A 144179-nucleotide genomic window follows, 5' to 3' on the forward strand; every position below is an offset into this window, starting at 1 on the left:
ACTTCATGTACAAAACGGACAATCTCTTTCGAAGTATCAGGGTTTCATACTGAAACTCGTTTGTTACAAAGGGATTTCATTTTTTTGAACTTATTTGAACTCCATAGTTTTTCTGTGTTCAAAATGCACCATTCAACGCCACATCACCAATTTTTAACCCTTTTTGACTTCATTTGTTATTTTTCATGTATTTACTGATTATTTTGAGCTATAAGACCATGAAATTGAAAGGCATTCGAAATGAACTCTGAAAAGGTTCAAAAGTTGGCATGGTATCATCATTTCACCCACATCGCATGTGCAAGAAAGTAGAGAGGGTTACGGGAAAAACTGGATGCACTTCGTGTACAAAACGGACAATCTCTTTCGAAGTATCAGGGTTTCATACGGTAACTCGTGTGTTACAAGTCATTTTTTAAAACTTACTTGAGCTCCATAGTTTTTCTGTGTTCAAAATTAACCATTCAAAGCCACATCTCCAATTCTCAACACTTTCTGACTTCATTTGTTATTTTTCATGCATTTACTGATTATTTTGAGCTATAAGACCATGAAATTGAAAAGCATTTGAAATGAACTCTAAAAAGGCTGAAAGTTGTCATGGTATCATCATTTCACCCACAAGAGGGTTACGGCAAAAGCTGGATGTACTTCGTGTACAAAACGGACAATCTCTTTCGAAGTATCAGGGTTTCATACGGAAACTCGTTTGTTACATTTCATTTTTTGAACTTATTTGGACTCCATAGTTTTTCTGTGCTCAAAATGCACCATTCAAAGCCACATCACCAATTTTCAACCCTTTCTGACTTCATTTGTTATTTTTCATGCATTTACTGATTATTTTGAGCTATAAGACCATGAAATTGAAAAGCATTTGAAATGAACTCTGAAAAGGTTGAAAGTTGGCATGGTATCATCATTTCACCCACATAGCATGTGCAAGAAAGTAGAGAGGGTTACGGCAAAAACTGAATGCACTTCGTGTACAAAACGGACAATCTCTTTCGAAGTATGAGGGTTTCATACGGAAACTCGTCTGTTACAAATGGATTTCACTTTTTTGAATTTATTTGAACTCCATAGTTTTTCTGTGTTCAAAATGCACCATTCAAAGCCACATCACCAATTTTCAACCCTTTCTGACTTCATTTGTTATTTTTCATGCATTTACTGATTATTTTGAGCTATAAGACCATGAAATTGAAAGGCGTTTGAAATGAACTCTGAAAAGGTTCAAAAGTTGGCATGGTATCATCATTTCACCCACATAGCATGTGCAAGAAAACAGAGAGGTTACGGTAAAAACAGGATGCACTTCGTGTACAAAACAGACAATCTCTTTCTAAGTATCAGGGTTTCATACGGAAACTCGTCTGTTACAAAGGGATTTCATTTTTTTGAACTTATTTGAACTCCATAGTTTTTCTGTGTTCAAAATGCACCATTCAAAGCCACATCACCAATTTTCAACCCTTTCTGACTTCATTTGTTATTTTTCATGCATTTACGTATTATTTTGAGCTATAAGACCATGAAATTGAAAGGCATTTGAAACGAACTCTGGAAAGGTTCAAAAGTTGGCATGGTATCATCATTTCACCCACATAGCATGTGCAAGAAAATAGAGAGGGTTACGGCAAAAACTGAATGCACTTCATGTACAAAACGGACAATCTCTTTCGAAGTATCAGGGTTTCATACTGAAACTCGTTTGTTACAAAGGGATTTCATTTTTTTGAACTTATTTGAACTCCATAGTTTTTCTGTGTTCAAAATGCACCATTCAACGCCACATCACCAATTTTTAACCCTTTTTGACTTCATTTGTTATTTTTCATGTATTTACTGATTATTTTGAGCTATAAGACCATGAAATTGAAAGGCATTCGAAATGAACTCTGAAAAGGTTCAAAAGTTGGCATGGTATCATCATTTCACCCACATCGCATGTGCAAGAAAGTAGAGAGGGTTACGGGAAAAACTGGATGCACTTCGTGTACAAAACGGACAATCTCTTTCGAAGTATCAGGGTTTCATACGGTAACTCGTGTGTTACAAGTCATTTTTTAAAACTTACTTGAGCTCCATAGTTTTTCTGTGTTCAAAATTAACCATTCAAAGCCACATCTCCAATTCTCAACACTTTCTGACTTCATTTGTTATTTTTCATGCATTTACTGATTATTTTGAGCTATAAGACCATGAAATTGAAAAGCATTTGAAATGAACTCTGAAAAGGCTGAAAGTTGGCATGGTATCATCATTTCACCCACATAGCATGTGCAAGAAAGTAGAGAGGGTTACGGCAAAAGCTGGATGTACTTCGTGTACAAAACGGACAATCTCTTTCGAAGTATCAGGGTTTCATACGGAAACTCGTTTGTTACATTTCATTTTTTGAACTTATTTGGACTCCATAGTTTTTCTGTGCTCAAAATGCACCATTCAAAGCCACATCACCAATTTTCAACCCTTTCTGACTTCATTTGTTATTTTTCATGCATTTACTGATTATTTTGAGCTATAAGACCATGAAATTGAAAAGCATTTGAAATGAACTCTGAAAAGGTTGAAAGTTGGCATGGTATCATCATTTCACCCACATAGCATGTGCAAGAAAGTAGAGAGGGTTACGGCAAAAACTGAATGCACTTCGTGTACAAAACGGACAATCTCTTTCGAAGTATGAGGGTTTCATACGGAAACTCGTCTGTTACAAAGGGATTTCACTTTTTTGAATTTATTTGAACTCCATAGTTTTTCTGTGTTCAAAATGCACCATTCAAAGCCACATCACCAATTTTCAACCCTTTCTGACTTCATTTGTTATTTTTCATGCATTTACTGATTATTTTGAGCTATAAGACCATGAAATTGAAAGGCGTTTGAAATGAACTCTGAAAAGGTTCAAAAGTTGGCATGGTATCATCATTTCACCCACATAGCATGTGCAAGAAAACAGAGAGGTTACGGTAAAAACAGGATGCACTTCGTGTACAAAACAGACAATCTCTTTCTAAGTATCAGGGTTTCATACGGAAACTCGTCTGTTACAAAGGGATTTCATTTTTTTGAACTTATTTGAACTCCATAGTTTTTCTGTGTTCAAAATGCACCATTCAAAGCCACATCACCAATTTTCAACCCTTTCTGACTTCATTTGTTATTTTTCATGCATTTACGTATTATTTTGAGCTATAAGACCATGAAATTGAAAGGCATTTGAAACGAACTCTGGAAAGGTTCAAAAGTTGGCATGGTATCATCATTTCACCCACATAGCATGTGCAAGAAAATAGAGAGGGTTACGGCAAAAACTGAATGCACTTCATGTACAAAACGGACAATCTCTTTCGAAGTATCAGGGTTTCATACTGAAACTCGTTTGTTACAAAGGGATTTCATTTTTTTGAACTTATTTGAACTCCATAGTTTTTCTGTGTTCAAAATGCACCATTCAACGCCACATCACCAATTTTTAACCCTTTTTGACTTCATTTGTTATTTTTCATGTATTTACTGATTATTTTGAGCTATAAGACCATGAAATTGAAAGGCATTCGAAATGAACTCTGAAAAGGTTCAAAAGTTGGCATGGTATCATCATTTCACCCACATCGCATGTGCAAGAAAGTAGAGAGGGTTACGGGAAAAACTGGATGCACTTCGTGTACAAAACGGACAATCTCTTTCGAAGTATCAGGGTTTCATACGGTAACTCGTGTGTTACAAGTCATTTTTTAAAACTTACTTGAACTCCATAGTTTTTCTGTGTTCAAAATGCACCATTCAAAGCCACATCTCCAATTCTCAACACTTTCTGACTTCATTTGTTATTTTTCATGCATTTACTGATTATTTTGAGCTATAAGACCATGAAATTGAAAAGCATTTGAAATGAACTCTGAAAAGGCTGAAAGTTGGCATGGTATCATCATTTCACCCACATAGCATGTGCAAGAAAGTAGAGAGGGTTACGGCAAAAGCTGGATGTACTTCGTGTACAAAACGGACAATCTCTTTCGAAGTATCAGGGTTTCATACGGAAACTCGTTTGTTACATTTCATTTTTTGAACTTATTTGGACTCCATAGTTTTTCTGTGCTCAAAATGCACCATTCAAAGCCACATCACCAATTTTCAACCCTTTCTGACTTCATTTGTTATTTTTCATGCATTTACTGATTATTTTGAGCTATAAGACCATGAAATTGAAAAGCATTTGAAATGAACTCTGAAAAGGTTGAAAGTTGGCATGGTATCATCATTTCACCCACATAGCATGTGCAAGAAAGTAGAGAGGGTTGCGGCAAAAACTGGATGCACTTCGTGTACAAAACGGAGAATCTCTTTGAAGTATCAGGGTTTCATACGGAAACTCGTCTGTTACAAAGGGATTTCACTTTTTTGAATTTATTTGAACTCCATAGTTTTTCTGTGTTCAAAATGCACCATTCAAAGCCACATCACCAATTTTCAACCCTTTCTGACTTCATTTGTTATTTTTCATGCATTTACTGATTATTTTGAGCTATAAGACCATGAAATTGAAAGGCGTTTGAAATGAACTCTGAAAAGGTTCAAAAGTTGGCATGGTATCATCATTTCACCCACATAGCATGTGCAAGAAAACAGAGAGGTTACGGTAAAAACAGGATGCACTTCGTGTACAAAACAGACAATCTCTTTCTAAGTATCAGGGTTTCATACGGAAACTCGTCTGTTACAAAGGGATTTCATTTTTTTGAACTTATTTGAACTCCATAGTTTTTCTGTGTTCAAAATGCACCATTCAAAGCCACATCACCAATTTTCAACCCTTTCTGACTTCATTTGTTATTTTTCATGCATTTACGTATTATTTTGAGCTATAAGACCATGAAATTGAAAGGCATTTCAAACGAACTCTGGAAAGGTTCAAAAGTTGGCATGGTATCATCATTTCACCCACATAGCATGTGCAAGAAAATAGAGAGGGTTACGGCAAAAACTGAATGCACTTCATGTACAAAACGGACAATCTCTTTCGAAGTATCAGGGTTTCATACTGAAACTCGTTTGTTACAAAGGGATTTCATTTTTTTGAACTTATTTGAACTCCATAGTTTTTCTGTGTTCAAAATGCACCATTCAACGCCACATCACCAATTTTTAACCCTTTTTGACTTCATTTGTTATTTTTCATGTATTTACTGATTATTTTGAGCTATAAGACCATGAAATTGAAAGGCATTCGAAATGAACTCTGAAAAGGTTCAAAAGTTGGCATGGTATCATCATTTCACCCACATCGCATGTGCAAGAAAGTAGAGAGGGTTACGGGAAAAACTGGATGCACTTCGTGTACAAAACGGACAATCTCTTTCGAAGTATCAGGGTTTCATACGGTAACTCGTGTGTTACAAGTCATTTTTTAAAACTTACTTGAGCTCCATAGTTTTTCTGTGTTCAAAATTAACCATTCAAAGCCACATCTCCAATTCTCAACACTTTCTGACTTCATTTGTTATTTTTCATGCATTTACTGATTATTTTGAGCTATAAGACCATGAAATTGAAAAGCATTTGAAATGAACTCTGAAAAGGCTGAAAGTTGGCATGGTATCATCATTTCACCCACATAGCATGTGCAAGAAAGTAGAGAGGGTTACGGCAAAAGCTGGATGTACTTCGTGTACAAAACGGACAATCTCTTTCGAAGTATCAGGGTTTCATACGGAAACTCGTTTGTTACATTTCATTTTTTGAACTTATTTGGACTCCATAGTTTTTCTGTGCTCAAAATGCACCATTCAAAGCCACATCACCAATTTTCAACCCTTTCTGACTTCATTTGTTATTTTTCATGCATTTACTGATTATTTTGAGCTATAAGACCATGAAATTGAAAAGCATTTGAAATGAACTCTGAAAAGGTTGAAAGTTGGCATGGTATCATCATTTCACCCACATAGCATGTGCAAGAAAGTAGAGAGGGTTACGGCAAAAACTGAATGCACTTCGTGTACAAAACGGACAATCTCTTTCGAAGTATGAGGGTTTCATACGGAAACTCGTCTGTTACAAAGGGATTTCACTTTTTTGAATTTATTTGAACTCCATAGTTTTTCTGTGTTCAAAATGCACCATTCAAAGCCACATCACCAATTTTCAACCCTTTCTGACTTCATTTGTTATTTTTCATGCATTTACTGATTATTTTGAGCTATAAGACCATGAAATTGAAAGGCGTTTGAAATGAACTCTGAAAAGGTTCAAAAGTTGGCATGGTATCATCATTTCACCCACATAGCATGTGCAAGAAAACAGAGAGGTTACGGTAAAAACAGGATGCACTTCGTGTACAAAACAGACAATCTCTTTCTAAGTATCAGGGTTTCATACGGAAACTCGTCTGTTACAAAGGGATTTCATTTTTTTGAACTTATTTGAACTCCATAGTTTTTCTGTGTTCAAAATGCACCATTCAAAGCCACATCACCAATTTTCAACCCTTTCTGACTTCATTTGTTATTTTTCATGCATTTACGTATTATTTTGAGCTATAAGACCATGAAATTGAAAGGCATTTGAAACGAACTCTGGAAAGGTTCAAAAGTTGGCATGGTATCATCATTTCACCCACATAGCATGTGCAAGAAAATAGAGAGGGTTACGGCAAAAACTGAATGCACTTCATGTACAAAACGGACAATCTCTTTCGAAGTATCAGGGTTTCATACTGAAACTCGTTTGTTACAAAGGGATTTCATTTTTTTGAACTTATTTGAACTCCATAGTTTTTCTGTGTTCAAAATGCACCATTCAACGCCACATCACCAATTTTTAACCCTTTTTGACTTCATTTGTTATTTTTCATGTATTTACTGATTATTTTGAGCTATAAGACCATGAAATTGAAAGGCATTCGAAATGAACTCTGAAAAGGTTCAAAAGTTGGCATGGTATCATCATTTCACCCACATCGCATGTGCAAGAAAGTAGAGAGGGTTACGGGAAAAACTGGATGCACTTCGTGTACAAAACGGACAATCTCTTTCGAAGTATCAGGGTTTCATACGGTAACTCGTGTGTTACAAGTCATTTTTTAAAACTTACTTGAACTCCATAGTTTTTCTGTGTTCAAAATGCACCATTCAAAGCCACATCTCCAATTCTCAACACTTTCTGACTTCATTTGTTATTTTTCATGCATTTACTGATTATTTTGAGCTATAAGACCATGAAATTGAAAAGCATTTGAAATGAACTCTGAAAAGGCTGAAAGTTGGCATGGTATCATCATTTCACCCACATAGCATGTGCAAGAAAGTAGAGAGGGTTACGGCAAAAGCTGGATGTACTTCGTGTACAAAACGGACAATCTCTTTCGAAGTATCAGGGTTTCATACGGAAACTCGTTTGTTACATTTCATTTTTTGAACTTATTTGGACTCCATAGTTTTTCTGTGCTCAAAATGCACCATTCAAAGCCACATCACCAATTTTCAACCCTTTCTGACTTCATTTGTTATTTTTCATGCATTTACTGATTATTTTGAGCTATAAGACCATGAAATTGAAAAGCATTTGAAATGAACTCTGAAAAGGTTGAAAGTTGGCATGGTATCATCATTTCACCCACATAGCATGTGCAAGAAAGTAGAGAGGGTTGCGGCAAAAACTGGATGCACTTCGTGTACAAAACGGAGAATCTCTTTGAAGTATCAGGGTTTCATACGGAAACTCGTCTGTTACAAAGGGATTTCACTTTTTTGAATTTATTTGAACTCCATAGTTTTTCTGTGTTCAAAATGCACCATTCAAAGCCACATCACCAATTTTCAACCCTTTCTGACTTCATTTGTTATTTTTCATGCATTTACTGATTATTTTGAGCTATAAGACCATGAAATTGAAAGGCGTTTGAAATGAACTCTGAAAAGGTTCAAAAGTTGGCATGGTATCATCATTTCACCCACATAGCATGTGCAAGAAAACAGAGAGGTTACGGTAAAAACAGGATGCACTTCGTGTACAAAACAGACAATCTCTTTCTAAGTATCAGGGTTTCATACGGAAACTCGTCTGTTACAAAGGGATTTCATTTTTTTGAACTTATTTGAACTCCATAGTTTTTCTGTGTTCAAAATGCACCATTCAAAGCCACATCACCAATTTTCAACCCTTTCTGACTTCATTTGTTATTTTTCATGCATTTACGTATTATTTTGAGCTATAAGACCATGAAATTGAAAGGCATTTCAAACGAACTCTGGAAAGGTTCAAAAGTTGGCATGGTATCATCATTTCACCCACATAGCATGTGCAAGAAAATAGAGAGGGTTACGGCAAAAACTGAATGCACTTCATGTACAAAACGGACAATCTCTTTCGAAGTATCAGGGTTTCATACTGAAACTCGTTTGTTACAAAGGGATTTCATTTTTTTGAACTTATTTGAACTCCATAGTTTTTCTGTGTTCAAAATGCACCATTCAACGCCACATCACCAATTTTTAACCCTTTTTGACTTCATTTGTTATTTTTCATGTATTTACTGATTATTTTGAGCTATAAGACCATGAAATTGAAAGGCATTCGAAATGAACTCTGAAAAGGTTCAAAAGTTGGCATGGTATCATCATTTCACCCACATCGCATGTGCAAGAAAGTAGAGAGGGTTACGGGAAAAACTGGATGCACTTCGTGTACAAAACGGACAATCTCTTTCGAAGTATCAGGGTTTCATACGGTAACTCGTGTGTTACAAGTCATTTTTTAAAACTTACTTGAACTCCATAGTTTTTCTGTGTTCAAAATGCACCATTCAAAGCCACATCTCCAATTCTCAACACTTTCTGACTTCATTTGTTATTTTTCATGCATTTACTGATTATTTTGAGCTATAAGACCATGAAATTGAAAAGCATTTGAAATGAACTCTGAAAAGGCTGAAAGTTGGCATGGTATCATCATTTCACCCACATAGCATGTGCAAGAAAGTAGAGAGGGTTACGGCAAAAGCTGGATGTACTTCGTGTACAAAACGGACAATCTCTTTCGAAGTATCAGGGTTTCATACGGAAACTCGTTTGTTACATTTCATTTTTTGAACTTATTTGGACTCCATAGTTTTTCTGTGCTCAAAATGCACCATTCAAAGCCACATCACCAATTTTCAACCCTTTCTGACTTCATTTGTTATTTTTCATGCATTTACTGATTATTTTGAGCTATAAGACCATGAAATTGAAAAGCATTTGAAATGAACTCTGAAAAGGTTGAAAGTTGGCATGGTATCATCATTTCACCCACATAGCATGTGCAAGAAAGTAGAGAGGGTTACGGCAAAAACTGAATGCACTTCGTGTACAAAACGGACAATCTCTTTCGAAGTATGAGGGTTTCATACGGAAACTCGTCTGTTACAAAGGGATTTCACTTTTTTGAATTTATTTGAACTCCATAGTTTTTCTGTGTTCAAAATGCACCATTCAAAGCCACATCACCAATTTTCAACCCTTTCTGACTTCATTTGTTATTTTTCATGCATTTACTGATTATTTTGAGCTATAAGACCATGAAATTGAAAGGCGTTTGAAATGAACTCTGAAAAGGTTCAAAAGTTGGCATGGTATCATCATTTCACCCACATAGCATGTGCAAGAAAACAGAGAGGTTACGATAAAAACAGGATGCACTTCGTGTACAAAACAGACAATCTCTTTCTAAGTATCAGGGTTTCATACGGAAACTCGTCTGTTACAAAGGGATTTCATTTTTTTGAACTTATTTGAACTCCATAGTTTTTCTGTGTTCAAAATGCACCATTCAAAGCCACATCACCAATTTTCAACCCTTTCTGACTTCATTTGTTATTTTTCATGCATTTACGTATTATTTTGAGCTATAAGACCATGAAATTGAAAGGCATTTGAAACGAACTCTGGAAAGGTTCAAAAGTTGGCATGGTATCATCATTTCACCCACATAGCATGTGCAAGAAAATAGAGAGGGTTACGGCAAAAGCTGAATGCACTTCATGTACAAAACGGACAATCTCTTTCGAAGTATCAGGGTTTCATACTGAAACTCGTTTGTTACAAAGGGATTTCATTTTTTTGAACTTATTTGAACTCCATAGATTTTCTGTGTTCAAAATGCACCATTCAACGCCACATCACCAATTTTTAACCCTTTTTGACTTCATTTGTTATTTTTCATGTATTTACTGATTATTTTGAGCTATAAGACCATGAAATTGAAAGGCATTCGAAATGAACTCTGAAAAGGTTCAAAAGTTGGCATGGTATCATCATTTCACCCACATCGCATGTGCAAGAAAGTAGAGAGGGTTACGGGAAAAACTGGATGCACTTCGTGTACAAAACGGACAATCTCTTTCGAAGTATCAGGGTTTCATACGGTATCTCGTGTGTTACAAGTCATTTTTTAAAACTTACTTGAACTCCATAGTTTTTCTGTGTTCAAAATGCACCATTCAAAGCCACATCTCCAATTCTCAACACTTTCTGACTTCATTTGTTATTTTTCATGCATTTACTGATTATTTTGAGCTATAAGACCATGAAATTGAAAAGCATTTTAACTGAACTCTGAAAAGGTTGAAAGTTGGCATGGTATCATCATTTCACCCACATAGCATGTGCAAGAACGTAGAGAGGGTTACGGCAAAAACTGGATGCACTTCGTGTACAAAACGGACAATCTCTTTCGAAGTCTCAAGGTTTCATACGGAAACTCGTCTGTTACAAAGGTGTTTCACTTTTTTGAACTTATTTGAACTCCATAGTTTTTCTATTTTCAAAATGCACCATTCAAAGCCACATCACCAATTTTCAACCCTTTCTGACTTCATTTGTTATTTTTCATGCATTTACTGATTATTTTGAGCTATAAGACCATGAAATTGAAAAGCATTTGAAATGAACTCTGAAAAGGTTGAAAGTTGGCATGGTATCATCATTTCACCCACATAGCAAGTGCAAGAAAGTAGAGAGGGTTACGGCAAAAACTGGATGCACTTCGTGTAAAAAACGGACAATCTCTTTCGAAGTATCAGGGTTTCATACGGAAACTCGTTTGTTACATTTCATTTTTTGAACTTATTTGAAGTCCATAGTTTTTCGGTGCTCAAAATGCACCATTCAAAGCCACATCACCAATTTTCAACCCTTTCTGACTTCATTTGTTATTTTTCATGCATTTACTGATTATTTTGAGCTATAAGACCATGAAATTGAAAATCATTTGAAATGAGCTCTGAAAAGTTTGAAAGTTGGCATGGTATCATCATTTCACCCACATAGCATGTGCAAGAAAGTAGAGAGGGTTACGGCAAAAACTGAATGCACTTCATGTACAAAACGGACAATCTCTTTCGAAGTATCAGGGTTTCATACGGAAACTCGTTTGTTACAGAGGGATTTCATTTTTTTGAACTTATTTGAACTCCATAGTTTTTCTGTGTTCAAAATGCACCATTCAAAGCCACATCACCAATTTTCAACCCTTTGTGACTTGATTTGTTATTTTTCATGCATTTACTGATTATTTTGAGCTATAAGACCATGAAATTGAAAGGCATTTGAAATGAACTCTGAAAAGGTTCGAAAGTTGGCATGGTATCATCATTTCACCCACATAGCACGTGCAAGAAAACAGAGAGGTTATGGTAAAAACTGGATGCACTTCGTGTACAAAACAGACAATCTCTTTCGAAGTATCAGTGTTTCATACGGAAACTCGTCTGTTACAAAGGGATTTCATTTTTTTGAACTTATTTGAACTCCATAGTTTTTCTATGTTCAAAATGCACCATTCAAAGCCACATCACCAATTTTCAACCCTTTCTGACTTCATTTGTTATTTTTCATGCATTTACGTATTATTTTGAGCTATAAGACCATGAAATTGAAAGGCATTTGAAATGAACTCTGAAAAGGTTGAAAGTTGGCATGGTATCATCATTTCACCCACATAGCATGTGCAAGAAAGTAGAGAGGGTTACGGCAAAAACTGAATGCACTTCGTGTACAAAACGGACAATCTCTTTCGACGTATCAGGGTTTCATACGAAAACTCGTCTGTTACAAAGGGATTTCACTTTTTTGAACTTATTTGAACTCCATAGTTTTTCTGTGTTCAAAATTAACCATTCAAAGCCACATCACCAATTTTCAACCCTTTCTGACTTCATTTGTTATTTTTCATGCATTTACTGGTTATTTTGAGCTATAAAACCATGAAATTGAAAAGCATTTGAAATGAACTCTGAAAAGGCTGAAAGTTGGCATGGTATCATCATTTCACCCACATAGCATGTGCAAGAAAGTAGAGAGGGTTACGGCAAAAGCTGGATGTACTTCGTGTACAAAACGGACAATCTCTTTCGAAGTATCAGGGTTTCATACGGAAACTCGTTTGTTACATTTCATTTTTTGAACTTATTTGGACTCCATAGTTTTTCTGTGCTCAAAATGCACCATCAAAGCCACATCACCAATTTTCAACCCTTTCTGACTTCATTTGTTATTTTTCATGCATTTACTGATTATTTTGAGCTATAAGACCATGAAATTGAAAAGCATTTGAAATGAACTCTGAAAAGGTTGAAAGTTGGCATGGTATCATCATTTCACCCACATAGCATGTGCAAGAAAGTAGAGAGGGTTACGGCAAAAACTGAATGCACTTCGTGTACAAAACGGACAATCTCTTTCGAAGTATGAGGGTTTCATACGGAAACTCGTCTGTTACAAAGGGATTTCACTTTTTTGAATTTATTTGAACTCCATAGTTTTTCTGTGTTCAAAATGCACCATTCAAAGCCACATCACCAATTTTCAACCCTTTCTGACTTCATTTGTTATTTTTCATGCATTTACTGATTATTTTGAGCTATAAGACCATGAAATTGAAAGGCGTTTGAAATGAACTCTGAAAAGGTTCAAAAGTTGGCATGGTATCATCATTTCACCCACATAGCATGTGCAAGAAAACAGAGAGGTTACGGTAAAAACTGGATGCACTTCGTGTACAAAACAGACAATCTCCTTCTAAGTATCAGGCTTTCATACGGAAACTCGTCTGTTACAAAGGGATTTCATTTTTTTGAACTTATTTGAACTCCATAGTTTTTCTGTGTTCAAAATGCACCATTCAAAGCCACATCACCAATTTTCAACCCTTTCTGACTTCATTTGTTATTTTTCATGCATTTACGTATTATTTTGAGCTATAAGACCATGAAATTGAAAGGCATTTGAAACGAACTCTGGAAAGGTTCAAAAGTTGGCATGGTATCATCATTTCACCCACATAGCATGTGCAAGAAAATAGAGAGGGTTACGGCAAAAACTGAATGCACTTCATGTACAAAACGGACAATCTCTTTCGAAGTATCAGGGTTTCATACGAAAACTCGTCTGTTACAAAGGGATTTCACTTTTTTGAACTTATTTGAACTCCATAGTTTTTCTATGTTCAAAATGCACCATTCAAAGCCACATCGCCAATTTTCAACCCTTTCTGACTTCATTTGTTATTTTTCATGCATTTACTGATTATTTTGAGCTATAAGACCATGAAGTTGAAAAGCATTTGAAATGAACTCTGACAAAGTTGAAAGTTGGCATGGTATCATCATTTCACCCACATAGCAAGTGCAAGAAAGTAGAGAGGGTTACGGCAAAAACTGGATGCACTTCGTGTAAAAAACGGACAATCTCTTTCGAAGTATTAGGGTTTCATACGGAAACTCGTTTGTTACATTTCATTTTTTGAACTTATTTGAAGTCCATAGTTTTTCTATGCTCAAAATGCACCATTCAAAGCCACATCACCAATTTTCAACCCTTTCTGACTTCATTTGTTATTTTTCATGCATTTACGTATTATTTTGAGCTATAAGACCATGAAATTGAAAGGCATTTGAAACGAACTCTGGAAAGGTTCAAAAGTTGGCATGGTATCATCATTTCACCCACATAGCATGTGCAAGAAAATAGAGAGGGTTACGGCAAAAACTGAATGCACTTCGTGTACAAAACAGACAATCTCTTTCGAAGTATCAGGGTTTCATACGAAAACTCGTCTGTTACTAAGGGATTTCACTTTTTTGAACTTATTTGAACTCCATAGTTTTTCTGTGTTCAAAATGCACCATTCAAAGCCACATCACCAATTTTCAACCCTTTCTGACTTCATTTGTTATTTTTCATGCATTTACTGATTATTTTGAGCTATAAAACCATGAAATTGAAAAGTATTTGAAATGAACTCTGAAAAGGTGGAAAGTTGGCATGGTATCATCATTTCACCCACATAGCATGTGCAAGAAAGTAGAGAGGGTTACGGCAAAAGCTGGATGTACTTCGTGTACAAAACGGACAATCTCTTTTGAAGTATCAGGGTTTCATACGGAAACTCGTTTGTTACATTTCATTTTTTGAACTTATTTGGACTCCATAGTTTTTCTGTGCTCAAAATGCACCATTCAAAGCCACATCACCAATTTACAACCCTTTCTGACTTCATTTGTTATTTTTCATGCATTTACTGATTATTTTGAGCTATAAGACCATGAAATTGAAAAGCATTTGAGATAAACTCTGAAAAGGTTGAAAGTTGGCATGGTATCATCATTTCACCCACATAGCATGTGCAAGAAAGTAGAGAGGGTTACGGCAAAAACTGAATGCACTTCGTGTACAAAACGGACAATCTCTTTCGAAGTATCAGGGTTTCATACGGAAACTCGTCTGTTACAAAGGGATTTCACTTTTTTGAACTTATTTGAACTCCATAGTTTTTCTGTGTTCAAAATGCACCATTCAAAGCCACATCACCAATTTTCAACCCTTTCTGACTTCATTTGTTATTTTTCATGCATTTACTGATTATTTTGAGCTATAAGACCATGAAATTGAAAGGCGTTTGAAATGAACTCTGAAAAGGTTCAAAAGTTGGCATGGTATCATCATTTCACCCACATAGCATGTGCAAGAAAACAGAGAGGTTACGGTAAAAACTGGATGCACTTCGTGTACAAAACAGACAATCTCTTTCTAAGTATCAGGGTTTCATACGGAAACTCGTCTGTTACAAAGGGATTTCATTTTTTTGAACTTATTTGAACTCCATAGCTTTTCTGTGTTCAAAATGCACCATTCAAAGCCACATCACCAATTTTCAACCCTTTCTGACTTCATTTGTTATTTTTCATGCATTTACGTATTATTTTGAGCTATAAGACCATGAAATTGAAAGGCATTTGAAACGAACTCTGGAAAGGTTCAAAAGTTGGCATGGTATCATCATTTCACTCACATAGCATGTGCAAGAAAATAGAGAGGGTTACGGCAAAAACTGAATGCACTTCATGTACCAAATGGACAATCTCTTTCGAAGTATCAGGGTTTCATACGAAAACTCGTCTGTTACAAAGGGATTTCACTTTTTTGAACTTATTTGAACTCCATAGTTTTTTGTGTTCAAAATGCACCATTCAAAGCCACATCACCAATTTTCAACCCTTTCTGACTTCATTTGTTATTTTTCATGCATTTACTGATTATTTTGAGCTATAAAACCATGAAATTGAAAAGCATTTCAAATGAACTCTGAAAAGGTTGAAAGTTGGCATGGTATCATCATTTCACCCACATAGCATGTGCAAGAAAGTAGAGAGGGTTATGGCAAAAGCTGGATGCACTTCGTGTACAAAACGGACAATCTCTTTCGAAGTATCAGGGTTTCATACGGAAACTCGTTTGTTACATTTCATTTTTTTAACTTATTTGGACTCCATAGTTTTTCTGTGCTGAAAATGCACCATTCAAAGCAACATCACCAATTTTCAACCCTTTCTGACTTCATTTGTTATTTTTCATGCATTTACTGATTATTTTGAGCTATAAGACCATGAAATTGAAAAGCATTTGAAATGAACTCCGAAAAGGTTGAAAGTTGGCATGGTATCATCATTTCACCCACATAGCATGTGCAAGAAAGTAGAGAGGGTTACGGCAAAAGCTGTATGCACTTCGTGTACAAAACAGACAATCTCTTTCGAAGTATCAGGGTTTCATACGGAAACTCGTCTGTTACGAAGGGATTTCATTTTTGAACTTATTTGAACTCCATAGTTTTTCTGTGTTCAAAATGCACGATTCAAAGCCACATCACCAATTATCAACCCTTTCGGACTTCATTTGTTAGTTTTCATGCATTTACGTATTATTTTGAGCTATAAGACCATGAAATTAAAAGGCATTTGAAATGAACTCTGAAAAGGTTCAAAAGTTGGCATGGTATCATTATTTCAACCACATAGCATGTGCAAGGAAATAGAGAGGGCTACGGCAAAAACTGGATGCACTTCGTGTACAAAACGGACAATCTCTTTCGAAGTATCAGTGTTTCATACGGAAACTCGTCTGTTACGAAGGGATTTCATTTTTGAACTTATTTGAACTCCATAGTTTTTCTGTGTTCAAAATGCACCATTCAAAGCCACATCACCAATTTTCAACCCGTTCTGACTTCATTTGTTATTTTTCGTGCATCTACGTATTATTTTGAGCTATAAGACCATGAAATTGAAAGGCATTTGAAATGATCTCTGAAAAGGTTCAAAAGTTGGCATGGTATCATTATTTCAACCACATAGCATGTGCAAGGAAATAGAGAGGGCTACGGCAAAAACTGGATGCACTTCGTGTACAAAACGGACAATCTCTTTCGAAGTATCAGTGTTTCATACGGAAACTCGTCTGTTACAAAGGGATTTCATTTTTTTGAACTTATTTGAACTCCATAGTTTTTCTGTGTTCAAAATGCACCATTCAAAGCCACATCACCAATTTTCAACCCTTTCTGACTTCATTTGTTATTTTTCATGCATTTACTGATTATTTTGAGCTATAAGACCATGAAATTGAAAAGCATTTGAAATGAACTCTGAAAAGGTTGAAAGTTGGCATGGTATCATCATTTCACCCACATAGCATGTGCAAGAAAGTAGAGAGGGTTACGGGAAAAACTGGATGTACTTCGCGTGCAAAACGGACAATCTCTTTCGAAGTATCAGGGTTTCATACGGAAACTCGTTTGTTACATTTCATTTTTTGAACTTATTTGAACTCCATAGTTTTTTTGTGCTCAAAATGCACCATTCAAAGCCACATCACCAATTTTCAACCCTTTCTGACTTCATTTGTTATTTTTCATGCATTTACTGATTATTTTGACCTATAAGACCATGAAATTGAAAAGCATTTGAAATAAACTCTGAAAAGGTTGAAAGGTGGCATGGTATCATCATTTCACCCACATAGCATGTGCAAGAAAGTAGAGAGGGTTACGGGAAAAACTGGATGCACTTCGTGTACAAAACGGACAACCTCTTTCGAAGTATCAGGGTTTCATACGGTAACTCGTGTGTTACAAGTTATTTCTTAAACTTACTTGAAATCCATAGTTTTTCTGTGTTCAAAATGCACCATTCAAAGCCACATCACCAATTCTCAACACTTTCTGACTTCATTTGTTATTTTTCATGCATTTACTGATTATTTTGAGCTATAAGACCATGAAATTGAAAAGCATTTGAACTGAACTCTGAAAAGGTTGAAAGTTGGCATGGTATCATCATTTCACCCACATAGCATGTGCAAGAAAGTAGAGAGGGTTACGGCAAAAACTGGATGCACTTCGTGTACAAAACGGACAATCTCTTTCGAAGTATCAAGGTTTCATACAGAAACTCGTCTGTTACAAAGGGATTTCATTTTTTTGAACTTATTTGAACTCCATTGTTTTTCTGTGTTAAAATGCACCATTCAAAGCCACATCATCAATTTTCAACCCTCTCATGAATAGATAAGTGACCAAATTAATAGAAGTTCATCATCACATTAAAACCACAGTACATACATAGTTCTCATTGAACAACATATAGCTCTCCAGAGCATCTAATTAAACCATAGATTGCAATTATGTAAAACATTTCAATGCAACAACAAATGCGATCATAATCGCAACCAAGGTGACCTAGTTCTGAAGGGATATGTACAGTAGTAGAAAAGGGAGCAAAGGTCCAGGCCGGGACAGCCCATTAGTCCCGGTTCAGTCCAGAACCGGGACCCATGGGGGCATTGGACCCGGTTCGTGAGCCCCGGGGGCCGGCCGGGCCACATGGGCCATTGGTCCCGATTCGTCTGGACCTTTTGGTCCCGGTTGGTGGGACGAACCGGGACCAATGGGCCTCGCTCCTAGCCCACCACCATTGGTCCCGGTTGGTGGCTTGAACCGGGACCAAAGGCTGCCCAATATATACCCCCTCGCGTAAGAGCAGAGCACACTGCTCTGTTTTTTCTTGCCGCCGAGGGGGAGAGGGCTTGGTGGTGCTCTAGCTCACCTCCTATGCACACAAGGTGTTCGATGGAATGCCCGAGCCACACTACTTAAGCTTTCTCCTCTCCAAGCTCGACCTCCAAGCTCCATTTTCCTCAATATTTGTCTAAGTTTAGCGGTCCGTCACGCTCCGTCCCCGTCTTCACCGCCGTCGATGACCCGCGTCGATCTCATCGCCGACACCACCGTGGTGAGCCTCTTGTTCTTATCTTCTTTCTGAAAGGAAAAATATTCTTACTTGTATGTTTAGATAGATACTTGTATTATTTTCTACTTTTATTATTGCATCTTATATAGTGCGATGGTTTTGGTATCCGCCCCCGTCGGCCCTCGTCCTGTCTATGATTCGGATGTGGTATATATTATTTATAACTATTGGTTCATTTCACCCACATAGCATGTGCAAGAAAATAGAGAGGGTTACGGCAAAAACTGTATGCACTTCGTGTACAAAACGGACAATCTCTTTCGAAGTATCAGGGTTTCATACGGAAACGCGTCTGTTACAAAGGGATTTCACTTTTTTGAACTTATTTGAACTACATAGTTTTTCTGTGTTCAAAATGCACCATTCAAAATTCAAAGCCACATCACCAATTTTCAACCCTTTCTGACTTCATTTGTTATTTTTCACGCATTTACTGATTATTTTGAGCTATAAGACCATGAAATTGAAAAGCATTTGAAATGAACTCTGAAAAGGTTGAAAGTTGGCATGGTATTATCATTTCACCCACATAGCATGTGCAAGAAAGTAGAGAGGGTTACGGCAAAAATTGGATGCACTTCGTGTATAAAACGGACAATCTCTTTCGAAGTATCAGGGTTTCATAAGGAAACTCGTTTGTTACATTTCATTTTTTGAACTTATTTGAACTCCATAGTTTTTCTGTGCTCAAAATGCACCATTCAAAGCCACATCACCAATTTTCAAACCCTTTCTGACTTCATTTGTTATTTTTCATGCATTTACTGATTATTTTGAGCTATAAGACCATGAAATTGAAAAGCATTTGAAATGAACTCTGAAAAGGTTGAAAGTTGGCATGGTATCATCATTTCACCCACATAGCATGTGCAAGAAAGTAGAGAGGGTTGCGGCAAAAACTGGATGCACTTCGTGTACAAAACGGAGAATCTCTTTGAAGTATCAGGGTTTCATACGGAAACTCGTCTGTTACAAATCATTTTTTTAAACTTACTTGAACTCCATAGTTTTTCTGTATTCAAAATGCACCATTCAAAGCCACATCACCAATTCTCAACACTTTCTGACTTCATTTGTTATTTTTCATGTATTTACTGATTATTTTGAGTTATAAGACCATGAAATTGAAAAGCATTTGAACTGAACTCTGAAAAGGTTGAAAGTTGGCATGGTATCATCATTTCACCCACATAGCATGTGCAAGAAAGTAGAGAGAGTTACGGCAAAAACTGGATGCACTTAGTGTACAAAATGGACAATCTCTTTTGAAGTATCAAGGTTTCATACGGAAACTCGTCTGTTACAAAGAGATTTCATTTTTTTGAACTTATTTGAACTCCATTGTTTTTCTGTGTTAAAATGTACCATTCAAAGCCACATCATCAATTTTCAACCCTCTCGTGAATAGATAAGTGACCAAATTAATAGAAGTTCATCATCACATTAAAACCACAGTACATACATAGTTCTTATTGAACAACATATAGCTCTTCAGAGCATCTAATTAAACCATACATTGCAATTATGTAAAACATTTCAATGCAACAACAAATGCGATCATAATCGCAACCAAGGTAACAACTGATCCAACTGTATAGTGATACCAAGCCTCGGTATGAATGACATATTTTCTAATCTTTTTAATCTTCAGCCGCATTGCATCCATCTTGATCTTGTGATCATCGACGACATCCGCAACATGCAACTCCAATATCATCTTCTCCTCCTCAATTTTTCTTATTTTTTCCTTCAAGTAATTGTTTTTTTATTCAACTAAATTTAACCTCTCGACAATAGTGTCGGTTGAAATTTCCGTTTCAACAGCCTCCTAGATAAATAAAATCTATATCACGTTGGTCGGCATAATTGTCATAAACAATAATTGAACCAAATAGTTATCAAAAGATAACATATACCACATCTGAATCATAGACAGGACGATGACGACGGGGGCGGATACCAAAACCATCGCACTATATAATAACAAGGAATAATAAAAGTAAGAAAATTAGACAAGTATCTATCTGAAGTAAGAATTTTTCTCTTTCAGAAAGAAGATAAGAACAGCAGGCTCACCACGGTGGTGCCGGCGACGAGATCGGCGCGGGCGATCGACGGCGGTGAAGACGGGGACGGGACGTGACGGACCGCTAAACCTAGACAAATCTCAGGGAAAATGGAGCTCGGAGGTCGAGTTTCGAGAGGAGAAAGATTAACTAGTGTGGGTCGGACATTTCATCGAACACCTCATGTACATAGGAGGTGAGCTAGAGCACCCAAATTCCCTCCCCTCGCCGGCCAGAAAAAACAGAGCACTGTGGAGAGCTCTATGGCATATGGCGGTGAATCTAAGGCATCAGGAACACTAGGTACATACTGGACCAACACTTAGAGATCAACCCGCAGTTACTCCACTCGATTCTATCTCATGGACAGGGATGCCACCGCTTTCTGTATCTATATGAAGTATAGATAGAGACAACTACTGCAACACCTTATTTATCAGTTATCTTTGAGCAGGAAAAAACAACAAGTTCAGTCTTGTCTACTATCTGTTGAAGGTTGTTCAAACTCTGAAGAAACATAAACAAATGGAAAGGAACACATTCATTTTTGGCTATTAGTGCATACGCTTTAATATAGATCAAACTACGAGTACGGACCTTTTCAAAACAGTTGACTGAATATCATCCTATACACCATCACAATGTGTTAAGTGTCACAACTCACAAGAAATGCAGCTAACTGAGCACAGACCACAAAATATTTATCACAGCTACATAGATCATGTAGCCTCCTATATACAGATATCCTGAAGATTCGCAATGAATACTGAGCAGGCAATGGCAGGTCTTATCTGAGATCTTTGTAGAGGTCGAACAATACTAAGGGAACAGCTAATTACCGAATCCGAACTTTCTTACAGCATCCAAATTCAAAAGCCTGTAAATGCAGCGGGAAAGGAATACATCATGACAGGTGGATTTGAACAGTACAGAAAAGCCTTGTCATATCTTTGGTTATTCTCATTACCTCATCAGTACAGAAGACATGAATGAAATAAGTTGGAGGCTGAACTCGATTAAGTAATCTAAAAACGAGAGAAATGATCAGTTGTTCTGAAAGTAGTTTTCTCTGTATGCCACCTTCAGGTTTCGATAAAAGAAAAAAACTGTGCTAGCTTTACAATTGGATCTGATCAGCAAGGTCGTATTTGCCCGTAAGGGTTTCTCTCAACTCAATTTCAGCAACACCGTGCATCTCAAATACTACATCTGTTATTACTGAAAGTGCATGCCGCCTTATGGCCATCTGATAATCTCCCCCAAAGTGACGCGTTCCCTACAGCAGGAGTAAGGATAAACATTCAAGCAGGAAAAAGGTAATACAAAATTGAATTCAAGATGCTGCTGAAATATATCTACTCAACATAAGTGCTAACAACACCGTGCGCCATACAATGGTTCATTAATTCATAGTACCTTGGGAACTTTAGGCAATCTCTTCCTCGCTGATTCATTCACTGCACTCGGTAGCTTTCTTCACCTCACCCTGTACTGTAGGGGCTTCAGTTTAGGACAACTGGGAGCAAACAACAGTCAGCGATAGCTTGGGTAACCACTGCAGCAGCAGTAGAGCAGAGGCAGTGCCCGGGCGGCGCTGAGGTCGAACGTCGAGTGCACCTACCGCGTACAAGTTGCACGGCCAGTGGCGTCAGGGCCTCCTCGGTCGCATCGCCCGTTTGAGCAGCCAGTAGCATCAAAGTGTCCTCCTTGATGCATCAAGGGTTTGGAAAGTAACAGTTTGGACTGCAGGTAATGAAGTTTCTCAACCAACAACAGGCCTTTTTTGCTCTCAGTCGAATATCCAGGCCTGCCAATGTAAACAATTAGCCGTGCAATGGGAGCTCCATTTTCCTTTTGTGTATACGCAGCAGTCTGTAAAGTCACAGGACAAAAAATCACCGGAATATGATCACGTTGGACTTGGCTTCCTTTTTCCAGTCGACATAAACTGGCAGCGTCAGGGGATAATAGCTGTTCAAGGAGTAGATCAGGAAGAGATCCTGCGCGCGGAGAGCTCTTGGAACTGAGCGTTGCACAGGAGGCTTATGAAGGCGCGCTGGAAATGAGTTGCAAACGCAACCCTTGTTTTCATCATCAAACAAGCAGTGAACCATGGTTAGTACTAGTAGTATCAATTTTATTAAAAGAAAATCAAAAAAGGGACTTCCCCGGCCTCTGCATCAGAAAGATGCATACGGCCACATTTATAAATAAATAAAGTAGTTTAACAATGTCTTGCAAAGTGCTGCAACAAAGGATACTGGCTCACACAGAGCAAGCAAAATAAAACAAGGCCCAAAAGCCACAACCGGCTGGCTTAGTAAAGAGAGATAGGTAAACTACGCGCCTATCCTATTACATGACCGACATCCAAACCGGTTGAATAAATCCCGCGCTACCATCTCCCACCGGACAGATCCAGTAACCAAACACGCCCTGGCCTCCGTCGGAGTGAGTAATGACCACGTACGGATTAGCGCAGTAGCCCGAAATAGAACCTGCAAAAAATGAATAGTTGTTGTTCTGTTAAAAGCCAAGTCATTTCTACAGTTCCAAATTGCCCATAACAACGCACATGCTCCCACACGAATTTGTCTAGCTGTTTCGGCCTCTATACCAACCAGCCACGTTCCAAACAACGACCTGACCGAATTCAGAGGAGTAATGTTAAAGGCAATCTGCACCGAGCGCCACAACACCCTCGCCATCGGGCACTCAAAGAAAAGATGCTTGATAGTTTCATCCCGATCACAGAAACTACACCTAGTAGATCCTGTCCAGTTGCGCTTAATCAAATTATCTTTCGTTAGAACGACTTGTTTATGAATAAACCACATAAACACTTTAATTTTGAGAGGAACCTTAACTTTCCAAACTTGTTTGGAACTAGGAATTACACTAGAATTGATGACATCAATGTACATCGACTTGACTGTGAATTCACCAGATTTATTAAGCTTCCAATACAACTGATCGGGCTGATGAGTAAGCTGAACCTCCATGAGTCTACTCACCAGATGAATCCAAGCCTCCCACCGATCACCCACAAGCACCCTCCTAAATTGGATGTTAAGAGGAGCAGATTGCAGACTCGTTGCAACCAGAGCATCCCGTCGCTGCACAATGCGATAAAGCGCCAGATACTGGAGTGCCAGTGGTGCATCACCTAGCCAGGTATCTTCCCAGAATCGAGTGTTATTGCCATCACCGACAACAAACTTTGTTCTGTTAAAGAAAGTAGCTTTGACCCTCATTAACCCCTTCCAGAAGGGCGAATCAGTGGGTCGAGCCGTCACCTGCGACAAGGTTTTAGAGTACAGATACTTGTTACGAAGAATCTGCGCCCAAGTTGCCTCAGTCTCGGCAGATAACTTATAAAGCCACTTACTTAGAAGGCATCTATTCTTAACTTCAAGGTTCTCAACCCCAAGACCCCCTTGGTCTTTTGGTCAGCAGATGACATCCCATTTGGCTAGGCGATACTTTCTCTTAGTTTCATCGCTCTGCCAGAAGAAACGAGACCGATAGAAGTCCAGTCTTTTCCTAACTCCAACTGGAACCTCAAAAAAGGATAAGAGAAACATAGGCAAACTCGTGAGCACCGAATTAATAAGAATCAATCGGCCTTCATACGACATAAGTTTGCCCTTCCAGCAGCTCAGTTTCTTCTCAAACCGATCCTCGATACACTTCCATTCACTGTTAGTTAACTTACGATGGTGAATGGGGATATCAATTTTATAATTAGTTGGGCAAGTATAACCAAAGCAAAATTGAGATTGTGTGGTTGTTACCTGGTGGGAGAAACAGGAGAAGGATCCGGGGATAAGCCGAGCAGAGTCTTCCAGTCCAGGCAACAACAGAACCAGCTCCATGATTCATTCTCAGTTGAAGCAGAACTTCCAGCGCCAGTCCTCTGGTCTTCACTAGACTTCCAATCTTTTCAGTGTTTCATGTGGTAAACTCTTCTCTTCCACCTAAGTCGCAGCATAATGAATAATCAGGGTTATGGCTCCACATCAAGATCACAAAGAACATATACGAGCACTGAACACACATACAATCCGCCAAAAAGGCACTACAAAATTGACTGGCTATTTGTTCAAGATGCTTCTGAAATCTACTCAACATACGTAACCAAACCGTGCACAATGGTTCATTAATTCACCTTGGGTACGTTAGGGAATCTCCTCCTCGCTAATTCACTGTTCTCCGTAGCTTTCTTCACTTCTGGGACGTGAGCCTCCTGAGGTTGGTGGCGACGTGGGCCCTGTCCTGACGCGGCGGGCGCTTCGGGGACGGCCCAGGCGCGCGTCCTCGCATGAGAGCAGGGCAACGACGTCGGTGGCACAGGCGAGAGGGGTCGTGCAGCAGTCGAAGAAGGTGGCGAGGGCAAGGGCCACCGGCGCGGACGCCGCTGCGACGGTGGCCTAGTCGCTGGTGAGCGCGCCGGTGTTGAGTGACCCAGCGGCGAGGACGTGGGCCTTTTTTTTTTTTTTGCGAGGAGGACGAGTGCAGGAGAGGAGCAGGCGGAGTCGGCCACCGTGAGGAGGTGCTTGTGACACGGCAGCGGAGCTGGCGCAGGGGTTTGGCCCCGTGCGGGAGAGGAGCAGCAGCAGGGGTCGATGAGGATGGTGCACCTTCTACTTATTGTGAAATTTTCCATAAAGATAATTCTACTACAAGAAAGTATATGTTAAGTGTGTTGTTGGTAAGCTCTAGGTACTCCAAATTCAACAACCAACCTATTCTCATGAAATTTGCCTGGAAAGTTGGTTCTGGCCAAAGTCCAATTTATACAGTTTTGTCAGATTGCCAAGGCTATTTGGGATGGGACCAGTTAGTGAATTATTTCTAAGAGACAAGGAGTCTAAGTTGACCAAATAACCTAATTCTCAGCGAATGTGGCTGGAAAGTTTATTATTGTCAAGTAACAAGTAACTGAGTTTTGTGAGATTGCCTAGGTTTTTTGAGATGGAACCTGTCAGTGTGTTATAGCTAAGCTCCAAGTGGTCTAAGTTGACTAAATAACGTAGTTCTCGAGGGATGTGCCCCGATAGTTGGTTATTATCAAGGTACAAACTTGTGAGTTCGGTCAAATTTCGTATGCTACTTGGGATGGAACCTGTTAGTGTGTTGTTGTAAAGCATCAACTTCACTAAGTTCTCAAGGTAACCTAGTTCTTGAGGGATGTATCCAGAAAGTTGGTTGCTGGGAAGGTACAAGGCTGTGAGTTTGGTCAAATTTCCTATGCTATTTGGGATGGAACCTGTTAGGGTGTTAGCGCTAAGATCCAAATCCTCTAAGTTCACAAGGCGGCCTAGTTCTCGAGGGATGTGTCCAGAAATTTGATATAAAATAGTGAGTTTTGCCAAATTTCCTATGTTATTTGGGATGGAACCGGTTAGGGTGTTAGCGCGAAGATCCAAATCCTCTAAGTTCACAAGGCGACCTAGTTCTCGAGGGATGTGTCCAGAAATTTGGTTCATGTAAAGATATAAGATAGTGAGTTTTGTCAAATTTCCTATGCTATTTGGGATGGAACCCGGGAATATGTTTTCACTAAGATCCAGGTACTCTAAGTTCGCAAGGTAATCTAACTCTTGTGGAATTAACCCAGAAAGTTGGTTGTTCCCAAGGGACAAGGTTGTAAGTTTCGTCAAATTTCTTATACTATTTGAGATGGAACCCGAGAGTATGTTTTCACTAAGACTCAGGTACTGTAAGTTCGAAAGGTAATCTATTTTTTGTGGAATTAACCCAGAAAGTTTGTTTAGATGTAGAATTAACACAGTGAGCTTGGTCAAATTATGAAAATTTCGTGGAATGGAACCTGAGAAGGTGTTGATGCCAAGTTGTAGGTCCTTTAAGTTCAGAAGATAACCTAGTTCTCGTGGAATTTGTCCAGAAAGTTTGTTACGGTAAAGGTATAAGCTAGTGAGTTCGGTCAAACCACCTATGCTGCTTGGTATTTTGCCAAAAAGATTATTATTGGACAAATCTAATGCAACTAAGTGCTTGATGTGTCCTATTTCACAAGGGATATGACCAACCAAGTGATTGCTTGACAAGTTAAGGGTGACAAGACTACTCATGTTGCCTATCTGGCTTGGTATTTCACCGGAGAGTTCATTTTCGTGAAGCATTAAGGAATGCAATTTTGTGAGATTTCCTAGACCTAGTGGGATTGAGCCTCTTATCTGGTTGGCTTGCAGAAGGAGAGCATGGAGCTCGCCAAGGACCTCGATACTAGGAGGAATGCTCCCAGTGAGGAGGTTGTTTGAGAGGTCGAGGCGTGCCAAGGTCCTCAAGGCTGAGAAGTTGAGGGACTCCAGAGCTCCGCTCAGCCGCATACCCCGTAGAGAGATGCCGCTGATCGCCGGCCAATGTTGGTGTTGCTGCACACCGATATAGCAATTGATGCCGCGCCAGTTGCAAGGTGTCGACGTGTTTCCCCAGGAGTGCAGGGCTTGCTGGCTTTGGTAGTCGAGGCTGTCTTTCCAGATGAAGAGTGCTCTTGCTTGTCCTTCGAGCACTGCTGCATCCGATGCAAGTGCGATGGAGGTGGCCATCATCATCATCAGTATGGTCATGGTGAGAGAGGCAAGCATTTTGGGTGGTGGGTCCATCTCCATGTGTAGCTAGCTAGGCTGGATGGAATTGGCTGTGGTTCTTATTTCTGAGAGGTGATGGCAGCACATTAAATAGTTGAGCACACATCGGTCGATACGTTGGTGGAATACTTGTCAAAGAAGAGAACAACTGTGGGCTTGGAAGTCCGCAGAACCTGCCGTGCTTGATGGAGAGTTACGGACAGCGCCAGCTAAGGGGTCGGTCAAAGTGATCCGTGTCGGAGGCAAGTGCATAATGATTTGTGGATGGCTCCGATGCATGTCTCACACGGCACAATAATGTTGTACTAGCTTCCAAACATTCGATGTATACGTAGATCAAACTAGACAGTAGAACGTGTGTTGTCGCTCTTGTTGGTTAAAAAAGAGAGCGAAGAACTATAAATTGTACTAAGGATTTTGAAGCATCCAAGACTAAGATAATACTTCCTTTCTCTCATGTACTCCCTCTAAACAAATATAAGACCTTTCAGATCATTACTTTAGTGACCTAAAAGGTCTTATATTTCTTAACGGAGGGAGTACTAATTTGTAAAAGCCAATCCTCGGTCAAGCGTCTAAAGCGATTGAACGAGACTATAAATCATTCAAGGCTAAAATAATGACTGTAAAAGATATACGCAAGCCTTCCCGATTTTCTTATGCCCGAGAAGCACGACCTGTGCGGTGGAGAAGTAACCCCATTTTTTCATTTCTTCACCGCACCAATACTAATGTACTCCCTCCGGTCCTTTTACTCTGCATATTAGATTTGTCTGAAGTCAAACTTCATAAAGTTTGACCATATTTATCTGAAAAAATATCAACACCTACAATGCTAAATTTATACAATATGAAAATTTAAGTCACGGCGCATCTAATGATAATGATTTCACATTGTGAATGTTTGTATTTTTTTTCTATAAAGTTGATCAAACTTTACGAGATTTGACTTCAGACAAATTTTATATGCGAATTAAAAAGGACCAGAGGGGGTACTTATATAGGCAGGAAGCAGTAATGTGTTAAAATCATCTCACAGTGTATGTTGCTCATAGTTTATTGATTTCATAGATAGGCTTACCAATTGATAATTTTACTAAGTACTCTAGCTACTTTATTACTCAGATATAATGGAGTGTCTAAAATTACGTAAGTGTGTTCATGAAGTAGAATGATACAGCGCCACGATGTTTTTTCGCGCACAACGACAATGAAGTCGTGAACACAACCACGCCACCTTTGTCCACATGTTAACGGAATACGTGTCAAAGACTAGAATAATAGACCAACCTTGGCCATGCAATTCTAGACCGTATGCAGACCGTATGAGAGTCGCAGAACCTTCCATGCGCGCCTGACGGAGAGTATACATAGAGAGTTACGGCCAGCTCCAGCTAGCGGTCAAGTCATTCGTGTTGGAGCAATGTGCATACCGATCTGTGGGTGGCTGTGTTGCACCACTCAGACGGCAATGCTGTACATAGATTATTCCAACACTTTGATTTGCTGGCGTAACCAAAATACCTGATAGAAACTAAAAACTAGATTAATTTTCTACAGATGTACAAGACACACATAAAGCTACACAGGCTGCTGCCATGCGCTTAGCATTACGGAGACGATTTAACGGAAAATGGTCAAAACTGAGAAATGCTAAAAATTAGGGGTAAAACGGATTAGTGGGACTGAATTAAGGGCAGAAATGTAAAAGTTCCTAAAAAAACAGAATCATCGGAATTGCCCAACAAAGCGTGTGCACCCCCACCCAAATTTGTGCCTTGAGCTTGTGGATCAACCCAGCTACCCAATTACTGAACATATCATGATGCTCGTTGGTGGAGGTAAATAAATTAAAAGCAGCGCAAACAATCAATACTGCAACTTGACCCTTTCATGAGAGGCCTGTTCATGCCCGTCGGTGGAGGCCCCCGTGCTACGCACGGTCGTACTTAAAATAATACTAGCATGAATCTCTCATTCTTTGGAAAAGAAAATATCTGAGCATTTGAACCATTCTGGATGGTGTGCCTTAGGTGAAGTTCAGTATTAATTCATCCTTCAGTTCAGTTCATGGGAGGTACTCTCTCTGATCTTATATTTCTTTACCAAGGGAGTACATGATTATGTAGTAATTTGTATGGAATGGTTCATTTAATTTTTAATCATACAATAACTAGCTATTCTAGAAACCTGGACGTATCCCTGGTGTGAGGCTTTCTCGACGTATCCCTGCCCTGGACGTATTACCTCATCCACTCTGATAAAGTGTTTAGCTTTTATCGGGATATATGTAACGGAAGTAACCCACGATTTGAGCTTTGTCCTCTGATGTATTTGTTTTCTGCTGCATTTACATGCTTGCATTTGGGTTACTACATGAAACTTCAGATAGCAAGCAGAAAGACTAATTTTTCAACAATGTTTGCAGGTGTGACGTAACATACATCCTCCTGGAGGATGGACTGGGTTCTAAGGCCCGAAGGGGCGGTGATCTTCAGGGATACCACGCAGATGCTAGTGAAGATACAGGCTATCACCGACGGCATGCGATGGAAGAGCCAAATCATGGATCATGAATCCGGGCCATTCAACCTTGCGAAGATCCTTGTGGCTGCCAACACTTACTGGACCGCAGAGCCCACTCAAAAGCAATGCCTGTTGCCTTCCTTGGTGTCGTTCCATGTCATCTGCTGCAAAAATTTAATAAAAAATCCTTTCTGTTGAGCCTTCATTACTGGTTATCTCTTATCTCCAGGATATATCTGTATATAGTAGGCTAGCTAGGGTTCCTGATGCCGTCGATTCGTCGCTCCATGGCAAAGCAACCTCCATGGCTCCCTTGTGAATACCAGCAAAACGTCAACCGTAATTAGCTTCTGCAAACTCGGAAACTCAAAGTTAGTTAGCTTTTAACACTCCAGCAAAAGGAAAACGAAATTTTTAACTGGAATAGAGAGGCTATCAGTCAGAATTTAGAGACAGTCTCAGTTAAGATCCGAACAATTTCAACTATTCTAGAGAGTGTTAAATCTAAACCGAGTAGCCCTTCAGCTAAGAAAACGAAAACTTTCAGAGTTACGGAGCTGGGGCTTGTGGAGTTTTTTTTTTGTCATAAAAGACTACTTGCCGAACGCTATTGACACAATAGCGTTCGGCAGGTGAACTTTTATGCCAAAAATCCGGGCTTGTGATTAAGATCCGGACAAATTTTCAACTAATTTGGAGAGGAGGCATAGTATCAAAATCCGGAAACTGATTAACTATTTTGAGAGGCTTCCAACTGAACCTTTTGTGGCCTGGGAACTTTGAACTAAATTTGAAGACTCTAAACAAAAGATCGGCAAGATCGACGGAACTGGAGTTCCCCTACCTCCTCCGGTGAGCGGTGGATGCGGCGACCAGGAGCAGCTGGTCGCTCCCTTGCTTCCGGAGGTGGGCTGCCAAGGCCACTCGCGACGGCGTCCCAAGCAAGTATGCGGCGGCGGCGCGTCTAGAGAAAGAGTGAGTGAGGAATGAGTGGGGCTAGAGACTAGAGAGCACCCAATTCATTTTTTTAATAAAAGAAGGAACCCGGTTCTTTCTTCTTTTACGAAAAGTATGAACCTGGTTCTGTTTGCCAGTGCGTGCACTACCTGGCAAATCTTGAGTGAATTGTAAAAAACATTGACACTTCAGGTAAGGTTTGTAGGAACCACACATTTACGGAATTGTGCCAAAAGGCACTAATTTTTTTCATAATTTTTTGCAAAAAACACTGGTTGCTCGTTTGGACCGTTTTAAATACGTTTATGACATGGGGGTCCCATAAATGATGACGTGGCGTAACGGTTCACACTAGAGTCGTTAGAGATATATATTTACCAAAAGCTCCCTCACTTGTTTAGAAAAGAGCCGAGGATAAGGTTCCATCTCCTCCAACCATCGTTGACTATGTCGGCTGGGCCTCCCTGCGCCGGCCAATGGAGCTCGAGCTCGCCGGCGTGCAAGCCAGCAGCAACTCCCCTGCGCCAGCTGGGCCACGAGCTCCGCCATGCCCCACTCCGAACAGCTCGCCTGGAGCTTCGCCGCCTGGCCGCCGGCGCCGCTGCTCGCGCCTACGCGCGGCCGGTGCGGCTGCTGCTCCTCGTGGCCAGTGCCGCTGCTCGCCACCACGAGCGACCGGCGTGACTGCTACTATTCGCGGCCGGCGCGGCTGCTTGTGCCCACGCGAGCCCGCGCGGCTGCTGCTGCTCCCGTCCGCCGCCGGCAATGCTGCTCGCGTGCGGCACTGCCACGGCTGCTGCTGCTCCCGTCCGCGGCTGCTGCTGCTCCCGTCCGCCGCTGCTGCTCGCGTCCGGCGCTGCTGCTGCGCACTCCCGTCGCCGCTGCTCGCCACCACGAGCGGCCGGCGTGACTGCTGCTACTCGCGGCCAGCGCGGCTGCTCGTGCCCACGCGAGTCCGGCGCGGTTGCTGCTGCTCCCGTCCGCCGCCGGCGATGCTGCTCGCGTGCAGTGCCGCCGCGGCTGCTGCTCCCACATGGCCACATCGGGCTCCGCCGCCCCCACCCAGTGCTGGCACCGGAGCAATCCCACCGGACCGGTGGGAGATGAGGTCCTGATTGCTTTTATTTTCAAGGCCAAGGACCCGATTGCTTTTTCATGTTTCCAAAAAGGGTATTGGTGTAAAACCGTCTGTCTAACGGCGTCGCCTGCGAACTGTTACGCCAGGTCAGCAAAAGCGGGACCCTCATGCCATAAACATACTTAAAACGGTCCAAACGAGCAACCAGTGTTTTTTGCAAAAAATTATGAACAAAATTAGTTCTTTTTGGCACAATTCCGTAAATGTGTGGTTCCTGCAAACCTTGCCTGAAGTGTCGATGTTTTTTACAATTCACTCGGCAAATCTTATACTTATACCCGGGAAGGTGAAAATACTTTGTTGGCGAGCACTGCATATCGGGGCAAGGACTTTCGAAGCAAGAATGCATATCTACAGATTTTTAGTCACGTTTTGTGGACGTAATCTTACTAAAAGAAGACCATCCCGAGGGTCTCTGTTCTAAGGTACGGCCATTCAGACATGGACTTTGTTCTATGCAAAGATATACAGATTGAATAAGTGTCGTCGATGTACTATGTGACCCTTATCCAGCGCTCGAGTAAGTGTTGGGTCTGTGTATATGATCCAGAGCTTGAATGGGGTCGTCGTGGCGTAGTAAGTGTTGGGTCTGTGGCTAGTTAAGTTTCCTGATGCAGACGATTCGGCTTCGTAGATCGAGTATCTAGTATTTCCTCTGTCCGAAAATACTTGTCGGAGCAAAGAATGTATCTAGACATATTTTAGTTCTAGATACATCCATTTTTACCCATTTCTTCGACAAATATTTCTGGACGGAGGGAGTATCACGCAGTCTAGTGTGTATTCTCCTTGCAAACGAAAAGACAGTTATCAGCCGCCATTGTGCGAAGGCAGCATCTCCGCCCGTGCTATGGTCGGAAGGAGGAAGACAGTCTAGTGCGACACCTGAAACCACAAGCTACAGACAAGTGTTCAGGGTTCAGAAACAGAGCAAAAGCAGAGGAAGCCACATGCAAGTGTTCAGGGTTCAGAAAGTAGAGCAAAGCAGAGGAAGCGCACCTACAGTCTCTATCTATATATGCATCAGTTCTGATTGTCCATCTTTGTTCACTGCTTTCCGCCTTCACAAAGCTCGCTGACAACCCACTGAGTCGAGTCAGCAACCTGACGAAGATGAACTTTGCAATCCAGTCCCTGGGCTCGAAATACAGACAGAATTAACAGCATCATCGTCAAGGGACCTCCCGCAGGTCACGGTCGACATTCCTGTTGATTGTACTGATCCTCAATACATAAATTCAGAAACAAGCACATTAGGTTTGGCTTATCATAATTTCTGCCTGGGCCCTCTGGAAGTCTGAATTTTCTGCTAAAGGAATCCTTCTGTCTGATGATTGTTCAGATTAGGTTCACCAATCTGAGCCTTTTTTTTGGCAGGCTGCGTGTCCTTTATGAAAACATGTTTAGTATTTGGATTCTGCAGCGCGTGTTGAAAATGTTGTTGCAGAGGCTGACCCTTGTTCTCGGGGTAAATGAGAGGAAGATACAAGTTGTCAAAGATGCAGCTTCATTGGCTATGTTGGATCTCACCACATCAGTTCCATCGTGACAGAGTTTACTTCACTTGCTGGAATTATGGCACGCCATTGTGCTTGGAGGGATGGTCTTCCAGAACAGATTGCACAAGCACTGTTTGAGGTAACACTTCCAAGGTTCTCTGGTGATGTTTATGAAAACATCGCTCTTGCAGGCACCGATGTCAAAATCTTCGCCAAGGCTTCTCTGCTCTTGATACAGCCCCTGGAGGATTTCTTCAACAACATTCTCGTCATGGCGGTGAGCACAAATCTATGAATTTCAAGATCTCATGATTCATTTCATTTTTACCGTTAAAAGAACAGTGTATATATGCATATGTACCTTGGATAATTGATCATGTTTGTATCTGGTGATGGCTCATGAAACAAGAAGATGAGAAGATCCGTAACAACCGCCCGGCGCTGCTACAAAAGGTTGTGAGTCTGACAAAGTGGATTGCTGACCTCTCGGTTTTACCAGGGTTTTAGTTAGCCTTGGAGCAAGCAGGCGGTTCTTTTACATTTGCTACTGGTCATTAATTTGGTGGGAAATTACAGGAAGGAGAAGAATGAAAATGAGAATGTAATTACAAGTGTTTCTGTATTAGTATGTTGTTTATGCTAGTTGATTAAATGCATTTTCTTCTTCTATGTTGTGTTGCTGATATTATTATCTTCTTGAATTGGAGTATGGTGACCCGGAAAAAACTTATTTGGCATCCATTTAGATCTAATTATTTTCTTCTTCTGTGTTGCGTTACTGATATTGTTATCCTCTTTGATTGGAGGATGGTGACCCAGAGAAGCCCTGAGGGCAGCTACATATTGAACTGTTGCTTCCTCTGGCAACAATGTCTGTGATTTTACTTTTACTCCCTCCGCTCCGTAATATAAGAGCGTTTTTTACACTAGTTTAGTGTCAAAAATATTCTTATATTATGGGCAGAGGGAGTGATATGGTTGCATTGTAGCATAAAAAGTGTAAGATTCTTAACATTTATTTCTGTTGGACCTGCCTACAATGATCCATGTTAGTCAGTGGAGTTGTTAACTTAAAAGTAGGAGCTGAAAAAAAAGTTGTAATCTAATCAATTCCAGCTGCTTACGCTATTGAGTATATAAATAATCTCTGCTTGAGGATTTGTCAGCTATAAATAATCTCTGATTTCGATTACAAACAAACAAAGAAACAAACAAACGGTCACATATATTTATTATTACAACATAATAATAACAAGAACAATAGAAGAGTTTTGGTAACAATTAAGTGCGTAATAAAACCTAGTATACTCATAGATTATTATTATTAAGTTACATGACAATACGCCCCTACAAAGTGTTCCACCCAAAAGAAATAAGGAGTATCACCAGCTGGATCACAAACCTGCCATACAGACACAGGTATATATACAGATACAGGTGCTCGGTCACAAACCAACTTGTAAGCTTGCATAAGTAACTTGGACGGGCAAACAACAGATCAGATGGAGGAGGAGGGTTGTTCCCCATTTTCCTTGATGTGGTAAAATCTTATGCCCTCCGGGGAAGGATGGATACAGGAGATTTCAAAGCAAGGGAGGAAGCAAGCAAGGCTGAAGATGAATAGCCGCCATATATGTATGTATGTATGTATGTATGTATATAGTTGAAGATGACTGCGATGATGAAATAACCAATCAATTAACCTGCAAATCAAGACGACGGTCGGCACAAGCAAGTGTACGTGTTAGTAGCTAATAACTAGTGGTGGGTCCTGTTGGTAGAAAAAGAAAGATTACCTCGTCAAGGAAGCAACCCAATCACGTTGCTGCTGCTTCTTGGATCTCCTCATCTTCCAGCTGGATCTCAGCGCCCGTCCCACTGTTGCTGCTGGAAACCTCCTGTGCGCTCTTCTTCCCCTCATGCTTCATCTCAGCGCCGCTGGAAACCTCCGGTGCCAAGCTCTCATTTGGTGGGAAAATCTCATCCTCGCGGCCAGAGACAGAAAATTCGATGTTGCTGGGATGCTCCTGGGCTTCTTTCCTCACCACGTCAATCATGGCGCTCATGCACGGGCTGCTCTCTGCTGCTCCTCCATACCATTCCTGGCTGCATTTAAAGTAGACCAACCAAAGGCTCCGGAGGTGTTTGATACCCAGTTGAGGGTCCTTATTTGCAGGTGGAGGTGGGCCACCGTAGAATTGGAACGCCAAGAAGAGATATCTCACCAAGGGCATCGCTCCTTCATGGACGGTAACAACTCGTGGCACGCGGCAGTCAACAACGAGTGTCCTCAGCCATCGGAACCCTTCACCGCTTGGGACGGCTTCCAACCTTCGCGTGAGATATTCCAGCCAAGGCATCTCCCGCAGTATCTTGAGACCCCGCTCCTCCTCCAGCTTGCAGATCTCGATATCCAAGGAGCCAAGGTCGTTGAAGTGATCCTTGATCCACCTTGGAATGTGCATGTGTTTTGTGCCAACGATTAGGCCCCCACTATCAGTGGCCTCATTAACCAGACAACATCTCCTTGGCTAACTCAGAAACAAGATGACTCTTCTTTCAGGCTTGGCGGACGCACTCGGGCAGTCCATCCAATTTCGAGAGCTGGCTAGCTTCCCAGGGCAGTGCAACGATGGTATCGCCTAATTCCAAAATCTCCAGCTTCTTCAGCCCTCCGATTTCCCTTGGTATCTTCTCCACCCTTGTAGCATTCAAGACCAGCCGCTTCAAATTCTGCAGTTTCCACATCTCACGAGGCAACTGTGTGAGCCCCCAGTTGTGACTCAGGTCCAGGGTCTCTAAATGATGCAGGTCCCCGATTTCACTAGGTAGCCTTGTGATGAATGTCGAGCTCATCTCCAGTGCTTTCAAATGCTGCAACTTCCCAATCTCCGGAGGCAGATCTTTGAGCTTGCTGTGATGCATGTTCAGATTCTCCAAATTCTGGAGGTTCCCAATCTCCGGAGGCAGCTCTTTGAGATTGGTGTACTGCAGGTTCAGATTCTCCAAATTCTAGAGGTTCCCGGTCTCAGGTGGCAGCTCCATCAGCCCGTTACAGCTCATCAGGTCAAGAGTCTCTAAATGCTGCAGATCCCCTATCTCCCTTGGCAGCTTTGCCAGCTTAGCGTTGTGACTCACGACCAGAGTCTTCAACTGTTGTCGGTCCCCAATCTCACAGGGTAACTCTCTGATCCATGTGAATCTTACCTGCAAAGTCTCCAGATGCTGCAGCCTCGCTATTTCTGGTGGTATCTCAATGATTCCTGTCCCTTCTAGGCCGAATAGGTGCCTCAAAGAGAGCAGTCCACATATATCCTTCACATGTTGATTTCCAAGGGCCTCGAATCCTAAATCCTCAACATATTTCCAAGAAGACTTTTTGAATTCAAGCTGATGGTGGTGATATTGAAGATCCAACATCCGCACACGTTCCAACTTCTCAAAAGGGACATATCTCTTAGCACCTTCAAAAACAACAAGAGATCGAATCTGGGACCAATCCAGTTCCAACAAGGTATCCACCACCTCCTCCTCACCAACATCAACTAGATCATCGTCGACACATAGCCGATGGATTCGGCATGCACATGCCAATGTGATGTCCGAACTGCAAGTAATGAAATTATCTTCACGGGATTTCTCTCTAAGGAAATTTCGCATCATCGGGTTCATCAGGCAGTCCCCGTGATGGGTCCGCAACATGAACCCCCTGTTGTCAAGCTCTTTGAGGTAATCTTTTGCTACATCCTCACTATAAGTAAATCCTTCAGCAACCCATCGCATGACCAAATCATTCATGTGAATAGGGTAATTCTCAGGGTATACACTGCAGTACAACAAGCAGGTCTTCAACATATGGTGAGGAAGATCATCGTAGCCAAGCTGCAAGCTCTGTACCAACGGTTCGTACCCTGGAGTGTTCTGAATTCCACTTTGCTTAACTTTCTTCTCAATCATATCTTGCACATCACGTACCTTTACATGTACCCCTAGTTGTTCTTGTTGCTGTCGGACCATTACCATTGCTGAAAACATGCAAAGTAGTGCTAACGGGACACCACCACACATGCGCACAATAGGATGGTCATAGACTCATAGTCAAAACCTTCTCCAACCATGTCAGGCTTCATCCGAGTAGCCACATCTTCCTCATCAGTTGTGTAGAGGAATCTATGAGGCCGGTACAACATCTTCCATTAAAAAAATCCCATCTAGGATTCATATTGATGTAGAACTTGTTATTATCCAAATCATCTCCTGGTATAGGATCAATACGACTTGTCGTGACAATTCTAGTGCCCAGAGTATTTTGTGGAAAAGACTTGATGATGATCTCCCATTCTCCACGATGCCATATGTCATCAATTATTACTAGGTACCTATGCAAGGTGATTACACAAGAATAAGATAGTTAGTAGACTGCATGAGGCTCGGATGTAAATTCATTCTTGAATAGTACATGTACTAATTCACATTCTACAGCGTGTATATATAGACTTACAGGGCCAATCAATTGACTGCGCACATGTGAACTTTGCACACGTTAACTCACCCTCAGCAGTCACACGTTACATGCCACGGCCCTTTCTTTGTACTCCCTCTGATCCAAAATAAGTGTCGCGATTTTAGTTCAAATTTAAACTAAAACCACAACACTTTTGTTGGATTGGAGCGACTAGTTGTTAGTTGAGGCTTGACCAAGACTAACGTACACCGTATGTGCCATGCTACGGAAGGGTCATCTATTTAAAGGCAATTGCAATTGCACGGTTGTGTTGTTTCAAATATACTATTCACGATTAACATTGGCATCTGTTCTCACTTTCTCACTTGCGGTCCAACCATTACATGTCCCTTGTACTCTTGCTTCCTCTCGCACACGATCAGCACACATTTACTTGCTATTCTCGAACAAAAAAAAGCATGAAATTTTGACATGACTATCTAATACTGAGAATGAATCTAGTCCAATGCCTCTGTGTCGTCCGGTTGGGTGACTCGGAAGGCAATCCCGAGCCAGTTTCCTTTGCTCTCTCCCCAATATCAGTCCGCTCACCGATGCCGGCGACGACATCAATGGCGTTAATGGCAGCTGTGCCAATGCCGGTCAAAGCCCGTGCGGACGACGGTGGCAACGGGATTCTAAGCGCAGGCTCGGTGACGGAGCAAGGCGCAACAGCGGCCGTGTAGTGTGTACCTTGCAAATGTTGGCAACCATGTCTGCCTTTTGGGAGCGCAACAGCCGCTGGACAATAGGCGGCCACTCGGGTCTTGCACGGGGCTCCCCTTCGGATCCGGCACCTCGCCAGCAACGATCGTCTAATATCCTGTGGCGGATTTAGCTGAGGCTTTAAAGAATTGGGGAGCGAGGCTTCCTCTGGTGGCGGGCGGCTCGGGCCGTCAAGAATGAGGAGTGTGGCGGTGAACTGCGGCACACGATGCTGATGTTGGTAGCCATGTGTAAATTATCGGGGTTCGGCATACTGGCTGTGTGCTGAGTATTAAAAAAATAAATAAACTCGGCAACCACCGTATGCTTGCCTTGAAGCACGGGAACTTCCTGTGGGATGTTCTGATTTGTGAAGGAGGTGCCACTTTAAAGTTGAGTATTGGCCTTCCCTCATGACACTAACTTTGCGTACCCATGATAGGTTCCCGTGCAAAAGCTAAGGCTGGTTGTGACACTTTCTCGGGCGATTTCGCGCCCTCCCTCTCTGGCGAGCCCCATGTCAGATAGACGTAGCATTTCTTCGGAAGGGGCTACCCCATGTGAGCTTTATTTCTTGCTTGTGTTTGTGTAGATCATAGGACCATGAAAAACCGAAAGAGAGGCCTTGCCTAGGCCGCCGGCTTGCTGTTTGCTACCGTTTAAATTCAGAGAAATTGACGAGAGGCTACAAATTCATGGCACCTGGCCCGGTGTCATCATACAGTCCCTAAAGGATGTGGTAAAAATTCGAGGGCATTTCACAGAAGCCTTCACAGAGGCTCTGAAATGGGACCAACTCATAGGAAGGATGTAGCTATCGAGAGGGAAGCGCCCGGTTTGTGAAGGAAGTGCGGGGCCCTCTTTTGGCCTCCAAACTTTTCAGTAGTTAACAGAGGCCATTCCAAGGAACATGCAAGGCCTTCGCCTTTTTCAAATCCAGCCTGCCATATTCGGGACATTTACTGCATTGGTATGGTTTAATGCCAGAAATTCGAGTTCAGACCTACATAAACTTAGTGTTATTGAAAGAAATGGGTGAAAAGTCCCAATATGTGGTCTTTGGTCCACGACTACAGGTCTTGTGAAGCCAAAGCGGGGAGGGCCCAACACCGAGGGCCAAGGTAGGCCGCCAGTGTGCGGTTTACTACCGTTTAAATCCACGAAAATTCACGAGAACCCGGAAATTCCTCGAACCTGGCACATTGTGATCATACGGCCCCCGGAAGGTGGGTAAAAATTCGGGAACCTTTCGTAGAAGCCTTCATGGCGGCTGTGTGGAAATGAGACCATCTCCCAAGAAGGATCTAACTACCGAGAGGGAACACATCTGGTTTGTGAAGAGAGTGCAGCGCATGTTCCTCCGTTGAACTCAAAACTTTTCTTCGAGTCAACAAAGGCCATTCTGGGGCATATGTTGGTTCATCGCCCTTTTCAGGATCCGCTAGGCATATCCGGGACATTGACTGCATTTGTAGGGTTTTAATGTCGGAAATTGAAGATCTGACCTGCGGCCACATGAAATCATGATCAGAGATGGGCTGAAAGTCTGTGTTTGCACAACTTAGCACATTGTAGACAAAATGGGGAGAGGGCCCGACACCGGGGGCTAACTCTAAGCCGCTGGCATGTGGTTTGGTGTCGTTTAAATCCATGGAAATTTATGCGTACTTGCGGTTTGTAAGGGTGTAAGAAGTAGACGGCAATAACTACCCTACCCTCGCCTTATAAAGGGGACAAGAGCCAGGGTTTATAGGGTGCCTAACTGAACTCACTTCGAGCGTTCCTTGGCTTGTACGCCAAGATGTTCGCCTTCCTTCGCATCGACCTACTGGATTGCTTCCTGGATCTGGGCGGCCGCCGGCCCTCCTGGGTCCTAAAGCCAGCCCAATACCGGGCTTCCTGGCCGATGGGCCACCCCCGGTGCATTGCACTGTCGAAGAGTGTGAAATGAATTACCAGAGGAGATCGCACACGGGGAGTTTACCAAGGTTTAGGCCCTCGTGGTTGATGTAAGACCCTACTCCTACTTTGCTTTTGTTAATGGTGGAAAACACCTCGCCTAAGGGGGTTACAAGTATGAGAGAGTTGTGCTACGGAGGTTCTAGCTTTTATATGATGCCCTCTAACTCTTTGTTTTTGCCACTCTAGCTTTTGCCCACTTTACTTATACCACTCTAGAATTTGACATTTCACTTTTGCCACTCTTAGCTTTTGACAATATATCACTTTCGACGCATTGACGGGCCTCCAGGACGACGAGGAAGCTCCATGTCACTGTCAAGAGGGGTGAAACGGTGGTGTATAGGGCTAGGTAGGGTTTTAGACAACGTCCATTTCTGGACAGAGAGGATTTTTGAGAAAAGTTAGCTTACTAAGGCAAAAGAAATCCAACTAAAAGCAATAAGAAGAAATTTGCCTCGATATCAACATTTGGGGATTAGGGTTTGCTTGCCCCGATGCCGACATTTAGAGGTTTACAGTTTGGTTGCCTCGACATTGATGTTTAGGTTTAGGGTTTGGTTGCCTTGACATCAAATTTTGGGGGTTAGTGGATTATGGTTTGGGTGTCTCAGTGTCAACGTTTAGGCATTTAGGGTTTGGGTTCCTCGACATCAACGTTTGGGATTTAGGGTTTGTTTTCCTCGACGTTGATGTTAGAGGTTTAGGGTTTGTTTGCCTCAACGTCAACGTTTAGGGATTTAGGCTTTGTTTGCTTCAATCCCTGCATTGCGGTAAGTTCTAGCCCATAATAAATAATTTGAAGATTCAGTTCCATTCATTTATGTAACCTCACTTGCTCAAAAATAATCTGCAAAACATGGTACGAGCAGCACGATTTCGCAGGATCTTTTCCTCATCTTCTCCTCTTGTCTTTGTAAGTGTTCCAACTTTTCAACCATTCATCTTGCCATCGTATATGCTTATCGTCTCATCCTTAGAGCTCAATCCATCAATTGGATCAAACAATGCGTCGTTAGGTGGATCTACACTTGGGCAAGCAAGCCCAACAACGCTATCTACAAGTCGTGGCACTTTGACCTTTTCGCGACATTGACTACAGGTATTTGAACTTGTAAACTCGGGTTTCTGCCTTGTTGATATGTGTGTGCGCGCTTGTTATGGACACACACACGCGCGTGCGCCAAATCTAACTTCTAAACGGTCGGAAGTTTACAACAGATCCGAACACACTCTGCGTCGTCCGATTTTTGTATCAAGGCTTGCACGCGCTTGCATTCTTTCTGCTAATCACGCGCATGTTTCTTTCCTTTCTGCTAATCATGCGCATGTCGCTTTCAGCCAATCAACGGATGTACGTCACTTTCAGCCACTTACATGTATGCATGCATGTATGGAAAGAAAATGGAAATGATGATGTCATAAAAAATTCTTCATAATGCAAAAATTCAAAATGATATGTAGCCCAAACCGTATGTCCAACCAAACAACCATTTTCATAGAAAAAAAGATCCGTCGCGGCCAGAACTTCGAAACTAGATCCCATATTGACATGTTTCGACGACTTTTTTTTGATCAAAAAGTTATCACATGTGTGCTACGTAAGTTATCACACTTGTGGTACATACACTACTCGAAAAAAGCCTAATAGTAGCGCGGGTGCCCACGCTACTGCTACGGCGCTACAGCTAACTGGTAGTTGTAGCGCGGTGCATCCCCCGCTACTGTTACGTGTGTTAGTAGTAGCGCGGATTCCACATGCGCTACTACTAACTATCTGTAGCGGTGCCTGTGACCCGCGCTACTACTATTAATTTCAAAAACCAAAAAAAATGTCGACCCGTGCATATTGTCAAATGGTGTCAATGGTTCAATCCGACGACGACAGGGGTCGCCAGAGGTGCGGACGGGTAGCGGCAAACCAGATCTGGTGACGGCTGTTGGAGAGTGACCGGATCCAGTGTAGAGCAAGACGACGGTGTGAGGATCCTCTTCGCGGCCAAGGCGGAGAGCTCCTGGTTGGCCATATCGACGACCTGCAAAGGCATGGGCATGGGAGGTGAGTAAAGCCAAAGGAAGAGAGAGATGGAGAGGGAGAGGGAAAAGGAGAAACAAGAGAGAAAAAGGAGATGGAGGGATCCGGCCGAGGATATGGGGACTTCACCTACCTCGTACTTAGTAGTAGCGAGGGGTATAAAACCACGCTACTACTATTAGCTTAGTAGTAGCGCGGGTTTATACCCATTGAGGGAGGGGGCACGGTAGAGACCGCTTAGTAGTAGCCAGGGGTAAAAAACCGCGCTACGTACTACTATCCACTTAGCAAGGGGTAAAAATCCGTGCGACTAGTAAGTAGCAGTAGCGAGGGGTATAAACCGGCGCTACTAGTAAGCGTCTGCCCGTAAGCTTTTCCCTAGTAGTGACCATTTGTTTATATATAAATTATAGAGGCATAAAAATGATAACTCACGTACAAACACCATGGTAATTTGACCCCGGAAGGAGAAATTTGTTTGAAAACATACCCCTCGATAATTTATGTGTATATAGTGGGGTAATATACGGACTGCATGTGTGTTAACTCACGCATAAACACCGCGGTAACTTTGTCCCAGGAAAGAAGTTGTTGAAAACATACCATAGTAACTCATGTGTAATTAACATGATAATATACATACATCAGAACCGGTAACTTACTTAGCCCGGGTCTGGTAACTAAATGCATGCACTAGAGAAAGGTTGGAATATCATTTTTCATGCCTGGTAAATTTTATGAAAACAGCTTGGTAACTTATGTGTCACACAAGTGATAACTTATGTTGCTCAGGTTTGGTAATTTTTTATATCAAAAATTTCGTTGAAACATACAACACGGGATCTAGTTTTGAAGGTCTCATCATAAAGAACTTTTTATGTGAAAACGATTTTTCTATTGGACCGAAGTTTGAGCTACAAAACATTTAAAAGTTTCAAAATGGGAAAATCTAGGATAACATCAGCATTTTGTCATTTAGTGCATGCATACATGTGCATGTGGGGAGAAAGGTTGGAATACCATTTTTCATGGCTGATAATTTCTATGAAAATAGCTTGGTAACTTATTCATTATAGACATGATAACTTACGGAGCTCAAGCCTGATAACATTTTACACGAAAAAATTTCGTTAGAACATACCAACATGGGATCTAGTTTCAAAGATCTCATGGCGCCGATTTTTTTATGTGAAAACCGTTTTTCAAACGAAGCAACTGTTAGAGCTATAAAACATTTTGAATTTTGAATTTGGTGGAACATTTGCTAACATCAGTATTTTTGTCTTATATGCATGCATACAACAATTTAGGAAAAGAATCCTGGATGTGTTTGCTTTTTGTTTGTTGAAGAGAACCTAATCGCATGCATGCAACCACTAGAAAAAAAGTTAATCGTACATTGCCTGACTTCGCAGGGAAGGAGTGCGCAATTTTCGTTCGGATCTATTACTATATCCCGACTAGTCGGAAGTGTGTGTGTGTGTGTGTGTGTGGACATACACACAGGGTTGTCTCAGTAAGCAGACAAGAACATTCAGTTTGAGACATATGACGCTATTTCGGTGAAGACCTTTCGGTTGGGTGTATTAGACTATTCCTAAGGACATTTTATTGTGACAACAGAATACCAATGGTATACTTAAACGATATGTCTGCAATGCAAAAGCATTCACTGTCATATAAATACCTAGCTTACCCTTTTTCATTCCCCATCTCTGTTGTATATTCTTTCACCAATAATATTATAAAGAATTGTACACCAGTAATAAATTCATTATGGCTTGTACCTAAACATTGTGTTCTCTACTTCTACTGGTATTGTCAATGGTTGTATTGCAGTTGCATTTTCTTTTATTACAATATTATTTCTCCTCATGCTTATGCTCATCTTAATCTATTTACCATGTCACTTCTGCTCCTAAGTTGATTTTACTATATAAATGCAACTACTGATATTTATATAGAATATATTTTGAAGTTTGACTGTCTATTGTTAACATATGGAGTTTTTAAAATTATCATTCCAAAGCTAATGTATAAAATATAGTTGTATACATTCTTTATCAACCTAATAAGAGTCATATAAACGTTCTCAATATCGAATTAGTGTTATATTGATGAACTAAAAAGAAAAGAGTGTGTAAAAATATGATGGGCATAATAAAATATAACTAGTACTCTATCTCTACTTTTAGTATACTTTCAGGAGGGTGTTGGGCATTTGCACGGCTAAATACGTGACGTATTTGGTATAGCCACATTTTCATGTGCTTATACATTATCTTGTAACTAGAATACACCAAGCTAGCGGAAGTTATTTTTAAGAAGGTGAAAATAAAATATCTAGCTATGATGACGAGTTGTTCTTCTTCCAATTCATGTTCATGTTCTGCTGTAATTTGCATTGAATGCATACAGACCACCACTGTCATATGAAATCCTAGCTCTCATAGTGCACATTTCAAAAAACATTAACTAAATCAAAGCTTTTTTATAAATTTGCGCACCTTTTGTCCTCTAGAAAATTCGATATGGCGTGGATGATATCTTCCTCTGTCCATTCTTCGGCGCCATCAAGTGGTTCAGCTCCTACTTGTTGGAGAATACTCGTGAGAACCTCCTTCATGTTGGGAGTTGGAGTGACAGACTCGAGAATGACTTGGCGATGTCGAGGCCTCATCGTGTCTCTAGTGGAGTGGAGACAGGCAGAGACGCGTTCGGGCGTCCAACCGGAGACGTCGCGGGCACCGCCACCGATAGAGCTGGGCGTGAAGAAAAACGCCCAGTTCTGCTATTGGATGCCCCCGAGCACTGTGCCACAGTAGCCTCTTGCTCCTAACGCACCATGTCAACCACCTCTTCTTGCAATTCAGCCAACGAAACAGCAGTGCCGAGGTCTTTCGGGCGATGTAACATAACAGCCACTTTAATTTCATGAGCTAGCCCTTCAATGAATTGAGTAGTGAAGAACAAGGGATCCCAAGAGCTATGATGCGCTAACAAGCAGTGCATGGATATATTGAACTGTTCGGCATATTCTAACACGGAACCCTCTTGCTTAAGCTTCGAAAAACTACGCAACAAATGCTGAAACTCTGACCTACCAAATTTTTCTAGAACTGCGGTGCAAAAAGTATCCCAACTAGTGGCCTTAAGATGCATCTTAGACCACTCGAGCCACAAGGCAGCAGCCCCAGTAAAGTGGACAACCACAGTGTCCACCCACACGGCTGGATCAACACCACACACACGAAAGTAAGCCTCGCAACGAATGCGCCACCCCGTAGGATTATCGCCATCAAAACTGGGACAATCCACATGCTTATGATACCCTCTATGACCAGTACCACTGCCAAAATCCAAACACGGCAGTGGGGGAATGGGTATCGTGGGAAAGGGAGTGCGGACCATACCGTTGGCCGGGACCGGCGCGGGGAGGAGAGCCCCCCCAACCAGCTCCCGTGGAATCGAAGCCCTGCGGCGGCCATCGGGCCCGTAGCTGTCGCCACTGCGGTGCCCCCCGAGCTCTAGCGCGTCCGCCACTGCCGAACTCGAGGTTTCCGCCGTCTTGTCGCGGGGCGAGGTGTGCTGCGCCATCTTCTCCAGTTCCGCGCGGATCTCATCGAGATCGACACGGAATTGCCCCATCACCGTATCCATGCCGGGGCGCCACGCCGCGAGGTCTTGCACCACCGGCTCCAAAGAGGCAAGCGCGGGCTCCATCTTGGCGACCGCTGGCTCCATGTTCGCGACGGCGGGAGCCATCCGATCCAACGTCTGCTGAATCGAGAGGAGGGCCTTGGCGATGCCGCTCCGCTCCACCGCTGCTTCCTCCAGCTGCTTCTGGACATCAGTCCCCACCATGATCTCCTTCAGACTGCGAGTTTTCGGCGCCAGATCGAGCCGGGGAAGAGAAATTTTGTGGTGGAATTGGAGGCTCTGATGCCAGATGATACGAATCAAGGGTGTAGGCATGCTCAATTATACTCAATCACTCGAATCAGAGGAATATCAACAGAGTATTTTGGTCTCAGCAAGAAGGGGAGCGGGGAGTGAGAGCCTCGAGGTGGGAGGAGAGATACATCGCCCAGCGGCGCCGATACGGTAAGTGATCCAACGATGCCAACCCTAGCGCAGCGCTGCCCCTTTATACCTACTTGGTCCACTCCGGGCCTCGCACCAGTGGGTTGGGCTTTGCCTTCCTATTGGTTCTCTCCAGCTGGGCTGGGCTTCTCTGGACGGGGCCCACCATTCCCGTGACATTCTGTCGCAACTTCTGTATTTGCTCTGTTTTCTCAACTCTGTTTTACCTGTAGTTAGCCTCCTCTACTCCTCTACTTTGCTCTGTTTCTCAACTCTGAATATTTGCAAGTCCCATCCTCTGCGTTTGCTTTTTTTTATGAGCTCTGAATATTTGGTTGTAGCCTCAGAGCCGTTTCAGGCATCAGGTTGACTCCACTCGGGGCCTGACAGACAATCTTCCTCCTTCCGACCACGGGACAGACGGACAGAGATGCTGCCGGCCTCCACACGCTAATGGCGGCTGCTATGTATCCTCTCTTTCTTTTTAACAAGGATAATACACACTAGACTGTGTGAACGGCGCCGAATCTACTTCACCAAAGGCACGCCCGCCAGAATGGTTCAAATGTTCAGTTATTTCTTTTCCAAAGAATGAGCGATCGAATCAGCGAGATCGGAACGATCCTACTCTGGACGGAACTTTCGTACGTAAATTTTTGCGATATAAAAACAGATGGGTGGATTGCAACTACCTCGTCTCGAGCATGGTGTTTTCACTTTCGTCAGTCAGAGAAGTCAACAGGGGCCGTTAATCTCGCTCGAGACAGAGCTGGGGTGTGTTCCATGTATCAGGTTGGCATTTTAAGTCGTTGCGGCTTCTGTTGCCTCGACAGCTGGGTTGCCCTTTATAGCCTTTGGACATTGTGCTATCAATTTCTGATGCGGTAATGGTGGATTCTGAGGTGCTGAGTGTACCGCTATGGTTATGGGGACTCATCTCCTAAAGACGATAAAGCGCTTCTCAAAAGTTTGTCCTGAATGCACATGAGTTTGTGTCTCATGAATTCAGATTTGGTGGCTTCCTGCTATCCTGTGACAGTCCATCATTTATGTTTATGTTGTTGGCCAATGGTTCCATGAATGTAATCAGGACATCACACTTGCCGACTATGTGTGTCCTAAATTATGCGTGCTAATTGTGCATGCTAATCTTAGAATGAAAATAATATAATACAATGTTGCACTTTACACCACACACTACATTTGGTACAAAAATAATAATTTGGGGGATTGCACATGGGAATTCTGGATGGAGGTTTGTTCCCCTGCTTGGTAATGGCAACTCATGGTCTTTTTTTTTCTGAAAAGGAGGATATCCCCCGGCCTCTGCATCAGAACGATGCATGCGACCATCTTATTATAGATGAAACTACTAATACTAGAAAACAAGTTTCCCCATTCTCCTCGCATTATTTGATTTGTTGCTTGGGACTCAAGATACGAAAAACTCTTCTCTGCTATGCAACTGAAGCTCCTGAACAACATGTTAATGGCAGACGGAGACGCTGCCTGCCCCTCTCCTCGCGTCAATGGCAGATGCCTTTTTCCCCTTGGAGCACCGAGCAGACTATTTCAGAGTTAATTCCCTCGTCCACCTGATACAAAATGAGGAAACAAGGGGTCAGTCGAAAAGGACATGGAATTTTACTCACATACAGGTTGTTTGAATGGATCGTTTGAAGAACTTGGCTGACATCCACCTCCAAACAGACCCACTAGGCTCGGACACTCTGTTGATCTCCAGCGACATAAGCTGAACTTCCTCTGTTTTTCTGAACTCTGAATATTTGCATGTAGTTGGCTTCATCTGCTTTTGCTCAGTATTCTGAAAATAAGAAGAGTTGGCAACAACAAATGTGCTGTATGATCGAAGAGAATCAGCAACCTGGTCTGGAAGACCATCGCGTAAAACATGTTGGTGTGCCAGCGAGTGAAGTAAACTCTGTAACAATGGAAGTGGCGAGACCTGACATAGCCAATGCAGCTGCATCTTTGACAACTGGGACCATCTCTCATTTATCCCGAGAACAACACATGCATGGAATTGGAATCGAACACACCAATTGTTGAAGAAACCATGCGAACGGAACCACCGACTGCATCCCTTGTTGACCCATGCCTTTGTACGAGCTCCATGTGTTGGGGATGTACACGGAACGGAAGGGTATTTCTCAACAGCCCAATGGTGAAGAACGTGGTTGCAAGGAATGGTGGCGTGCTGTGGCGGCTTGGATGTGGTGGCGATGCGGCGGTCATGAAGCTGTGGTGTGGTGCGGCAGCTCCACCGATGGCGATTTTTGTTGTTGTTGTTCACCATGTTACAGAGCCTTCTCTTTTGCCGAGCATATGAACTTGGAAAATCATCTGTGCCAAGTGGCAACAACTCTGCTGTCCGCTCTGTTCCGTCTCTTTTTTTATGTCGCGTACTGGCTTTTAACACTTAGCAAATGCACGACAAAAAAGAAACTCGGCAAGGAGCCCTTTGCTGGAAGTGTGTATGCCGATTGTAAACTTCGGCAAAGCCTTTACCAAGTGTTTTTCATCCTTATTTGGCACTAAACTAACAATTTGATTCCAGTAGTGATACACCGGGCAGTAAGCAATACACATCAACTCTATAAGTCAGGTTATAATTACTGACGTGGCAACCAACATGTTACAAAACTATGAGTAGTCAGAGCTAACGCGCAAGCAATACTTGCCAAAGCCAAAAGTTGACAGTGAGCACTAGCGTCAATGTCAGGCACAAAATGCTTGCATAGTTCATCATATGAAAACTAGCTTATCTTTCTAGTTTGATATGAATCATATCACTACCTGCATATTTCGTCATGCTAAAACTACCTTGTATAAATAGGAGAAAACCATCTGAAACTAGCTTGTATAAATGAGTTGTTTGATATGAATCATATCACTAGTAGAAATCTGAAACCATAAACTGAGCCAATAGAAGAAATAATCTGCACTACTTGTATATATCTTCGAGCTAGAATCTAATGTTCGATGCGTACGGAACAAAAAATATGCACCGTTTGGAAGAAAACATGAGGGTAAGGAAGAAAAAAAATTAACACGGAGGCTATGTAATCATAAGGAAAGAAACAACAATGTGCTAGCCAGATGAACATTCATGACCAGCAGGCAGGGATGACAATGCCCGTTTGGAGATAATCAAGATGATCAGTAGGTGATCGTTCAACTGTACTTGTTGCATCGTTGGACGGTGTGATGGATCAGGCTCTATGCACTAGACAGCGACGATGATCACTTGAAATATCTCACTTGCGATCACAGCTCCCGGGAGTGGGATCCGTGTGTCCAGCAAATTCCGAAGCAACATAGTTTTGTCGACAATGGATGAAAGGAAATCACCTGGGTGATATCCCATGAACAACTCTAGAACTAGCACTCCGAAGCTGTAAATATCACACTTCTCAGTCACCCTTGTTGTGTATGCAAGCTCTGAAGAAATATCAACATTCGAGAGTCAATTTTGCTACCTATATCATCTAAGTGCATTGATCAATAAAAACTCTTCTAGTATGTTTATCTAAAAGTACCAACATAGTGATATAATTTTACCTGGGGCAAGATATCCTTTTGTCCCGGCAAGATTTGTGCAGTTTGATCCATTCACATCTAGTATTTTTGCTAGACCAAAATCCGAGATGCAAGCCTTAAATTCAAGATCAAGCAAAACATTGCTGCTCTTTATATCTCTGTGGACTATCGACGCGAAACAACCGTGATGCATGTATGACAAAGCATGAGCAACATCCCCAACAATATTTAACCTCCTCGTCGAATCCATTTCAACTGCAGTTTCCAGACAATTTAAAGATGTTGCTAAGCCCCCTCTGTCCATGTATTCATATACAAGGAATCTTCCCTGAGTTGCAGAGCAGTAACCAAATAACTTTGCAATGTTGCGATGTCGAATGTGTACCAATGAGTGTATTTCAAGGTTAAATTGCTCATCATCTTCTGCCACATGGATCTTCTTCACCGCTAATAATTCACCTGTTGGTAACTAAGCCCTATAGACAGATCCATTCCCTCCAGATCCGATGCAAAAATCATTGCTGAAATTGTTTGTGGCATCAACAATTTTCTTGTACACATCTTTCCCATCAAAGTTCCAGATGGCGTACATCATGGTCTGTTCTACTTCATTTGATGTTTCTATCTTATTTTTCTTCCTTTTGCAATGCCATGTTACTAGTGTAATGACAAACACAAAAGATATAACAACTGGTATAATAACTAGTAAACTAGCATGAGATGTTTTCCCTTGTTTACTACTTCGAGGAAGGTCACAAGGGGGCAAAACTTCCACAACACCACACAATTTCTTATTATTCCTGAACCATTTGATTGGAGCTTCTTCGAAAAACCTAGTATGTGGCACTGACCCTTCTAGAAAATATTGGCTTGCTAAATGGGAAATCATCTATAGACCGAAAGACCAAGGGGGTCTTGGTATTGAGAATCTAGAAGCTAAGAACAGATGCCTTCTTAGCAAGTGGCTGTGGAAGCTCTCATCGGTGAATGATGCCATGTGGGCTCAAATCTTTCGCAGCAAGTACCTCCAGACAAAAACTTTGTCCCAGGTCACAGTCAGGCCGACTGATTCACCTTTCTGGACAGGACTGATGAAAGTCAAACAATCTTTATTTAATAGGATGAAGTTTGTTATTGGAAACGGCGCTAGTACATGTTTCTGGGAGGATACTTGGCTCGGCGAGACACCCTTGGCCATCCAATATCCGTCTTTGTACCGTATTGTTCAACGACGTGAGGTGTTCGACGCATCGGTATTTCAATCTATCCCCCTTAATATTCAGTTTCGACGGACGCTAGCGGGCAATCGTTGGGAAGAATGGCTCCGTCTAGTTAGGAGACTGATGGAGGTTCAGCTTTCTCAACAACCCGATGAATTACGCTGGAAACTGACTAAGTCTGGAGTATTCACAGTTAAATCAATGTATATTGATGTTATTAATTCGAACTCCATTCCTACCTCCAAGAATGTTTGGGATGTCAAAGTTCCTTTGAAAATAAAAGTGTTTATGTGGTTTGTCCATAAACAAGTTATTTTAACCAAGGACAACTTGATAAAGCGTAATTGGACATGACCTACTAGGTGTAGTTTCTGTGATCGGTATGAGACAATCAAACACCTCTTTTTTGATTGCCCGTTGGCCAAAGTCCTTTGGCAGACGGTCCACATTGCTTTTAATATCCATCCACCGAATCCTGTCAACGCATTATTTGGGACATGGCTTAATGGGATTGAGCCTGACTTAGCGATACACATTCGGGCTGGAGTTTGCGCTTTGCTATGGACTATCTGGACTTGCAGAAATGATTTGGTTTTTAACAGAATATCACGTATCCATTTTTTGCAGGTTATATTCCAAACCACGACACTGATCCGTTCGTGGTCGCTACTCACTCCGATGGAGGCCAGGGAGCATTTGGTTACTGGATCTTTTCGCTGGGAGATGGTAGCTCGGGATATCTTCAACCGGTTTGGATGGGGGTTATGTAATAGGATAGGCATTTAGTTTACCTATCTATTTTTAGCCAGCCGGTTGTGGCATCTCTTCATGGCTAGTTGGTGTTTCTAGCCCTTTTTGCCTCTGTGTGAGCTTTCTTTGCTTTTTTATTACTTTTGGAGACTTTGAAACCATGTTGGCACTGCTTTATTTGGTTAATAAGATGGTCGTATGCATCACTCTGATGCAGAGGCCGGGGAGTCCCCCCTTTTCGAGAAAAATACTAGCGAGTTTTAAAATAGAGACCCACTAACCTGGAGAAGAATCCACAACACATGCTTCTCTAGATCACATATCTGGCAAATTAAAACACCATGTTCACTAGAACTTAGACAAAAAATATGCCACCAAAAAGTTATTCACACCGGGAGTCGTAATCGCCACACACCTCGTCACCCTGAACCGCCCCAATACGTGTGATGTGGCATGGGAAATGGATTAACGCTTGCTCCTCGAATTCGTCCTCACCCCTCCATGGTCTCGCGCCAATGACTCCGGAGAAAGGAACCCAGCTAGGAAACCTGGAGACTTGCCGCATGGAGATAAATAACGAACACGTACGGGAATCAGTGTTGCACGCCATCCGCTCCTCGGGGATCAGCAAGTTGACACGTACGGTTGCCGATGGAATGACTTAACTTACAGTTCATTGTCTGAATGAAACCTACTCCTACTGGAGTAAATTCAAGTCATGGATCTGCCGAATTGATCAGAGGCCGGCATCATGAAGAAAAGTATATCAGTACTACTATGATGGTAGCCCTGCAAGATTATCCACTCAAACTCTTATGTACAAATCGCAAATAACCATATAGGAGTATTTAACAAAGCACTGATGATAGCATACCATTTCTTGTTCCATCAAAACACACAAATCAAGCTCAGTTTATATGGTTCATCAATCACACACACTAGCACACACCACACCACGCAAGGTTTACAAATCTTGATTGATGTACAGCCAGGCACAAACAACAATTTTATTACAAGCCACCCAGCTTATAATTAATTGCAGGAACATTAAGTAAATCAAAATTTAAGCTGACGTACACCATGCCATCAGTGCTTTGGTAACTATATACTGTCATGAGTGCTTTTTTTATGGAACATTATGAACTAAATCCAAATTAAAATCTTAATTTGTGAATTAAAAGCTTAATTTGTGTTTGGCTGGTGAAACATGAAATGATATAGTGTCATGGGTGCTTTGGTAATCGTAGGGTACCCCAAGCTTACGATTGTTTTCAAGAGTTTGAGTGGATATATAAACTTGCGATGTTGCCGTCAAGGACTGAACCGGCATATTTGGCATGCCCCCTGTTATTTTGGACCGGAAGCTTCTATGAACCAATTTTTGTCTACAGGCTGCTATACCATATACATACTTGCATGCATGAATGCTTATTAGCTTTGGTTAACACAGAGCAATAATTTATTTTTGAAATATATATGGTGGTGACACTACATCGGTACCAACACAGCAAATTGATCTCTGAAAGCAAAAATAAATTGATTTAATATAGCAGAGCCAGCCACCTGGAAAAAAAACATGATGTAAAAGAAAAAGACATTCCAAATCGCAACCGAGTTTCCGTGGCCGTCGGATCCGCGTTGCGTCATGCGAGCACACCTGCCATTGACACGTGGGCGTCTCTCTTAACTCGGGTGCAGAGGAGTCGATAGCGAAAGAGATGCCGGAGAAGCAGTGAGCGAAGGGTTTCGTAGCGGCTACAGCCAAATACCCAGAGTTCATAAAACAGAGCAAAAGCAGAGGACGCGACATGCAAATATTCAGAGTTGAGAAAACAGAGGAAAGCAAAGGAGTAGAGGAGCAAAAGCAGAGTTGAGAAAACAGAGCCAAAGCAGAGGTTGGGACATGCAAGTATTCAGAGTTGGAAAGCAGAGAAAAGCAGATGAACAAAGCAAAGAAGTTTCATGTAATGTGGAAGCATCTGTATCCCGGTACGGCAGAAATAGAGCAAAACAGCAGGTAGCTACTCAAGAAGTCTTGAGATGTTTATTTATGCCATCTCCATAAGTGCGTGCCCCAGGAACTTAAGAAGAATTCAACCCACCAGCTTGTCGACGGCGGCCACGTCTTCAATGTCTCTCAGATCAGAGAAAAGCAATTCTCCCAAGGTCCCGTGCATGGGCCAACCGTTGGATTTAGATTGAGATAGGCATGCATGCACACCTCTTCTAGCTGTATCAGTCAATGACATAGTCAATGCACCCAATATCTGACATCAAAACCCACCACACACTCATGCCTTTTCATGTGATTTCACAGTTTAAAATCATTTTATCTTATAAACCAAAATCCTGATTTAACTTTCGTTTGCGTATTTATATTCCTGGTCACGAGAACGTTTAAGCAAGATCACTCTTGAATATATTTTGATAATTTAAATTTTTTAATTTTTGGAACATGATAAAACCTTAGAAAATATGGTGAAACTCAATGAAACAAGGTATGAAACTCTGGTATAGTCTGTGAAACTAGTTTCATGTAAATGTTGTATTTGATGGGTATTATATTCTACAGTTTCACCAAGTTTCAAAATTATTATTTAAAAAATTATGGAAATATATCCTTAATTGATCTTGTTTAAAAGATCTTCTTACCAAGACCCCAAATATGTTACATACCAGAAATCAAGATTTTCATTCAAAAGATACATGGTTTTATAATTTCAGACTCAACCTAAAATGCATGGATTAATATGAGGAGAGAAAGAACCTATGTAGGGTCATAGGATGAAGTAAGTCATAAGTAGTAGTACAGTGAGACACTATGCATGCACGGGAGATCCCGTGCATGGTAGAAAAACCATTCTCCTCTCAGATCGGTGATCTGTTATCGACGAGGTAAGGTTACGTTAACGTCTTAAGTTTGTCGTTCAATTAAGTATTTCACCTTGGGTGATGAACGTAGTGCACCGAGGCTATTATATATGAAAATAACCATAGATTTGGCAATATTTTTCTATACTGTTGAAAAGCACCCGTCGGTTTCGGTGGACCATTCGATATCTTGAGAATTTGAAACAGCCTTGGGGGCAGACCGGCAAAGACTGAACTGTTCTTCTTTCTCTTGACGATAGTCTGAAACTGTCTGTTCGGAAGGAAACTTAAAGTTGCAGGTCACAATAGACATCATCATCATATAACAATGCTAATGAACTGAGATTATTAATGCCAGGCGGAAAGCAGTGGCTTGTCCTTCCTTCGACATGAGAATTTAGAATTTTGTTAAATCAGGATTCAAACAGTCTTCAACAGGAAGAGGGCAAAGCTAGACTTGGAACTTGATGTTCAGAAATACTAGTAGCTGACAGTAACGTGCTACGGTACAGAAAAAGTTGGGCATTGAAGATGAAAGATCATGAGAACACCGGGAACTTTACTGGAATCCAAATGACAACAGAAGATAACAGCTAGTGACTAAAAAACCCGCATGTTGATTCCTCCAAAAGAAACACATCTTTCTTCAGGGATTTTCTCTTCAACTGCTGTCGTGTGTTTTAGTACCAGTGGTGGTGACATGAGCTGCCACAGCAGGCCCGAGACCTCTTTGACCAGCGTCGAGTCCTGAACCCACAGCAAACTTATGACAAAACGTGGCGCTCGACTAGGAGAAGGTTCCATAAGAAGTATAATTCCAAATTTCGAATAGTATTCCTGATTTGTTCACTCCGACGGAAAAGAAAAGGCACTCAAACAGTCAAAGTCGACTCAAAGATAGACTAACAGAAGCATCAGTTCATGGAAATCAAACACACAAGTTGACCATCGACTTAAAACTGAAACAATAACAAGCAAGATCAAGAGGACCATCTTGTATCACATTACACATAAGCAGTAAAATAAAGTAACAAAAATATTATTAGCAACTCGACCAGAATTAAAGCTAATAACACAACTATTCAAGGACAGAGGATAATCTTTATTCATAAATATTCACCGCATTCGATCTTTATTCAGTGGACTCAGCAACCCATCACGGCCAAGTTATAAACGAAGCTCTTGGATGACCGTTTAGCAACCAAATTCCACACAGGCGGTTGCTGATCCAGGATCCATGAATGAATCTCAATCGTGCCACCAGTGTATGTCCTAGGACCTCCAATGACAATCAGCCGTGATAAACATGCTATATGGTTAGGCGAGTAGTTAGGAGAATATTGTGTTTTATCCTCTGTATTCTTATCTTCTCCTAGCGCCTCTTATCTTCTCCTATCACCCCCATGTAAATCTCTCACGGTTGTAGATCAACCGAACCTTGTACTCCAAGACACAATCAATATATAAACATGCGGGCTCCTATGTTTGGGAGTTGAGACGCTTCACACAACTTTCACATGGTATACAGAGCCTACCTCTTCCCCTACATCTAGCCTCCATCTCCCCTGCCGCAACCCTCCTACACCATCATCTTCCTTACCGCACCACCATGTCTTCCTCCAGCCAGATCGTCTCCCCCGGCCTCAACTACACAACCTCAGAACCCCTTACCAGAACCAATTATGTTCTCTGGCGAGCCCAAGCTCGCTCCCAGATCATGGGGGCAGGGCTATATGGGTAATCGATCAAACAACCCCCGAGCCTTCCAAAACCATAGTCACAAAAACCACCGATGGGAAAGATCAGATCGCTCCCAATCCTGCCTACAATCCTTGGCTAGTCCAAGATCAACAAATAGTGGCCTACCTGCTCCGAAACCTCTCCAAAGAAGTCCTGATTCAGGTTGCCTTCCTAGAAACATCACATGCCATATGGACTTCCCTCGCAAACATGTTCGCTGCACAATCTAGGTCTCGCATCAACAACTATCTCTTGCTCTTTCCAATGCCCAAAAGGGAACCCAGTCTGCCGCGACCTTCTTTGGCCACATGCGGTCTCTCTCAGATGAGTTAGCAGCCGCTGGCAAACCCATCGGCGAGGATGAGCTCGTCTCTCACATCATAGCCGGGCTTGATATGGACTATTAGCCCATTATCTCTGCCCTTGACGTCCGAACTGACACAGTTTCTGTCGACGATCTCTTCGCGATGGTGTCCAACTTTGATCAGCGCGTGGAGATGTTCCACGGCACTGGGGCTGGCGCCTTCAAATCCTCTGCTAACGTGGCCTCTCGGGGTCGCGGCGGCGGTGGTCGCTATTCTCCCAAGAATGGCGGCGGCAACGGATCTCGCAATGGAGGGAATCAAGGAGGCGGCAGCGGCGGCTATCACAATGGTGGTGGCGGCCGCGGCCACTACAACAACAGCAGCGGTGGCGGCGGCAGCTACCACCAAAACCCTGGTGGTGGTGGCGGCGGCTACCAGCACTCCGGCGGCAACAACAACTCCAGGCAGCGCTCCTACTACAACAACAACAGAGGGCGTCCAGTTTTTCAGGGGTATGATGGCTATGAAAATAAATGTCAGATATGCAAAAAAAACTAACCATATTGCCAAGGACTGTGACTGGCGCTACGCGGAAGACAACTCTCGCAAGAAGGTTGCTGCAGCCGCCGTGGACAACTCCTATGGGGTCGATACCAACTGGTATGCTGACTCTGGCGCCACCAACCACATCACCCATGAACTCGAGAAGGTGACGATGCACGAGAAGTATGGTGGCAGTGATCAGATTCATAATGCAAATGGTGAAGGTATGAACATAGATCATGTTGGTCATTCAATTATCAAAACCCCGCATCATCATATTCATCTTAGAAATATATTGCATGTTCCAGAAACCTCGAAAAATCTTCTTCCTGTCCATCGCATTGCTCTTGACAATCAAGTGTTTCTGGAATTTCATCCTTATTTCTTTTTGATCAAGGATCAGGTCATGAAGCAAGTTCTCTACCGAGGTAGATGTGTGCATGGGCTATATCCGTTGATTCCCCAGTTCCGAAGATTCGATAAACAAGTTTGCAGTGTCATCAAACTCTCCCCGGAACGGTGGCATGCACGCTTAGGACATCCATCTTTTTTTATTGTTCAACAAGTGCTTAGAAATAATCAGCTCCCATGTGTCGGTGAGTGTAGCTCTGAAACTATTTGTGATTCTTGTCAACAAGCAAAATCTCATCAATTGCCATACCCAGTGTCCACTAGTGTTTCTACCAAAGCCTTGCAGCTTATTTTTTCGGATGTATGGGCCCGGCCCCCTCCTCTGTTGGTGGACACACCTATTACGTTAGTTTCATTGATGATTACAGTAAATTCACCTGGATTTACCTTCTTAAAAAACGCTCAGATGTGTTTCAAGTTTTTAAGAATTTTCAAGAACTTGTTGAACGTCAATTCGATACTAAGATTCTTGCCGTCCAGTCAGACTGGGGCGGTGAATATGAGAAATTAGACTCGTTTTTTCAAACACTTGGTATTTCTCATCACGTTTCATGCCCCCACGCACACCAGCAGAATGGTTCTGCCGAACGTAAACACAGGCACATTGTTGAAGTAGGCCTTGCCCTACTCGCTGGCGCCTCCATGCCTCTTAAGTTTTGGGATGAGGCATTCCTCACTGCTGTCCATCTCATTAACATCCTTCCCAATCGTGTCATCAATAATGAAACACCCATGCAACGACTACTTCACACCCAGCCAGACTATTCCTCCCTTCGTGTTTTTGGCTGTGCCTGTTGGCCAAATCTTCGCCCCTACAATCCTCGCAAACTTATGTTCCGTTCCAAACAATGCGTTTTCCTTGGCTATAGTGCACAACACAAGGGTTTCAAGTGTCTCGATGTTTCCACTGGTCGCGTCTACATATCCCGTGATGTTGTTGTCGATGAAACAGTCTTCCCTTTCGCTCATCTTCATCCTAATACCGGTGCCCTTCTTCGCAAAGAGATTCTTCTCCTTCCCTCACACTTATCCAGAATTAATCACGGGGATGATATTTTGAATGATCACTTGACTAACCCTTCTGACCATGCATTTGAGCCTCCTATTACAGGACATGATGGTGATGCAGCGGAAAAAAATCTGGGTGAAAATGGTCCAGCAGCCTCCTCCAACAGGCCATATTTCATGTGTCCCCCGAGCGGACACAACCCTGCTCCCGTATCTGCATCGGGATCGGGGCTGCCAGCCCTGGCACGATCCTCCTCGGGATCCTTGCCTTGCCAGGAGGGCAGGGGCAGCGAATCTGTGCCCGGGGCGTCGCGCCAGCCTGCGGCCGCCACGCGACCGCGGTCAGACCCAGCGACCCACGCGCGTGCAGCCTCGGGTGATTCACCGCGTCGCGACGCGGCTCCACCGAGCCCCTTGCAGCCTGCGGACTGGTCTCCTGTGCGGTTTCCTCCAGAGCCGCGGGTGTACGTCAGGCGGGCCCAAGCTGAGGCGGGATCTGGTGTGGCTCCTGCTGGCTCGCCCGCCTCTGAAGCTGCGTGTACCTCGCCTCCGCCAGCCACATCCGATCCTGCGGGCGACAGTGCACCCTCGGGATCGCCGGGATTTGCCCCCTCTGAGCCGGGGGGTCTTGCATCTTCTGTGCCTGCGTCCTCTGCAGCGAACCAGCAACTTTCTCCACCACGCACACGTCTTCGCGCAGGGGTAATAAATCCGGTAAATTACAAAGTCAAGTATGGCCTAACTTGCTCAACAGGAGAACCCAGTATGTTTCGCGAAGCATGCACAGATCCAAAGTGGAGAAAGGCCATGGAAGAAGAGTTTCAAGCACTTCAGAGAAATAGAACTTGGCATTTGGTTCCTGCACTTCCAGGTAAAAACCCAATTGATTGCAAGTGGGTGTTCAGAATAAAAAAAAGTCAGATGGTACAATTGACCGTTACAAAGCCAGACTCGTTGCAAAGGGGTTCAAGCAAAGGTATGGCATAGATTATGAGGACACGTTTAGTCCTATTGTCAAAGCTGCTACTATCCGTCTTGTTCTATCCATTGTTGTTTCAAGAGGATGGTGTCTTAGACAACTAGACGTAACGAACGCGTTTCTTCATGGTGTTCTGGAAGAGGAAGTGTATATGAAACAACCTCCTGGATTTGAGGATAAGCATAAACCGTTTCATGTGTGCAGGCTGGATAAATCTTTGTATGGACTAAAGCAGGCTCCTAGAGCGTGGTTCTCTCGGTTGAGTTCAAAACTACAAACACTTGGTTTTCGTCCATCTAGATCTGACACATCATTGTTTATTTACAATAAGTCAAATACGGCCATATTTGTTCTTATTTATGTTGATGATATTATTGTCACCAGCTCATCCAATGATGCAGTCACAGCCTTACTGAAAGATCTTAACTCAGAGTTTGCTCTAAAGGATCTAGGAGATCTGCATTTCTTTCTTGGTATTGAGGTTAAGAAAACTCAAGAAGGTGGTCTTCATCTCTCTCAAGGAAAATATGCAATTGATCTCTTGAATAGGGTAGGTTTGCAAAGTTGTAAACCGTCACTTACGCCGTTATCCAGCACAGAAAGGTTGTCTCTTGCAAAAGGTGAAATTCTGAACCAGGAAGATAGCACCAAGTATAGGAGTCTGGTAGGGGCACTCCAATACTTAACATTAACCAGGCCTGATATTTCTTTTGCTGTGAATAAAGTTTGCCAGTTTCTTCATGCTCCCACTTCATTACATTGGACTGCTGCAAAGCGTATATTGAGATATGTGAAAAATACTTTGAGTGTTGGTCTCACTTTTAACAAGTCATCATCCACACTTGTCAGTGCTTTCTCTGATTCTGACTGGGCAGGATGCTTGGATGATAGACGTTCCATAGGTGGCTTTGCAGTTTTTTTTTGCCAAACTTAATATCATGGTGCGTAAGGAAACAGGCCACAGTTTCCAGGTCAAGTACTGAAGCAGAATATAAGGCGTTAGCAAATGCCACCGCAGAAATCATCTGGGTCAAGTCTATGTTGAAAGAACTTGGGACAACTCATATACAGACTCCTTGTCTGTGGTGTGATAATCTTGGTGCTACATACTTGTCAGTTAATCTTGTTTTTCATGCTCGCACAAAGCATATTGAGATTGATTATCATTTTGTCAGAGAAAGAGTTGCCAACAAGGAATTGGAAATTCGTTTTGTGCATTCAAAGGACCAAGTTGCGGACGGCTTTACAAAAGCACTTGCTACAAAACCGTTTGAGGAGTTTAAACGTAATCGTAACTTAGTCAAGTTATGATTATGGGAGGGTGTTAAACATGCTATATGGTTAGGCGAGTAGTTAGGAGAATATTGTGTTTTATCCTCTGTAGTCTTATCTTCTCCTAGCGCCCCTTATCTCCTCCTATCACCCCCATGTAAATCTCTCACGGTTGTAGATCAACCGAACCTTTGTACTCCAAGACACAATCAATATATAAACATGCGGGCTCCTATGTTTGGGAGTTGAGACGCTTCACACAACTTTCACAAGCCGGTCACCACAGGCTCTGAAAGCAATCCCCAAGAATCGTTTGACACACATTGTTCAGACAATTTTCGAAGAGTGATCCACCTATTATTCAGCTTGTCATACCTCTTCACATCCTTGTCACTGTAATCAGCTGCATAAAGCTGATTGTTGACAGCGGCAATAAGTGGAGGTGCACCGGCCACTCCATAGAGGCCCTTGGACATGTTGTCGATGACCCTCCAAGACCGCCGCTCCAAGTCATATTCCTCACCACATGCCAACACCTTGTTGTTGTTGGTAACACCACCAATCACATAGAACTTTCCATCCATGAATGCGCCAAAACACAACTTCCTAGCCTTATTCATGCAAGGAAGGGGTGTCCAAGTATGTGTCTCCGAGTCATACATCTCCGCGGAGCTCAGTATCCTTCCAGAAGAATCGCTGCCCCCCCCCCCCCCCCCCCGCAACATATGCCTTTTCACCAACACTTGTCGAGAACAGGGACCGCGGCGAGTTCATCGGATCATCCCTTGTCCATGAATTGGTTAGGATGCTATATTTGTACACAATGTGTGCCATCCCAAACACCAACAGCTTGGTTCCGATAGCCAGGGACTCCTTGTCAGAGCACATGAAGCATTCGTCTGGTGGTATCTTGGGCAGTTGGATCCAGCGCCCACGGTGCGGGTCGTAAGCATCCCACTGCAGAGGATTGCATGAGAAGTAGAGCCAGTACTCCGCTACGCCATTGTCGCGACGCAAGCGGTAGATCTCCCCACTGCGGACCAGCGAATTGAAGTCGCGGTTCAAGCATGCCACGGAGCCATAGTCTGACCTGGACAGCCGTAGGAGGCATTTGATGAAAAGGCTACGGCCTATCCCACTAATGATATCGCTCCAGGAGACGACGTGCTGCTGCCCTCCATGAACCCAGTCGCTGAGACGATGACCAGAAGGCTCATGGGTTTCCATGGGTGCCCGCGGCTCCAACGCGTGCCTGCTCCGCTCTGCCCTCACTGTCTGACAAGAGTCAAGAGTTAATAGTTTTACAAATCCGTAACATTTTCTCCTTTTTAAAGAGTATTTCTACAATATGTTTTCTCCAAAATTCATAGAATTTTGGCATGCGACACAATTCAACTTCTTTGGCATATTTTGACACGACAACCGTTTAGCTCCATTAGAGCATGAATGAAGAGTTGAAAATCAGGTGAAACTGAAGAATCCAAGTCCAATTAAATTAAGAGACCTTTTACGGTACATCAGATAAATATTGACCATTCATTTTTGGTGATCTAAGGGTTAATATTAATCGATAATGTGTAGTACTCTCTGCAAAAAGGGCACAATCGAAAGAGTTGCAAAGTAGTATTAGTTCTTATGGCTTTCATCGAGATGGGAATCCAGCGCGATGATTCAGGAAAGATCGACAAAATCCATACCGCTGAGTGTTCCATCGGTGATTATTGATTCGAGGAGCAGAGGAGCGGAGCTGGATGGCAAGAGGGGAGCCGTCAACAGAGAAAAGCAATTCTCCCATGCATGGGAGGTCCCGTGCATGGCTCAACCGTTGGATTTAGATGGAGACTTGGATGCATGCACACCTCTTCTAGTTGTATTTCACCCATTAATGAACCCACCCCCTCCCATGCAGCACACTACACCCATGCCTTTTCATGTGATTTCAAAGTTTGAAATCATTTTCTCTTATGAACCGAAATCCCGATTTCACTTTCGTTTGCATATTTATGTTCCTGGTGATGAGGACTTTTAAAAAGATCACTCTTCAATAAATTTTTCATAATTTTTGAAACATGATAAAACCTTACGAAAGATGGTGAAATTCAATGAAACATGGTCTAAAATTCTATGATATAGTCTACGGATCTCATTTCATGTCAATTTGTTTCTATTAAGAACATCGTATACAGTTTTGTAATTTGATGGGTATTCTATAGTTTCACCAAGTTACAAATTTCTTTTAAAAAATTATGGAAATATATCCATGATTGATCTTGTTTAAAAGATCTCCTTTTCAGGACCCCAAATATGCAAACAAACCAAAAATAAAAAATTTCATTCAAAAGCTACATGGTTTTAAAATTTCAGACTCTGACTTAAAATGCATGGGTAAATATGAGAAGGGAAAGAATCAGATAGGGTCATAGGGTGGAGTAACTACAAGTCATAGCGTCATAGGTAGTACGATGGGACACTAGCATGCACGAGAGATCCCGTGCATGGTAGAAAAACCATTCTCTCCGTCAACAAGATAAATCTGCCTCTGATGCTCGTCAAGCCTCCCGCGCTGGCCCGCAATGCCTCACGACGCCACAACCAAATGCCGACGAGGAGCCTGGACAAATATGGGCGATCTAGTATACGCTTCACTGATCCACCCAGCTGGCTGCTCCTGAAACTTGCGTCCCCTGCTCCTGGAGGAAAAGATGGCATGATTGGGTCGGCCGTCGGCCTCTATGTCTCAAAAACTGAAGCAAAAGCCAGCCATGGAAGCATGGGCTAGCTCTCATGTGGATGGCTAGGCTAGCTGCAAGTAGGGGGGGGGGGGGGGTTACTGGTGGGAGATTATGAAGCAGCCGACCAACCAATGATCCAATGAGAGGGGGATGGACATGATTGGTGCCCTCGTCGGGAGGAAGACGATGATTGATAAGAAATTCCATCTTAATATGAATTGACTAAACTGCCCTATACATCTTACAGTACATCAAATTATTGTGGGTCCTTTATTTTCATCAGTTCAACAGATGAGATGCATCCATGCTAAAACATAAACTCAGTAGTATTTATTGATCTGGAGCAAGACACAGGGGTATTATGGACATCTTTCCCTCTAGCCAATGCAACCAAAAGACCGATCTGATGGAAGAGACTAGGCAGCACGGCCTAAACGTGACCTCTTGGCTCCGATACCATGTAGAAGTGCACGCTCTAGCCAATGCAACCAAAAGGCCGATCTGATGAAAGAGACTAGGCAGCACATTATACGTCAACAGAAACCAATTAATGATACGTACTATTTTGCGGCAAAAACAACAAATTTGACCTGTGGACGAAAAGAATTCACAAACTGAACTGTTGATGAAAAAAATTTCACATAGATGACCTTTTTATGTAGCGCCCGATAGTTAGGCGTCACACTAGGTTGTGCGACGCCTAATTGAAAGGCGTTACACGTTTGACCAGCGTCGCGCACTGAATTAACTGAAAATTGCTAAGTCAGTATGCAACGCCTGGGAGCTAGGCGCTGAGCATTGCGTAGGGTTCGCGTTTTGCATTGGTTCGTAGCACTGAATCTCGGAATGGGTAGTCGGCTAGTTAGATTAAGCAGAGCTAGTGCATGTATGGGTTCCTGGCTATGATCTATGGGGCTACTTCTGATATGTCCCTATCAAGAATCAGCTTTTTTTTCTAGTTGGATCTTCTGTATCCGTGTGCTATTGAAATACCTCGAATCAGCCACGAAAAATCCCTAAAGTTTTATCTCGCACTGCACACCTGACCCGACATGTGTGAGACATATTCGTGTGTCCTTGTTCGGTATTACTACACTCTTTCCCCATCATGCAGATGTGTATACAAATGACGCAAACAATTTCTACCAAGTGTTTAAAAACAATAAGTTGTAAATCATAAATTTCTATTAGCAAGTGTCACTTGGTGAAGACACATGAGAGAGAGATTCAGGCGCCCAAGTCGGAATTGTGGTACAGTGTGTCATGGGTTTCTGAGATTTTTATCTGGCATTGTTGTCTCCTTGTGTGCTGTATAAAGCTGTGGGGAACAGTCCTAGGGCGACTTAGCAATTTTTAGGCAACCTGAGGTGCGATGCTTGTCAGGAGTGTAACGCCTGTCAGTTAGGCGCTGCACAATGTAGTGTGATGCCGAGTTGTCGGGCGCTATACAAAAAGGTGAGCGGAGTGAAAATTTTTCAATAATAGTTCACTTTGTGAATTCTTTTTGTCCACAGGTCAAATTTATCATTTTTGCCCTATTTTGCTGCCTATTACTATGTACGGGGCTCTCATGGTATCGGGCCTGGCCTTTTTTTCACAGGAACCATTAGGGCATGTACAATGATGGCATATGGATACATATGCCTCATGACAAAAATTAATTTGAGGCATCTACATTTATTTTTTCTCCTCAATGCAAGCTACCACTAGTGGGCCTCATTAATAAATAGAAAATAAAGACTCTAGTACACATGCATTTCTACTTTTCACTCCAACTTTTTCAGCTTTTGCCACCGGACCATACTTTTTCTTTTCAAGCACCCGCCTCCTGAAGAGGATCCTGCTTCCCTATACGAACCTACTTTACGTCATATCTGATCCTACATGACATGCAAGGCATCATCTTAAGACTATGCATTTTACATGCCCTTACTGTGGAAGAGAGGCCCCTATTGGAGCTCCATGACCATCTTACTCGTCACGAGCCAGGAGCCCAGGACATGACGTCATATCTCAGTGACAAGTCGCGATGCTTTGTGTGTACGGCGGGCGTGTTTTGGTACCTTTGTGGCCGTGAGCAGAAACCCATGGGTGGGGTAGCGTGCCACTCGTTGCCGACGAGGAATACAAAGTACACTAAAAAATGTCACATAACACCCAGCCGTATGTCGGCCGGACGACGGCCTGTCCATGTACTGTAAAATTTCTCTAAATTAAAGGTGGGCATATAGATTTCCTACTAGCTTGGTTTAACAGTGAACATGGTAGTAGTAGTGTAGTACTAACCGGATTGGCTGGGACGCTGGGCCTGAATTCGGTCAGAAGACCGCGAGTTGAGTTCTGTCCGTGTGTGGAATCCGCCTGCTAATCACACGCAATTTCTCTGTAACCTAGAAGGAGATGCAAGACATGGCTGCTACTAAGGAGTGGAGCAGTCGCAGAACCTGTGCTCGAGATGAAGAGCGTGGAGAGAGTGAGGGATGAGTGGGATGTGTGATAGGGCTGGTTCCTTTTACTAGTGCGCGCACTGCTAGCTTACTTTGCTTCACTTTCTTTTTCCTTCTCTCTTCGCTATACGTTGCAGAGGGGTGCCTGGATGACTGTACTAGTAAAGGCAAACTTTAGCAGAGGGGTGCAACCACTAGTAGAAAACGGGCCTATTGTCCCGGTTTATAAGGGCTTTTTGTCCCGGTTTCTGAACCGGGACTAAAGGGTCGTTACTAATGTCCTGACCCTTTAGTCCCGGTTCAAACCAGAACCGGGACAGATGGGCCTACACGTGGCTTGCGCGCTGAGTCCAGGCAGGAGGGCCTTTGGTCCCAGTTGGTGGCATCAACCGGGACCAATAGGCATCCACGCGTCAGCATTTCTGTGGCTGGATTTTTTTTTGAAAGGGGCTTGTTTAGGGGTTTTGGGGGTTAATTTAGTTTGTTATTAGCTAGCTAATAGAGAGAAGTGTCCTCACTTATATCTCCGTGCTTGGTTTATACCAACGCTATGCTATGCCTAAACATGGCTTAGATTGAAGTGAAGGCAACATGTGGTGCATGTCGAAAGTAATACTAATTAATCCTAACTTGATCAAGTTTGGATTAGTACTACTTTCGATATGCACCACATGCATGTTGCCTTCACTTCAATCCAATCCATGTTCATTTCACCCACTGATATATAATAACTCTTCATGCTCACATCATGCATCATCATAATAATAAGTCCTACTAATCATCATGATACAACTTCTACTCGTTATTAATAACAAGTCATACGACATCATCATCCTCATAGTCATCGAACCAACCCTACTTAATTGTTCTTAGCACATGATCATCAGTATTAGGTAGGACATAAATATCCTCTTTAAGGTAAAATAGCACAAAACAGTATAGACCCTGACTCTCCATTATGGAGAATGGAGATCATCATGTCTCCAATTCTTGCGTCGTGCTTCCTTTTGCGTCCAAGAACCTCTTTACGAGTGTCCATACATTTTTTCCATTCTCTGATTTGCATGTCTCCACTTCTTTTAGAAATCCGGTATGGACAGTTGAGATTCGTAGGATGACCTGGATATACGTTCAAAACATCAAGGCGACCATGCTCATACATCAGATGAGGCACACAATCCTCTGGGATTATCTGTTGAAAAACATAGTAATAACTTCCTAGTTAGCAATGAAGTACTAGTTTTATAGAAGTATGCAAAAGATGCACGTATGTCGTAATAGTAAAAAAATCTTACCAGGGTATCTCCATAGTAGTTACCGTAGTTCAACACGTGCACTAGTGGCACGTATTGACCATAATGTCGAGGAGTTTGATTGTAGATATTGTAATTCTCAAGATCATTACAAAATCCAACCAGATGATTTTTCTCCTTGTAAGTTAACTCAGAGCCATCGGTGTAGTAAGTTCTATCTACCATCTTCTGCACATTCTTTGATACTTCAAAATAAGCTGTCAATGGAAATAAGCTGTCAACTATTTTGAAATGAACAATATAAATTAGTTAATAATTAACTATGTTTGAGACACTCACATAGCGGTAGAACTGGAGGCGTATCATCAAGGACCCAAATGTCCATATTGTCTTGCTCGATTTCAGGATCACCAAGATCCATGGTGACAAGCATACCCTCATCAAAACCATACAATTTGCAAAATGCTTCCCAATTTTTGCAACCAAAAAGGGTTACGCTCTCAGCATTATACAGCTTTACTTCAAAATCCACATCATGATGGGTCCTTAGGTGAATTTTCTTCGTTTCAAAATTTTCATGGTCTTCAAAATCCATCTTCTCCAAGACATAGCGTCTTGCATGGCATGGGATAAACTATACTCGAATTGTAAAAGATGAAAATTACACGTTGAAATAGTTGAAGTCATGCTTAATTATGAAAAAACACACTTGTCGTCGTTGCGTACCGTTTCAACTTCGAAGGTCTCCTCGAGCTTAATGCTGAAGCGTCGATCATCGTCCAGGTGAGGCCTGTCGCACAGACCTTTATCGTCGTGGCACCAGTCGCACTCCCCCGGGAGACTTCCATCGTCCGATGATGACATTTCCTACGTTCATAATTCAAAGATTAAACATGTACAATTAAATATATATATATATATATGTACTACAAAAACTAAATTAGATCATTATTATTCAACTAATCATATGCATATGCCTTGCATAGTGCTCTCCAATTTGAGCATTCAATAAGAAAAATCAAATTGCAAAATAAAGTAGTATTCAAATTAGGATGCATTCAATTATAAGAAAAACTACATCATCTCCATGTGTCCGTACATCGTCGAATATTATCACTAATACACGTCGAATACTATCATACATATCGCCAGTACAGCTAGAACCGTAGCGCCCGACGGGTATCGGCGCGGGCGGTGGACACCCAAAGGGAAGGAACCATCACAGGATCATAACTTCAGTGAGATCCCTGAAGAACTTGCCAGGTATTCTTGAACCTGCCCTCAAACGCAACCATGTAGCGACGGACGTGCTGGTCCTCCTCGCTGACACGGTGACGTACCACCTCCGCGGTGTCCGGAAGCCTCAGCACCGTCACTGGCCCACGCGACCGCCACCAAATAAGGATCGGGTCAACGACGGGCTGGCTCCTCACCAAGCTACGCCCCCCGGAAGGTAGCGCCTCCCAGTACCACCCCGGCGGAGCCCAGTCCCGGACATGGCCCATCTGGTCAAGCAGGTGTCGTCCTCCGCCGACTCGACGACGAGGATGCGGGATAGGCATCGTCCATGTCGATGCGGGAATAATTGCTTTAACTAAAAAAATAAACTAGTTCTATTAATTTTCTTGCTAAAAATAAACTACTTCTATAGTAAAATAAACCAGTTTTATTAAATCAACTAGTTCAACTACTAAGCACTTACTATAAATAGAATAAAGTAGTACTTACTAAAAACAAACAAGTTTAACTAGTTCTATTATTTTTCTAACTAATTCCATAAAACACTTTCTAAGTAGTACTTACTAAAAGTTATCGGGGAGGGGGGTATATCGACAACGACATACCCGATAAAAAATAAGAAGAGGAAGAAGAAGAAAAAAAAGAGGAGAAATCTTCTTCTCCTCTTTTTTTTCTTCTTTTTCATCTTCTTATTTATTTCTCCTCTTCTCCCTCTCCTCTTCTTCTTATTCTTCTTCTTCTTCTCCTTCTTCCTCTTCTTATTTTCCTTTTTTCTCTCCTTCTTTTTCTTCTAAATATGAACATATACATAAATGACTTTGATCATACACAATTTTCAGATTCCTACACAATATGAACATATACATAAATTGACAAAGAAAATTCTATGAACAAAAAAATCATAAAAATTATATGAACAAAATTACAACATAAAAAAATCATAAAAAAATCTATGAACAAAATTACAGCAGAAAAAAATCATAAAAAATCTATGAAAAATTGACATATTCTTTGCATATGAACATACAAACATTTGCATATTCAACAATAATATCACCAAAAAAAAAATCTAAACTACACATATAAATTAATACAACTAAATTACAACAACTAAATTAACTACACATCTAAACTACACATCCAAATTAATACAACTAAATTACAACATCTAAACTACACATAATAAGGGGTGCCGCGGCGCGGCGGCAGCGGCGGCGGCCATTACAGGGAGGAGGAGGGGGGGATCGGGGCGGCGCTCACAGGATGCGCGGCGACGGCGACGAGGAGGCAGGGCCGGCGGCGTCGGGGCAGGGGCGGCGCGGGGCAGCGACGGCGTCAGGGCGGTGCGTCGGAGGCAGGGCGACGACGGCGACGGCGAGGCAGACGGGCAGCCTGGCGGCGTCGCGGCGGGAGAATGAGGAACAGAACGAAAAATTCACAAGTCCTGGTTATATAGACGAGGCATTGGTCCCGACTGGTGGCACAAACCGGTACCAATGCCCCCCTTTAGTCCCGGTTGGTGGCACCAACCGGGACCAAAGGCCAATTTTCGGCAGCCCAAAGGGCGGGAAGCGGCGGCCTTTGGTCCCGGTTGGTGGCGCCAACCAGGACTAAAGGGGGGGCATTGGTCCCGGTTGGTGCCACGAGCCGGTAGCGATGCCCCTTTGCCCTTGTGCTGCTGCGGCGTCGAAAGTTTAGTCCCACCTCGCTAGTTGAGAGGGGTGCGCAGTGGTTTATAAGCCCCACTGCCGCACCCCTCTCGAGCTCCTCTCCATTGCAGGCTTACGGGCCTAATTGTCACTGCTATGACTTTGGGCCTACTGGGCCTCCTGCGGGCCTAAATCCTGGCCCATGGATGGGTTTCTAGTCATATTCAGGCCGTGGGGGTCCAGTAGGAGGCAATTTTTTTTGTTTTTTTGTTGCTTTATTTATTTTATTTTGTTTCTACTTACAACAAAATACTTATTGTTGCTATTTTTATTTTTTTTCCAGATTTTTTGTTTTGTTTTCTGCATTATTTATTTTCTTTTGTTTTTTGCTTTATTTTTTAATTCTTTATGCTTTTAGTTTTAGAAAAATTATAAACTTTTTGTTAATGCCATTAGTTTTCAAATTTGAAAACACTTTTTTTGTTTTTCTGTTTTCTTTGTTGCTTTATTTATTTTATTTTGTTTCTACTTACAACAAAATACTTATTGTTGCTATTTTTATTTTTTTCAGATTTTTTGTTTTGTTTTCTGCATTATTTATTTTCTTTTGTTTTTTGCTTTATTTTTTAATTCTTTATGCTTTTAGTTTTAGAAAAATTATAAACTTTTTGTTAATGCCATTAGTTTTCAAATTTGAAAACACTTTTTTTTGTTTTTTTGTTTTCTTTGTTGCTGTATTTATTTTAATGCCATTAGTTTTCAAATACTTATTGTTGCTATTTTTATTTTGTTTCTATTTACAGAATATTAGGATTTTTAGTATTATATTTACTGTCTACAATCTTTCTCCACAGAGATACCAAAAATTATAAACTTTCTATTAGTGCCATTAGTTTTCAAATTAGAATGGTTAAAATTTGAATTCTTTGAAATTTGTGTGAATCACAAGTTTGTGATTAACTTTACTAAAAAAATGAACATAGATGCGCCTATAGAGAAAATTCAACCTAAATTCATAATCAATTTCTATGAATTTCAGAGAAATTCATTATGAATTTAGGTCAAATTTCCTGTATAGGGGCATCTATTTTCACTTTGAGAGGAGCTCAACAAGGCAGAGAGGGACGGACTTATAAACCGGTGTGGGCGCCCTTCGGTTGGTGAGGTGGGACTAAACTGTGAATCGCAACGAGGACCAACCATTTAGTCCCGGTTGATGGCATGAACCGGGACTAAAGACGACCTAAGAGGACCTATTGGTCCCGGTTCATGCCTCCAACTAGTATTAATGGTGGTGGGCCAGGAGCGAGGTCCATTGGTCCCGGTTCGTCCGGTCCAGACGAACCGGGACCAATGGCCCACATGGCCCGGGCGCCCCCGAACCGGGTCCAATGCACCCATTGGTCCCGGTTCTTGATTGAATCGGGACTAATGGGCTTACCCGGCCTGAACCAAAGCCCCCTTTTCTAGTAGTGAACCTCCATATTTCGAGGCTGTGGGGGGGGCTGTTTTGGAATGCATTCTGAACCCAATCACATTAACGCTACTGAACTTCCAACTCCTTCCTCCCCTGTTTAATGGCACTACCGCCAAATAATCGTTGAATCAGATTGTTCAAAGGTTATTGAAGCGTGTGCAGGTGAAGGAGGAGTTGGTGCACCTTGCTCAATGAAGAGAACAACCTTGACCATGGAAGTCGGCAGAACCTGCCATGCTTGATGAGAGTTACCGTCAGCTCCAGATAAGGGTCAAGTCATTCCCGTCGGAGGCATGTGCATACTGATTTGCGGATGGCCGCGTTGCATGTCTCACACGGCATGGCGATGTTGTACTAGCTTCCAAACATTCGATGGATACGTAGACCAAACCAGGCAACAGAATTAACTAGTGGTGTCGCTCTTGTTGCTTAACCCAGAGAACGGAGACTAAAAATTGTAACATGGACTTTGAAGCATCCAAGACTAAAATAATACTCCCTCTGTCTTATAATATAAGGCGTTTTACTAGTTTGTCAAAGCCGACCCTCAGTCAAGTGTATGATGCGGTTGAACAAGACTATGAATCATTCAAGATTAAAATAATGTCTGTAAAAGATTTGCAGCCAGTCAGTATGTATCATGCGGATATATGCAAGTCTTCCTGATTTTCTGCTCCCGGAGAAGCATGTTCTGTGCTAGCTGTGCGCCTGTGCGGTGGAAGTAACCCAACTTTGTCATTTCTTCACCGTACCAATACTCAGTGGCGGACCCAGGAATTGAAGTTAGCTGGGGCGAACTTTTCATGTCTAATTTTTTTCGTATCTAATCCACCACTTCACTGGAATCCATCACCGGCACTCCGACAATGGGCGCGTCACCCGTGCGCCACCCAGCGGTGGCGCGCAGCACCCTAGCAGTGGTCTAGGTCTAGGTCCTGGTGGCCATAGAACATTTTAACAAATCTGAAAAAAAAACTAGCATATTAACATAACATCAATGTATGATGTCACATAATTTTGTCAAAATTTGAAACATTTCTAAAGATACAAAAATTACAAATTTGACATCAATGCGATAATGTGCCAAATCTAAAACCCAAGTCATGTTATGTATTACACAATGCTGAGTGTCTTTTCTGTTTTTCTTTTGTTTCGAGTTTTGACTTGAAATTTTATGACAACCTACATTAATGTTGTGTGAATGATCTATTTTTTTCAGAATTTTTTGAACATTTAAAAAACGCAATGTGAGTTCGGTGCACCGGTAGCACTAACAAGCTCCGGTGCACCAGATATTTCCCTCGTGATGAAAACGCTCGATGCGATTTCTGGATCGATCAGGGATTTTTTATTTCTGTTTGACGAGGAAAGGAGAGATCAGTAGGCTGTAGGCTCATTGTCGCCTGTTTCGGCCTGTAGGCTGTAGTAAGGCCAGTCTACCGGACCAGCCCAGTTTCTTTCTCCATCAAACCCTCACGTACTACCTCTTCGTTCGCTAAAAAGAAACAGAGAAGAGCGCCACCGCTTTATGAATTCTGAAACATAAGAACAGCGCTGCCGCAGCCCGCAGATCGGCAGATGTGTAGGTGGGGGTCGATCCAGAGCCGCCGGCGAGCCGGGGCGGCCGCCCCAGCTCGCCCCAATGGTGGGTCCGCCACTGCCAATACTAATGTATATACTCCCTCCGTCCTTGAAAGAGTGTACTTTCAACTTTGTTGGAGGATCAAACTATCTTAAAGTTTAACCGAGTTTGTGCAAAAATATATCAATGCTTGTGAAACCAAATAGGTATATGACGAAAATATATTTTATCATGGTTCTAATGCTACTAATTTGATGACATAAATGTTGGTCTATTATTGTATAAATACGGTCAAACATGAAAAAGTTTGACTTTCCAACAAAGTTGGAAGTACACTCTTTCAAGGACGGAGGGAGTAGACAGGAAGCAATAATGTGCTAAACTCGTCTGACAGTATATGTTGCTCATAGTTTATTGATTTTAGCATTTTAATTTATTACGCAAAAATATAATGGAGTGTCTAAAATTATGTAAGTGTGTTCATGAAGTGGAATAATACAGTGACACTGCTTTTGCACGCGCAACGACCGTGAAGTCGTGAACACAACCACGCCATCAACAATTTCACTAAATAGTCGACCACACCTTTCTCCATGCCCGTCTAGAGTCTAGACCGTATGCAGAGCATATGAGAGTCTGCAGAACCTTCCATGCGTGCCTGACGGACGGAGAGTATACATGAGAGTTACGGCCAGCTCCAGCTAGCGGTCAAGTAATTCGTCTTGGAGCATCTCTCACACGGCAGTGCTGTACGCAGATTATTCAAACACTTTGATTTACTGGCCTAACCAAAATACCTGACAGAAACTAAAAGCTAGATTAATTTGCTTCAGGTGTACACAATAACACACTTACAGCTACACAGGCTGCTGCAAATTAAAGTGCTTAGCACTACGGAGACAGTTTAACGGAATAAGGTCAAAACTGAGTGTACACAAATTAGGGGTACAATAGAAGGGCATAAATGTAAAAGTTCGTAAAAACAAAATCATCGCCGCAATGCCAAATTACCCAACAAGAAGTGTACACCTCCACCCAGATTTGTTTTTGGGTTACCGATCCAGTAGAGGCAATCACTTCATATGGGTCATAGTGGACCGGCAAACTACCGTTCTCACCAACTAGCCTAACTATCAATTTCAATGATTGTCGGTTCACACGGTATCCGAAAGAGCATCGTGTCAAACCAAGACATACAATTTACCTCAAACTTCTAGAAAAATTGAATGGCCCTGAGATGGTAAATGCGACACAATTTTATTTGACATATTTTACCTGCACATAATAAAAATGAAATAAAACTGAAAATCGAACTCCCTAGCATGTGGGGCCCCAATAGGCTAACTGAGATTCTTAATAATACAAAATGTTGGAATTTTCATGAAATCGTACGATGAAGAACTATCATGGAATAGGGAAGGTTTTCATAACATATTACAACAATTAGATTACACATGTACAAAATGCCTAAGATTTGAAATTAAGGCACTCCTCTACGCTTGGCCCCGGGCTGAGGAGTATCTTGAGCATAACTTGAAAGAATGTGATCAAATGTAGTATAAGGTGGAATTCTTGATTCAAATCTCACTACAGTGGCCTGCACCTTCGGCCTAAGATCCACTAACAGCTCTGTAAAGGTCACCTGTGGTAATTCCTTCACTGGAACATTGTTTGAGCTCTTCCAAATGAATTGAAGTGGAGAAGCAGGACGCAGAATCATGTCTGTCACGTCTATTGGAAGACCTTTTTCAAGACGTAATTTTGGATGCTCACCAAACATGGAGCGGTTTCTATCAACTAGTCTCCTGCACCTGCTCAATATAATAATCCAGAAATGAACATTCAGGTCCGTTCTCATTACATATGCAAACAAATTTGCAGTGAGAGTTGACCATCTCGACTGTAACTCTCTGGCAAACCTGTCTGCTATTTGTACTAACTGCGGGTGTTCCCCCAGGTTTGCACTTCCGAATGCGAGTGACTTAGCTGAACTCCTCATATGTCAGGACATTGAGAAAAACTGGATTCACAGTCCCAAATTTCTCCATCCTTTTAAGCCTACTTAAGATGATCAATTTGGTTCCTCCATCCATGCTTGCCACATATGAATAAAATGTAGTCCAATCCTTTTCATCCACATCTGAATCAATCTCAACAACTATCAATATCCTCCCTATCCCTGACATGACACTTCATCACTAGTAGAAAATAAGGCTTTGGTTGAGGCCTGGGTAAGGGTATTAATCCCGGTTCACTCACGAACCGGGACGAAAAGTTGCATCAGTCCCGGTTCGTGAGGCCAGGGCGCCGGCCGGGCCTCGGGGGCCATTGGTCCCGGTTCGTCTGACCCCTTTGGTCCCGGTTCAAGACACGAACCGGGACCAATGGGCCTCGCTCCAGTCCGCTCCTGGCCCAGCACCTTTGGTCCCGGTTTGTGGCTGGAACCGGGACCAAAGGTTGCCCTTTAATCCCGATTTGAGCCACAAACCGGGACTACAGAGAAGCCTATATATACCCCGCCCTGCCCGTGAGCAGAGCCACTGCTTTGTTTTTTTGCCGGCCGTCGGAGAGGTTTGTGGTGCTCTAGCTCACCTCCTATGCACATGAGGTGTTCGATGAAATGCCCGAGCCATACTTAAGCTTTCTCCTCTCGAAGCTCCTTGTCCAGCCTCCATTTTCCTCAAGATTTGTCTAGGTTTGCCGGTCCGTCCTGAATATTTCCACGAGGTCCTTTTACCTTCTCTATGTTATGACGTTCTTTTGAATTTCTGCGGGTTGCAATGATCTCTTTTGGCAGTACTTATATAGAAGAAAATTAATATTTGCACTATAAATTTGATTCATTTACTATTTGAATTAATGCAACATTTGAGAAGCAAATGAATACAGTAAATTATTGGTGGGGGGTATTTATGATCAATAATTTAAGAAGGAAGAAATGTTTATTTACAGGCCATTACTGCCATTGTACCATGGCATGAAGTTACTTATATAGAAGCAAATTAATGTTTGCACTATTAATTTGATTCATTTACTATTCAAATTAATGTAGTATTTGAGAAGCAAATGAATATTGTAAATTATTGGTGGGGGTATTTATGATCAATAATTTTAGAAGGAAGAAATATTTACTTACAGGCCATTACTGCCATTTTAGAAGGAAGAGGCTCTGGAGTCGTTGTGGTTGGCATCGGGAAAGTTTCAGGTGATACTAAACTTCATATGCTACCATTATACGGGCTTGTAGACTGTCGGATCTCAAATCTGATAGCATCTCAGGAGTTGTTTTACTTGTGTGCAATTTTAGGACTCTTGAATGACTTTTTTTATAAAATATTCTAGAACTCATGGAAACCATTTGATCTAAGATCCAACGGCTCCCAAGAGCCCGTATCATGCTAGCATCTAAACCTTGGTAGCACCTGATATTTTCCCGGTTGGCATCAGGTGGTGGTTGTAATATCTCCGCAACACTTGCACCTCCATCTGACGCCACGATGTGAAGTCGGGTGTTGCCAACCTGTGTTGCATTTCTCACACGGCAATGCAATGTTGTATGTAGATTGTTCCAACACTTTGATTTGCTGGCGTAACCAAAACACAGAAACTAGAAGCTAGATTATTAATTTTCTGCAGGTGTACATAACACACTTACAGCTACACAGCCTGCTGCCAAGCGCTTAGCATTACGGAGACGATTTAACGGAAAATGGTCAAGTAGGAATGGCAGAAATGTAAACGTTTCTAAAAAAACAGAATTATCGCGGCAATTCCAAATTGCCCAACAAAGAGTGTGCACCCCCACTCAAATTTGTGCCTTGAGCTTTGGGGTCAGCCAGCTAACCAATTACTGAACATATTCGTGATGCTCATTGGTGGAGGTAAATTAAAAAGCAACGTGAACAGTCAATACTGACACTTGAGCCTTTCATGACAGGCCTGTTCATGCCCGTCGGTGGAGGCCCCCGTAATACGTACAACCCTTACATCTAAAATACTACTAGCATGAATCTCCCATTCTTTGGTAAAGAAAATAACTCAACATTTGAAGCATTAGCGCGAGGAGGCTGGCAGCATCTTCGTCCGTCTGTCCATCCCGTGGTCGGAAGGAGGAAGATTGTCAGTCTCGCCCCGAGTGGATTGGAGTCAACCTGACGCCTGAAACGGGTAAAGCAGAGTTGAGAAAACAGAGCAAAAGCAGAGGTTGTGACATAATGAATTGACGGCATCCATCATCAAGGGGTCTCCGGTAGGTAAGCTTCACAACTCAAATACGTACATATGTACACCATCAGTGTGCACTTAACCATGCTTTAGAAACAGAGCACACTGTTGAGTATACTGATTATTAGGAAGTATAGAATAGACTCGGATTTGTTCCTGCCTACACTTTGCTCTACCTGTCCGACCCCTTCTGCTAACACTAACCTCAGTTACCGTCAGCTCCAGCTAAGGGGTCAGGTCATTCTTGTTGGAGGCATGTGCATACTGATTTCGGATGACTGCGTTGCATGTCTCACACGGCACGACAATGTTGTAATAGCTTCCAAACATTGGATGGATACATAGACCAAACCAGGCAGCATGCAGAACGAGTGCTTTCGCTCTTGTTGCTTAACCCAGAGAACGGAAAACTATAAATTGCACTACGGACTTTGAAGCATCCAAGACTAAGATAATACTCCCTCTCTCTCATGTACGTACTAGTTTGTAAAAGCCAGTCCTCGGTCAAGTGTATGATGCAGTTCAACAAGATAATGAATCATTCAAGACTAAAATAATGCAATGTTTTAAATAGCGGGCTATGGAAAATAGCGGCGGACCTTCAAATCAGCTATAGTAGAGCTATAGCTGGCTATAGCAGGCTATAGCGAGTTATTTCTGAATGCGGCCATTTAGCGGCACCCTGCTGAAAAGGCTATAGCAATGTTATAGCAATGCTATAGCGGAGCTATAGCCGGCTATTTAAAACTATGAAATAATGTATGTACCAGATTTGCAGTCAGTGAGTATATATGATGCGGATATACGCAAACCTTCCCGATTCTCTGCTCCGGGAGAAGCACGGCCTGTTCTAGTTGTGCGCCTGTGCGGTGGAGAAGTAACCCACTTTTTTCATTTCTTCACCGCACTAATAATACTAATGCACTTATATAGGCAGGAAGCAGTAATGCGCTAAAATCACCTCACAATATAGGTTGCTCATGTTTTATTTATTTCATATAGATAGGCTTATCAGTTGGTAATTTTACTAAGTACTCTAGCTACTTTATTACTCAGATATAATGGAGTGTCTAAAATTACGTAAGTGTCTTCATGAAGCGGAATGATACTACAGCGTCACGATGTTTTTTCGCGCACAACGACTGTGAAGTCGTGAACACGACCACGCCATATGTTAACGGAATATACATGTCAAAGTATAGAATAATTGATCAACCTTGGCCATGCAATTGTAGACCGTATGCAGACTGTATGAGAGTCTGCAGAACCTTCCATGCGCGCCTGAGGGAGAGTATAATGAGAGTTACGGCCAGCTCCAGCTAGCGGTCAAATCATTCGTGTTGGAGCAATGTGCATACCGATCTGTGGGTGGCTGTGTTGCACCACTCAGACGGCAATGTTGTACGTAGATTATTCCAACACTTTGATTTGCTGGCGTAACCAAAATACCTGATAGAAACTAAAAACTAGATTAATTTTCTGCAGATGTACAAAACACACATAAAGCTACGGAGGCTGCTGCCAAGCACTTAGCATGACGGAGACGGTTTAACGGGAAAACGCCAAAAATTAGGGGTAACACAGATTAGTGGGATTGAACAAAGGGCAACATGTGAAAGTTCCTAAATCCAGATTGCCCAACAAAGAGAAAGAGTGTGCATCCCCCACCCAGATTTGTGCCTTGAGCTTTGGGGTCAACCCAGCTAACCAATTACTGAACATATTCGTGATGCTCCTTGGTGGAGGTAAATAAATTAAAATGCAACGTGAACAGTCAATACTGCAACTTGACCCTTTCATGACAGGCCCATTCATACCCGTCGGTGGAGGCCCCCGTGCTACGTACGGTTGTATATCTAAAATACTACTATCATGAATCTCTCATTCTTTGGAAAAGAAAATAACTCAACATTTGAACCATTAGCGTGAGGAGGCCGGCAGCATCTCCGTCTGTCTGTCCATCCCGTGGCTGGAAGGAGGAAGATTGTCAGTCTCGCCCCGAGTGGATTGGAGTCGACCTGACGCCTGAAACGGGTAAAGCAGAGTTGAGAAAACAGAGCAAAAGCAGAGGTTGTGACATAATGAATTGACGGCATCCATCATCAAGGGGTCTCCGGCAGGTAAGCTTCACAACTCAAATACGTACATATGTACACCATCAGTGTGCACTTAACCATGCTTTAGAAACAGAGCACACTGTTGAGTATACTGATTATTAGGAAGTATAGGATAGACTCGGATTTGTTCCTGCCTACACTCTGCTCTACCTGTCCGACCCCTTCTGCTAACACTAACCTCAGTTAAGATACTGTACTCCATGAGCAAGCCACAAAGAAACATTAAGTTTCAAAGTTTCCTTGGCAACATCCAAGGTTTATTTATTTTAGGGAACAACAGAGCAGGATATCATCCACAACAGCGATAGCATTCGGTGGCGACCAACAACACAAAGAGAAAACAAGTCTCGTTAAGCATATGCTCCGGCCGCCTACCGCCAGCAGGGATGCATAGAGGCACTTACTAGTACTTTTTTGTTTTAGCCGGACCTGTAGGAATTACGTCCAACAGTGTGAATTGCTGTCACTTTTCAAGTCCAGAAAGCATGCACTTTGGAAAACATGATCCACGCTCATAGCAAAGTAGAATCTCATTTGGCCTCCCTTCACTCTCCAAAAAAAACTTCCCTAAAAGAAGTATCTCATTTGGCATCAACATCATCTTTTTCCATACCTTACCCAACTTCTGCAATAACGCAATGTCCTAAAGACATTATTGATGCACACATCCCAAAAACAAAAAGAAGAAGAAGAAAAAGGAAAGATCCCGTTACAGTGATCAATTCCTTATAACAACTCACCAGGAGCTGCCTGAGATCAAGCCTAGAGTCAGGTGATTGTCCCCACCCCTGGCCCGGTGGAACTCTCGGTGCTCTGGGAGATCAAACTCCCCTTGAAGATCCGCATTTTCCTCTGGCAATGGGTCCGCGGTCACCTACCCTCGGGTACGGAGGTCCGCAAATGTAATGGCCCTGGGGATAGCCTATGCCCCATTTGTTTGGTACCGGAAGACTGCAATCACATCTTTTTCCGGTGCCCGCTGGCTCAATTCCTATGGAGTTGTCTCCGGGAGGTGGTTGGTGGCAACTGGTGCCATAACAACCTCCCGGGCTTGTTTGGGGAGGTCCTTAGGCTCCCCGGCTCTAGTCGTCCATCCATGTGGGTGGCGGTGGGCACCCTAGCATGGACCCTCTGGTGTAATCGTAATAAGCTAGTCATAGAACGCGTGATTCCATGGCGTGTGACTGATGCTATCTACAAATTGTGTGGCCTTCTACAGCTTTGGAAACCGCTTAGCAAGCAGAGAGACCGGGACGCCATCGACATCATCATAGCGGGTCGTCATTCTTCGGCATCTGGTTTTGCGCCGCCTCCACCACCTCCTCCGCCACCTCCCGAGCCGGATTAGATTCTTTTTTAGCTTTGTTTGGGGCTTGTCTTGCTGTGCCCCCAGCACGACTTTGACTTGACTACTCTTTGTACTGTTATGTTGGATGCTTGGTTTGTTGCTTTATAATATAAAGCGGGGGGAAACCCTTTTTCATAGATCAAGCCTAGAGCGACATTTAGCTCTATACTTATTCGATCTCTTTGGTACTTGTTGTCAAAGGGAGAGAATTTGTATAGATCATTAGGCTTTGAGAGAGAGTATGTTGTCTTTTCTCATTTGATTTCTCTGAGAGTTTCGTGCCTTTTCTCATTAGATTTATTTGAGAGTTTCATGCTACCTTGAGTTACTTTTGCTTGATGCTCGTTTAAGACTATGTCATTATGTGCTTGATCATACCATACTTTGATGCTATGCTTAATTGAATATCTACTCATATGCTCTTTGTGTGATCGTTCACTTGGTTGTTTGGTAATGAGTGCTTATTACATTGCAATCTTATCATTTTGTGCACTCCGTGTGTGGTGTGGTGTGGACCGTAGACCGGTGGTGCTTCCGAACGTCGAAATTCTTCTTTTTTTTCTCCCTACTATACTTTCCGAATTCAGATTGTTGATTTTTCTTGCCACTGGCCAAAGAAGTCCTAACTCGAACCTTTGTCTGCGCAAGCCTTCAAATTTGTAACTTAGTGAAACGTGAGTATCTTCAAGTTGCAAGCAACTATACAAAAAAGGATTCCTTACATATGGAAGACGAGTGTGATCATTTTGAGATGCATGCACCCATTGGTTAGCACTTGGCACGCATGCACCACAGTAAAGCCAAAAATAGAGATCAGAGGATCCTAAGGTTCTTACCACGGACAAACAAAGTTAAGATGGGTCAACCCTTCACTAGTGCAGAAACGGGTTTTAGTCCCAGTTCGTAGGGCCTTTAGTGTCGGTTCAGGAACCGGGACTAAAGGGTGGGGACTAAAGCCCCCCCCCCCCCCCCCCGCGTCCCGGTTCATCACAGCCGGTTTAGGGGTTTGTGCCGGTTTAGGGGTGTAGGGTTTTAGGATTTATGAATTATTGTTTATGATCCAAGTACTACTACTTCATTTGTTTTCTCCTGATGAATTCGCTCTGTTCCTTGCCGCTTTGATTTCGCCTGTACTTCAGGTTTTCTCCTGATTCATGCATGCGCTCTGTTTCTTGCCGCTTCGGCTTCGCTGCTACAGAACTTCTTTGGATTTCTCCTGATGCGTGCTCTGTTTCTTGCCGATTTGATTTCGCGATTGCTAATTTCACTTCACCGTGTCTCTTGCAGCTGCCTACGACCCGCTTAATCCGACCGGAAACATCACCATTGACTGGGACCTTCCGTCCATCGACTCTGATTTCTATGCGGTGCGTACTTGATTTCTTCTTCACTTTTTACTATTTTTCAGACATCTGTTTTTAAATTCGCTTCAGGTCATTTTTCTGTCCGTCCGGTCCATCATGAATCTCTGCGCGTCGCGTGTCCTCAGACCTCAGCCACGCGTAACGGATCATCATTTGTCGCGGGTTTTCATTGGGTCTCTTTTCGGCCCGCGTCATGGTTTTTTTCTTGAATTTTTTATTCAGTCGGTGGGCGGCTGCCTCTGTCTAGCCAAGGAGGGGATTGGATGGGGTTGGCCGAGGCGGGAGGAGACGTCGGAGGGCAAGGTGCTCCTTGTCGGTGATTAGCGGCAGGTTCAGCGGGGCGGAGGTGGCGCGCGGCGAGCCTCCCGCTAGCAACGCTTGTAGGCGGGCGGCGCGCTTCACTGGGACGGATGTACGTAGGTCGGGCTGGAGAGGAGATCGGCGGACCTCTCACATCGTGTTCACCATCAGCATGCGCCTATCGATTGGGGAGGTTGTAGTCGACAGCGCCCGTCGAGCGCAAGGTATTTCGTCTCCCTGCTGCCCTCTCCCTCTATCCAAATTTTTTCTCCTTAGGTGTTCTGTGCCTTCGTGCTTGAGTCGGTCCATATTCTACAGGTATCTCCGAAGGTGTTTGTTGAGTTGGCATGGATCGAGATTGGGATTTGTCACTCCGAGTATTGGAGAGATATCTCTGGGCCCTCTCGGTAATACACATCATAAGAAGTCTTGCAAGCAAATGACTAATGAGTTAGTTACGAGATGATGTATTACGGAACGAGTAAAGAGACTTGCCGGTAACGAGATTGAACTAGGTATAGAGATACCGACGATCGAATCTCAGACAAGTAACATACCAACAGACAAAGGGAATTGTGTATGTTGTCATAACGGTTCGACCGATAAAGATCTTCGTAGAATATGTAGGAGCCAATATGGGCATCCGGGTTTCGCTATTGGTTATTGACCGAAGAGGTGTCTCGGTCATGTCTACATAGTTCTCGAGCCCATAGGGTTCGCACGCTTAACGTTCGTTGACGATATAGTGTTATATGAGTTATATGATTTGGTGACCGAATGTTGTTCGAAGTCCCGGATGAGATCACGGACATGACGATGAGATCACGGACATTCCATCAACTACATTTGCCCTTGGAACTCTCTGTGACATAACCAAAAGTGCCATCTTTGGACCTTCCAACCAGTGTTGGATGACCAAGCTACCTCTCACTAAGTGCTTCCGAGGATACCCCCAAAGCAGATTTTAGTTCTTCCTTAGTTGTCTCCGGGCATCCCTTGCCAAAGAAAATAGAAGATTTCTGCATATTAACTTTCTGTCCCGAGGCCTCTTCATAAACTACTAGAATGTTTTTAAGTGTCTCCAAGTTCTCTTGTGATCCTTCCAGGAAGACAATACCGTCGTCTGCTGCAAAGGAGATGAGTGACATGGGGGCCAGTGCTCCCAAATCCTACCCCCTTGATCTCGTTCTCTTGCTGTGCTTTCCTCAATAATGCAGAGAAACCCTCAACACAAAATAAAAAAAAGATATGGTGAGAGGGGATCCCCCTGTTTGAGACCCCGAGACGGGAAGAAACACCTCGAGCATCCTCCATTCAGCTTCACCAAAAAACTTGCTCTTGTTACGCATCTCATTACCATCTCGATCCAGTCTGATGCGAAGCCAATCCTTTCCATCATCATCTGCAAGAAACCCCATTCAACCCTATCATAGGCCTTCATCATATCTAGCTTCACAACACACAAAGGTTTCTTCCTCTTTCTGTTGTGAATAGCATGAACACATTCATATGCGACCAGTACATTGTCTGTGATGAGACGACCGGGCACGAAAGCGCTCTGCTCTTCTGAAATGAGGATAGGAAGGATGATCTTCAGATGATTAGCTAAAACCTTTGTAGCAAATTTATACAAAACGTTACAGAGACTAATAGGCCAAAACTGAGAAAGCAACTCCAGTGAGTTAACCTTCGGGATCATGACAATAACAGTTGCATTAAAACACTCGGGAGTGGCTGCTCCACTTAGAAAATCCCATACAACGCGGCAAACATCTCCACGTAACAGCGACTAGTGTCTCTGATAGATGAGTGCAGTAAGGCCATCCGGTCCAGGTGCTTTGGTCGGGCCCATTTGAAATAGAGTTGTCTCTATTTCTTTGTCTGAAAAAGGAGCAATAAGCTATGCACTCATATCATCTGTGACCGCCTTTTCAATAATCTATAAAAGATCTTCAGCCCCGGATGATCCCTCTGATGTAAAAAGGTTCTCATAGAATGCCGCCGCCATGGTTATCATTTCTTCATCGACGGTACACCTGGACCCATCTTCTCTCCCATATGCTTTAATCGTATTCTTTCTTTTTTTTTATGCGAGGCTCGGTTCTGAAAATATTGGGTGTTTCTATCTCCCGCTTTTAGCCAGTCCACATGAGAGCGCTGCTTGTACATAATTTCCCCCAGTGGGTTACCCCGACCCGCTTCTGCATGGTGCCCGCTTCTTTCAATATCTACTTGTATCCCACCCGAGGAGCCGCCCCTTTCGTTTGTCCTCCGGTCCTTTGGTGTCTCCCCCGGCCTTCCCTCAGTCGCCCTGCATTACTTGCCATTAGTTTATCCCTCAAGTCCTGCTCGCGGCGCCCTTCTAGTTTATCCCTGAGATCATGTCCACGCGGGGTTTCATTCTTGTCTTTAGCTTTTGTTGACTGGTTACATCACCCCCATGCTTCCTAGAACAGTCGCCAGTGCGACCATCCGAGGTCCGAGAGAATTCCGTGTTCCGATTTCTCTTAGTTGGCACATCCCGGTTGTTAGTAGCCTCACCAGTGTGAGAGCTAACCCAACTATTATTGTTGCTTGTAGCCCCGGTCGCAGCCCCTTCTTTTCCTGAATTATGCTTCCCAGGTGATGCTCGCAGCCAACCACCCCATTGGAGAGATCGGTCAACCGGGGGATCACACACCCATTCCCTATGAACAAGCCTTCCACACTCAAAGCAGAAATGCGGGACCTTTTCGTAATGGAAATCAAACCAAGTCCTTTCCTCCTCATCTTTCTTTCTCCTCAGGTTAAAAACCTCTAACCAGGGGTTCAAAGACAGAAATCTTAGCTCTAACTCTCAGTTGTTGTCCTCCTGCAAATCCTTCCTTGTCAACATCAACTCTTACAATCTCACCCAGCCAATTCCCAAGAGCTCTTCCAAAAGCTTCAGTTCTCCTGTCCGGCGGTAGATCCATGACCCTCACCCAAATATAAGTTTTGTCAAATACCATCTCCGAAGGTCTCTTGTCACTCTCGTACTCCTTCATTATCAGAACACTGTAATCAAACTGCCACGACCCATTATGCAGAGCATGCCTCCAATCTCCTTCCGACCCGAAGTGAACTTCAAAAATATTTGGACCAATCTCTGCAAATTTTGCTTCCCGATGCAAACCCCAAGCCGTGGGCATCGTTTTCTCAAGAGCTGACATCTTCATTGGCCGGGGAGAACAGACATTTACAACTGCCGGCCACTGGTGATCTTTACGGACTACAGGATTTGGATCTTCAAAGACGAAACCCTCAGATTCCATGTCCATTGATACGTCTCCAACGTATCTATAATTTATGAAGTATTTATGCCATGTTTACAACAATTTTATATGGTTTTGGTATGATTTGCATGAAACTAACCCGGACTGACGCTGTTTTCAGCAGAACTATCGTGGTGTTGTTTTTTGTGTAGAAATGAAAGTTCTCCAAATGAGCTGAAACTTTTTGATGATTTTTTTGGAACAAAAGAGACCCCCGAAGCTTCATGGAAGGACAAGAAGGTAAAGGAGTAGGGCACAAGACACCGGGGCGCGCCTGGGCCCTTGCCCATGCCCCGGTGGGTTGTGCTCACCTCGAGGCCCATCTTCACGTGAAACCGACGCCAAAAAATCCTATAAATAGAGAAATCATCAGAAATAACCCTAGATCATAAGTTCCGCCACTGCAAGCCTCTATAGTCCACGAAAAACCAATCTAGACCCTTTCACTACTGGAATCAGCTTCCTTGCCGTCCGCCATGGCGGACGGCAAAGGCATAGATCCCGGACGGCAAACGTCTTTGCCGTCAGCCAGCGGACGGCAAACCGTCCGTCTGAACAAGTGCCAGCAAAACCCTTCTTTGCCATCCGCTTCCTAGAAACGGACGGCAAAGGGTTGTGCCGTTCGCCGCCCGAGGCCAGCAGACGGCAAGGATAACGGACGGCAGTGGGGTGGGGTGAGAGCCGTTAGGGGGTTAACGGCGCTCTTTGCCGTCCGCCAGCGGACGTCAAAGAGGCAAAGCTCTTCTTTGTCGTCTGCTGACAGACGGCAAAGAGCTTAGCTAGGCCAGCACCGGGAAGCTGCCACGTGGCCAGCTATGCCGTCTGCTAGCTGACGGCATAGATGGCCCTCTTTGCCGTCTGCTAGCAGACGGCAAAATGACCAAATAGGCAGCCAGTGTTCCCAGGTTGCACAGGTAGCTGCCACGTGTCCTCTTTGTCGTCCGCTAGCAGATGGCAAAGAGCTTTGCCGTCTGCTAGTGGACGGCAAAGAGGCTATATATCCCCTGTTTTTATTTAAATTCATTTAATTAGACATGGTTTCAAACACAGATATACATGCATACATATCCAATATATCCAACAGCATATAACAGCATGTCCAACAACATATTTCATCAAATCCAACATATATATCCAACAACATAGTTCAACAAAGTCCAACATATCCATATATACATAACGAGAAACAAGTTTCCAACAACATATCCATATAGACATACATATCCAAACAAGTTTTCATAAACAACAAGGAAGCACTAGAAGAATAGTACACTCCATGAATCCAAGCTTCTTCTTCTTCACTCACAGTTTCAGACTATTGTTAAGAGAAATAATAACAGGTTCAGTCTTTGCAGGACTGCCCCCAAGGCTCTTCAAATTCTGAAGATATTGAATGGTCCACCGAAACCGATGGGTGCATTTTTCAACAGTATAGAAAAATATTGCCAAATCTATGGTTATTTTCATAATAGCCTCAGTGCACTATGTTCATCGCCAAGGTGACATACTTCATTGAACGACAACAGATCAACGATCTGAGAGATATCGAAGACGCGCGCCGCCGACGAGCTGGTGGGTTGAATTCTTCTTAAGTTCCTGGGGGCACACACTGATGGTGATGGCATAAAAAGAGGAGATATGAGTGAGTTCAAGAGGAAGTGCCTGCATAAATAAACATCTCAAGGCTTCTTGAGTTGCTACCTGATATAGATGCTTCCACATTACATGAAACTTCATCTTCCACTGATGCTGTTCAATTGAATCGCAAACCTGATGACTGTTCACTTGTAAATTCCATTGGTGGCAGTACAGCTCTGCCTTCGAACTCTGAATACTTGCATGTCGCGACCTCTGCTTTGGCTCTGTTTCTTCAACTCTGCTTTCCCTACTCTACTCCTTTGCTTTCCTCCGTTTTCTCAACTCTGAATATTTGCATGTCGCTTCCTCTGCTTTTGCTCTGATTTCTGGACTCTGAATATTTGGCTGTTTCTCCGGCATCTCTTTCTCTATCGACTCCTCTGCACCAAAGTCGACAGAGACGCCCACGTGTCAGTGGCAGGTGTTAAATCAATTTATTTTTGCTTTCAGGGATCAATTTGGCATGCATGCATGTATATGGTATAGCAGCCTGCAGACAGAAATCAGTTCATAGAAGCTTCTGTCCAAAGTAACAGCGAGCATGTCGAATATATTGGTGCAGTACTAGATGGCAACATCACAAGTTATATATCCACTCAAACTTGTGAGAACAATCGTAAGCTTGGAGTACCATATGATTACCAAAGCACCCATGACACTATATCATTTCATGTTTCATCAGCCAAACACAAATTAAGCTTTTAATTTTGATTTACTTCATAATGTTCCATAAAAAAAGCACTCATGACAGTATATAGTTACCAAAGCACTGATGACATGGTGTACGTCAGCTTAAATTTTGATTTACTTAATGTTCCTGCAATTACATTTAAGCTAGGTGGTTTATAATAAAATTGTTGTTTGTGCCTGGCTGTACATCAATCAAGATTTGTAAACCTTGCGTGGTGTGGTGTGTGCCACTGTGTGTGATTGATGAACCATATAAACTGAGCTTGATTTGTATGTTTTGATGGAACAAGAAATGATATGCTATCATCAGTGCTTTGTTAAATACTCCTATATGGTTATTTGCGATTTGTACATAAGAGTTTGAGTGGATAATCTTGCAGGGCTACCATCATAGTAGTACTGATATACTTTTCTTCATGATGCCGGCCTCTGATCAATTCGGCAGATCCATGACTTGAATTTACTCCAGTAGGAGTAGGTTTCATTCAGACAATGAACTGTAAGTTAAGTCATTCCATCGGCAACCGTACGTGTCAACTTGCTGATCCCCGAGGAGCGGATGGCGTGCAACACTGATTCCCGTACGTGTTCGTTATTTATCTCCATGCGGCAAGTCTCCAGGTTTTCTAGCTGGGTTCCTTTCTCCGGAGTCATTGGCGCGAGACCATGGAGGGGTGAGGACGAATTCGAGGAGCAAGTGTTAATCCATTTCCCATGCCACATCACACGTATTGGGGCGGTTCAGAGTGACGAGGTGTGTGGCGATTACGACTCCCGGTGTGAATAACTTTTTGGTGGCATATTTTTTGTCTAAGTTCTAGTGAACATGGTGTTTTAATTTGCCAGATATGTGATCTAGAGAAGCATGTGTTGTGGATTCTTCTCCAGGTTAGTGGGTCTCTATTTTAATACTCGCTAGTATTTGCCCGTTTCTTTTTGTCCGGGCCGTTTTATTTGCCAAGTCCAGGAAGGGGGTGGGCAGGGCAATTTTTTTCTAACTGCGAAGGCAAATCGTGAACTAGACACATCTGACATCATCATTGGACAAAAATTACCAGAGTTTTGGTGGCCGTCCGGCGATTCGCATAAGCACCTGTGGCTCCTTGTTTCATTTGTAAATTGTCCCAATCAAAATGGTGGAAATAATTATATGTGAAAGAACATGGTGGTTATTTTCCTCATCGTGCCTATCTCCATATGCTTGCACATATCTCCATCGTACTCTATGTGACTCTTCCATTAAAGTAATGCAACTATGGATTTGTCAAAAATTGGTAGACAATATCTCCCACTCACTCTGACAATATATTATTCTTTTAATAGATAATTGTGTTGTATTTAGTACTGTATATTTGCTACTCACCATATGATAATTCAGAAGTCATCAATCATGCAATAGAAACCACACATCAATGCTCGGGGTGATTCAGTATTAGAAAAAGGACATATGTTTCTCAACATTCCACTTGCTGCTAATTAATTATTGGAATTGATTCCCTTGCATAAACACATAACAAATCAATTTGACCAACATGTGATACTTACTTTAATTGGCCAGACCCAACTAAATCCAACATGTGATACTTACTTTAATCCTTGCGATCGCCCCGGTGCCTTCTCGATGACAGGTTTACTCGTTCCATGCAAGAAGGAGCAACAAAATGATCCACACCACTGCCATGATCTGATTTTGATTAGTAAATGCCCCCATATATAAATGAACATGATGTACTACTTGACTATAAAGCAGGAAATTTATATCCAATATTTATATGTCGGGGCCGAATTTTTTTTTGCAAGGAGAATCAAATAACACATCAATAGTTCACCTCATTATTTTTCAAATCTTTAGAAATTAATGCTAGATCAGAAAATTTCTGCGACGAGACTAGAATAGGAAGAGATAAATGACTATGAGAGGAAGGAGGTGAGAAAACATCCATATAAATACAGTACACATCGTATGATAGACCGCCAACCAGATTAAGAAATAGCCATGGCTCGTAAGGTATTCGTCGTTGTTGTGGCATCCATCCTCATATTGGTGCTCCTCATGTCTTGTGGTAATAAGAAGATAATGGTACCTTCTCTCCATATAAGAGTTTGTACATTTAAATAGAATAAAACAACTTTCTTTTGTTTGCAGACGTGGTTCAAAGCACATGCCATGACTATACCAGCAAGGTCCGTTGTGGTGACTCCCGAACTTGTTCTTGGTGGTGCAAGTACAACGGTGCTAGTGATGGTCGCTGCAATAATCGTTTATGTGTGTGCACGGACTGCGGGCGGCACGTGATGGGTTCTACTTGATTAGTTCCTTTGTATCCGAAAAGTTATTTGGTGATCAGGGGTCTCGTACTCGCAGAATAAATAGTATGTTATGATGAACCGAGCATAGCTTTCATGGTTAGTGAAGGTGGTTTCATCCTTGATAATCTAGGATTGAACGCTAGGTTTGATTATGGAGGTGGGGGTCATCTTAGTGAGTTTCACCTTATTTTTGTTATGTACCCCTTTAATCATGTGCCGCCCCCACCACACACACACACACACACACAAATGTTTCTCAATCCCTTACCATCGGCCATGTTTTTAGTCCATCCCACAAAGATTCACTGTTCTTAATTACATAGCCTAGCAGTCCACCTATTCCCTCCTACCATAAAAGTTCTTTCTTGGTAGCAAATACTACCTCCATTCCAAAATACAAGATGTTTTGGTAAGCTAGTTTAGCCTACCAAAACTTCTTATATTTTACTAGAACAAAGGTAGTATACTTGAACCACAATTTTATGAGTAAGCACCTTTGTTTGCACCTACCACTATCAGTAATCACATCTTAATAAATGAGACATCGGCATGTACATGGCAAATATATCCCTGCTAGAATCGTAGGAAAAAGAGAGAAAGAGAGAGATTTTTTAGACCTGAGCAACCACATATGAAAAACAAAAGGGCTTACAAAATCGCACCTGAGTTTTGGTGGCCGTCCGATTCGCGTAAACACATGTGGCTCTGGGACGCAGGGAGCAGAGGAGCCGAGAGAGAAAAGATGCCAGAGAGGCACGGGAATGGTTCTGCCGGCGGCTGTGGCGGAGGTTGCCTGGTGCCTCTGGCCAGAGTTTTCTTCATGTTGCTGTCAGAAAGTGGAGTCTCAACGTGGTGGATTACTTACGGATGGAACAAACTTTATTTCAAATACTGAACATGACAGCTCTTCATCTGGCTGTGAAGAGTGGGAATGAGCGTTCCTTCTGCAGTTTAATGAATAACATCAGAGTTTGTTTGAGTATCTCAAACAACGAGGGGGACACACCTCTAGATCTTGCCGACTTCAACCTTGAACCTGGACTCTTTAATTTGATGGTACGCAGCCTTGCATGTATATTTACCTATCAATTTTCTTACAAACTTGCTCTCCCCTGTCTAAGGAGCAAAGCAATTTTTTTCCTTGATTATGCTCCAGGATTCGAAAACATTGATGTATCGTCACTTGAAACTGGCTCGAGCTGATTATGGTACTCCCACCGTCCGAAAATACTTGTAGGAGAAATGAATGTATCTAGACGTATTTTAGTTCTAGATATATCCATTTTTATTCATTTCTTCGACAAGTATTTGCAGACGGAGGGAGTACTTATCGATGGGATGAATTCAATGATAACATGACAGGAAAAGTTGATGAGGCAAAACTATCGGAATCAATTAGCAAGTATGCAGGACTTATGGCTGTCTGCGCACTTGTCATTCTAAATACAGTATGTCGGTTACAGCATTTTCTAGTGTTGGAGGGCCACGCATACCTAACACTGGTTTCGTTGCTTCTGTTCCTCCTACTGCTGCTTCTCGGAAATATCAGCTACTCGAAGATTTTAAATTGCTAATCATCTGCGATGACATTGCATTTGCGTCATCTGCACTCTCTGCATTTTGCTGCATGTTCGCAGGGCTTTACTCAATGGACATTAGGATGGGCCGTGCCTACCTTGAGATAGGGGGGTTGTCCCTCTACGTCACATCCTCTGCTATGGTTACTGTCTATGCAGAGGCAGCATGCTCGGCATACGCTCTTGTTGATTCCCACAATACCAAATTCATTCATCAGTTGGTTGGCACTTGTTGCACTTCTACCTATTGCAATACCATTCTTCGTCATGTACATGCTTCATGTACTTACTTTGTTGCGCAGGCTCATACTCTTGACCATCATACTACCATCCAAAACGTACATGCTTGAAAAATCATCCGTTGCCCTCAACATTCTCGGAAGAACTTCAGGCTTTCTATCATACATGCGTCTCAGGCGGTCAACCATTGATGATTGATTGGCCCCGTCGGTGACAATCACTATTCTTGTTGCAGCAGTTGTCGCCGTTATTTCAGGGTTAAGAGCATCGCCACCCGTCCCCCCAGGTTCCCTAGTTACTACTCCCTCCATCCCAAAATAAGTGCCTCAACTTTGTACTAGTTTTAGTACAAATTTGTACTAAGCTCAAGACACTTATTTTGTGACGGAGGAAGTACAACTTGCCGATGTTACTGCTTAGCATAGGTGCTTACTACTGCTTCCTTATTTTAGTGACGATGTAGCACTTCTTGCTCAGTATAGATTACCTTCAAGACTTGTACTCCCACTATTTCTAAATGTAACTCCTTTTAGAGATTTCAATAAAAAGTACATACGAATGTACATAGGCCTACTTTAGAGTGTAGATTCACGTGTTGTGCTTCGTATGTAATCTATATTGGAATCTCTAAAAGGACTTATATTTAGGAATGGAGGGAGTATTTGCTTTTGAAGTATATTCATTCAGGAAATGTTTAACATTCAATATGAAGAACAAAGGCAGGTAGCGAATTCGACGCCATTGTTCAACTTTCAGTACAGTTGACTACACCATCCACTAGAACGACTAGGACGATGTCAATGGCGGTGCTGAAGTCAATGTTACCGTGGGCACATGCTGAGAGCACATCAATGGAGTAGTCATGGTCCAAAAGCGAGAGATCAGAACTAGATATGCCTCCATAGGTGGACGGTGGTGGTTGCTATATAGTTTTCTCCTTGGCTCAAGGATGGAAAATCAGGCAATTATTTTTCCTTCAGCTTCTCTAGTGTACACCAAGATCAGCAGCGGCTCCTATCAACAATCACACTTTACTATGCCGTCGTTCTGCTGTAGAAATGAGTCCCGATTTACATCATCCTGCAAAACATACGACAACATAAGTCTTAGAGAGGCCTTTTTCCACTTTCACGAGCTATGCATAGAAATTCATCAATAGTTTCTACCTTGGTCTTATGCTATAGCAGACTATCCGAACGGCATTTAACGATTATCGGCTCCCCAACTTTGCATTAAAAAAAAGTCATACATAACCTGCTCGATCACACCTATCTATGATGCTTGCAGAAGATCACACCTGCAGGCATTAATAGCTTCTATCCTTCCATCATTGATAAAAATTTCAGTGTCATGCATTTCTTTGTAATTTTTGGGTCTTGTAGAAATTTTATTAGGAACGTATATCTCAGGATTGGATACGTCGATATTATGATGTAACCCAGCTTTGCTCTTTTTTGCTTATATATTATTATTTTCGCAAATGTCCTATAGTGAGATCATAAGTGATGCTTCTTTATTTTATATATCGGCCTTTCAAAAAATAGATTCATGGCGTGTTGCTGCATGTCGTTACTTAATGCCATGGTCCGGTGGCAGTAATAGCCTGCAAATAAATATTGCCTCCTTCTAGAATTATTGATCGTATCTTACCCCCAACAATAATTTACAATATTCATTTGCTTCTCAAATATTGCATTAATTCAAATATTAAATTAATCAAATTTATGGTGCTCCAAAACATTCATTTGCTTCTATAAAAGTACTGCCAAACGTGAGCATTTGAACCCACAAAATTCAGAAGAACGACATACCATAGAGAAGGAAAAAGAAGGACCTGATGGCAATATTCAAGAACACAACTGCCCAGTGCTTGTTGGCTCTTGTGCTCGTGGCTACTGTCATTTCGTCCTGTGATGCGTTTGGCCCAGGTACATGCATCTCTGACCTAACTATAAGTCAACGTGGTTTGCTATGCGATGCTAATTTTCTATGTATTTCACAATATTGAGTTGTATGGATCTTACTGCATATGGTCGATGTTGAAGCATAGTTTGCCATGTTGTTGTCTAGGTATTCTTCTAAACAATATTGTTTTAGTGAACATGTAGAAGGAGGGTGGTGCTTCATGCCTTTCGTGAGATGCGATCTGGACTTGTGCAAGCGTAGCTGCAAAGGTCTAACTCCCTATTGCGAACAGATACACGGAATTTCTTCCCAATGTTGTTGCTCTCCCAAGAAACTTGGTGCATCTATTGATAAGAATAGTCGCCCTTGAGATGAATTCCTAGATAGTAATTTATATGTCACTGATCTTTCATGGATCCAATCCCCTCGATTGAATAAAATTAATCATCATTGAAAAAATATCGCTCCCAAGATATTTACGTATCGTGTGAAACCGTAATGCTTCATTTGGATCTTCATATATATTGTGACCTCAACATTGATACTGAGACCGATTTTAAATCTTGCTTGGATGTTCATATTGTTGACTTGACACCTGGCCCACATGTCATGCTCCGTCCTCCACAATTTATCATGATTTTTTGTCCCCTTTTCTTCCGACAGAACCATCCCTGCTGACAACTATACGACCGGCATGAAAAATGAGGGATTCAAAGAAGAGAGGAAATGGGCCCTAGAACGTGGGAAGCCAGAAATAAAGGGGCTAGCAGAAACGGTGGGCAGTCGGCCCAGTTTAGTGCAGCTAGGCAGGAGACCATCGGCTTCTTTCCTTGAATGAAGAAAGAAAAAGAAAAGACAGAGACATATACCGTCGGCCTCCACCACCCGGACCCCCAAGCTCCATGCCGCTGGAAACGAATCTCGGCCATCTCCTTCACCCTTCATGCCTCCCCGCTCTTCTCGGTCCTCCTCGCGCGTGGCTTCAGCAACTGCGATTTTCTTTCGCCGTAAGCAGGGGAGGGGAGATGAGAGGAGCACCGGCTGCGGCCGGAGGTCCCGTGTGCATCAGTGATAAGCCGTCACAGTTCTTTCCACCCAGGCAGAAAATCTTTGAATAATGTGTTGTGCCCTCCCAAAGTGAATCAGAATCTCTTCAATGGAAGTAATCTTTTTTTTTCCTAAAAAAAGTACGTGCTCTTCATTCAGTGTGCGGGCTGTTGAGTTATGAGAAACTGAAACTTGCCACATCAAACTTTACCGGGTAATTTCCTCTTCATTACTTTCGTACACATGTTCCTTTTTTCAGCAAAAGTGAAAGCTAATCTTGTTTTTCCAATCCCAGATATGGTGATTGGGAACGGAGGATTGCAAGGCACAGTTTCGATGGCACCTTTTTTTTTTTTTAAATACGATGGCACCTGATATACCCTGTAGAAAGATTCTGAAACCTTGATCTAATGCACAGCAAGCGTTCATCAGGGACATTGCGTAATTCAATAGGCTCTAAATTTTTGTGTGAGATTCACTCCAAGACTTGCATGCATGTAACATCCAACATTCAGTAGACAACAAAGGTAGGCGAATAGTTCAATGTGAGTGTTCAACTTTCAGTACAGACAAGATTCAATGCAGATGTCTATGCCTGTCATACAGAGAGGCACTGATGGTTTGAATGATTGTGCTGAAGAAGCGCGGGCACACGGTCAGAATACGGAGACGGGCGACCCAAAAGCAATCGAGGAGGTCTCCATAGGACTACAAGATTCAATTTACAAGTTTCATCACCCTGCAGATAATATAACATAAATCTTAGACATGCCCTTCCACTTTCAATAGCATCCTGCATCACAGAACCTTTCACACACACCCGTACACATGTCAGCGGATAAAAAAACGTGCACAATCAAAACGGGCCCCAGAACGCGGGAAGCCGTGGAAAAAAAATGGTTTAGTGGGAACGATGGGCCGTCGGCCCACCTGAGCGCACCTACGTGACACCACCACGCTCTATCTTTGAAGAAAGGGGAAAAAAGGACAGAGACCGATGCCGTCGCCCTCCGACACCGCTCTATCCATTCTTCTCCCTTCGCGCCTCCCCGGTCTTCTCCGCCCCCCATTCGCGCGGGGCTTGAACGACCGCGGTTTCCTCTCCCCGTGAGCAGGGAGTGGCAGAGGAGCACCGGCGGGCGGCCGCGGCAGGAGAGGAGGGGCTGAAGCCATTGTAGTTCGTTCCACCCAGGCATTAAATCCTTGAAACGCGATGCAAGTCCAAGGTTCTTGAACTGCGGTTCAGAATGTGAATTCTCTTCAGGTGAATCTCTGCAATACAAGTGTATATTCTTCAGTGTGCAGGCAATTTTGTTCTGTTACTAGGCGAATCACAATGAGTAATTTCAGTATTAGCTTTCACTTTTACTGAAGAAGACGAACATGTATAATAAAGTAAATGCTGAATGTCAAAGCTAAATTTCTTTTCTCTAATGCAGATTTGTTGATTGGGAAGGGAAGAACAATGTGGAGACTGGCACTGCATTGCAACTTTAGAATATTGTCTCCCTAAAGGGAAGGTAAGCATCAAAATGAAACACTGGTTACATGCGTACTGTGTAACTCCGACTGCTCAGGCAAGTGTGACAATATTCAGTCTCAACTGTCCTTCACATCGCAAAAGGCACTTGAACATCTGCATCTTGGTGGTGTCACCCGGTCTGTGATCTCATGGTAAGTTATACAACAATGTGCGTCATTGTAGATGCATCTGCTTTTAATGTTATCAAAAGTAAAAGGGGAGAGTTTTGAATCGCCTTCTGTACATTGTCCACCTTTTGCACATTGTTTACATTGGTTACATTGCTTAGAATCCATCAACATTTTCTACATTGGCCAGTCCTCTGTTCCACATTTCCACTGGACCATCTCCAAATGGTTACATGTTTCACACAACATGGCGAATACTAGACAATCATAATATAAATAGTTATATTCATAACCTACTGGTAAGAAAAGGTGTTCAGATATCACATCCTAGATACCTGGAGAGTAGACTTGGCAAATGAAATCCCAAAAGAAGCTTTCATTATCTCCCAAATATTGCTGCCACAAGATTAGCTGCTTGCTGGCTCCTATATGTCTGCAAGGGTAATTCTAGCCAGAAAATTTGGCCTGAAGCAAAAGCAGAATATATTTCATAAATTCAAGAATATACAGTGGTCAAGTACCAACGTAGGCACCACAAATAAACAGGGAAACCTCTATAGTATTCAATTTTAATGTTGATTATATCACACTTCTTTGAACGATAATATACGTAGGAAAAGAAAGAAACCGATAAATAAGGGTGACAGCAGTACTTTTTGGGGTTCTGGTGGCATGGAAGCATGTACACAATGGAAAATGAGAATGTGAACTGTGGAAACTTATAATAAGCAAGTGGTTATCAGGATCATAGTCAAATCCTGGTCTCGGCTAGTACTAATTAATGAAGTATTTTGCCTAATTAAGTTGATATAAAGCAGAAGCCAAAGATGTGCCCCTAAATATAAAATGGCAGAAGGTAACCAGCATCTACTGGGAATCTAACCTCACATAGCCTTTACATTGTTTGTTTCAATATCAGACTTTAGCGTTGCTTCTGTTAGAGATCCTTCATAACGAGAGAGACTGCCCTTTGGGCAGCAATCCAAATAGGAATATCTGCATCTGGCGATTGATCTGGCGTAGGCCTGTCTGAAGAGTAGTTTTCTATCAAAAACAGTGAATTAATTCTCTGCATAAGTTTGCTCTTTCAGCCAGAGCTTCGGTTTGTAAATCCAGATATGAATCATGAATCGAACTACAGAGAGAAGGTATCGATTCCTCGACTTTACCTCAAAATTTTGATACATAAATCCTGATACTTCTTTTGCCCATCAGATCTCCTGGACATCATGTATGAGATGGGTATGGATGGCAGCCAGGATATAGTTGCACTGTCAGAGAAAAATAACACTTAATGGAAATGGAACTCTAAGAGGCAAAAAGGGAAACGCCAAAAACCTGCTATGTACTCTGGTTCTGCAAATGCTACAGTAAAAGGTCAATGAAACGGTCTGTACCTGATGAGCAAGGTCGTAGACCAACTTAGAGTCTTCATCATATGTGCCCGTAAGGTCAATGAAACGGTCTGTACCCGGCAGCTGCATGGTTGGAGGACCCTAATAGGAGCCTCCTGAGGTCGGCGGCGACGTCGGCATTGTCCTTGGAGGCGGCGGGCGCTTCGGGGACGGCCCGGCCAGGCGCCTGTCCTCGCAGGAGAGCGCGGCAACGACGTTGGTCATGCAGGCCCGAGGAGTCGCCCAGCAGTTGAAGATGGCGATGAGGGCGAGGCCGGCGGCGCGGACATCGCGGCGATGGCAGCCTAGTCGCTGGTGAGCGCGCTGGTGTGGAGTGACCCAGCGGTGAGGGCGTGGGCCTTTTTTCTTATCTTATCTTATCTTTTCTTTTCTTTTTTTCGGTGACGACGAGTGCAGGAGAGGAGCAGGCGGAGTCTATCGCCGTGAGGAGGAGGAGCAGCAGGAGGGACGGACGAGGACGGGGCAGTTTCTACTTCTAGTGAATTTTTCCTAGAAATATAGTTCTACAATATAGTCTAGGCTGTTTGTGACGAAATGTGTTAGTGTGTTGTTGCTAAGCTCTAAGTACTCTAAATTTCTCATGGAATTGGCCCAGAAAGTTGGTTCTGGCCAAAGTCCAATTTATAAAGTTCTGTCAGATTGCCAAGGTTATTTGGGATGGCACCTGTTAGTGAATTATTTCTAAGAGACAACGACTCTAATTTGGCCAAATAATCTAATTCTCGGGGAATGTGGCCGGATAGTTGGTTATTGTCAAGATACAAGCCAGTGATTTTTGTGAGATTGCCTAGGTTGTTTGGAATAGAGCCTGTCAGTGTGTTGTAGCTAAGCCCCAAGTAGTCTAAGTTGGCTAAATAACCTAGTTCTCGTGGAATTTGGCTAGAAAGTTGGTTATTATGAAGGTACAAATTTACGAGTTTGGTCAAATTTCCTATGCTACTAGGGACTGAACATGTTAGTGTGTTGTTGCTAAGAGACAAGTCCTCTAAGTTCTCAAGGCAACCTAGTTCTCGAGAGATGTGTCCAGAAAGTTCGTTGCTGCTAAGGTACAAGGTTGTGAGTTTTGTCAAATTTCCTATGCTATTTGGGATGGAACCAGTTAGCGTGTTACGGCCAAGATCCAAATCCCATAAGTTCACAAGGCGGCCTAGTTCTTGAGGGATGTGTCCAGAAATTTGGTTCATGAAAAGATTTAAGATGGTGATTTTGGTCAAATTTCCTATGCTATTTGGGATGGAACTTGATAGTGTGTTGTTGCTAAGATCCAAATTAATTCTCTAAGTTCTCAAGGTAACCTAGTTCTCGAGGGATGTGTTCAGAAATTTGGTTCTTGTAAAGATATAAGATAGTGAGTTTTGTCAAATTTCCTATGCTATTTGGGATCAAACCTGTTAGTGTGTTGTTGCTAAGATCCAACTCCTCTAAGTTCTCAAGATAACCTAGTTCTTGAGGGATGTGCCCAGAAAGTTGGTTGCTGAAAGGTACAAGATTGTGAGTTTGGTCAAATTTCCTATGCTATTTGGGATGGAACCTGAGAATATGTTTTCACTAAGATCCAGGTACTCTAAGTTTGCAAGGTAATCTAATTCTTGTGGAATTAACCCAGAAAGTTGGTTGTTGTGAAGGGACAAGGTTGTGAGTTTGGTCAAAAAATTTATACTATTTGGGATGGAACCCGAGAGTATGTTTTCACTAAGACTCGGGTACTGTAAGTTCGAAAGGTAATCTATTTTTTGTGGAATTAACTCAGAAAGTTTGTTTCGCCGTAGAATTAACACAGTGAGCTTGGTCAAATTATGAAAATTTCGTGGAATGGAACCTGAGAGTGTGTTGATGCCAAGTTGCAGGTCCCTTAAGTTTAGAAGATAACCTAGTTCTCGTGGAATTTGTCCAGAAAGTTTGTTACAGTAAAGGTACTCCCTCCGTTTCAAATTACTCGTCGCTGAAATGGATGTATGTAGAACTAAAATACATCTAGATACATCCATACGTGCGACAAGTAATTCGGAACGGAGGGAGTACAAGCTAGTGAGTTCGGTCAAACCACCTATGCTGCGTGGTATTTTGCCGAAAAGATTATTACTGGACAAATCTAATGCAACTAAGTGCTTCATGCGTCCTATTTCATAAGGGATATGACCAACCAAGTGATTGCTTGACAAGTTGAGGGTGACAAGACTACTCATGTTGCCTATCTGGCTTGGTATTTCACCGGAGAGTTCATTTTCATGAAGCATTAAGGAATGCAATTTTGTGAGATTTCCTAGACCTAGTGGGATTGAGCCTCTTATCTGGTTGCCTTGCAGAAGGAGAGCATGGAGCTCGCCAAGGACCACGATACTAGGAGGAATGCTCCCAGCGAGGAGGTTGTGTGAGAGGTCGAGGCGTGTCAAGGTTGTCAAGGCTGAGAAGTTGAGGGAATCCAGAGCCCCTCTCAGCCGCATACCCCGCAGAGAGATGCCGTTGATCACCAGCCAAAGCTGGCGCACACCGGTATCGCAACAGATGCCGTGCCAGTTGCAAGGCATCGATGTGTTTCCCTAGGAGTGCAGGGCTTGCTGGTTTTGGTTGTCGAGGCTATCTTTCCAGACGAGGAGTGCTCTCGCTTGTCCTTCGAGCACCGCTGCATCTGACGCAAGTGCGATGGAGGTGGCCATCATCATCATCAGTATGGTTGAGAGAGGCAAGCATTTTGGGTGGTGGGTCCATCTCGATGCCTAGCTAGCTAGTTTGGAATTGGTTTTGGTTCTAAGAGCTGATGGCAGCACATTAAATAGTCGAACACACATCTGTCCATAAGGTTAACGGAGAATACATATGTCCAAGAAGAACACAACCGTGGAGATGTGAGTTTCCAGAACCTGCCATGCTCGAGAGTTACGGCCAGCTCCAGCTAGCGGGTCAAGTCATTCGTATCGGAGGCACAACAATGCTGTACTAGCTTCTAATACTTGGATGGTGGTAAGGTACGTAGCTTCCAAACATTGGATGGATACGTAGACCACACCAGGCAGCAGAATGAGTGGCGTCGCTCTTGTTGCTTAACCCGGGAAACCGATAAGTCAAAATTTGTACTACAGACTTTGAAGCATCTCAGATTGAAATAATAATTTATAAAAGCCTATATCCTCGGTCAAGCTTACGATGCGGTTGCACAAGACTTTGAATCATTCAAGATCAAGATAATAACTTACTAGCAAGATGCCTATGCGTTGCATGGAACATCAAGATGCATTTGTATAAGTAGTTTATCTTGTGGAGAAAAGAATTAACGAGGGAAGGCCTTATTTGCAAATGTGAAAAGAGATGTCGGTATCTTTTCTGCAAAATTGTCATAGCTTTCTTACTATCCGTCAGATATAAATCGGATGTCCTATATTGCAAGATAGCAAGCACACCATCATCACCAACTCTGTTTTTTATAAGAGTAAAGATAAAAGATTTAAGTCAGTCAGCATGATAAATTGGAAGGATAATCACGAATTGTATATGTGCTTGTTGTGCACACTAATACTAATGTATACATCTAGCACTGAAATATGTTTAAATACATTTGTTTAAAATCTTTTCACAGTATATGCTGGTGTATCATATATCTAGCACTGAAATATGTTTAAATACATTTGTTTCAGCGATAACGAATATGAAATGGGGGAAGTACTTCATTTCCCAAAATAGAATGGAGCATCTAAAATTACGCAAGTGTGTTCATGAAGCAGACATCACGGCGATGTTTTCGGGCGCAACAACGACCGTAAACACAACCATGCCATCCACGATTTCATTAAGTAGTTGAGCACACCTCTGTCGATATGTTAACGCAATACATGTTAATTCCCTCTGAAAAAAAAGGAAATACATGTCAAAGAACAGAATAATTGGACAGCCGTGGGCATGGAAGTCTGGACGGTGGGCGTGGAAGTTAATTGCTTGATGCTTGGCCATGCATGTCTAGACCGTATGCAGAGTCTGTCTGCACAATTGCCGTGCCTGACGGAGAGTATGCATGAGAGTCATTCGTGTTGGAGCTAGTCATGTGTATACCGAACTGCGGATGGGCGTGTTGCATGTCCCACACGGCAATATGTGCGCAGGTTCCAATTCTTTGATAGTAACAAGGTACTACTAGTTGTCGAGAATTAAGACTTTATTGTGATATATGATGTGCGTCAGCGTGTGTGTGTGAGCTTGCGTGCGTACTATTGGAGATGCTCTAACCAATCCCGTTTTTTAGGGGACAATTAACTCTACTATTTGTTAAGCTTATTGCATAGTAAAACTTTGAAAACTAATAAAACTGATCTTTGTGCATGGACGGTGAAGAAAATTAGGGTTGAGAGCATCTCCAACAGCTGCGCAACGAGCGGCGCACTAAAAAGCCGTTTACACCGCCCGAATCGTGAGTTTTTGCGCGTCGTGAAGCGCTGGCTCCAGCGGCTGCCGCAAAATATAGCGAGCGCGAACAGCTCCAACAGACGTGCTAAACTGCAGCGCACGCGAGCAACCGGCGCGTGCAATATGTTCATTTTTGAAGACAATATGATGATATTTCAAACATCAAAACATGACATAGCATAGTTTAAAATCACCCAAACACATAAAAGTTCAAAATCATGTGCACATCATCATCCAACCAAGTTCTAAATCATCGAACCAAGTTCATGACAAAAGTTCACACAAACAAATGGCACATCAACAATCATGCCTCATCCTCATCTTCGTCCTCCACTTCCTCCGATTCTTCATCATCATCCAAAGACGATTCTTCCTCCTCCTCTTCATTGTCTCGCGCCGCATCATCATGGGGAACTCGGAAGGTGTTGGCAAGATCTCCGTCGGCATCATGGGAAGGTGTGTGAGGCACACCGGAAGACATACGTCCACCCATGTCACCCGGAGGTGCTCCCATGCCTCCCATGAGAGACGTAAAACTGATGCCTCCCATGGTAGCTCTGAAGCCACTGATGCCTCCCATGGCCCCCATGGCAGCCCCGAAGCCACCGATGCCTCCCATGCCGCCCATGGTAACTCCAAAGCGACCGATGCCTCCCATGCCACCCAGGCCACCCATGCCGCCCATGCCAACCATGGCTCTTTTTTGGATCAAGACTTCTTCACCGGCAAAATTGACGTACCCCTTTTGCTTCTCATCGAGGGTAGATGTGTCCATGAAGAACAAATACTTCTCCCATTCTAACAATCTAGTTCGCTCCTTCATGGCCAATTTCTACTCCTCCAATGCCACATTCCTCTCCTCGGCCGCCACCCCCCTCTCCTCGACCGCGGCATCTTGGTTCCTTGCCATCTTCCTCACCTCGTTCGCTTCCTTTCTTGCATTCACAATAGTTTCCATAGCATTTTTGAGCTCGTCATCTCCTTTCCTCTTCTTCTTTTCTTTTCCGTCTTTCTTGCATCCATTTGGTCTTTTTGGCTTCGAGTACGCAGTCGAGTTTGGTGTAGGGCTTCTCTTGCCGTCATCACTTGATGCCTCCTCCTCACCATCGGCCAAATTAATAGTTCGCTTGTGATTGTTGCTCTCCTCATCATCGACACCATCACGAGGCTTCCATTTCTCATCATCCTTCAACGCATCATAGCAATGAGGCAATGTAAATGGTCTCCCTTTCTTGATCTTCCCTTTCTTGGTCTTCTTCTCCCCTCCTTGAAATAAGTTTTGTGCAATAGTGCGCTACAAACAAAAGAACAAGTTAGCAGTTGAAACAGCAAGAAGAAGCATGATGAACATGGAAGAATCATGAAAAAATGGCACTTACCCTATCTCTATCATTAGTGCCACTTGGGTTCAACGTGTCAACCGCCTTACGTGCGGCCACCCACCTTTGACAATCTCCGTTGATTGTCGACCACTAGGAGCGAAGAGATCTTTCCAAGCAGTCAATTCCACTTTTGTTGTGTAGATCAAAGTGATCTTTCATCCGGTTCCAATATGCATCTCTACTTTGATCCCCTCCAACGGCGGGATCCCTCAGCACTAGCAACCATGTATTGCATAGCAAGATGTCTTCATCCATGGTGTAGTTGCCCGCTCTTCCTTTCGGTGCATCGACGATACCCTCACCATCCTCGTCCACTTCAAACTCATGATAATCGAAATGCATCTCATTGGTTTGAGACCAATGAGAATTGTTGGAGCCAACACCCATAGTTGACATATATGTCTCATCATTGAAACTACAAAGTATATACAACAAAGCAAATAAGCTATCCACATGTATGCATTCAAAAAACAACAAACAAAAAAAGTGGGCGAAATTTTACCTTGTGGGCATTTCTTCAAACACCTTGTGCGCATCGGCTGCCAGCGCAACAAGTGAGCTCGCCGGCACTTCGGTCGCCGCCGCATCCGTCGCACGCCCTGCAAGCTTCTTTTTCGGCCGCCTAGAGGAACCGTCCGCCGCCTTGTTCTTCATCCCAGACACCTTGCCTGCCTTCGCCCGCGCCGCATTTGGGAGCTTCGAGAGGGGGGGTGCGTGGCTTCACGGCGGGCGCCAGCGCGACATCACCCGCCGCCGAGGTCGTCCGTGGCGGCATGAAAGGCCACGCGCGATACTGGTGCTTGGAGGAGGACCGGCGGAGGCGAAGCCAAACCTCCCCGTGCTAGGGTTTGCGGCGGCGGCAATGGCGGCGGAGGGGTCGCGGGTGTAGGAAGGAGTGAGGAGGATGTCGGCGCGTCCGTCCATCGGGCGAATTCGTCGTCGGCGGCGCGGGTGTGGCGAAAGCGGCGCGGCGGAGAGGGTGCGGCGCGGGCGCTCGAGTTGTGCAGCGCGCGGAAGCGGGCGCACGAAATAAACGGCACGCGATGCCGTTTGGCCCCACACGCGCGGTTTTTGTGCCTCCGCTGGAGTGCCCGGAGATGCGCGTGCAAAAAACACAAATTTTTCAGCGCGGCGCTTATATAGCGCGGTTGTTGGAGATGCTCTGACACACAAGAAAATGCAAGAGTTCGGCCAGTGATACAATGTTCGTATGTAGCATTTTTAGGAGTTAGCCATCCACAATTTCATGCTTTATACCTTGATGTATCTATCACAAAATTTGAATAGAACGAGAAGTAATTTGTTTCATTATTCAAACATGTAATCTAGGCCACAACATATATCGGCCGAACTCTTTGCGTGTGCGACGGTATCCGTCCGCACTAGTAGAAGAAATAAGACAAGAACGACTTCACGACTCCCAGTCAATACGGACAGCTAGCTGAGAGCAACCACCGTCAGATACAAACATGCTCGAAGCACTACTCCCAGTCAATACGTACGTTAGACTAGACTACAGCGTATGAAGGCAGCCAGATCCACCGATGAAAAGTATGGAATCCACTCGAATGCCCCCCGTTGTGCTCGCCATTGGCGCGCGTAGCAGCTTGGTTGCTACGTGCTTACTACCTCGGTCGTGAACCATTGCAAGAAAAAGCAAGCAAACTAGCTAGCTAGCTAATGGCGCCGACTCGCAGCTCACTGCTTGCACTTCTGCTCCTGCTCGTGGCCGCCACTGCCTATGTCAGCGCTGCCGCGGAGGGAGACGAAGCGCTGGCTGCCCGGCACGAGCGGTGGATGGCCAAGCACGGGCGCTTGTACACTGACGCCGCCGAGAAATTGCGCCGGCAGGAGGTGTTTGCGGCCAACGCGCGGCACGTAGACGCTGTCAACCGGGCCGGCAACCGGACGTGCATGCTCGGGCTCAACCAGTTCTCCGACCTCACCAACGAAGAGTTCACGGAGAAGCACCTCGGGTACCGTCACCAGCGCGGCGGGCTCCGTCCTGAGGACAGCATGCCGGTGGCCGCGGTGAGCATGTCCAAGGCTCAGGTCCAGCCCATGCCGGACAGCGTGGACTGGAGGGCCAAGGGTGCCGTCACCCCAGTCAAGAACCAAGGTTCCTGCGGTAAGAATCTGCAGCTCCTGGGAGGCATGCATGGCATACGCCAAAGTTCGCAAATGAATAAATATTTACATGTACATCGCGTGCGTACAGGGAGTTGCTGGGCGTTCGTGGCGGTGGCGGCGACCGAAGGGCTCGTAAAGATCGCCACCGGCAACCTCATCTCCATGTCAGAGCAGCAGGTGCTCGACTGCACCGGCGGCGCCAACACATGCACCACTGGCGACGTCAACGCGGCGCTAAACTACATCACTGCGAGCGGTGGCCTGCAGGTGGAGAGAAACTACACGTATACCGGCCAGCAGGGCGCGTGCCGCAGCAGCCGCGTCGGGCCAAATTCGGCCGCCTCCGTCGGTGCCCCCCGGTTTGCGATCCTGCACGGCGATGAGGGCGCGTTGCAGGAGCTCGTGGCCAGCCAGCCGGTGGCCGTGGGCGTGGAGACTGAGAGTGACTTCCGGCACTATATGAGCGGCGTCTACACCGGCAGCTCGTCGTGCGGGCAGAAGCTGAACCACGCCGTGACGGTGGTGGGCTACGGGACGGACGCCGGTGGGCAAGAGTACTGGGACGTGAAGAACCAGTGGGGGACGGCGTGGGGCGAGGGGGGCTACATGCGCCTCGCGCGCGGGAACGGCACCAACTGCGGCGTGGCTACCCACGCCTACTACCCGACCTACAACTTTTCTAGCAGAGGAGGTATGTACCGAGAAGCTCTCCAACCGCCACAAGTAAAAACTGAATCTGAGAAGGGTTTTCTGTTTCTCAATACCAATACTTATACACAGATAAATACCTTTCATGGCTGAGGTCGTGGAGATCTCTGCCATGGCAGAGATTTCTGGCCCTCCACTTTTCTTTACTGCTGACGATATTGTTTAGCCAAAATCCTCATGAAAGGATTGAAAGTAGAGAGCATTTTCTCGATGAAATCGGCATCCAAAATTGCAGCACCCCGGAATCGTAACTTTGAGTTGATTCGATGCAGTAACTAGTCATCAACCTGTGCAAATGCACGGTCTAGCATTTTAAATATTAAATACGAAAAAGTGGGTGCCTATTACAAATGTTGGATAATAATATTAGAATGTTATAACTGATTATTATTATTATTATTATTATATTGGTAGACAACATGGTTACGAATTCAAAATTATTGCATGTATGATGTATCTATTACATTTAAGTTTGTAATTATATAATGAAGGTCCCTATTGTAGCATATATGCTCATTTCATTCCACTACCTGAAAAACATACATCTTCGTTTTTGCCTCAGAGTTACGAAAGAATTTTATGTTAAAACCACTTCATGGATTAGAATTTATATGGGTACGGCATTTAAGCAGAAGTCTTCCCTCGGGAACATTTTATTGCACCTAGTTTTGTTTGACTACAAAAGAATTTGTTTCTATAGATAACGATGAATCAATGGACATACACGGTTTTCTATCAACATGTGAAACTGTAGCAAAAAAATATACATCAGAGATTCTGTTTTCTCATACCTTTATGAGCCATACATTATTCAGATTTTAAGTTGTTGTCTTAACCAATAAATTCTTACAAAATTTCTTTTATGAATAATAGAGTAGTGGAACTGTGTGATAGATTATTCGGATTAAAGTGGTGCATACCAAAAAAATCTTAAATAATTTATTGTATGATTGTTCCTGTTTTTTAATAATTTCTATTCCTATAACACACATATATATCACATACGTAATCATGTGTTTATATGAGATCCCCTTGGCGAATGATATATCAATATATATTTACTGTAGTAAATACGGAGTTTTAAAGATGTTTTAACAGGTATAATTAGCTATTACTGATGAGGCCAAAATGAAGACGTGCATAGATGTACTATATATACGCAAATAATAGGTATTAGCATATTTTTTAATAGAAAAAATATTTTATTGATGGAGGCTTTCTCTTTTTATTTTGATGTGAGGCTTTATTTCCTCTCTTTTTTTTTACGCGAGGCTATCCTTTTCTTTTGACGTGAGGCCGTCGAAAATTAAATGTTGTGCGTAATCAGCGGGGCCATTTAGTTTTCTTTTCTTTTTTACATTGGACTTTTTATGGAGAGGCATGCCTTTTTTTATGTGAGACGACGCGTAATCAGCGGGGTCGTTTAGCGGGGGTACTGAGGACAACCCTAACAAACTTCAAAGGCAAAATCCTTCACAAAAGAATGGTTCCAATTCCTCGAGAGAATCAATTGACTTCTCCCTTCTTCACTGATCCGGGGGAATGGGAACCGTCTACTAGTTGGGAAGGTAGACATCTGAAGAAGGTTGGCTATCCCCCATTGTGGGGGAGGGTTCTGTTTACCCTTTTCCTCCACTAATCTTGTGCATTCTGCACAAACCCCAAAAACAAGTCGGACGATGGATTTCCCTCTAAAGGTGAAGAAAACTAAGTGGGTGAACATGCCAGCTCCGGCTCCGCGCACCTGCTGACATCTTTCAAATCTCTTTCTCACAACCAAGAAAAGAAAATCAAAATCAAATGAATACAAATATAACCGATCTACCGCCTTTGATGACTAGCTTGGGCTACGAGAGAGTTTGTGGACTTTTCCATCTTCTCATGACTTCTCCTTGCAATTTTCTACACTAAAAACCGTTGTCACTACGGCACTGTCAACATTTCCTGTCACCACCACTCTACCAGGACTAACTCTTGGGCACAGGCACGTAGCTACCACGTCTCCATCACCAGTGAGCTAACAAGAAGAAGTACACCATTTTCTAGGGCAGCGAGGGCTGTCACCTGACGGCCGGCGATGTGGTGGCCTTGTGGTTCCAGGAGAAACACTATAAGTGCACCGCGCCCACTTGCATTCGCTACACAAAGATTGTGTGGGCTAACACCACAGGCGAGTACACACTACACACTAGCTCATTTGGGCCAACTCCACCAGAGTTGACAGCGCGAGTGTAGCCTATGACGTTGCTGCAGGTGGGGGCACTTTCATCACTTGCAAGCAACTACGAGCCTCCTGGCAATCTCGCCGGTGAGTGCCCGTATTTGGGCTGCGGCCAAGCCGCTCCACTGCCAACTTCTGGTACGACCCTCCTTCCTTCATCACAATTTCCAAAAGATTATATTGTTGATCATTAGTAGCCCTAAGCCGGTGTTCCTCCGGATCCCGCGCCGGCTCTGCTCGCCTGCATCCCGCTGGGGGTCAGGTCTGCTGCTTTTGGTGTTGAGCGGCTCTCCCCTCCCCTGAACGCGATCCTCATCTCCAACGCTCAACTCCCGCCGCCCCTTTGACTATACATGGATGGTGGCCCGTCAGCGGCGATCTATATGTGCAGCCCCAGATCCGGCCGTCACAGCCCGCCATGGGCTGCGGTTGTTAGAATAAATCCAAGGCATATCGTTGATCATCCGAGGACCAAGCAATCACACGAGCACGACACCGAAATCTGTTAACGAGGTTCACCGATATGGCTACATCCCCGGGGCATGACTATGGACGCTCCTCCCCATGACACCGCTACAATACCGCACCCGGTCGCCCTGAACACCGGCACATGCCGCCGGCTTTCCCTGCGTTCCGGTGCTATTATGCTCGCATAGCTTACATCGTGTGTCTACCCTTGCTATATAAGAGAGGCCTAGGATACAAGTGTCCTACTAAGACACGACTCCACGTCCTATGTAAACACAATACAACTCATAGTCCAACTGTAACCTACCTTGTACACTATATTTGACACAACTCTAACAAACTCCACGTTGGCGAATATTCTCCACCACTTTGAATTTGTCCATGCGTCAAACTTCCATGTACATTGGACTTGAGTTTATCCCATGAGCACCGCTACTACTCCAAAGACTCCATATGGCTCCACCTGCAACTTGTAGTCCCTTCTTTTCTTGACCACAATCAACACTCGAGCAAAATTAAGTTCCTCTTTACTCTAGTCTGTGCTCCCAACTTCCAGAGTATCCATCCAACGCCATCACACACTGATCACTGACCTGCGTGAAAGTGAACAACTCACATATTGGGTGTCACACATAAGAGTTACCTGAACTCAACATCACCGCTGCTTTCTTGACTGCCTGTCTGAAACTTGAAGGAATTTCACCATTGCTTGTTGTCATCTCGAGTCAAATTCGCAGTTGTCTCACCACATGTATGACCACCAGAGCCCTGGCCCGTCTCCATGTCCCGTGCATACCGCACGCCTCACCGCTATTACCGCGTCGATCCTCCGCGGTTCCGATCGAGTCTCAAGGGTCGCGAACCCACACCACTCAACCCCCACTGCAGAGCACCACCGATCATCACCGATCGATGACGAGTTTCACGCTTCCATCAGACCACTGGGCTCCTGTCCGAACTGCATGTCACTCGCTTTTCCCCTTGCTGAATAGGTTTCGATTCTCTGGATCCTTACATCGTAGCCCCTCAATCCAGCTCCACCTTCAACATGACTCCATGGTAGATGATCAATCCATCCCTGCGCCTCATCGACTTCAAGCTCCGTGTATACACCACCTTGAATCAATCCCGCGCCACAGTCTTGTCGAAGCCGCACAAGCCTCGGGAATGTGCACCACGTGTTTCCACGCCCAGAAGTCAGTCACCATCAGCATCACGCTCCTACATCATCTTCGCCGATCCCACCACCGTCTTCTGTATCAACCGACTTGCGTCGATCCCGTCAGACTGTCCAGTCCGACCCAGTCGAACTCGTTCGACTGTACGACACACTCGAGGCTCCCAAACCGTCTTCCGCGAATTTCCGTCCATCACATGATAATTCCATCTCAGCTGACCTGACTTCCTGCAACGCCTTCAAGCATCACTGTTGCACCAACAAATATTCCATCCTTGTCTGCCATAACCCAAGGTTTTCAGTTCCACGAACTTCTCCACCTCAAACCTGACACCCATTGATGCACCAGAACGCAGGGGAAGCCGGCGGCATGTGCCGGTGTCCAGGGCGACCGGGTGCGGTATTGTAGCGGTGTCATGGGGAGGAGCGCCCATAGTCATGCCCCGGGGATGTAGCCATATCGGTGAACCTCGTTAACAAATCTTGGTGTCGTGCTCGTGTGATTGCTTGGTCCTCGGATGATCGACGATATGCCTCGGATTTATTCTAACAGCGGTTAGTCGGAGTTGTTTCGTCGCTGATGGCTTGACGCTGCCAGAGGGAAATCCCTACTGACCCAAATTAGCTGACCACGACGGCGCTAGTGTATCGTCGCTTCCTCCCTGGAGGCGTGGTCCTTGAGCTCTCCTCATCGCCTGGCCAGGCTCCCAGTGGATCTGCTTTTCGACAAAGGATGGATTTTATTAACTCAAGATGGGTATCAACGGGATACAACACAATGAGCACACACTCGGTCTCTGTATAACTAGGATGCACACAGTCAATATCAACTCACACAAACAAAAAACATACCAACAACTAGCAAAGTCAAACAAGACGGAAGCTATGCCTTGGTGGAATAAAAAGAAAAAACTCTGCTTTCCACCATCCCAGCAGCTATATACATAGCACGGTCTAGACATGAGGTGTCAGGCAAATAAAAATTATGCTCGTACAAGCAGACAGTTAAGCCGCGGCAAGAGTCAGTCACCACCGACAGCTCTGAACAGCAAAGGTTGTCGTCTTACTTTGCAACGAAGATCCAAGGAGGAAGGTCACCAACACCGTCAAATCCAAACTCGGGATGCTCCTACAGTCTCATACAATCCTCATTCTCTGACGTCCTTATCTGTGGTGGCAGAATCAGATAGCAAAAAAACTTGCCATTGTTGTTGGATCTGAAGATCCAAAATTCCCGATCATGTCCTTGCAATCACCTAGCAGCACAGGACCACATCGACGCCCACGCACCCGAGCGAAGAACCGCCATGCCAGGACGTATTAGGCCGACGTTGCCTCCTATGTACATGCAGATGGGATCGGGGCCACCAACATCTCACACAAAGACGGCTAGCCCAGCCAGAAAACCCACCGTCACCGCTGCACATCCATACCCTCTGCCTCAAGCCGCTGTCCATAGATCTCACTCCGAAGCAACGCTGGACAAGCTACCACAGACTCTGATGATCAAGTCAAGTCCAATACAATGCCTCCATGAAGGTTAACGACAAGGAAATCGCCACCATTGAATGTCCCAAGAAGGGAGCAGGTTTCCCCCCGAAGCAAAGACCAAGAGGGGAGGAAAGGAGCATTGATGCGATGCCTTCAACAAGGATTACGGTAACCAGAGGTGTTGTTGTCGCTGCTCATGGCACGAAGCCGAGACAGGGTTTCCCCGGCTTCCTTACGCCCTCCCCTACACATCAACCATCAGGACCGAACATGACTTGCCCAGCAACCGCCGCCACCTCGAAACAAACCTGCAGGAATGGGCATGAGCAGCACCTCAGCCATCCGGGCCATGCGGAGGACACGAGCCTGCTAGCCAGGTCGTGCCTTGTCCCGAGCATCCATTTTTTCTCATCTTCTTTTACCCTTGTTATTTGTACAGTTTTCGGTCAGGTTTCCCTCATAAACGGGATCAATTTGTTAAGGTTTTTGATCTGTTTGGATCGATCTCTTCGCATTATAGTCATTTGAGTGGTAATATATTCAAGTGGGGAAACTCACTCCCCCCTCTTCCCCCCATTGATGACCGTTAAATAAAAGAGGTCTAATTGTTTCTACATGTGTACAGATAAAGGAAATGGTACTAATGCCAAAGAAAATGGCAATAGTTCAAATGCAAACAGTAGCAACCCAAGCAGAAATGGCAGTAGCCATGCAATCCTGCCAATTGTCCTCCCTGTGGTAACAACACTTGGTTTAATATCAGCTATATCAATTTGCACATGGAGAACCAGATCCAGTCTAAAGAGGACGGCAAAATCATGTAAGTACCTTTGTAGTACTGTCAAACTGGGAACACAATAACCTTAGTAAATTGAATTTTGTAGTCCCATTTAACCCTCCCTTACATAAAGCATCCGTTACAGATTGCTCCCTTGGTACTGTGTCTTTTGTAGCTGCTCTTTTACTGGCTCCCTGCAGGAAAAGGACCAATAGTCAGTTCTTTGTATTTTATATGCAGATACAGCTTGTTCAGAGGATATTGAAGATATTAAATCAGTGCTATTGGACCCATCAGTAATAAGAATAGCAACAAGTAATTTCTCTGAAGAAAATAAACTGGGGGAAGGAGGATTTGGGCAAGTCTACAAGGTAATACAGTACATCAACAAACCCAGTATTACTAGTTGTCTACAACTTCCTGCTGTTATCACCATATTGTTTCACCTGACTTCCAGCTGACTCCTATTTTCTGGGATGAACAATTGAAAACCATCCATTAACAGGACTGTACAGATTAGCTACCTTACAGTTTTTTTTAATCTCACTTTGCACTTATGTGCTTTCTGCCTTCGAGTGGCGTGGGCTTTCTTCTTTATCTCGGTCATTCCAAATTTATCTACTAACTAGGTTCTGACTTTGTGACTTCACAATCCTATTTCAAAGCTAGTTTCACCTTATGCTTCTTATACTACCATAAACAGTAGGTACATGTCAAGCTAGATTACAATCATAGTTAGATTTTATGATGTTATATTAATTTAAGTTGCTGCTTTTCAGGGTATGATGCCAGATGGACAGGAAATAGCAGTAAAACGATTATCGGAAGGATCAAAACAAGGCCTTCGTGAGCTAAAAAATGAGCTATTATTAGTCGCCAAGCTTCAGCACCGGAATCTGGTGAAGTTAATAGGCGCCTGCCTCAATGGAGAGGACAAGTTACTTGTGTATGAATATATTCCAAAGAAAAGTCTTGATGCCTTTATTTTTGGTACTGGAGTTTCTACTTACTTTTTTATTCCAAGCAAACTTTGGATTGACAAATATTAGTTGTACTGATTTCATCACTACATTGTTCTTTAAAAATGCAAATGGTTGAGTAAAAATATAATCAAGCTTTTCATGAAGCTACTATAAATTAGAACTAAAAGATAAATTCAATGGGGGTAAGAAGATAATACAAACATCAGTTTAGGTCAATTAAACAAATCATTGCATGCACATCAGTAGAACAAACATATAATTTGGAGTCTTGATGACTGATTTTATTTATTTAACGTGAGCAGGAACTCACCAAACCCATGATTCTGTTATAATTAATGAATAAAAAGGGAACTTGTTACCTTATTAGAGTAATCAAAATGTCTAGTTTTGTCTTTCACATGCATCTTTGCCACTTTAAAGTTACCCCAGTGTGCATGTTTTCATGTACGTTTTGTGTCCCCTGATTTATTTGGCTTATGATGCCTATTTAGATGACGAAAAGCGTGGAAAATTAGCTTGGGATACACGATACAAGATCATTTGTGGTATTGCTCGAGGCTTGGTGTATCTACATGATGAGTCCCGTATAAAAGTTATTCATAGAGATCTGAAGCCGAGCAATATATTACTAGAAATGGATATGAATCCAAAGATCTCTGACTTTGGTTTGGCAAGTATTTTTGAGGGTGATCATACAAAGCATATCACAAGAAGAGTAGCTGGAACCTAGTAAGTCTCTATGCATTCGGTTTATCTTATACTCCCTCCGTTCGGAATTACTTGTCGTAGAAATGGATATATCTAGACGTATTTTAGTTCTAGATACATCCATTTCTGAGACAAGTAATTCCGAATGGAGGGAGTATATCATAAGTTCATAACTATCACGTTCACAAAGAAAGCAATGCTTAGCCATTTTCTAATGTACAGTGGGTATATGGCTCCAGAATATGCGGTTCTTGGACATGTTTCAACCAAATCAGATGTGTTCAGCTTTGGAATGATTATTCTAGAAATTGTGACTGGGAGGAGAAACAATGTATCCTCTCAAACAATGATGGCTGAGCATCTTTTAACCTATGTAAGTATAATATTCAGTGTATTCCAGGTCTTAAAATATGTGATGACATAGTAAGCTTTTTTGATGAGTCATTGCTTGTGTACAGGTATGGGAGAACTGGACCAAGGGGACAAAAGCTGAGATAGTGGATCCATCATTGCACTATAACAATAGCTCTGAAAATGAGATTCTCAAGTGTGTACACATTGGACTATTATGTGTTCAAGAGAATCCAGGTGATAGACCCGGAATGTCCAATGTGCTCCTGATGCTTGTTGGAAAGTCTACTACGTTGCCTGCTCCTTCTAGGCCTGCTTTTCTATTTAGGTTGAATGGTGAAAACTATGCCCATGGTGGTCTCAATAACCTACTAGATGGATCGAACAAATCGAATCCATCATTCAATAATTTGACTATCACAGAATTAGAACCAAGATAGAGCTGACTCCCAAGTATGTAGTTAGGGCAGAGGAACACGAAACACCATTATTTATGTCAATTCAGCAGGATTGTCGAATAAACATTTGTAAATTGTATAACTAGCAAGACAGATTTAGGGGATGACAATGTGAGAATCTAACTGGTCAAATGACGAGAGTTATGACTTATGAGGTGCAGATCTGAAATTCTTCCAGAAGGAAATTCTTCCATTATGGGCTCATTCACTGTGTTTTACTTCAACTGATGGTAGGAAATCTGATGGGAACAGTACAAGGTACATATATAATTTATTGGAGTTTTTAGGAAAACATTGAATTCTGTGACAAAAATCTGAATGAGCAACTAAAACTACCAATGCTGATGCTTTTAGTTGGCAGACTGACATGGTCTTTTTTTCCACATCTGCACCTATAGTCCGGACCCACCAAATTAAGAATCATGTCAATGGAGTTAAAATAATGAATTAGAGCTTGCCGCAACAGACTACATCAATAGGTGGTGTTTTGTGAGTATAATGTTTATTAGGAAAGACGAGATAGATTAGGATTTGTTCTGACTTGTCTTGTACTCCAAGTAGATGATTGTACTCCTATATATATACCCACGAGGCTCAAGCAATACAAAAAACATTACACCAAATCCCTCTCTCCCTTCTAACATGGTATCAACCTAACCGATCCAACTCTAGCCGCCGCCCGCCGCTTCCGCCCCGCGCGCCGCCCCTGGGGCAGTCGGCCTCCATGACCGGCGCCGGAGGCCGCGCTACCCGTACCTAGGGTTCGTCCGCCGATCGCGTTGATCGGCTGCCTTAGAGAGTCTTTTTCTAGATTAATTGATTTGGGATTATCTCTCTCGCCGGTCGTTTGATCGGTGTTCTTTTTTGGTTTTCTGATCTATAGATCGGGTTGAGTCGTCCGCCGCCGTTCGTCATCTATAACACGCTTTACTTCCTCGACCTCTTCATCAACTCCGACGGGATTGGTTGCCACACGGCGCCTCAAGCCTTCCGCGCGTGCTTCGGCTGCGCTGGTCCGACGGTCGCTCGCGCAGTCATGCGCTGGCCAGTCGGGCGGGCCGCGTCACCAGCGACCACTCATGCACCCCGCGCGGCCGTGCTTGGCTGCTGGAGTCGATGCACACACCCCATGGCCGTTGCATGCAGATTGCTTGCATGTTGGCCGGGATCCGTGGCTGCCTGGCTTCATACCGTGGAGGCTGCTCGCGTATCCGCGCTCAATCAGCCTTCCTGCACATGTCCACGTCTCGTTGCATGTTGCACGTCTCGTCCTCTGACACATGCCTTCGGTCTGATAACCGGATGTTATGTTGAATCCGGTGGAGATAGTCTCGGAGTACATCGCGTCATCACCGATCGAGTAACGGGCTGCCGCCGCATCATCCCGTCAGGCCGCAGCGCCGCCGCCCTGTGGTTCTTCCTGTGGCTGCATTGATCCGCGCCGCCGTGGTGTCGCCCCTTCGGGTCATAGCGCCACGGCACGTGATCTCCGCCGCCGCTCCGAGGCCGTTCCCGTGGTTGCACCACCTCGCGCGCTGCCGCTGCGTCGCCTCTTCGGGCCGTAGTGCCGCGGCCCGCGGTCAACCGCCGCATCGAGGCCGTCCGCTCCAGGCCGTCCTCGAGACTGCACCGACCCTCGCGCTGCCGCTGCGTCGCCCCGTCGCCCCGTCGGGCCGTAGCGAGCGTGGCACGCGATCCCTGCAACCGCCCTGAGGTCTTCTCCGCTGTCGCCCCGACTTGCCCGCCGCCGTTGCGTCGCCCCTTCGGGCCATAACGCTGCGGCCCGCGGTCCACCGCCGTCCACGCGTGTTGACTTTCACGTGATATGTGCCGCGCCGCCTCCCTTGGCGCGGGAATGTCACCGTCCGCGCCGGTCTTCGTCACGCTGTCGGGTTCATTATCGCCTACTTCGAGCACCGCCGCCGCGCTCCTTCTCTAGCCGCCGCCGCCGCCTCCTTAGGCCGTCGCCGCCGCGGCTCTTCTTCCGCGGCTCCAAGGCAACTACCTCGACTCCGGCGATCCCCGACTTGACACCGACCACGGTGTTCTTCGCACGGCTACACAACCTACGCTCTCGGCTACCTCGACGAACGGCACAAAGGGCTACCGCCTTGCTTAAGCAACCTCGTCGGTTGCCACTCCAGCCACGACTCCGCGATGCGTCGACCGTTACGACTGTGGGGGGGTGTCCATCGGCTTGCTTTCGAATTCTTCTCTAGTCTCACCGTCTGCGTCGCTACCGTTGTGACTGCGGGGGGGGGGGGGGGGGGGGGGAAATGTTGAGTATAATGTTTATTAGGAAGGACGAGATAGACTAGGATTTGTTCTGGCTTGTCTTGTATTCCAAGTAGATGATTGTACTTCTATATATATGCCCACGAGGCTCAAGCAATACAAAAAACATTACACCAAATCCCTCTCTCCCTTCTAACAGTGCCAACCCGGATAGTAGTTGTTCTAAGCAAAATTTCACTACTGGAACAGCCAAAGATACCTAGTTCCCAGGTGCTTTTCTTCGGGAACTCAACAATGCTATACGGTTGCCGAGTAATAACTTAAATAAACACGGTAATGACGAGAAACTCGACAACTAAGATGGATTGGCCAGTTTCGTGGAAAAGAAACTCGGCGATAAGATTAAGCTCCGTAGACTCTAACAGTTACCGAGCACCAGGCAAAATAAACTCGGTATACACTTGTCCGATGGGACCCGCATGGGACGAGGCACCAGCTATATATGTGACAGCGAGGCAACCTTTGCCGAGTTACCCTCAACGGAGGGGAGATCGACAAGGAGTGCATCACCATCGCTAACACCTCATGCACGGAGATGCTGGCATCAACAATCCCTGTCATAATCCTCACAATATTCCATCCCCATTCCATTGTAATACTGAACCCAAGAGGATTCCTGCATGTATTACTCCGATCTATCATTCATGTTTGTCACCGCCATTCATATGATGCTTGTTATCTCCGTGTGTGAGTAGTCCCCTAGTTTTCGGGGATATGGATGAACCCTAGTATGTATAGGTGCATAATGCTTATAGAATATATGAGATCATCTTTTAAATGATTGATTTAATAGCATCCATGAATGTTTTGAAGGGGGCCGCACTCAGCATTTCCGCCTTGTATGGCCATGGAGCATATTACTTTTGTTGTAAAGGTACTGATGAAGGGGTAAAGAGGTCACAATAATATTCTCTCCTTCCTACCTTTGCAATTGATAGTGGAATAACGGAGAACCCTTAGTGGTGCTGAGTCCACGGGGAAACCCTTAATCACAGTAGTGTGAACCAGACTGGAAAACTACGGTGGTGGCGTGGCTCAAGTATCCGGCTCCGCCCAATTAAAAACATGAAGAGTGGCTCAAGTATCCAACTTAAAACTATGCAATCTCATATGTTGAGTTAGAAGCATACTAGTGCGGATTCCAGACTCCCGAGAACACTTTAGTCCTATTGTCAGTTCCTTCACTTCATGTACTCTATGTTACGCTTTTACTTCCTTTGCATGTTTTTGCCTTCAGTCGCTCATGGGTTAAAACATTAAAAAAATTCCACCCTCATTTTGTCTTTTTATCTTCGACTAAGTTGCATGCAGACTATTTCTTGTGCTTCATATGAGATCGATACTTTTACTTCAAAAGGCTACAACTAAACCTATCCACTTATAGGCCATCAACAGGGCCGGTCCTGAGAATTCGGGGGCCAGTGGGGAAATTATAGTCTGTGGCCCTTATATAAAAAGACAAAATAACGGCTTATGGAGGAAGTAGACAAAGATCTGTGTGTCTATCAAGTTATTCTTATGAATGCATATCCATGTAAAATATGAGGCTTGTACTACAACTATAGTAGTATATTATATGATGAGGTCTCAAAAGGTTGGAACAACTTCAACTCCACAAAGGGTTGCTGGCACACCGTGATAAATGTCTACGACAACTTCAACTCAAAAGGTTGAAAGAAGTTTGCATCGAAAATGCGGAGTAGGGATGCACATTTTTCAGTTCATGGAACATGTCACTCCGAATAGAAATTAAGATAGATGGGCCAATCCATATGAGCGAGTAGAAAAATATTTCATTCACTTCTTGAAAAATTAAATCAACAGTGACATGATACTGCAAATTTACTCTTACCTAGTTGTGCATATAATCAAAGCAAGAGTTAATTACTTCATTTGTGTAGTCATTGCTCAGTTTACCAAAAAACTAAATTCACGAGAGGGATCATCATCCAGAGCCTTGAACAGTGGGAGAGATCATCATCCAGAGCCTTGCTCTTCGTCTTGATCTGTTTGACATCTACACCACAGTTATATCACAACTAAACCACATATACTGAAGGCTAGTAATAACACAAATAGTGGAAGGCGCTGACCTACCTGAACCACTCACGCCTCCATAGACGAATGCAGAACCGGTCCGCCGCCGAGCTCCGCAGTGCTGCCGCATCCCGTGCGATCCAGGCTTCCTTATTCATCTGCCATGGTTTGGTTACGAGGCAAAGGCGGCTTGATGCCTTGCTCAAGTTCCTCCCTTTTTTACTATGTGTGTGTTACGGAATGTATCACTCCCGATCGATCCAGCTATGGTAGTTGCTACTACTTGGGTCGTCAAATAAACTTTGTTAGCATGTTAAACAATGTAGGCCTAGTTAATGATACACATACAGGGGCCCCTCCACTTTAGGAGCCCGGGGCGACTGCCTCCCCCCCCCCCCCCCCCCCCTTCAGGGCTGGCCCTGAGCACCGGTCCGCCGCCGAGCTCCACAGAGCCGCCGCATCCCGTGCGATCCAGGCTTCCTTATTCATCAGTCAAGGTTTGGTTACGAGGCAAAGGCAGTGTGATGCCTCGCTCAAGTTCCTCCCTTTTTTACGATGCGTGTGTTACGGGATGTATCGCTCCCGATCGATCTAGCTATGGTAGTTGCTACTACTTGGGCCGTCCAATAAACTTTGTTAGCGTGCTAAACAATGGAGGCCTAATTAATGTAGAGATATACACATATGAGGGCCCCTCCACTTTGGGGGCCCGGGGCGGCCCCTCCCCCCAGGGCCAGCCCTGAGCACCGGTCCGCCGCTGAGCTCCACAGCGCAGCCGCATCCAGTGCGATCTAGGCTTCCTTATTCATCTGTCGTGGTTTGGTTATGAGGCAAAGGCGGCGTGATGCCTCGCTCAAGTTCCTCCCTTTTTTATGATGCGTGCGATCGATCCAGCTATGGTAGTTGCTACTACTTGGGCCGTCCAATAAACTTTGTTAGCATGCTAAACAATGGAGGCCTAGTTAATGCAGAGATTTACATGTACGGGGGGCCCTCCACTTTGGGAGCACGGGGTGGCAGCCCCCTGCTCCCCCGCCCACCTAAGGCCGACCCTGAGCACCGGTCCGCCGCCGAGCTCCGCAGCGCTGCCTCATCCCGTGTGATCCAGGCTTCCTTATTCATCTGTCATGGTTTGGTTGCGAGGCAAAGGCGGCGTGATGACTCGCTCAAGTTCCTCCCTTTTTTACGATGCGTGCGCTACGGGATGTATCGCTCCCGATCAATCAAGCTATGGTAGTTGCTACTACTTGGGCCGTCAATAAACTTTGTTAGCGTGCTATACAATGAAGGCCTAGTTAATGCAGAGATATACACATACGGGGGCCCCTCTACTTTGGGGGCCTGGGGAGGCTGCCCCTCAGGGCCAGCCCTGGGCATCGACCATCGCTGCCTCCTACCCCAGAACCTCCCTTAGATTGAGAAAGTAGTCATACACTCCCCACAATACCGATATGACATCCAAATCAATCCTAACCCTCTTAGGCATCACCTACAGATCATCAACATTCATGGCGCCACGGGCAAGCTTATCCTAGTTGCGTTCAGCGTCAGCAATGGACCTCACGCGGAACCTCGCCCGGATGATGCCCAGTGTGCCAACCGCAGAGACTTGTGGCTAGGTTAACATTTGAGAAAGCATAGGCTTTCCTACACCCCCTTATCTAGCCATTCATTTTTGCATCGCGATTCGTGCAAGCAACTTTTGTCTTTTTTGTTTCTTCTAAATAGAACAACATATGAAGTTGAAACTTTGGAGGAAATTGTACTAATGCCAAAGAAAATGGCAATAGTTCAAATGCAAACGGTAGGAACCCAAGCAGAAATGGCAGTAGCCATGCAATCCTGCCAATTGTCCTCCCTGTGGTAACAACACTTGGTTTAATCTCAGCTATATCAATTTGCACATGGAGAACCAGATCGATCCACTTTGGGAGCCTGGGGCACCCCCCCCCCCCCAAGGGCCAGCACTGAGCACCGGTCCGCCGCCGAGCTGCGCAGCGCTGCCGCATCTCGTGTAATCCAGGCTTCCTTATTCATCTGTCGTGGTTTGGTTACGAGGCAAAGGCTCCGTGATGCCTCGCTCAAGTTCCTCCTGTTTTTACGATGCATGCATTACGGGATGTATCGCTCCCGATGGATCCAGCTATGGTAGTTGCTACTACTAGGGCCGTCCAATAAACTTTGTTAGCGTGCTAAATAATGGAGGCCTAGTTAATGCAGAGATATACACATACGGGGCCCCCTCCACTTTGGGAGCACGGGGCGGCCGCCCCCTGCTCCCCCCCCTCAGGGCCGGAACTGAGCACCGGTCCGCCGCCGAGCTCCGCAGCGCTGCCGCATCCCGTGCGATCCAGGCTTCCTTATTCATCTGTCGTTGTTTGGTTACGAGGCAAAGGCGGCGTGATGCCTCGCTCAAGTTCCTCCCTTTTTTACGATGCGTGCGTTACGGGATGTATCGCTCCCGATCAATCCAGCTATGGTAGTTGCTACTATTTGGGCCGTCCAATAAACTTGGTTAGTGTGCTAAACAATGGAGGCCTAGTTAATGCAGAGATATACACATACGAGGGGCCCTCCACTTTGGGGGCCTGGGGAGGCCCCCCCCTCAGGGCCAGCCCTGGCCATCAACCATCGCTGCCTCCTACCCCAGAACCTCCTTTAGATTGAGAAAGTAGTCATACACTCCCCACAAGACCGATATGATATCCAAATCAATCCTAACCCTCTTAAGCATGACCTACAGATCATCAACATTCATGGCGCCGCAGGCAAGCTTATCCCAGTTGCGCTCAGCGTCAACAATGGACCTCACGCAGGACCTCGCTGGAATGACGCCCAGTGTGCCAACCACAGAGACTTGTGGTTAGGTTAACATTTGAGAAAGCATAGGCTTTCCTACACCCCCTTATCTAGCCATTCATTTTTGCATCGCGATTCATGCAAGCAACTTTTGTCTTTTTTGTTTCTTCTAAATAGAACAACATATGAAGTTGAAACTTTGGAGGAAATGGTACTAATGCCAAATAAAATGGCAATAGTTCAAATGCAAACAGTAGGAACCCAAGCAGAAATGGCAGTAGCCATGCAATCCTGCCAATTGTCGTCCCTGTGGTAACAACACTTGGTTTTTCATTGAAAAACTCTTATTCAAGTATCCCTTTATGCAATCAATAAATTCTACATCATTCCCGATTAGTAATATGTCATCCACATATAATATCAGAAATGCTACAGAGCTCCCACTCACTTTCTTCTAAATACAGGCTTCTCCAAAAGTCTGTACAAACCCAAATGCTTTGATCACACTATCAAAGCGTTTATTCCAACTCCGAGAGGCTTGCACCAGTCCATAAATGGATCGTTGGAGCTTGCACACTTTGTTAGCTCCTTTTGGATCAACAAAACCTTCCGGTTGCATCATATACAACTCTTCTTCCAGAAATCCATTCAGGAATGCAGTTTTTACATCCATCTGCCAAATTTCATAATCATAAAATGCGGCAATTGCTAACATGATTCGGACAGACTTAAGCATCGCTATGGGTGAGAAGGTCTCATCGTAGTCAGTCACTTGAACTTGTCGAAAACCTTTTGCGACAAGTCGAGCTTTCTAGACAGTAACATTACCGTCAGCGTCAGTCTTCTTCTTGAAGATCCATTTATTCTCAATTGCTTGCCGATCATTGGGCAAGTCAACCAAAGTCCACACTTTGTTCTCATACATGGATCCCATCTCAGATTTCATGGCTTCAAGCCATTTTGCGGAATCTGGGCTCACCATCGCTTCTTCATAGTTCGTAGGTTCATCATGATCTAGTAGCATGACTTCCAGAACAGGATTACCGTACCACTCTGGTGCGGATCTTACTCTGGTTAATCTACGAGGTTCAGTAGTTACTTGTTCTGAAGTTTCATGATCATCATCATTAGCTTCCTTACTAATTGGTGTAGGTGTCACAGAAACCGGTTTCTATGATGTACTACTTTCCAATAAAGGAGCAAGTACAGTTACCTCATCAAGTTCTACTTTCCTCCCACTCACTTCTTTCGAGAGAAACTCCTTCTCTAGAAAGTTTCCGATTTTAGCAACAAAAGTCTTGCCTTCGGATTTGTGATAGAAGGTGTATCCAATAGTTTCCTTTGGATATCCTATGAAGACACAGTTCTCCGATTTGGGTTCGAGCTTATCAGGTTGAAGCTTTTTCACATAAGCATCGCAGCCCCAAACTTTAAGAAACGACAACTTTGGTTTCTTGCCAAACCATAGTTCGTAAGGCGTCGTCTCAACGGATTTCGATGGTGCCTTATTTAACGTGAATGCGGCCATCTCTAAAGCATAACCCCAAAACGATAGCGGTAAATTAGTAAGAGACATCATAGATCGCACCATATCTAGTAAAGTACGATTACGACGTTCGGACACACCATTACGCTGTGGTGTTCCAGGTGGCGTGAGTTGCGAAACTATTCCGCATTGTTTTAAATGTACACCAAACTCGTAACTCAAATATTCTCCTCCACGATCAGATCGTAGAAACTTTATTTTCTTGTTACGATGATTTTCAACTTCAATCTGAAATTCTTCGAACTTTTCAAATGTTTCAGACTTATGTTTCATTAAGTAGATATACCCACATCTGCTTAAATCATCTGTGAAGGTGAGAAAATAACGATATTCGCCACAAGCCTCAACATTCATCGGACCACATACATCTGTATGTATGATTTCCAACAAATCTGTTGCTCTCTCCATAGTACCGGAGAACGGTGTTTTGGTCATCTTGCCCATAAGGCACGGTTCGCAAGTACGAAGTGATTCATAATCAAGTGGTTCCAAAATTCCATCAGTATGGAGCTTCTTCATGCGCTTTACACCGATATGACCTAAACGGTAGTGCCACAAATAAGTTGCACTATCGTTATCAACTCTGCATCTTTTGGCTTTAAGATTATGAATATGTGTGTCACTACTATCGAGATTTAATAAGAATAGACCACTCTTCAAGGGTGCATGACCATAAAAGATATTACTCATATAAATAGAACAACCATTATCTCTGATTTAAATGAATAACCGTCTCGCATCAAACAAGATCCAGATATAATGTTCATGCTCAACGCTGGCACCAAATAATAATTATTTAGGTCTAATACTAATCCCGAAGGTAGATGTGGAGGTAGAGTGCCGACCGCGATCACATCGACTTTGGAACCATTTCCCACGCGCATCATCACCTCGTCCTTAGCCAATCTTCGCTTAATCCATAGTCCCTGTTTCGAGTTGCAAATATTAGCAACAGAACCAGCATCAAATACCCAGGTGCTACTGCGAGCATTAGTAAGGTACACATCAATAACATGTATATCACATATACCTTTGTTCACCTTGCCATCCTTCTTATCCACCAAATACTTGGGGCAGTTCCGCTTCCAGTGACCAGTCTGCTTGCAGTAGAAGCACTCAGTTTCAGGCTTAGGTCCAGATTTTGGTTTCTTCTCCTGAGCAGCAACTTGCTTGCTGTTCTTCTTGAAATTCCCCTTCTTCTTCCCTTTGCCCTTTTTCTTGAAACTAGTGGTCTTGTTGACCATCAACACTTGATGCTCCTTCTTGATTTCTACCTCCGTAGCTTTCAGCATTGCGAAGAGCTCGGGAATTGTCTTATCCATCCCTTGCATATTATAGTTCATCACGAAGCTCTTATAGCTAGGTGGAAGTGATTGGAGAATTCTGTCAATGACGCAATCATCTGGAAGATTAACTCCCAATTGAATCAAGTGATTATTATACCCAGACATTTTGAGTATATGCTCACTGACAGAACTATTCTCCTCCATCTTGCAGCTATAGAACTTATTGGAGACTTCATATCTCTCAATCCGGGCATTTGCTTGAAATATTAACTTCAACTCTTGGAACATCTCATATGCTCCATGACGTTCAAAACGTCGTTGAAGACCCGATTCTAAGCCATAAAGCATGGCACATTGAACTATCGAGTAGTCATCAGCTTTGCTCTGCCAGACGTTCTTAACGTCGTTAGTTGCATCAGCAGCAGGCCTGGCACCCACCGGTGCTTCCAGGACGTAACTTTTCTGTGCATCAATGAGGATAATCCTCAAGTTACGGACCCAGTCCGTGTAATTGCTACCATCATCTTTCAACTTTGCTTTCTCAAGGAACACATTAAAATTCAACGGAACAACAACACGTGCCATCTATCTACAATCAAACATAAACAAGCAAGATACTATCAGGTACTAAATTCAAGATAAATTTAAGTTCAATTAATCATATTACTAAAGAACTCCCACTTAGATAGACATCCCTCTAATCCTCTAAGTGATCATGTGATCCAAATCAACTAAACCATGTCCGATCATCACGTGAGATGGAGTAGTTTCATTGGTGAACATCACTATGTTGATCATATCTACTATATGATTCACGCTCGACCTTTCGGTCTCCGTATTCCGAGGCCATATCTGTATATGCTTGGCTCGTCAAGTATAACCTGAGTATTCCGCGTGTGCAACTGTTTTGCACCCGTTGTATTTGAACGTAGAGCCTATCACACCCGATCATCACGTGGTGTCTCAGCACGAAGAACTTTCGCAACGGTGCATACTCAGGGAGAACTCTTCTTGATAATTAGTGAGAGATCATCTTAAAATGCTACCGTCAATCAAAGCAAGATCAGATGCATAAAAGATAAACATCACATGCAATCAATATAAGTGATATGATATGGCCATCATCATCTTGTGCTTGTGATATCCATCTTCGAAGCACCGTCATGATCACCATCGTCACCGGCGCGACACCTTGATCTCCATCGTAGCATCGTTGTCGTCTTGCCAATCTTATGATTCTACGACTATATCTACTGCTTAGTGATAAAGTAAAGCATTACAGGGCGATTGCATTGCCTACAATAAAGCGACAACCATATGGCTCCTGCCAGTTGCCGATAACTCGGTCACAAAACATGATCATCTCATACAATAAAATTTAGTATCATGTCTTGACCATATCACATCACAACATTGTTGGGAACATAGTAATTTCAAAAAAATTCCTACGCACACGCAAGATCATGGTGATGCATAGCAACGAGAGGGGAGAGTGTTGTCCACGTACCCTCGTAGACCGAAAGTGGAAGCGTTATATCAACGCGGTTGATGTAGTCGTACGTCTTCACGATCCGACCGATCCAAGCACCGTTACTCTGGCACCTCCGAGTTCTTGGCACACGTTCAGCTCGATGACGATCCCCGGGCTCCGATCCAGCAAAGCTTCGGGGAAGAGTTCCTTCAGCACGATGGCGTGGTGACGATCTTGATGTTCTACTGTCGCAGGGCTTCGCCTAAGCACCGCTACAATATGACCGAGGTGGAATATGGTGGAGGGGGGCACCGCACATGGCTAAGGAACGATCACGAAGATCAACTTGTGTGTCTAGAGGTGCCCCCCTGCCCCCGTATATAAAGGAGCAAGGGGGGGGGGGTGCGGCCGGCCAGGAGGAGGGCGCGCCAGGAGGAGTCCTACTCCCACCGGGAGTAGGATCCCCCCCTTTCCTAGTTGGAATAGGATTCGGGAGGGGGAAAGAGGAGAGAGAGAAGGAAGGGGGGGGGGCGCCGCCCCCCTCTCCTTGTCCTATTCGGACTAGGGGGGAGGGGCGCGCGGCCCAGCCCTGGCCACCTCTCCTCTCTTCCACTAAAGCCCACTAAGGCCCATATACCTCCCGGGGGGTTCCGGTAACCTCCCGGTACTCCGGTAAAATCCCAATTTGACCCGGAACACTTCCGATATCCAAATATAGTCTTCCAATATATCAATCTTTATGTCTCGACCATTTCGAGACTCCTCGTCATGTCTGTGATCACATCCGGGACTCCGAACAAACTTCAGTACATCAAAATGCATAAACTCATAATGAAACTGTCATCGTAACATTAAGCGTGCGGACCCTACGGTTCGAGAACAATGTAGACATGACCGAGACACGTCTCTGGTCAATAACCAATAGTGGAACCTAGATGCTCATATTGGCTCCTACATATTCTACGAAGATCTTTATCGGTCAGACCGCATAACAACATACGTTGTTCCCTTTGTCATCGGTATGTTACTTGCCCGAGATTCGATCGTCGGTATCTCAATACCTAGTTCAATCTCGTTATCGGCAAGTCTCTTTACTTGTTCCGTAATACATCATCTCGTAACTAACTCATTAGTTGTAATGCTTGCAAGGCTTATGTGATGTGCATTACCGAGAGGGCCCAGAGATACCTCTCCCACAATCGGAGTGACAAATCCTAATCTCAAAATACGCCAACCCAACATGTACCTTTGGAGACACCTGTAGAGATCCTTTATAATCACCCAGTTACGTTGTGACGTTTGGTAGCACACAAAGTGTTCCTCCGGCAAACGGGAGTTGCATAATCTCATAGTCATAGGAACATGTATAAGTCATGAAGAAAGCAATAACAACATACTAAACGATCAGGTGCTAAGCTAATGGAATGGGTCATGTCAATGAGATCATTCATCTAATGATGTGATCCCGTTAATCAAATAACAACTCTTTGTCCATGGTTAGGAAACATAACCATCTTTGATTAACGAGCTAGTCAAGTAGAGGCATACTAGTGACACTCTATTTGTCTATGTATTCACACATGTATTATGTTTCCGGTTAATACAATTCTAGCATGAATAATAAACATTTATCATGAAATAAGGAAATAAATAATAACTTTATTATTGCCTCTAGGGCATATTTCCTTCAGTCTCCCACATGCACTAGAGTCAATAATCTAGATTACACAGTAATAATTCTAACAGCCATGGAGTCTTGGTGCTGATCATGTTTTGCTCATGGAAGAGGCTTAGTCAACGGGTCTGCTACATTCAGATCCGTATGTATCTTGCAAATTTCTATGTCTCCCACCTGGACTAGATCCCGGATGGAATTGAAGCATCTCTTGATGTGCTTGGTTCTCTTGTGAAATCTGGATTCCTTTGCTAAGGCAATTGCACCAGTATTGTCACAAAAGATTTTCTTTGGACCCGATGCACTAGGTATGACACCTAGATCGGATATGAACTCCTTCATCCAGACTCCTTCGTTTGCTGCTTGCGAAGCAGCGATGTACTCCGCTTCACATGTAGATCCTGCCACAACGCTTTGTTTAGAACTACACCAACTGATAGCTCCACTGTTTAAAGTAAACACGTATCCGGTTTGCGATTTAGAATCATCCGGATCAGTGCCAAAGCATGCATCAACGTAACCATTTACGATGAGCTCTTTGTCACCTCCATATACGAGAAACATATCCTTAGTCCTTTTCAGGTATTTCAGGATGTTCTTGACCGCTGTCCAGTGATCCACTCCTGGATTACTTTGGTACCTCCCTGCTACACTTACAGCAAGACACACATCAGGTCTGGTACACAGCATTGCATACATGATAGAGCCTATGGCTGAAGCATAGGGAACATCTTTCATTTTCTCTCTATCTTCTGCAGTGGTCGGACATTGAGTCCTACTCAACTTCACACCTTGTAACACAGGAAAGAATCCTTTCTTAGCCTGATCCATTTTGAACTTCTTCAAAACTTTGTCAAGGTAAGTGCTTTGTGAAAGTCCAATTAAGTGTTTTGATCTATCTCTATAGATCTTAATGCCCAATATGTAAGCAGCTTCACTGAGGTCTTTCATTGAAAAACTCTTATTCAAGTATCCCTTTATGCTATCCAGAAATTCTATATCATTTCCGATTAGTAATATGTCATCCACATATAATATCAGAAATGCTACAGAGCTCCCACTCACTTTCTTGTAAATACAGGCTTCTCCAAAAGTCTGTACAAACCAAAATGCTTTGATCACACTATCAAAGCGTTTATTCCAACTCTGAGAGGCTTGCACCAGTCCATAAATGGATCGCTGGAGCTTGCACACTTTGTTAGCTCCCTTTGGATCGACAAAACCTTCTGGTTGCATCATATACAACTCTTCTTCCAGAAATCCATTCAGGAATGCAGTTTTGACATCCATCTGCCAAATTTCATAATCATAAAATGCGGCAATTGCTAACATGATTCAGACAGACTTAAGCATCGCTACGGGTGAGAAGGTCTCATCGTAGTCAATCCCTTGAACTTGTCGAAAACCTTATGTGACAAGTCGAGCTTTATAGACAGTAACATTACCGTCAGCGTCAGTCTTCTTCTTGAAGATCCATTTATTCTCAATTGCTTGCCGATCATCGGGCAAGTTAACCAAAGTCCACACTTTGTTCTCATACATGGATCCCATCTCAGATTTCATGGCTTCAAGCAATTTTGCGGAATCTGGGCTCACCATCGCTTCTTCATAGTTCGTAGGTTCATCATGATCTAGTAGCATGACTTCCAGAACAGGATTACCGTACCACTCTGGTGCGGATCTTACTCTGGTTGATCTACGAGGCTCAGTAGTAACTTGATCTGAAGTTTCATGATCATCATCATCAACTTCCTCACTAATTAGTGTAGGTGTCACAGAAACCAGTTTCTGTGATGAACTACTTTCCAATAAGGGAGCAGGTACAGTTACCTCATCAAGTTCTACTTTCCTCCCACTCACTTCCTTCGAGAGAAACTCCTTCTCTAGAAAGATTCTGAATTTTAGCAACAAAAGTCTTGCCTTCGGATCTGTGATAGAAGGTGTATCCAACAGTCTCCTTTGGATATCCTATGAAGACACATTTCTCCGATTTGGGTTCGAGCTTATCATGTTGAAGCTTTTTCACATAAGCATCGCAGCCCCAAACTTTTAGAAACGACAACTTCGGTTTCTTACCAAACCACAGTTCATAAGGCGTCGTCTCAACGGATTTTGATGGTGCCCTATTTAACATGAATGCGGCTATCTCTAAAGCATAACCCCAAAAGGATAGCGGTAAATCAGTAAGAGACATCATAGATCGCACCATATCTAGTAAAGTACGATTACGACGTTCGGACACACCGTTACACTGTGGTGTTCCGGCTGGCATGAGTTGCGAAACTATTCCGCATTGTTTCAAATGTACACCAAACTCGTAACTCAAATATTCTCCTCCACGATCAGATCGTAGAAACTTTATTTTCTTGTTACGATGATTTTCAACTTCACTCTGAAATTCCTTGAACTTTTCAAATGATTCAGACTTGTGTTTCATTAAGTAGATATACCCATATCTGCTTAAGTCATCTGTGAAGGTGAGAAAATAACGATATCCGCCACGAGCCTCAACATTCATTGGACCACATACATCTGTATGTATGATTTCCAACAAATCTGTTGCTCTCTCCATAGTACCGGAGAACGGCGTTTTAGTCATCTTGCCCATGAGGCACGGTTCGCAAATACCGAGTGATTCATAATCAAGTGGTTCCAAAAGCCCATCAGTATGGAGTTTCTTCATGCGCTTTATACCGATATGACCCAAACGGAAGTGCCACAAATAAGTTGCACTATCATTATCAACTCTGCATCTTTTGGCTTCAACATTATGAATATGTGTATCACTACTATCGAGATTTAATAAGAATAGACCACTTTTCAAGGGTGCGTGACCATAAAAGATATTACTCATATAAATAGAACAACCATTATTCTCTGATTTAAATGAATAACCATATCGCATCAAACAAGATCCAGATATAATGTTCATGCTCAACGCTGGCACCAAATAATAATTATTTAGGTCTAATACTAATCCCGAAGGTAGATGTAGAGGTAGCGTACCGACCGCGATCACATTGACTTTGGAACCATTTCCCACGCGCATCGTCACCTCGTCCTTAACCAATCTTCGCTTAATCCGTAGTCCCTGTTTCGAGTTGCAAATATTAGCAACAGAACCAGTATCAGATACCCAGGTGCTACTGCGAGCATTAGTAAGGTACAGATCAATAACATGTATATCACATACACCTTTGTTCACCTTGCCATTCTTCTTATCCGCCAAATACTTGGGGCAGTTCCGCTTCCAGTGTCCAGTCTGCTTGCAGTAGAAGCACTCAGTTTCAGGCTTAGGTCCAGATTTGGGTTTCTTCTCCTGAGCAGCAACTTGCTTGCTGTTCTTCTTGAAGTTCCCTTTCTTCTTCCCTTTGCCCCTTTTCTTGAAACCAGTGGTCTTATTGACCATCAACACTTGATGCTCCTTCTTGATTTCTACCTCCGCAGCTTTTAGCATTGCGAAGAGCTCGGGAATTGTGTTATCCATCCCTTGCATGTTATAGTTCATCACGAAGCTCTTGTAGCTAGGTGGAAGTGATTGGAGAATTCTGTCAATGACGCAATCATCCGGAAGATTAACTGCCAGTTCAATCAAGTGATTATTATACCCAAACATTTTGAGTATATGCTCACTGACAGAACTGTTCTCCTCCATCTTGCAGCTATATAACTTATTGGAGACTTCATATCTCTCAATTCGGGCATTTGGTTGAAATATTAACTCCAACTCCTGGAACATCTCATATGCTCCATGACGTTCAAAACGTCGTTGAAGACCCGATTCTAAGCCGTAAAGCATGGCACATTGAACTATCGAGTAGTCATCAGCTTTGCTCTGCCAGACGTTCTTAACATCATCAGTTGCATCAGCAGCAGGTCTGGCACCTAGCGGTGCTTCCAGGACGTAATTCTTCTGTGCAGCAATGAGGATAATCCTCAAGTTACGGACCCAGTCCGTGTAATTGCTACCATCATCTTTCAACTTTGCTTTCTCAGGGAACGCATTAAAATTCAACGGAACAACAGCACGGGCCATCTATCTACAATCAAACATAAACAAGCAAGATACTATCAGGGACTAAGTTCATGATAAATTTAAGTTCAATTAATCATATTACTAAAGAACTCCCACTTAGATAGACATCCCTCTAATCCTCTAAGTGATCACGTGATCCATATCAACTAAACCATGTCCGATCATCAAGTGAGATGGAGTAGTTTCAATGGTGAACATCATCATGTTGATCATATCTACTATATGATTCACGCTCGACCTTTCGGTCTCCGTGTTCCGAGGCCATATCTGTTATATGCTAGGCTCGTCAAGTTAAACCTGAGTATTCCGCGTGTGCAACTGTTTTGCACCCGTTGTATTTGAACGTAGAGCCTATCACACCCGATCATCACGTGGTGTCTCAGCACGAAGAACTTTCACAATGGTGCATACTCAGGGAGAACACTTTTACTATGATAATTTAGTGAGACATCATCTTATAATGCTACCGTCAATCAAAGCAAGATAAGATGCATAAAAGATAAACATCACATGCAATCAATATAAGTGATATGATATGGCCATCATCATCTTGTGCTTGTGATCTTCATCTTCAAAGCATCGTCATGATCACCATCGTCACCGGCGCGACACCTTGATCTCCATCGTAGCATCGTTGTCGTCTTGCCAATCTTATGCTTCTACGACTATCGCTACCGCTTAGTGATAAAGTAAAGCATTACAGGGCGATTGCATTGCATACAATAAAGCGACAACCATATGGCTCCTGCCAGTTGCCGATAACTCGGTGAAAAAACATGATCATCTCATACAATAAAATTTAGCATCATGTCTTGACCATATCACATCACAACATGCCCTGCAAAAACAATTTAGACGTCCTCTACTTTGTTTGTTGCAAGTTTTACGTGGCTGCTACGGGCTTAGAAAGAACCAATCTTACCTACGCATCAAAACCACAACGATAGTTTGTCAAGTTGGTGCTGTTTTAACCTTCCAAGGACCGGGCGTAGCCACACTCGGTTCAACTAAAGTTGGAGAAACTGATACCCGCCAGCCACATGTGTGCAAAGCATGTCGGTAGAACCAGTCTCGCGTAAGCGTACGCGTAATGTCGGTCTGGGCCACTTCATCCAACAATACCGCCGAACCAAAGTATGACATGCTGGTAAGCAGTATGACTTATATTGCCCACAACTCACTTGTGTTCTACTCGTGCATATAACATCAACACATAAAACCTAGCTCAGATGCCACTGTTGGGGAACGTAGTAATTTCAAAAAAATTCCTACGCACACGCAAGATCATGGTGATGCATAGCAACGAGAGGGGAGAGTGTTGTCCACGTACCCTCATAGACCGAAAGCGGAAGCGTTATATCAACGCGGTTGATGTAGTCGTACGTCTTCACGATCCGACCGATCCAAACACCGTTACTCCGGCACCTCCGAGTTCTTGGCACACGTTCAGCTCGATGACGATCCCCGGGCTCCGATCCAGCACGATGGCGTGGTGATGATCTTGATGTTCTACTGTCGCAGGGCTTCACCTAAACACCGCTACAATATGACCGAGGTGGAATATGGTGGAGGGGGGCACCGCACACGGCTAAGGAACGATCACGAAGATCAACTTGTGTGTCTAGAGGTGCCCCCTGCCCCCGTATATAAAGGAGCAAGGGGGGGTGCGGCCGGCCAGGAGGAGGGCGCGCCAGGAGGAGTCCTACTCCCACAGGGAGTAGGATCCCCCCCTTTCCTAGTTGGAATAGGATTCGGGAGGGGGAAAGAGGAGAGAGAGAAGGACGGGGGGGGGGGGCGCCCCCCTCTCCTTGTCCTATTCGGACTAGGGCGGAGGGAAGCGCGGCCCAGCCCTGGCCACCTCTCCTCTCTTCCACTAAAGCCCACTAAGGCCCATATACCTCCCGGGGGGTTCCGGTAACCTCCCGGTACTCCGGTAAAATCCCGATTTCACCTGGAACACTTCCGATATCCAAATATAGGCTTCCAGTATATCAATCTTTATGTCTCGACCATTTCGAGACTCCTCGTCATGTCCGTGATCACATCCGGGACTCCGAACAAACTTCGATACATCAAAATGCATAAACTCATAATGAAACTGTCATCGTAACGTTAAGCGTGCAGACCCTACGGTTCGAGAACAATGTAGACATGACCGAGACACGTCTCTGGTCAATAACCAATAGTGGAACCTGGATGCTCATATTGGCTCCTACATATTCTACGAAGATCTTTATCGGTCAGACCGCATAACAACATACGTTGTTCCCTTTGTCATCGGTATGTTACTTGCCCGAGATTCGATCGTCGGTATCTCAATACCTAGTTCAATCTCGTTATCGGCAAGTCTCTTTACTCGTTCTGTAATACATCATCTCGCAACTAACTCATTAGTTGTAATGCTTGCAAGGCTTATGTGATGTGCATTACCGAGAGGGCCCAGAGATACCTCTCCGACAATCGGAGTGACAAATCCTAATCTCGAAATACGCCAACCCGACATGTACCTTTGGAGACACCTGTAGAGCTCCTTTATAATCACCCAGTTACGTTGTGATGTTTGGTAGCACACAAAGTGTTCCTCTGGCAAATGGGAGTTGCATAATCTCATAGTCATAGGAACATGTATAAGTCATGAAGAAAGCAATAGCAACATACTAAACGATCGGGTGCTAAGCTAATGGAATGGGTCATGTCAATCAGATCATTCATCTAATGATGTGATCCCATTAATCAAATAACAACTCTTTGTCCATGGTTAGGAAACATAACCATCTTTGATTAACGAGCTTGTCAAGTAGAGGCATACTTGTGACACTTTGTTTGTCTATGTATTCACACATGTATTATGTTTCCGGTTAATACAATTCTAGCATGAATAATAAACATTTATCATGAAATAAGGAAATAAATAATAACTTTATTATTGCCTCTAGGGCATATTTCCTTCAAACATACCCTGCAAAAAGAAGTTAGACGTCCTCTACTTTGTTTGTTGCAAGTTTTACGTGGCTGCTACGGGCTTAAGCAAAAACCGCAACGATAGTTTGTCAAGTTGGTGCTGTTTTAACCATCGCAAGGATCGGGCGTAGCCACACTCGGTTCAACTAAAGTTGGAGAAACTGACACCCGCCAGCCACCTGTGTGCAAAGCACGTCGGTAGAACCAGTCTCGCGTAAGCGTACGCGTAATGTCGCTCCGGGCCGCTTCATCCAACAATACCGCCGAACCAAAGTATGACATGCTGGTAAGCAGTATGACTTATATCGTCCACAACTCACTTGTGTTCTACTCGTGCATATAACATCAACACATAAAACCTAGGCTCTGATACCACTGTTGGGGAACGTAGTAATTTCAAAAAAAAATCCTACGCACACGCAAGATCGTGGTGATGCATAGCAACGAGAGGGGAGAGTGTTGTCTACGTACCCTCGTAGACCGACAGCGGAAGCGTTATGACAACGCGGTTGATGTAGTCGTACGTCTTCATGGCCCGACCGATCAAGCACCGAAACTACGGCACCTCCGAGTTATAGCACACGTTCAGCTCGATGACGATCCCCGGACTCCGATCCAGCAAAGTGTCGGGGAAGAGTTCCGTCAGCACGACGGCGTGGTGACGATCTTGATGTTCTACCATCGCAGGGCTTCGCCTAAGCACCGCTACAATATTATCGAGGAGTATGGTGTAGGGGGGCACCGCACACGGCTAACAAAACGATCACGAAGATCAACTTGTGTGTCTAGAGGTGCCCCCTGCCCCCGTATATAAAGGAGCAAGGGGGGAGGTCAGCCGGCCCTTGTGGGCGCGCCAAGGAGGAGTCCTCCTCCTCCTAGTAGGAGTAGGACTCCCCTCTTTCCTACTCCTACTGAGTAGGACTCCCCTCTTTCCTACTCCTACTAGGAGGGGGAAAGGAAAGGGTAGAGGGAGAAGGAAAGGGGGGCGCCGCCCCCCTCTCCTAATCCAATTCGGACCAGAGGGGGAGGGGGCGCGCGGCCCACCCTGGCCGCCCCTCTTTCTCTCCATTAAGGCCCATAAGGCCCATTACTTCTCCCGGGGGGGTTCCGGTAACCCTCCGGCACTCCGGTTTTCTTCGAAATCACCCGGAACACTTCCGGTGTCCGAATATAGCCGTCCAATATATCAATCTTTATGTCTCGACCATTTCGAGACTCCTCGTCATGTCCGTGATCACATCCGGTACTCCGAACAAACTTCGGCACATCAAAATATATAAACTCATTATGAAACTGTCATCGTAACGTTAAGCAAGCGGACCCTACGGGTTCGAGAACAATGTAGACATGACCGAGACATGTCTCCGGTCAATAACCAATAGCGGAACCTGGATGCTCATATTGGCTCCCACATATTCTACGAAGATCTTTATCGGTCAGACCGCATAACAACATACGTTGTTCCCTTTGTCATCGGTATGTTACTTGCCCGAGATTCGATCGTCGGTATCTCAATACCTAGTTCAATCTCCTTACTGGCAAGTCTCTTTACTCGTTCCGTAATACATCATCTTGCAACTAACTCATTAGTTGCAATGCTTGCAAGGCTTATGTGATGTGCATTACCGAGAGGGCCCAGAGATACCTCTCCGACAATCGGAGTGACAAATCCTAATCTCGAAATACGCCAACCCAACATGTACCATTGGAGACACCTGTAGAGCTCCTTTATAATCACCCAGTTACGTTGTGACGTTTGGTAGCACACAAAGTGTTCCTCCGGCAAACGGGAGTTGCATAATCTCATAGTCATAGGAACATGTATAAGTCATGAAGAAAGCAATAGCAACATACTAAACGATCGGGTGCTAAGCTAATGGAATGGGTCATGTTAATCACATCATTCTCCTAATGATGTGATCCCGTTAATCAAATGACAACACATGTCTATGGTTAGGAAACATAACCATCTTCGATTAACGAGCTAGTCAAGTAGAGGCATACTAGTGACGTTTAGTTTGTCTATGTATTCACACAAGTATTATTTTTCCGCTTAATACAATTCTAGTATGAATAATAAACATCTATCATGATATAAGGAAATAAATAATAACTTTATTATTGCCTCTAGGGCATATTTTCTTCAGATACGTCTCTATCGTATCTACTTTTCCAAACACTTTTGCCCTTATTTTGGACTCTAACTTGTATGATTTGAATGGAACTAACCCGGATTGACGTTTTTTTCAGCAGAATTGCCATGGTGTTATTTTTGTGCAGAAATAAAAGTTCTCGGAATGACCTGAAACTTCACGGAGAATATTTTTGGAATATATAAAAAAATACTGGCGAAAGAATTAAGACTAGGGGGCCCACACCCTGTCCACGAGGGTGGGGGCGCGCGCCCTGCCTCGTGGGCCCCCTGGTGCTCCACCGACCTCAACTCCAACTCCATATATTCACGTTCGGGAAGAAAAAAATCAGAGAGAAGGATTCATTGCATTTTACGATACGGAGCCGCCGCCAAGCCCTAAACTCTCTCGGGAGGGCTGATTTAGAGTCCGTTCGGGGCTCCGGAGAGGGGAATCCGTCGTCGTCACCATCATCAACCTTCCTCCATCACCAATTTCATGATGCTCACCGCCGTGCGTGAGTAATTCCATCGTAGGCTTGCTGAACGGTGATGGGTTGGATGAGATTTATCATGTAATCGAGTTAGTTGTGTTAGGGTTTGATCCCTAGTATCCACTATGTTCTGAGATTGATGTTGCTATGACTTTGCTATGCTTAATGCTTGTCACTAGGGCCCAAGTGCCATGAATTCAGTCTGAACCTATTATGTTTTCATGAATACATGTGAGTTCTTGATCCTATCTTGCAAGTCAATAGTCACCTACTATGTGTTATGACGGTAACCCCGAAGTGACAATAATCGGGACCACTCCCGGTGATGACCGCAGTTTGAGGAGTTCATGTATTCACTAAGTCTTAATGCTTTGGTCCGGTACTCTATTAAAAGAAGGCCTTAATATCCCTTAGTTTCCAATAGGACCCCGCCTCCACGGGAGGGTAGGACAAAAGATGTCATGCAAGTTCTTTTCCATAAGCACGTATGACTATATTCGGAATATATGCCTACATTACATTGATGAATTGGAGCTAGTTCTGTGTCACCCTATGTTATAACTGTTGCATGCAGAATCGCATCCGACATAATTATCCATCACTGATTCGTTGCCTACGAGCTTTTCACATACTAATCTTTGCTTAGTTACTTTACCGTTGCCACTGTTACAATTACTACAACGCTGCTACTGTTACTTTTGCCACCGTTACCGTTACTTCCATACTACTTTGCTGCAGATATTAAGTTTACCAGGTGTGGTTGAATTGACAACTCAACTGCTAATACTTGAGAATATTCGCCGCGGCGCGGGGATAGGCCAGGGAAGCGCCGGAACAGTCGCCGGAAGAAATGGGATGGCGCGGGCGGCGGCGGCGTAGCGGCTGGATGGGGTAGGTGAAGTTGCGAGCGAGTGCTCGAGAGTCCAGCGCGCGGGAGCGGGCGTAGCAAATAAGCGGCGCGCGGTGGTGTTTTGGCCCGCGTGCTGAACTAGATATGCCGCGCGCGTGGTTTTTGCACCTCCGCTGGAGCACCCGGAGCAGTAGCGCGCGCAAAAAACAATGAATTTTCAGCACGGCGCCTATATAGCGCAGCTGTTGGAGATGCTCTTAATCACTATCAACCGTGGATAGATTTGTTGGGGGGGGGGGTCTCGCCCCCTCTCGGTCCCCCTTGGATTCGTCCCCATTGGGGTTCGGTCCTTTGGGGAGGAGGGGAGGTATTGGAGGTAGAGAGGGTGCGGAGAGCAGAGGGGTTAATGGGACGGGGCCGGCCCGGCTGAGGTAGAGCGCGTTGACGGCGACTAGGGAGAGCGTGGCGTCCTTGCCACCATGCATTACGGCATCTGCGGAAGTCGCCATAGGATTTTTTATTCTGGTACGGAAGTTCTTGTGAAATTTTCCGAAAGTTAATTCTGGAAAAGATACTCTCCCAAGATATTCTCATGGGATGAAACATGTTAGTGTGTTTTTTCGCTAAGCGCCAAGTCCTCTAAGTTCTCATGGTAACATAGTCCTCGAGGGATGTGTCCAGAAAGTAGACTGTGGTAAAGGTACATTACATGGTGAACTTTGTCACATTTCACAGCCATCATCCTCGCCCACATCCAACCAGCGCACAACTAATGGTGCTGCCGCCATGACGACGCCCACCTCCGTGCTGATCGAGCTTTTCGACCTCCTGAAATGGACAAGGTCATTTGGGCATCTATTATTGATGTGCAATTTGCTCTCTTTTTCATAAGAATTCAAGTGTAACCTACATGATTAATTTTGTATGCGCATTGTACTTTTGTGTTGTAGCTTTCTTTTTCAAGAAGCAGCAGCATGCTCCTGTCAGTGTTATTATATTGCTATCCATTGGCATGTGCTATCAAAATTAGAAAAAGAAGTGAAAAGGGTGTATGTGCATGTGTCAAAGCTAAGAAATGTATTTCCGCAAAAAAAAACTAAGAAATTTACCTGCTTTTATAAATTCAGCAACCTTTGCCAATACATGTGCTGCCTAGACCAAAAGAAAAGCAAATGAAAAATGGGGCCACCTATACCAGACACCGCCGAACTTTTTGTCAGGCGCCACACCATGTGCGCGGCGAAACTGCTAGTATAATAAAAACCGCTTGTTAAGTGGGATTCAGCACAACCTGAGGTGTGAATAAGTGGCTTGCTAACCACTGGAGCATTATTATTATTTTTTTCATGCGGGAAAATCAGGCACCAGTGTGGCTTGCTGACCACTTTGAGAAAACCGCAATGATGTATAAACGACAAACACGATCTTCCCTAAGTGAGGTTGATTCCTCATATTTTGAGATGTAGTCTGGAAGCGGTGTATTACTTTTCATCTTCGGTGGATTGTATGATCTCTGTGGAGTTGGAACAGCCTTTTGACATGTGGCAAAGAGTGAGCCTGTTCTTCTTCAAAAAACTGAAAAGGGTAACTAACTAGCAGGAGCTATTGGTAGAAGGTGCAAAGACAAGACAAGTTGAGCGATGATTATCGTCAAAGTTGCATGAAATGGATAAGAGTGTATCCTGTTCAGCAGGGGAAAAAGTAACAAGTTCAGTCTTCCTCTCTGTCTTCAGCTTTTTGAAGATTGTTGAGGTTAAAAAGGAGATGGAAGGAGTGGCAGTTTAAGAAGATCAGTGGATGGAAGATGGCTCACAGGTAATTTACACAAACCAATTGTCTTAAATTCTTCTAGGAGCGTGGCTATTAAAAATGCGGTGAGGTTAGGAAGTAATATCTTTTTTTTAATAAATCTATTCAAGTGATAAGTGATATGGAAGCTGAATATGTGTGGAGTGTGGTTGAGTTTCACACTGAATATTCAGATCGGTCCTATTTCTTTCAATGATGTACATGTAGTTGAGCTGTAAAGTTAAGATTGTTTCCCCTGGTAGAAGTAGAGCCAAATATATCTTTTGCAATGCTTCAGAAACAGTGGACCACTTATTCCATTTGCACCTGTTTCTGAATATTTGTGGAGTGTGACTAAAGCGCACACTGAACATTCAGGCTGTTTTTCTGTTTCTTTGAATGATTTATCTAGTTGGATTTCTGAAGTTTGCTGGAGAATGTGGGGAATTTGATGGTTGTTGGAGTAGTTGCTTTAGTTTGCACTATAAGAAACCTGTAATGTCAGTTTCTAACTTTGTAATGGTAGATTTGATCCTCAGGTGCAGGGTGTAATGTCAGTTTCTCCTGAATATGATTAAGTGCTTCCAATAAGTTCCTCATCTCTGTAATTTTGCTTCTAGTACATGAGTTTGTTTTCATGCATGTTAATTTGATGGACTTTTCTGAATTTGGCAGAACTTTTAACATGGTTATTCAGTTGCCGGATGCGTCTATTTGTGTGCTGTTGAGGAATGGGATGGCTCCTGGCGACCTCCGCCATCGCCACTGGCAGAAACACCCCCAAACGTGTGCTCGCTCGAGCCACCGAAAATTCAGAGGCGATTTGTTAAGTTTTTTCCTTTCTGGTGGCCTGTCCTGTACTAGTTAGCTTCCTCGGCTTTTGCCCTGTTTTTCAACTCTGAATACTTCTCTGTATCTTGAGGTTTCAGAGATGTTGCCTGCCTCCTCGTGCTAATGCCGGCTGCTATCCATCATCTCTTTCTTTTCAGTAAGGAATACATGCTAGACTGTGTGATGATTAGATACGGCGACGAATCGACAGCATCAGTACCAAACACTATCTGGCCACCATAAGTGCCTCATCTCAAGCTCTGGGCCAGGTTGGTGCCAGCACGGGCAACCTCCGTTGCCACTGGACGGCGAAACCAGGCTGGTAAATGCGACGCCGTTTTATTTGACATATTTTACCAGCATATATAAAATGGAAATAAACCTGAAAATCAAACTCAATAGGCTAACTGAGATGCTTAATTATACGAAACGTTGGAATTTTCACGAAATCGTACTATGGAGAATTTTCATGGAATAGGGAACGTTTTCATAATATATTACAGCAATTAGATTACACATGTACAAAATGCCTAAGATTTGAAATTAAGGCACTCCTCTACGCTTGGTCCCGGGCAGAGGAGCATCTTGAGCATATCATGAAAGAATGTGATCAAATGTAGTATAAGGTGGAATTCTTGATTCAAAACTCACTACAGTGGTCTGCATATTCGGACTAAGATCCACTAACAACTCTGTAAAGGTCACCTGTGGTAATTCCTTCGCTGGAACATTGTTTGAGCTATTCCAAATGAACTGAACTGGAGAAGCAGGACGCACAACCATGTCCGTCACGTCTATTGGAAGACCTTTTTCAAGACGTAATTTTGGATGCTCACCAAACATGGAGAGGTTTCTATCAACTAGTCTCCTGCACCTGCTCAATATACTAAGCCAGAAATGAACATTCAGGTTCGTTCTCATTACATCTGCAAACAAATTTGCAGCGAGAATTGACCATCTCGATTGTAACTCTATGGCAAACCTGTCTGCTATTTGTACTAAATGCGGGTGTTCCCCCGGGTTTGCACTTCCGAATGTGAGTGCCTTGAAGAGGTAGCTGAACTCCTCATATGTCAGGACACTGAGAAAAATTGGATTCACAGTTCCAAATTTCTCCATCCTTTTAAGCCGACTTAAGATGATCACTTTGCTTCCTCCATCCATGCTTGCCACATATGAATAAAATGTGGTCCAATCCTTTTCATCCACACCTGAATCAATCTCAACGACTATCAATATCCTTCCTGTCCCTGACATGACACTTCCTCTATCCGCTATTGTATAAAAATCGATTTCATTCAAGCGCATGATTGAAGAGAAATGCGAGCAGACCCTCTCATCGCGGGCTGTGTGTACAGGTAGCTCCTCACATCGCGGGCTGTCAATTATTGGTTGCACTATAGAACAATAGTCCCTTTCACCTACCTAACATGTTATGTGTTGAGTTATGTACCGAATTGATATATTGGCCTACTAAAACATCTTATCTTTTGGAATGGAGGAAGTAAGTTACGTTTCTTCCTCCAGGGCGTAAATTCTGTTCTGCACATGATATGCATTTTCCCAGGCCGACTACAACAAGGGAAGAATATTCACCCTGTCCGCTTTAATTTATGCGCAAACAAACAGTGCCTAAGACATCTTTCAATGCAAAGGTGCTTAGAAGAGGTGCTAAGTGCATTAAATAGCTTAGCAATTCAACTCCTCAATGCATAGGTGCTTATCTTGTTGTTTCTAAGCCCACTTTATTTAATGATTTAGCATCTAAACTCTTTCATGCATTGGTCAACTTCTTTCATTTAAGTGGTTTGGATAGGTTCACGTGCTTGGCATTGGTTCTTCTTGGGTCACCGAA

General features: G+C 43.6%; 2 protein-coding genes, 1 long non-coding RNA gene and 4 pseudogenes across 4 annotated transcripts; 2 read left to right on the top strand and 5 right to left on the bottom strand.

Annotated features, from left to right (window-relative positions):
- Positions 1–23216: 23216 nt before the first annotated feature.
- On the bottom strand, positions 23217–27356 carry LOC147956760 (uncharacterized). Its single transcript, XM_087537096.1, has 3 exons — positions 24866–27356; positions 24086–24674; positions 23217–23993 (listed from the first exon to the last, which is right to left on the bottom strand). Exon 1 carries the CDS (start codon positions 27330–27332, stop codon positions 25593–25595), a length of 1740 nt encoding a protein of 579 aa, XP_087393222.1. The 5' UTR covers positions 27333–27356; the 3' UTR covers positions 23217–23993; positions 24086–24674; positions 24866–25592.
- Positions 27357–48243: 20887 nt separating this feature from the next.
- On the bottom strand, positions 48244–101531 carry LOC125525571 (uncharacterized; annotated as a pseudogene).
- On the top strand, positions 57207–57345 carry LOC147956761 (small nucleolar RNA Z247; annotated as a pseudogene).
- Positions 61644–62604, bottom strand: LOC147956762 (F-box/kelch-repeat protein At1g26930 pseudogene; annotated as a pseudogene).
- On the bottom strand, positions 96589–99246 carry LOC147956763 (uncharacterized). 2 transcript variants are annotated; one of them, XR_015610004.1, is made up of 5 exons: positions 98857–99246; positions 98629–98730; positions 98343–98488; positions 97795–97924; positions 96589–97081 (listed from the first exon to the last, which is right to left on the bottom strand). It is a non-coding gene; the product is annotated as an uncharacterized LOC147956763 (long non-coding RNA). The 2 variants fall into 2 exon arrangements; XR_015610003.1 differs by having other exon boundaries at positions 98343–98503.
- Positions 100144–101060, bottom strand: LOC147956764 (uncharacterized; annotated as a pseudogene).
- A 4646-nt stretch (positions 101532–106177) lies between the features above and the next one.
- Positions 106178–116264, top strand: LOC147956765 (cysteine-rich receptor-like protein kinase 19). Its single transcript, XM_087533058.1, has 8 exons — positions 106178–106779; positions 106870–107472; positions 113472–113666; positions 113865–113995; positions 114404–114614; positions 115099–115336; positions 115538–115688; positions 115774–116264. The coding sequence occupies exons 1-8, from the start codon at positions 106332–106334 to the stop codon at positions 116104–116106; spliced, it is 2310 nt and encodes a 769-aa protein (XP_087389184.1). The 5' UTR covers positions 106178–106331; the 3' UTR covers positions 116107–116264.
- Positions 116265–144179: the final 27915 nt, after the last annotated feature.

This window comes from Triticum urartu, chromosome 7A, assembly GCF_056163025.1.
Source record: "Triticum urartu cultivar PI428250 chromosome 7A, HENAU_Tu73, whole genome shotgun sequence".
Taxonomy (NCBI): Eukaryota; Viridiplantae; Streptophyta; class Magnoliopsida; order Poales; family Poaceae; genus Triticum; species Triticum urartu.

Excerpts from the sequence above, each read along its gene's own strand:
- LOC147956760 (XM_087537096.1), bottom strand. The coding sequence starts at position 27,332 with ATGGAGATGGACCCACCACCCAAAATGCTTGCCTCTCTCACCATGACC.
- LOC147956765 (XM_087533058.1), top strand. The coding sequence starts at position 106,332 with ATGGCGCCGACTCGCAGCTCACTGCTTGCACTTCTGCTCCTGCTCGTG. Across the intron at positions 113,996-114,403 it reads GATTTGGGCAAGTCTACAAG|GGTATGATGCCAGATGGACA; the intron begins GTAATACAGTAC and ends GCTGCTTTTCAG. Across the intron at positions 114,615-115,098 it reads TCTTGATGCCTTTATTTTTG|ATGACGAAAAGCGTGGAAAA; the intron begins GTACTGGAGTTT and ends ATGCCTATTTAG.